Source organism: Scomber japonicus, chromosome 3, assembly GCF_027409825.1.
Source record: "Scomber japonicus isolate fScoJap1 chromosome 3, fScoJap1.pri, whole genome shotgun sequence".
Taxonomy (NCBI): Eukaryota; Metazoa; Chordata; class Actinopteri; order Scombriformes; family Scombridae; genus Scomber; species Scomber japonicus.
In genome coordinates this window covers 25168196-25303921 of record NC_070580.1, presented here as the reverse complement: position 1 = coordinate 25303921, position 135726 = coordinate 25168196, and the positions used below count along the sequence as shown (strand labels likewise).

At 39.1% G+C, this 135726-nt stretch overlaps 1 protein-coding gene across 3 annotated transcripts; it reads right to left on the bottom strand.

The window, feature by feature from the left end:
• Window positions 1–16268: 16268 nt before the first annotated feature.
• Window positions 16269–131392, bottom strand: LOC128356041 (thymocyte selection-associated high mobility group box protein TOX-like). Of its 3 annotated transcripts, none has more exons than XM_053316471.1 (10): window positions 131293–131392; window positions 79474–79566; window positions 61972–62031; window positions 46041–46328; window positions 30341–30607; window positions 28626–28856; window positions 22660–22740; window positions 19273–19671; window positions 19018–19166; window positions 16269–18349 (listed from the first exon to the last, which is right to left on the bottom strand). In XM_053316471.1, the coding sequence occupies exons 2-10, from the start codon at window positions 79513–79515 to the stop codon at window positions 18307–18309; spliced, it is 1560 nt and encodes a 519-aa protein (XP_053172446.1). In that variant the 5' UTR covers window positions 79516–79566; window positions 131293–131392; the 3' UTR covers window positions 16269–18306. The 3 variants fall into 3 exon arrangements, with proteins under 3 accessions (XP_053172446.1, XP_053172445.1, XP_053172447.1); XM_053316470.1 differs by lacking the exon at window positions 131293–131392 and adding an exon at window positions 114152–114458; XM_053316472.1 differs by lacking the exons at window positions 30341–30607; window positions 131293–131392 and adding an exon at window positions 114152–114458.
• Between the last annotated feature and the right edge of the window lie 4334 nt (window positions 131393–135726).

Genomic DNA, 135726 nt, shown 5'->3' with positions numbered 1-135726 from the left:
GTGATTCATAGAGTATAAGCATATTTCTGTGTTTTTTCAATTTATGAAAGTTAACTAACATTTTGATCACTTAACCACTTAACACAAGCCCCTGTTTTTTATGCTGTTAGCCTAAACGACATGCCCAAGTTGTGAGCAGCACAGATCCCACATAGTTTGAGACTCAGAGATGTGTCTGGTATCACTGGAAAGGAAACACTCTCTCAGGATTCTTGTAAAAGTGTCTGTGTGATTCTGTGACTTACTGACAAAGAGTGGCAGAGGTTACAATGATGGGGTTGTTTACTCGCCCATAGGTTTGCCTTTACAATGACATGTGTACAGACATTCAGGGACCTCTCAGCAGGATATAGACACAATGAGGCCACAGCCACAGGTCTTGGCTTCATGCAGTCCAAATTTGGAGTCAAAAGACCAAAAGATGAATTTTTCAGAGTTATTTTTCAACAGGTATGTCCATGCGTTTTCCTCAGGTCCTTTTTGGAGACTCCAAATGGACACTTGGTTACCAAAGCTGTATAACCACAATCAAACACCTATAACTTCACATCCCCTTTGCCTACAATCAAAATCTTGGTCTCTAATGAAAGCTGACGCCATATTATTATTATTATTAATATTATTATTATTATTATTATTATTATTATTACATATAACCATATTTTTTGTTTGGCCATATCTATCTATCTATCTATCTGTTTATTTTGGTATAAGTCATATGTTAAGTCGAAGAAGAACCAACCGTGTACCAAAATGCCGTGTGCGTAATGATATATGGTTCAACTCTTTTACGCACCGGGCGCACGCCGGTTACGCTTGGAGTTTGTTTATGGACAGCCAAACTTAATAGCTTAGTGTCATACACCGTTGGAAACCTCTGACTATTGGCTAAAAGGTTATCAACTTCATACCTAAACACAGATTGGCTTGTGTGTGGTGTCGTCAGAAGCAGGAGAGGCTCACGGTCATAGACATATATCCAATCCCTCCTGACTGGTCTGGGGTGTAATGCAGCCTCTTCTGATCTACCTGAGAAAGGGCTAATTCGTTTGCAGTCCCCATTTGTAGTGTCAGGGCATCTAAAACAGAAAACACAAGCAAAACACAAACTGTCAGTTAAATAGCTATTACTGTACATGCCATTGTGCAAGTGGTGTGCAGATTCAGATATTAAAAAGAATCAAAAATAAGGCATAAAATACTTTAAAGACTTGCTTACTTGATAAATGATGTGGATCAATGATCTGTAAAAGGGACAAAAAAGGTTAAGTAAACAGCAATTTATCTTTAACAACCAACCACAGTCCTGATAACTCTACAGTAAGTGTTTTTGTGACCATGGAAACACACAGTGTATATGCTAACTTCAGAAGAAAAGTGAACGTATCTCTTCTAATATGTCTTTAATTAATAAAATGGCTGCAAATTGGTCATATTGCTTTTAAATTGAGCGATAATATGGACTGTGTGTATCCTCGATCGCTGATCCTAGATAACATTGTCCTCATACAGTTAAAAAGATAAGCTATCTTAGCGAGCTACGCTAATGCTAACGCTAATGCTAACGCTAATCCTAACGCTAATCCTAACGCTAATGCTAACGCTATGTACACACTTCATCGATAATTTCACATCCTGTTTATTTAAAGCCAGCATTTCCACGAAATAAACCGGTAGGCCTACATAAATGCTTGCTTTATAACTTCTGAGTGTTTATGAAGCGCTTGAATGAACTTGCTGTGGTGCTGCATGAATGTGTGTATTAGTATATTATACTTATAAATTATAACTTATAAATTAATGGTAATGGTAAATTCTGACAGCATACGAATGACTGCATATAATGCTGCACTACGTTTGGAGATCGGTCGACATTTCAGTGAATAATTCTACTTTTAGACTGTGGAGCACCTCTTATCTCCGTAGACATACATGTACTACAGTCTCTGCTAACCCCGTACCAAGATGGCGGCGCTTTAGGCACGCCTCTCAACAGTCAATGCGGCGTCTACGTATATATGTCTATGCTCACGGTCGTAAACATCTAGTCACGTGTACTCTGAGATGGACGTGCAGGTCAGGAAATGACGTAAACGGACCGTATATGGTTTGTTATTTGTGTTATTACGTTACGTGTTGGACTAAATACATGGACATATTGAGGACAGTATTTCGGTTTTATGGAAACGGATTTCATATTTCGCAAGAATGGATACTTGGCGAGCTGTACAGAAAGTCCTGAGTCATAAGATGATCGTTGTGGATAAAGGGAAGACTTTGAAGGTATGTAGGCATTATAGCTTTTCTTACTTAGCTCAGGGGCTAGCCGAGCTAATCGCTAATACTATTACGGCTGTGAGCAACCATATAAATCGTGAGTGGTCTTGAATGAATCAGGACAATCTAAGCTTCCCAACGATGTATGGCATGAATATATATGTTTAAGGGTTGGTGTTTAAAACATTCAGAAGAACTTGTGGCTACCTCCTAACATCCGTCCCGTCCCGTCGACGGAACAGCGTGCGTTAAGTGGTTAAAAAGTCTTCAGCATATGGTTACACTAGGAGTCGGGTTGGGAGTTCAGTTTTTCAGCTAAGTACATTTGGTTTTAATGGATTTTAGCCCATTTTCCGCAAGTGAAAATTCGCATTAGCAAAGTTACAATTAACGATAAACTGTAAATCTAAATGCACCGTGAAAACTAAGCTAGCAGCTAGCGATGATGATATGATACGGTCAAAAAGCCAAAACAGTATCATCTGTTATGATCCTATGAGGTTGCTTGAGTTTAGACAATTCAAATTTGAGAGCTTTTTAGGTGAAAGAAGCTGTTTGAAGAAACATATTTTCAGTGTAAGCTAAGCTGCTGTTTATGTATTTAATTAAGATGTGTTTGGCAGGTACAGTAGGCCTACACATCAATCAACATTTTAGTTCACACAGCAATGTAAATGTGTCAGAGAAAGAAATAAAAAATAAACATAACATTATGAAATATAAATATCACATTTTTTATACAATGAGTCCAAACATTGTCCACAATAGAGTGTAATGGTGATATACACAGAAACTGTAGTTTCAGTTATGATTACTATACTACTGTACTATACAACATGGTAGAGAAACATGTATATAGTGTTGGCTGAAGCCTGAACATGATTTTGATTCACTAAATGAACATCTTTGGTCTGCAGATCGAAAACATAATTCTTTCTGTCTATCTATTTGTCTATCTGCAATAACTGTTATACAGTCTTGTAAAGTCCATTTTTAAGTCAGGGCTAATGCACTTCATATCCAGCTGCAAGTTTTAATGTCATATCTTATAGTCTTTAACGAGCTGTTCCACTGAGCTGCTTCAGACAGCAGATCTATTCTTTATTTAACAGTCCCAGTTGGGTGTATGACAGTTTTATTAAGTCCAGACAGATCTGTAGAATGGGCAGAGCAAAGATGATGATGAGATGCTTAAGTCAGCGGGGTGTGTGATGGAGACAGTTAGGCCTGCTGCTAGCCATTGTAAAAAAGGAGCAAGCAAAGAGTCCCCTCTTATATGCGTTTACTGCCATGAGGCGGTGTTATCAGCCAGGCACAGATGCTGTTTGTCACTGTGTAAAGTGTGAGTGTGTGTATGTGTGTGTGTGTGTGTGTGCATATGCTTTTTAAATGCACACACTTTTTGCATGTGTGTGCCTGAACAACAAATGGAAGCGGGAGAGTCTAGTAATAACAAACTGTGAGTTGTATATCAGACTATCAAAATAGAGTGTTCACATTTGATCATATCTTCTCTCTCTCTCTGTCCCCCCTTCCCTCCTCCCCCTTCTCAACTCCTGCTCCTCTTGTTGCAATGTTACCATAGTAACGTCAGGGAGCTCTCAGATTGGCTGTGTCGATCTTTTCCCCTGAACTATGGTTTTGCTACTGAAATTGCCAATCAGCCTCTCAGATCCGCCGGAGAGGAGGAGGAGATTGAGTGAATATATTTTGATTAACAAAAATGGAAGGGCACTTAGGAGGGAGAGGAAGAGGGAGCAAATTGTCAGAAAATATGATGTTAGTGAAGGAAGGGGCTAAGAGAAAATGTTGCACTAGATAGAATAAACTCTGTGATCCCTTCTTTGTGTTAAGATGTTAGGTTATATTATGACACACAGAGAGAAGAGTACTGATTGTAAATGAGATCTGATAGTCACTGCGACATTTTGCCAAATGGGCATTGTGCTCTTTGCTTGAATTTCCACAATAACCTTGAGTAGTGTGTGAATGTTGGTGTCAAACAAATGAGAAAAAACCCCCAAAAAAACAGAGTAATGCCTCTTCATGTCCAGGCTGTTCAAACCTATTTAAGGACTATACTGGTGTATTTCTGATGTTTTAGCCTATATTACAAATCATGAACTTTACTAGCAATAATCTTTCAAAGCAGCTTTATTCTACTTTCAATTTTTAATGTGTTGTTCACTTCATACTGCTATTTTCATGCAGATGTGTCAGATGAGTCAGCACTTTTAACTGCATTGCTACACAACATTTACACCAATTTGATGATTATTGCAAAATTGATGTTTACTGTGATGCAGATGTATTTTCTGTTAATCCCTGTGAGAAAAAAACAGAAACATATTACTCTTTAGAAAATAGTGAAAACAATCAGGAATGTAGAAAACACTAATGTAGGGAAAATTCATATTGGCATAATGAAAAGTATATGTTGTGTTTTGTTCCTTTGTGCAAAAAGACTGATGTCGTCTCCAACTTTATTGATTGAAGATCTGGAGCTCTGTCCAATTCCTTATTAAAAATGAAAATATAATTAAGTGCTACATATGGTAAACACAGTTTGGTATGTTTGAGCACAGTTCGCTGCACTGCAATCAAGTAAATCAGAATCATTTGAAAGGTTATAAAAACATGCACTCCTTTTTTTGTGTGATAACTACTCTGGTTTTGTTAACATTTGTTTTCAAGGTGCACATGTAGCTGAATATTCCCAAAATATCCAAGCTTTGTTGTGGGAGACAGCAGAACTAGATCATCAGCATACAATACAGATGTGATTTCAGCAGCACACAAAGATAGACCTGGCGTTGCTGAACACTGTAATTTCTCTGTCAGTCCTTTTTAGAGGTTGAAGTGAAGAGTTGAAGTGTCTCTCCCTCTCTGTCTTTCTCTCTCTTTGTTTCTTTAATAGACTTTGCCAACTTCAGACTAATGACAGGTTTTATAATATAAATGCTTTACAGTCTTGGTAAGATTAGTCTGCTGTGATATTCTACGCTCAGTATTATTAAAGGTTTGACTATAAAGGGACATTCATGTGGTTACTGCATTAGTATTGACCATCAACTGATCAAAATCAATAAGCTGGTTATTGTGTTGCTGGTAGTTGTCTCATCACTTCCTTTGTAAAGCCATCATTAGTATAACTATTATCATCCGTGCTGCGCTGTGAGTCTGTTAGGCCCATCCTGCAGTTTGATTGAAACATTATGTTGTACACAGATCAGCAGTATCAAGTGCTGTAATGAAGAACTATTTTAAGGTACTCACTTCTACTATGATTATTTCCCTTCAGTGTTCGCTGCTTTTCAAAGGGCAATGTACTTTTTACTCCACTACATTCATCTGACAGCACTTTGTAGTTCCAGATATTACACAAAACTGTATGATAAGCAACTTGTAAGTAATAATATGCATTTTAATCTTTTAAACAAATGTAGTGGCATATAAAGTAGTGTTCAAATTAGCTCCACCTCGACTAGCTCACTAAAATGGTGCTTATATGTGGAGGCATTAGTTATAACAATCCAATACTATAATATATAATTTAATTTAACACTGCCATGCCCTTTTGTCTGCATAATGAGGACTTTTGCTTTTGACATTTAGTACATTTTGCTAATAATACTTTTAAAAGCAGGACTTTTACTGTGGTATCTTTTACAGGATGTCAAGGATGTACATTGTTGTTTAGCCCAACTGAAGATAAGGATTGTTTAAGATTATTTGTATTTGTGTCATTTTCTCACACGCAGGGGATTACTTCAGAAAAGTATGCTGGTTGTTTGTTGTCATTTACATTGCAGGGCTTTGTGGTCCGGTTCTGCATTATGCTCGTGCAGTGTGTATGATAGCAGACAGATGGCAGTAATGTATTGAGGGAGGAGAAGAAAACTGTAGCTTTCCTGGCTTTAATGTGTTGTGAGAGACAGTAGGGGTCTCTGTCTCTCCATTTAGAGTCATCACAAAGAGAACTCTGGTGTTCAGTGGGGGAAAGATAGATAGATAGAGAGAGAGTGAGAGAGAGAGAGAGAGAGAGAGAGAGAGGGAGAGAGAGCATTTAAGCTTTGATTGGTCCTGACCTAATTCAGAACAGGACATCCCACAATATTCAATACTCTATTCCTTGTTTTTTCTCTCTCTCTCTGTCTCTCTCTCTCCCTCTCTCTCTCCGCTATCTCTTTTTTTTCCTTCTCCCTCTTAACACAAAAGGACTAGAGAGAGGAAAGAGGGCAAGAGATTAATACTAAAGCATGAGCTGAGCAATTCATATTCCAATTGGAAGAGCATGTTATCTATTTTCTCACACTCATTCATTGTGCTTTTCTTCCTGAGAGGCATTCGAATAAAAGCAGGATTCAACAGGAATCAAACAGGACTTTCAAGGAACCGAACAATGGAGACAACATTTCGTCTCGGTACAACGTTACAACCTTGCACAGAATCCAAAGGAAACAACTCGCGCAATCACTTTAACATCAACTCCTCTATAACCATGTCAAATATGTACAGAGGGATGGGGTGAGGCTGAAGCTGAATCCTGTGTCATTGGAAAGTCATTCATCCAAGCTTAATCAATCTAGGTTGTTTGATTCAATTCAAACTGCCTCCCAGGCAGAAGAGGAGGGGGAAAGAAAAGCAGAAAATGAGAGTTGAGCTGAGCTGACTCTTTCTAACTTTGTCATGGCTTTTCTCTCCATTTCTTGTCTCCTTCATTTTCCCCCTCTCTTTTCTTTCTTTCTCTCTATCATTCTCTCATCCTCCTCCTAGAGGCAGGAATTATAGGTGCTCATTTCATTCTAAGGCGTAGCTTGGATTTCTTTCTTTTTTTCAGTCACCAGTATTTTTTTAATATTGTTATTACTACTGTATGTCTTAAAGACCAGGTTAGGGTTATTAAATATGCCAAAGCGAATTGTATTTTCGCTCAAGTAAGCTCCTTGGAAATATTCCATCAGGGCACCCTTTTATTCTTTCCAAATGTAGTTATGAATTTTAAAGTAGACTTGTATTACTGGAGGAGAGAGGTGTGTGATCAGAATACTGAGCAAAGCCCAGATTGGAATTCCTTGTTCTTGGAGCATTGACTGTGGCTGTCAACAGGGAAGGTAGAAAAAAAGAAGAAGAAGAAAAAAAGAAAAGAAATGGGGGGTTAATATTGGCTGCTGGTGATGACAAGCACACTTAAGTTTTTTTTCTTCTTTTATTTGAGGCAATGGAAATTGGCCACATTGCTTTCAGAGAGGTGTTAGATTAAAATACTGTACAAAAAAAGTGTGTGTAATACAATAGTTGTGAAGGAAATTTATAAAGAAAAATTTTAATTTGTCAAAGCAAAGCTGCACATTTGCATCACCTCCCATGCTTTCTAGGCTTAAAATGCTTTTTTTTCATCATAACACCATCATATAGACATTCAGATCCAACATCACCGGCACCAGTCCCCCCCCACCCCATCCTGTCTTCATTTTTTGGTATTCATGAGCATATGTTCCTGTGTGAAGTCCCCTGTCAATAAATATGCACAGTCTTAATTGTTCCCTTCGTAATTAGACTACAGTTCTGTTCTTTTTGGCTCAGGTGTATGTTAAAGCTCTTTCTTTTGTCTGCGGTTTGGCACCTCTGATGATTTCCATGACAATCATTTGAGTGAGCGAGGAAGCGAGAAAAAGGGGAGAGAGAGGAGGTGAGAAACAGTTGCTGGAATAAAGCCCCATCTCAATCTGAATAGCTTATTAATAGAGCTGGTCCCAGGCAAACAGATGGCAGCTGCCAAAAACAAACACAGAAATCACAGAAATGAAAACCCTAATTCAATTAGGTGGGAAGCATTCCTCTCTGCAGCAGTTATTGAGCAGTTTCCATTAATTTGATAATCCATTTTTTAAAAGAAACGTATTAAAAAGTGCCTTCCCCAGAACACTCTCCTGTGTTTATTATCTGTGGCTGACAAGCAGAGAAAGAAGAGGCCGGGAGCTGCACGTATGTGGGTGTGAGAAGAAAACAGGATTTAAGTCATTACTGGCTCCCGGTTAACAAATGCAATTAAAGTTACTAATGATTGATTGAATTGCAGTATTTGTAAAATGAGTTTGTGGTTCATATTAAAGCAATTATCTTAAATTAGTCAGTGTTGGGTTAACATATTAGCATATTATCTTTTCTTGTCTCTATAAGAGAAGCAATAGAAAAATCAATCCATTTTAGGTGGTGGTGTGTTCATATCATGCTGTGGTCCATTTCTTCAACATAGCATTGTGACTGTTGAACATCTCCTTTTTCTGATAAAGATGATCAACATAACTTTGCAGAATATCGAGTTTAAAAGTTGTATTCTTGACCTTGGAAACAGCAGTTGAAAAGCTTGTGTGTGCACGAAGATCATGTAATATAATCGAAAACTCAAGAACAGCTCAGATGAGATTGTTTTTATCAGTTATGCTGATCAGGGAAGGACATCAATTTTGGACATCCTCACTTTGTCAAAAGGGTTTAGCAGTTACTTCCTGGAGTCTCCACTGGTTGCTTGGCAACCTCACAATGATGACAAGAGTCCAGGGCTGAGTCTGAAATCACTCCCCCATATATAGTGTACTATATTTGCTGTCAACCATTTTATTTGAGTGTCTGAATTCTGAGTGTGTAAATGTATCCCCTAAAGTATTCCCACAAAGGAAAAGTATGGTGCCCATTGTAAACGACATCATCATAACAATCCCACAGTGCAATGTGCTGCATTGTATAGATGCGAAAATTACCGTTTTGCGACTCTACAGCTGTCAGTGATGACACAAAATGACAACAATTACTGTAGAACGTGTCCAAAATCTCAATCGTAAGTAAACCACTGAGTGTGTATTATACAGGCAGTAGTGAATGCGTGCATTAAGCAGAGAGCCCAGGAAGTTACTGTGCCTGCAGAGAAATATGCCCTGTAAAATTGCAATAGACCTATGTTGGTTTTACATTTAGTTTTATTTATACAGGATGAACAGAGAGGAGTAACTTTGTCCACCTGTTTTCTGTCATTATTCTAAGGTAAGCAGCTGTTGGTGATATCTTCATATTTACAGAACAGAGATCAGAGTGGTAGCTAATTGATTGTCTCATATGACAAACAACACATCATGTCAAACTATTCCTTTAACACATCCCGTCAATCACTTTTACTGCTTTAAATCATACCTTAACTACGTACTAGATAATAATAATGTTAACTTTTCTGTTACCAAGTCAAAAGAGCTTACAGTTAGTTTATATTTTGCATTCTTAACAAACTGAAGTGTCTGATAACTTCCCTAATCTGAGCCAGACAGCATATGAACTTTTGACCTGTTTTGTATTCAGGTGGAGGACTAGCTTTAACAGCTGCTGCCCATTGCTGGCAAGTCAGCTTATCACTGAAAAAGTTGTTGTGGTAAAGTTTCTTACTGTACTGACAAGATGCAAGGAATCAGTTGCTAACATTTGGGAAAAAAGGAAAGTTATACATTTTTAACAGAGCAAGCATTTATTTGTAAAACCAACACATTGTCACCACGTGGTCCTCATCAGAGTTTGTGTAGCAGCACCAGGAACTCTCCGTGAATGATTTAGCCTAAGATGATCCTTTGATTTGATTCCCAAGTTGAAATTCAATCCACATTTTTTCACCTGCTCCAAGCCTTTTAAGTACTTTTTTTTTCAAAGCAAGCAGACTGATTGAAAACACTTTGGGATGATATAAAGTATAATCACATTCAAGAGAGAAAGAAAGCGAGACAACTCAAGAAAAATAAGGAAGAGATTTTGATATATTTGATTTGAATGAATGCAGATGCAGCTGACAAAAGCAAATGTCCCTTGGGAAGAAAGAAAAAGTTTGTCTCAGACATAAATGGAGAGTGAGGGAGTTTAAAGATGAAGTGAAATATTGAATATGAAATATGACAATTCAATCAAACACAAAGCATTTTGAATTCTGTTTGCACCTAAACTGTAATCAGTAAAAGAGAAAAGACAGATTAGTAAAGCAGGTATTGGCCTATACAGTGAAGGCAGTCACTAAACAGGACAACCTGGTTTGTACTTACTCACTGTTCTTCAGTCTAAGAGGTAGTCTTCATATTAACACATCTCTCTGTACAAACCCATCTGTTATGTTATTAGTAAAATTGCCAAAAATATGACATTTTTTCAGGCAGACAAAATGCTGCTATTATCAGAGTTTATTAGAGTCTTGGCTTGTTGTCAGTTTCATTTGGAATTTGTAAAAAAACAATTACATAAGGACAAATGATCTGTTGGTTAATTTTGAAGAATCTCTTAAAAGGTGTAATATACAATGTTCAGCCCCACTAGGTGTAGCAGTAGAGCACCAACATCTTAGACCAAAAGAGTTACAGGAAAAAAGCGGCATATAAACATGTGCTCACAAAACTCAGATCAAACTGTCCAACTAGACAGTTCTGATCAAATGGATCAATATTCTGTTACTGCATTGCCTTTCAGAAACATATTTTAGTGACTTGGTTAGCTGTAAAAGCTGTTAGAGTTTGTGTGGCCGCCACATGCTAATACGCTGGCAATAAAGTTGCCAAATTTAAAAAAAAAAAGCATTTGGTATAAAGATTGATTAAATAATTAGCAAAAATATATCAGAAATGATTCCGGATATTTGACCAAGTCTCTGAAGTATTTTTTTACACAATACAAATGTTAACCCATTTGTCAAACACCAGGCATTTAACCACAGCTAGCATTCTCATTTTTCAGCTTTAAACTTCACTGATAATCATTTTATCTTCCAGATGTATCAGGTAGTTTAATAGTTTGGCAAAAATAAATCATATATTGAAGTTGTGGTTATGGTTGGATGTCATGTTTAGCATATTTGGTAGCATTAGCTAAGCAACCTATGCCCACTATGTCTCTACTAAAAATTACCAATTGATGAGAAAAACTGTGCTGCCTGGTCCCCTTACTCATACTTCCTGAATTCAGGGGTTTGTGCTATATTGCAGGAAATACTGACATGTTTTGGGAGATATGAGATATTTGGCAGCGTAAGCATTAGGCTAATTATAACCTTGCTGACATTGACATGGAGTTGAAGTCTTTGAATGCGTTTTTGGAGTTGGCAGATCAGAGTCATGTTTCATTGCGCCTTTTTTGTATTTTGTGGAAAGAAAAATGTACTTTACCAAAGGATCAGTATCATTTATAGTATACTGCATGGAATAAAAATGATTCTTTTCTCAGTACAAAGGAACTTTGTACTGAGAGACTTATTGTGGTTGTATCTGTTGCTATCAGTGAATGGTTAGAAGAGAGGAACATCTCAGTATGTGAATGGTTAGAAGAGAGGAACATCTCAGTATTTTCAATCAAGAAAACAAGAAACAAGAAAAAAACATTCTCAAATAATCTTGCAGTTTGTTTTAGTTTTTTACAGCAAGCAGGAGATGTGTATGATTCCAAAGTATATCGCAGCAATGATAATTTGAGGGATAAATCACTAAAAAATGTATTGTGAAGTTACATTTTACTGTATATTGGCAAAGCCCGTTCCACAGCTTGGTTGCTATGGTACTCATTTTAAGACATGAACCTTTTTCACCAACCAAATGCTAGAAACTGTCTATTATACAACATGCCAACATGTTGCTCTACATTCAGTTGAATCCTTTCCCAATCTCATCTTCAAGCTTATTTAAACAGTGTTACATGCCATGTGCATGACAGAGCTGAATACCTAACTTTGCAAGTAACTGTATTGTATTTTCATAACAAGGCTTTAATCCCAAACATCTGGACCAGAACCTTATTACACTAACACAACCATTTCTCTCTAACACTCTCCAACTTGCAATTATTGGAGGATCTAAGGTACAGCATGTGTGGGCGATATAGCTCAAATAGAGCAGCTGCAGTGTTTAACAAACATCTGAAATGACTGCATATGGCTGGTCCCATTTTTGGGGCTCCAGTATGAGGTGATCCAAAGAGGTCTGACTTTTACAGACGACTGCAGAGGTGATGAGAAAATAGTTACGTGTGTGGTTCTCGATGTGACTCATCTCCACTTCAAATCAAAACTGAAGAACTGCTGAGACCGAGAAGTGTGAGGCACTATTATTTTACCTTTTAGTCACTGAGCACCGTGGTTTTTCAACGTGGATGTGGGCTCTTGTCCCGTACAGCCCACAGCAAAATGAGAGAGAGAGGCAGGCAGGCAGGCAGACAGAGGGTTATCTCACAAGTCGCCATTTACTTAATGCGCTCAACCATGATTTCCACATATCCATAAAGATCAAAACGTCACGTCATGGTCTCTTCTTAGTCAGGCAAAAGACGTGTAAAAGAAAGAAATAGACCATTCATGAAATGTCACAAATTCACCTCATTATCTCAACTGGATATTTAGAAAAAACCTTAAAAATGTACAGTTTATATGTCTTTATTGCTCTCAGAAATTTTATGAGAGAGCTCAAGAAGAAGACAAAGAGTCATTTGTGTTTATTTAAAATTCCTTTGTTTTATGTCCTTTTTAAATTTAAATTTTAATCTATAGCAGCTGACCAACAAAATTTGGTCAAAACGTTTTATTTTGTAAGTTGTGCTTAGAAGTCAGTTTATATATTGTGAAGTAAGATTTCTAAAATTGCTTTATTTTGATTGTTGTAATACTTAAAGTTAGGTTTTTATCAATAAACGCATTAACAGCAACATAATTAGATCATTTGAAAGTGAATGTTGGACCAGGATAATTCTGGCTGTATACACAAATTTCAAGGAGAGGGACAATCCAGTGTGCTGTACATATTTAGTAAAACAGGATCAAAAAATACAAATGTTGCTGCACTCTGTGATTCTTTAGAACCACATGGTCACTGTACAGGTGAAGACCAAACTGCCTCATCATTTACACCACTTTCCACTCAGCAGTTTCTTCATCTGTACAGTGGCGATTCACATATTATTACACAATGTTTTCGTGTGTGAATCACCTTTTCAAAGCAGTGTAATGTCACTTTGATCTTAGAATGTCCTAGAAAATATTATCTTCTAATGATCCTGCAGTGTATGCGAACCAAAGTAGCCAAATTGATATTGAGACATTCAAATTTGGCTTTATCTAGTCATAGAGAGAAATTCTTCATCGCCTGATGTTTCATAATGACTCTGAGGGGAATCTTACATGTAAAAATTGCACCCTGGTATCTTAAAACGCGATGTAACCACTTTAAACGTTTATTTATTTTGTAATATCAGAAAAACAGGAAATGTACTAAATTTGGCCCCCACAGGCAGCTTCTAGTGGTTGTCAACGCTGACATGGGTCATAAGTTGGATTACGTATATATATATACAGGTGTGAAACCACAACTGTGCCTTGCACTTCAGGTGTTATAACTTATGACCTATACTTTGTCACCCTCTTTTTGCTTCAGTTTTTGTGCAAAGTTATGTCCATGTCCGCTGCAGCTGCCATTTCAAATAATTGGTACTTTGTTTCAAAAAGAAACGACCAACAACAAAGCATGATACTGTTAACAAGTAATTATTAGTAATGCCAAGTTAAAAAAAGCAACTGAATTCAATGCAAATAACTCTTTGTTGTTGGCTTATTGTTCCTGAATTGTGTCAGATATTGTGTTTTCATAATGTACTATTTCATTTTGTGCTGTACAGTCAGCATAAAAAAAAACCCAAAAAAACTTTAACTGATTCTGAACACAAAGCGAAACCCATTTCTTGTTAAAACCACCTACATTTCCTGCTGTCTGTTGCTCCACCGCAGCACCAAAGTTGCAACTGAAACATTTTGTCTGCTACAGTAGCTGGTCTGTGAAAAGGCTGAGTGTTTTTGGTGTTCACTGCCTGCACGAGCCTTGAAGTTCAACCATAGCTCTGACCTTCTCATGTTAAGCAACCTAAACCCAAAGCAGAGAGAAGCTGCAGCTGTACCTGCTCGTCTTATGTGGTCTAACCATATTTATAATCAATGCTTAATGCTCATCGAAATCAGTGATGGTGTATTGTTCCATCACAGCTATAAACAAATAAAGTTTTAAGAAGAGAATAAAATACTTTGACATAGCGTATCACACTTTGCGCAAACCTGTTGGTTGTGGAAATTTTCCGCTGTTAGCTGAGCAACTCCACAAACGAACATTCACACGCACGCTGAGGTTAAACCTCATATTCATCAACTTCTTATTAATCCACTGCATTCATCACACATTAAATATTGTGGCAACACGTACACAGCAGAGCTTTCTTTGTTTTGACTAACTGAATTGTTTTATTTTAACGTTGGCCTAAAATATTTGATTATATTGAGACTTATTATTATTACTTATTATTAATTAAACCTCAGTGATTCACTTTGGTCAGAATCCTAAAGCTTCAGATACTAATGGACAAAATTAAACCAGTGATTTCATTTATTATACTAAATGTAAAAACAAATGATCATGTCAAAAGCAAAAAAGAAAACACAAAATAGATCTGAGCTGAATTAAAACTGCATCTAAAATTCCATTTTGATTCAGTAAAGGCAAGATTAAACTACACACATATAAATGAACCTTACTAATACATAAAGCATGAGATATACTGTAACTGAAACACAAACAACACATTCTGATTCAGTATTAAACATTGTGTTTATTTTAGGGTTGCATCACTTTTATTTTGCTCTCTTGCAGATGCACACCATACTGACCTCCTCTTTATCAACCAGCTTGCTTTTACTGATGTCATCCACTTTGCTGCTGCAGTGGTCTTTTTTTTTCTTCCTTCAAATCTATGGAAACCAGCACGACTGCTGCATTCACCTCCTTTCAATGGCATCCTCCAACATAAATTGTAGCGTTTCATTCTCTGCTGGCCTCATGACTTTGACTCTGAGACGAGACGAGGGACGGGCACTGACAGAAGTGTCAAATGTATGTATGTAATGTATTAACTATAGTATTACTACAGACAATGACTGCCAGCAATTCTGTGGATGGCAGAGAGAATGTAAAGGAAAAAGCTATTTTGTCTAAAATGAGAAAGAAATGGACTATTGTTGCCATATGAACAAATACACCAACAGCTAAAGAGGAGAGGCAACACCCAAACACAGAAAAGACGGGGGGGGGGGGCGGGGGGGAAGAAATGCAACACACAAGCAGATATTCATACAAACACACGGCTGAATGTACACAAAAGGCACAGACAGAGACAGGGCTGTGTGGCTGCACCCAAAACCTCTTTTATCTGGCATTGCATTAAGAATGTATGACTGTGATTTTCATATAATGTGTGTCATATCACAAAGTGGCAGGTTTTCCAATTGTCCAATAATGATCTATTTGCCAATTCAATACTACTGAAGAAGAGACGGCAGGCAGACGTAAAATGAATAAAACATTGAATGGAGGGATCGTGACGGTTCTATTTCTATCTCCCTTTCTCTCTCTCTCTCTCTCTCTCTCTCTCTCTCTCTCTCTCTCTCTCTCTCTCCCTGAGAAAGTGTCGAAGAAGACTTGTGTGCAATTGGGGTAAAATCAGTACTTGGACGGTTGCCTGAGTTTGTGTGCACATTGCATTTTTCTGTTCTCTTTATCTCACACTAGACGCCTACGATGCACACTTTCACAAGCAAAGCAAACGTCTTCTCGCATCTGCTCTCTTGTTTGTTAAGATAGTTTACTGGCAATATTCACGCTGGCTGGTGTACACTGTATCCACGGCTAATTAGCTAATGCCATTGGAGTCCAGAGCCTTGCGCTAAATATAAATATAGGATAAAAATGTGAACCTCTTAAGTGCAAATTCACTGTAAGGTATATTAAGTCGGGGGTGTTGGTGTTTCTTTAAAACAAGGATTATCCTGTTTTTGGGGGAGAGAAAAAAAAAAGGAAGACAAAAAAGGTGTGATCTTCTCATTTAGAGAAGGGGATGAAATGTGTGCAGAGAAATGAAAAATAAAAAGACATCAGGCATTATCACTTTTAAACTTTTTTTTTATTATGCAGGTTTGAAATAAAAGAAGCATTGTGACACAAAGAGATGCTGCCGGTAAGGAAAATAAAGGAGCAGCACCTAAAATGTAAAAAACAAAGAAATAATCATTGTTGTGGTCATCATCATTTTTTATCAAACCAAAAGAGAAAAAGAAAACAATAAAATAATAATAAAAATACACCTCCATTGTAAGAAGCAAAAGTGATTTTTAATTTCTTTCATAAATAAGAAAACCTGTCAAATGGCTGATGGGCAACTAGCGAAAACAATATATTGATAACCATTTAAAATATTTATCATTACTGGCTTTACAAATAAAATAACTACAATTGGCAGGGTTTTTCTTTTTTTTTTACACAAATTAAAATGTTATAGTTCTGTAACAACTAAAACTGAAATTATGCTACAGTAAAGAGATAAAAACATGTCTTTGTCAGCAAAATGCATTTCTGTTAATCACACAAAAGTTAAAAAGATGAGATCAACACAACCAAACACCAACTAGAAACTTATAAAAATCACTGTAATGTGGATGTGATGGCTCCATTCACATATTTCATTACTTCACTTCTGCATGTCGAGGAGACAAAATCGACATTATGGTCAGACAAAATAAGAAAAGGGATGGTGGGGGGGCATTTTGAGGCAATATCTTTTTTTTCTTTTTTCTTTTTTTTACCTGCAACATTATATCTCATTTTATCTCACACCGTTTCTTTCTCTCTTTCCTCTCTATTTCTCACCTGGCTCTTTCCATTTAATGATCTGCAGGACACATATTGTGTATTCAGTTTTAGATTGAACTTTATTGGAAAAAACACACCAGTGAGCACAGATTTAATGCAAGAACGAGAGTGTGAAATACTCTTCTGAAATCCAGCTGCACAAGGCTGTTAAAATTCACGAGAAAGACTCGAACACTGAGACAGTCTTGCACGCGAGTGTGTGCCCGTGCGCATACACACATACACACTCAACTGCACGCGTCATGAATGGGTTACATTCTAACGTCCAGACATACGCACACGCACGCACGCACACACACACACGCACAGAATGACTTACATGTAATATTAAAGAAGAAACAAATCTATCTGGACTTTCAATTCCCAATTTGATCCCATAAAAGTGATATTTACAATCACACTGTGACAGCTCAGTAGACCTCAACAGGTCTTTAATATTAAAAAAAGATTCTTTTGTTTTGTTTCTTTTCCCCATCCCAGCTTTTTGTATTAATTTGCAGGCCCTTAAGCAAAGCTACCATAACATCAAGGCCTGCGCTGAACCTACTAGAAGTTAATATTTCTCTACAGTACAGGGCCCACCGCTTATTGGCAAAAAAAGAAAAAAAAAGGAACAATTTTGCAAGCCAGAAATAAATAAAACAGCAACAACAACACAATAAAAAAAGAAAAAAACAAAAGGAAATTAAGATGATTAAAGAAGAGAATGAGTTTTTTTTTCTTCTCATTCTAATTAAAGCTGGATGGGGTCCCTGAGGGGACTTTGATGGTGACACAAAGAGGAGTGCTCTACAGCCCAGCCTGTATCAGAGCGGGCAAATAGACACACAACTCAGAAGGAGGTGGGGTTGGTGGGGAGCAGGAGAGGGTGGGGATGGGGACTTTATAAGTGCTTGGCAAATTTAAACAGCAAGAGGACCGCTAATACATTAAGTGGTACAGACAGTAGTCATCTAGTCAAAAAACTCTGGTCACAAATTCCTCTAAAACTGAGAGAAATAATAGTTACACTGACAAAAAAAGGTTGTGGTTGTGGTGGTCATGGTGTTTGAGAGGCGGAATGTGTGTGTGTGTATGTGTGTGTGTGTGTGTCTGCGTGTGTATGTATGTACATGTATGTAAGTGTGCATTGAATGTAAGTGTGTCCATCAGAAGAAGGTTTGGGGGGGAGGGGGGAGGGTGGGGGAAGTAAGAGTGAAGAGAGAGTGGAGGAGGGATGTCAAGGGTGAGAGAAGACTCCTCTGTGTCGTATTTGTCGACGGGAGTATGATCTTCAGTTTCAGGTGAGGTAGAGTGGCTTGTCCCTGCCTATCATGCTGCCACTGGAGGGAGAAAAAAAACACCCAAAACAAATGGACACCAGTTAGATTACACACAAAGAAACAACAGCAAACAGGAGTAGGATTACACATACAAATGAGAAAGATATAAATTGTGGAATAGTTTCCTCTGTTTGCAAATACTGAGTCCCTAAAGGCCACAATTTATGCTTGAAAGCTGATTCGCATAACTTATTCTAACCAATCCCTGTAAATAAGCCAAACATTTCTCTGTACTTTAGCATGACTGGCACTGTAGACTCACAATATCTTCCAGTGCTGCAGGACTGAACAGCCTGCCAAAGCGTTTAGTCCAACAACAGTGAAAAGTTGTGTTAGGAACATCTGTTTTTTACCACTGTCTGACAAACACATGACAAGCTCTATTATCTCACCATTACCTCTCCAGCTGTCTCCCCTGTCTCACTAGAATGGAGCTGACAATTTTCAACACTTACGTTGTGAAGGCAGTGGGAGAGACGTCTGACATAACTATATATGCTTATTTCTTAGGGAGCTCTAGTTTTAAGACTGGTATTGTAACACATCTTTTTTTTTTTTAAACAAATTTAACCTCAGTCTGGAGAAAAAATGTAAAAAGATATTTTGTCTTTTACATTCAAGCCTGTGAAAAACATGTCAATAAAACAGTTGTGTGTGTTCCTACTGACCTGCAGTGGTTGCCACACTCCCGATTGCAGTATTCACTGTCCCAGTCATGGCTCTGACCCACTCCGGGGCCCTGACCAGGGCCAGGAGCTCCTGGAGACTGGGAACCCCCAATGCTCTTCTGATACTCTGACTGGAGATGGGAAAACCCCTGAAGAAAAACAGAGACTTAATGACAATTTATACTTTAGACTACATATTAAAAAAAACAACAAAAAAAAACATTTTGGAGGTGCAACTGTATCTCAGTTAGCTACCTGCTGCCCAGGAGGAGGGGAGTGAAGAGAGGCCTGCAGCCCCATCTGGTGAGAGATGATTGGCTGGGACTGGACCTGCTGCATGCGGATAGGCTGGTTGAGGAGCGAGCTCTGGTGCAGGGACAGCTGCTGGTGGGGGTGAAGGGGTGGGCTGATCTGGAAGGAGGAAGGGGGAGAGGCACTAATGCTGGGCAGCATCTGCGATTGGCTGAGCGTGTGGCGAGGGGCGTGTCCTGCGTAGCTCTGCAGGTCGGTGAGAGGGAAGGCGCCGGGTCCCAGGTAGGGTGATGACGGCTGTGGAGGGGGTGGCACGCTGTACAGGGGTGGGTTGGCTGGCATCATATGTGGAGAAGCCTGGCCTGTTTGGGCACTTTTTGTCTCCACGGGGTCATTGTATGTCTGTAGAGAAAGGAGGAACATTTTCACACTCATTGCAATAATACCTTAATCCTTAAAGGATCACTCCAGTTAATCACAACAATCCTCTTTCTGTAGACAGACAGGTTTATTGTGCAATGAGGGATTATTACTGACATTCCAGATGTGTCCACTCTCAGATTTACTTCCATATAAAGTGAGTTAGATAATCTAGCTAAACTGTCTGATTGTGTGATCGCTCATGTATCTTGCCCTGGTTGACTTTGTTTTATTGATGTTGCCATATTTCCAAATCTCTGCAATTACTTTGTTGAGCATGGCGTTGTCATAACCATCAAGAACAAAAAACAAACCTACAAAAACAAGACCCAACTTGTAATAAACTAAACTATGAACTACCTTTCTAGGAAAAATCATATATCCACTGAAACATTAACAGTGTGCACCTTGCTGAGGGGCTTATCTGATAGTCAGAACTAATAATAAAACTCTCTGAATTTCAGTTCTTATTCAGCAAATGTTCACATAGTAATTTGTAAGATTTGCATTAGATCATCTTTGATGTTAAGAAGAGATAGCTGTAGTTTTGCACTGCACTCCTAATAAAATAAACTGCAGTCAATCAGTATAGCCAGTGACCATGTATCCAAAGTGTTTATGCTACATACTGATAGCATAACACTGTCATATAAATTATAGTATGTGCAATGTTAGCAGTATGCAATTTTAGCTTTACATACATCTGAGTGTGCATGCAGACATTAAGTATGGGCATTGATGGTGACCATATTGTTAAAACTGTCCCATAATTCTTTGTATCTTATAATTCCTATAAAGACAACCCTCTCTATGACAATGAAGCAGCATGAGAGCAGCAGCTGGCATTGGTTAAACTATATTTCAAAGATAATGACTTAAATGATTTCATTTATGATAAAAAGATGCTATCAAAAACATCAGTGCTCCTCTTTTAAGAAACTTTTGTTTGATGTTAAAATCTAAACTTAAACGGTCGTGCATACTGCATGCTATATGCTGAATAATGGACACTGATTCTATACTATTCACTATAGTACTGTGAACAGCCATTGTGGCTAATGCTACACATGGGCTTGCTCATTTCTTTTATTATTTATTATTTATTTATGTCCTTCACTGTTAATGCTCTGAGACGTGACACACACACACACATACACACACACACACACACACGCACACACACACACACACACACACACACAGACACATACATTCATTCTGCAGGTCTTTCTGTCTCCATTCCTTTCATGCAGTGGCGTATGTATGAAATACATCCAGTGTTTCTCATTAACTGTCAAGCTGGCTGGAGTGATGTGTGGTGGCCTGCTATTTAGTAATGGCTCACATCCATCCCTCTGAACCCATGAAATAATCAATGGAATTGGATGGAGGGACGGATAAAGCAGAGGGACAGATATGTTTGCAGGGCCAAGTGGAAAATGAAATACTGAAGAAATTGTGCGAAGGGAGAGGGAACGAGTGAGAGGATGAACATGATTTGTTGCACCTTATTTGACTTTAAGGTGGGGGGGGGATCCAGTTAACTGATTTCATATCCATCAGAGGAAAATTATATACAGTAAAAGAGAGTTTATATGGATTAGAACATTTATGAAATTATAAAGGGTCAGAATTTTCCTACATAGTCTACGCTTTTTTAATTAAGATTTTTTTTTTTGGTCTCATTATGTGCATTGGATTTTTTTGATTCAAATGACTAGAAGAGAAGAGTGTGGCATACAGTGGGGAGCAATCAAACTTTTGTATTTTCTTCTCCTCCTAAACAAACTGACATGCGTCACAAAACAAAAAGGCAACAGGTGCACGCTGAAGATGTGAATCCTTCAAATGATGCTCCAATTACCTCCAATTCCTCCATTTGAAAAGACTCCTTCATTGGTAATTTAAAAAAAGAGAGTTGTGTTGAATCAGGAGATTCAGCTTTGCATTCAGATTGGCTGATCCTGAATGAGTGTGCGCTAGTTTGCAGGTTTATTTTTGTCAGTCAGTTTTTTGACTGGCAATCTACCAATGTATAGTATCAATCAAGCCTCTGTATAGGCGCTCTGACGTGAATGTCTAATTGCACCAAAGACAAGAGATGAGAATAGTCCTTTTAGTTGGAAGTATGCCACAGTGAAGAGGCTGATGAATTAACTATTCATGCCTTAATCAAGGTGCTTGTTTTCGGCCCATGAGCATGAGAGGAAATGTGGTGCTGTGCAGAGGGGAGGAAGGAGGATGGGGGGCGAGGGTGGGGGGAGAGGAGGAGCTTGGTATATGCTAATGCAATTTAGAGTTGTGTTTCAAAAACAATGCAGAAACAGAGAAATGAAAAGCAGACTGAAACGATTGAAACTTCCTTGTACTGTGATAACGATTATAGAGGCCTTGCAGATGTAAGATGTAAGATGATGGGGGATGGGTGTGGAGGATGTTGGGTGTCTACAAGCTTCCTTAATGTGGGTTTGGGTTTTATACAAACATGGATACGAATGTGTTAATGTTCTGGGCTAAACTGGAGTAACCTGCAGCAAAGAGAGAGCAGTAGATGTGAGCAAACCTCAGCCAACACATTAGTGACCCATCAGGGAGGACAGAATGGCCAGGTGGACAGCAAATCATGGGTAATGTCCACTTCTCTACTCTTACATGTGCACGCTGATGAACACACACACACACACACACACACACACACACACACACACACTGTTACTTTTCATTTCTCCCCAGGTTGCAAATCAGGTGTGTTTGAGGCCTAATTTTCACTGTTCTCCTCTGAGCACACAGACACACACAGACACACACACACACACACACACACACATATATGCACAAACATACTAACCCCTCAGAGCAGCGAGCGGACCCTTTCCTTGGAATAAGAGTGAGAGGAATTCTCTGTCTAATTTATCATCCCTTATATCGCTGCTGACCCATGTATATCAAAGACATGACCCCCGCGGTTACCTTGGAAACCAGACTGGCTCTGTAGGCGGCCAGGGCTTTCAGGTACTCCTTCTTAGCAGCCTCTGTTTTCCTCTTGTAGCTCTGCAGGAGCAAACACAACAACAACAACAATTGATTACAAGGTGATGCCAAAGGCTAAAATGACCCTGTGATCCACAATGACTGTTGCGGATGAGTTTTTGGGAGTCATGGTGTGATTGTGTGACCCGGCAATGATGAAAAACATATCAGATGCATTCATTCCACAGTTATCAAGTGAAGGAGATTTGACCATCAGTATAATATTGCTGCATTTGAATGATTCATTTCTTTAAAATACCCATTAAAAATGCTTGTGCGCAATAACATGAAAATGGAGTTTGAAATATTATGGAGCTAAATGAGAGGAGGGGAGCTGTTTGTCACTTTGTGTACTGTTTTTCAGTCTCTTCCTCTATTAAGGCTGTTGCTCATCTCTTAATCAGAGCTGATGTCCCAGCAAATCATTCAGACGTGGAAAAAAACCAAAATAAATAAATAAATAAAAGATTTCAAAACAGCATTAGCAAACAGGCAATCTCAAGCCTTCTGAATGCACCTCAAATGATGCATGAAGACAGGGAATTTGAGTTAATGTCATCACATGTCACTCACAAGCTCTTTATAGCTGCCACTGCCTGTTTGATGCGGGGAAAACAAGTTGCAAAAAGTCCACCCTTAAATCGATGAGGAAGACTCAAATCTCAGCTCCTCTCTGGGGCATTTTAATACGAAGACAGAGAGAGAGAGAGAGAGAGAGAGTTTGTATGTGTGTATGCGTTGGGTAATTACTGATCTTCAGTGAGAAGGCTGTCTGTGGCTGCATGGACGGGGTCAGTTCTTTCAAAGAGGTGGGGTAGAATAACCATTAAGCATTCATGTGTTGCCAAATGCACATGGGCTGGCAGCCGCTAACACATACAGTCAATAAACAAACAAACGCAGAGACATACACACAGAACAGTAAACAAACCGGAATGAGACGGATACAATCTCTTGCTCAAACAGCTGATGTTTATCCTCTCACTCATCCCTATTTACAATATTATTATTTCCCTTCTGTACTATACATTCAGATATTTTGGGAACAAGAGTGGATTCAATTAGCAAATCACTACACAAGAAAATAATTTAATAATAGAGAACAAGCCATAGATTTTCATTATAACAACAGTTAAACCCTATTAAGTAAGTTCTAAATAAAAAAAAAGTGACAACCTTACCCCTCACCCCTTAAATATTGATAGAGCCATGGCTGCCTCTTTAATGAACCCCAAACTACTCCCAGCAGCTTTAATTTCAAATTAATTTAACACAGCTAATGATTTGCGCAACGACGGATACTTTTAAATAAATTACCATGCCTAAGGATGTCTAATTATTCCAAAGTGAGTGGATTCATTAGCAATTGAAGCCGTCAGAGGCTGCAGGTCAGTATGAATTAAAAATAACAAAGCTGCAAGGGGAGAGCATATGCCTCCATCGTAATCCTGACACAGAGGTGTCCCGCCTGAATTAGCCCCTAATTGTACCTTAATGAAATGTTCTTGTTTGATAACCAGTTAATTACAGGAGACAATAACTCTGCACCCTGCTGACACTGAAGGGAGTGATTATCCCTACGACCGAAAGACCAAGCGACCGGTGAGTGGCGGAGGAGGAGGAGGAGAAGGAGGAGGAGGAGGAGGAGGAGAGGGAACTAATGGGAAGTAGACAGGCAGGAGGAGATATGAGAGGAGCTGAGAAGAGGACAGGAAAGTTAAAAACAAAAACCAAAAGAGAAGTGTATGTGAAAGGGAAACAAAAAGGCAGAAAAGTGATAGATTCTGTTGGATGGATACTAAACGTTAGCCTACAAGAGGAGTTTTAATTTCAAAGCCTGCCATTTAAACAAAGTGACAGTGCTCTTTTTTTCTTCTATCCCTGACCTTTCACCGATACACAACTCCCAACTCCAGCAGACTCAATTAAATAAAGCTAAGGTCTCTCCTCCCGCTATGCCCCAACTCCATTATCACTGTTCCTCCCCACTGCTGCAAAACTGAAAATTGATCTTAATCTTGAACAACAAAAACAAGAGAAATGTTGTTGTGTGTTTCTGGGCCAGCTTTAACATGTAGTCACCTTGAGGAATAACGCAGCCCAAATAAGGCATTGATCTTGCACTATAATGCAAAAGGCCTTGGGGAATTAAAAAAAATTTCTGTATGATGCGCAAGCTCAGAAAAAACATCTTAACAGAAAAGAAAATATGAACATAAACATGAATTAAAGAAAGAAAAAGGACTTTGTTCTAACCAACTCAAGGACGGCACCAGAGAATACAACAACAATGCGAGCAAAGTAGGGAAAAATGTGCACTGAAGCGCAAAAAACCCCCCCCCCCCAAAAAAACTGGAATCATAGGAATGAAACTTTTGATCGTTTCTTCAGTAAAACGGAGCAATAAAACACGCTGCCTTTTAATGCGTTTATGTGAATTCTGCTGCATGGTGTACTCGAGGAGCACTATAGGTAATTGGAAACAGGGGCCACGTTCTAGTTAAAACAAAGCTGTGTGTAGGGGAAGGGTTGTGTTTACATTCTGGTGCTCCTGCATGGCTCCAGAGGGTCTGACTATGACATTGTAGAACACACCTCATCGGTCCTATAGAGGTGACGTGATGTACGAGGGAAAAAATAAAGAAAAGGACTTTACATCAGAAACATATACACGCAGACACAGAAGAAGAAGAAAAAAAACGATCTAGAGCAGAGGGGGGATGTAAATTGAAGTTTTTATATTGAAAATGTTTAAAGTATGAGACCTTATCATTGAATGTTTTCACTCTAAATGCATTTGATGTATCTCTGGTCAGCAGCTGTGGATACAGTATGCTGTAATACATTCATAAGTGTCATTGTAGAAACCATGGACAGAAATGTTAATGTTGTAAGACTTGAATAAGTATTAACATGCAATAGCTGAATTGGTTACACTCAAATAAATACACGGTTATCAAGTTTATCCATTTGCTGTGCTGGAATAAGTGACACTGCTAGTCACTGAGAATAATTAGAGCAATCACAGCGTTATTGCCCAAACAGGGTACTACATTTCATTCTATAATGACATCATTACCTCAAGTTAATTATGTGTCTAGCGAGGTGACACGTTTGATTAAACACATGAATGCATAAACAAATCAAAAAATTAGCAGTGGAATGGTACAATAAATGGAGAGATTTTTAATGGTAGAATTGCCCCTTTGTTAGTTCCGTCTCCATTCCCAGGTAATACGGTGAAGGACAAATGCATTTAGGAGGGGGGGGGGTAGAGAGAGAGAGAGAGGGGGAGAGAGAGAGAGAGAGGGGGAGAGAGAGAGAGAGAGAGAGAGAGAGAGAGAGAGAGAGAGAGAGAGAGAGAGAGAGAGAGAGAGAGAGAGAGAGAGAGAGAGAGAGAGAGAGAGAGAGAGAGAGAGAGAGAGAGAGAGAGAGAGAGAGAGAGAGAGAGAGAGAGAGAGAGAGAGAGAGAGAGAGAGAGAGAGGGAGGAGGGGAGGCAGGGAGGGAGGAGGGGGGGAAAGAGGGAGAGAGCTTCATCTAGTGCTAAATCTAAGGTGAAAAAGAAGCCAGGACATAAAGGGTTAAGAAGCACAAACAATAACATTTCAGGAGCAGATGTCCTTGAGGCAAAACCAAGGACAAGGCAATTGCTAATCTTGTATTCCCAGCATGATCAAATCACCAGGCAACAGATATAAATAAAAGGACAGGAAATGAGGAATTCACATTCAAGGGTGTCAGCGACGAAATGAAGATTCATGGTGAAGAGCCCCGGTGAAGGCGGCAAAAATTAACTGCAAATAAAAGGGACAGACGGCCTCCAAAGTCCAGCGTATAAAGTAGGTTTGGTGGGAGAAAAACACACACATGCTAGATAGGGTCTAGTCGACGGTGGCTGAGGCTGAGGAGAATGGGCTGCACTTTGTCATGGAGACAGGTGCTTTTATTTGACACCCAATAGGCTGTGCCCTGACGGGTATTCTAAAAATATGAGTCTGCGCATGATCATCAGACTGTCTCGTTTTCCATTCATTTCACACCATCATTTGTTACCACAAACACACAGAAACACCTTTGACTTTGTCTGTTGGTCTGGAATGCTAAAATGAAATGGAAAATGTGCAGGACGGAAATGCTGTGAACTGCAATAAATGTTGCTGCAGTCACATATGCAAAGGTCAGGCGGTACTAAAATTAAATTGACTCATGAAAATATTCTTGGAAATGTGTTCTACAGCTGATGGAAACCAAACTTTTCACTTCTTTCAATATATGCTTTTCACTCTCGAAGTCTAATTTATAGCATATACAAGATCTCAAGGTTGTTTCTACCTGGGAAACATCAAGTAAATGACTCATGAAGGCAATTGTTTTCAAATGAGCTTCAAAGCTTACCCATTACATGTGTTGTGCGAGTTGACATTATAGAAGATGGGGGCAACTATCTCATTTAAAAACAAAATTTTATAATTTTCTTGCACTGCACCACTATTCTACCTCATAAATACATATTGTCATGCAGTTTTAGTATATAATAAACAAATGATGTTGGTAACAAACCTAAAATTGGGTTTCTTTAGGCCACTGTGATACATACAGTATGTGGAATATGATATTTAAAGCATGCTAATATGCTTACAGCTGAACTTGACTGCACTTTCAGCCGTGTTCGTTCTACTTTAAGGACATAATATTATGACAAGCAGTACCAGAAGCCTACTTCTTAAAACCATGTAGCGCCACTGGAAGAATAGACAGAATATTTATAGACATAGATAGAATCAGAGTTTCACTTTGGCCACAGTATAAAAACCAAGAGACTCATCAAGCTGTGAATGCTCAACAGAATTTACAGTATGTGTGGCGTACCTTTTTGTCTGACCATGACCTAGAAATCTAAAAACGGGGTGCTAGAGTGGTTTTACACATTTCCCACTTGTACTTAATAAATACGTGCGTTGAGTCACACTGGTGGTTATGTCAGCTATAGTCTGTCCAGTACAGTGAAGTGTCATAACTAACCGAAATGTGTAAAAATACTGTAACTGACACCTTAAATTAAACAACCAAAAAACTAGCTTCAAGCAAAAGGTTCAAATTTTGTAAGCACTTACAGGTTGTCCTCATTTAAAGGGGACATATTATTGTTTTGGGGATTTTCTGTTTCTATACTGTCATGATGTCAGATGTCTAAACATTGTCAAAGCTGCTAAACTTGAGGTGAACATAAGTAAAAATGCTCCCTGTCTGCTCTGAACACTTCATTTGCAATGTTTTTTCTAATTCTGTTTTGAGTAGTAGTTCATGACTAGTTTGTTATGTCCACATATTTCAGATAAGATTTTGGCTTGAAAACATAGGATGTATTGGAGAAGCTGATATTTTGAGTAAAGAATGAGAAAAATAGGTGAATCCTACTACTTCTGTTTGTTTATGTAACCTCCAGATGCCCAGATACAAGCAGAAATCTCTCAAGGGGCAGCTTCTTGAAGCTAACCAATCAAAACAGTGGGCTCATCTGAAGGAGGGCCTAAAAGAGACAGGAGCTAAAATGATCTATTTCAGAGGCTGAACTGGGGGGCTGCATAAAGAGCCAGTATACAATGATTAAGTTTTCTTTTAAAACTGTAAACAATGCAAAGATATTCCAGTAGAGCTCAAGAATAAACATATAGACTTGAAGATATATGCATAATATGTCCCCTTTAAAGCAAGAATATGGAACTTCCTGATCAGTGGCCACTGTACAGTAGTGCAGTAGAGGGTAATAAAGTCAGTTAGTTGTCATTTGTTGGAAGAAGAATAAAGAATAATGCATTACTTTGTAGAACTGATTTAAATACAAAGGTCAAGTAACAGTAAGTAATCCATACTCTCAATATCTACCCAATATCTATCTCCGTACCTGTTTCTGCTCCTCTCCAAGTCCATCCCACATGGAGGCTACTATCTTGGATACGTCTCCAAAGGTGGCGTTGGGATTCTGTCCTTTAATGGCTGCCTGGGTGTCTCTGAAGAACAAGGCGTAGGCTGACACAGGCTTTGTAGGCTCATTGGGATCCTTCTTCTTCTTCTTTTTCTGGGGTTTGGGCTTGGGCTTCACCATCTCTGAAGACGGCCGCTTCTCACCCGTGATCTGGAAGACCATCAAGACACAAAAAAACCAAAACAGTTTATTGACACTGCTGGAACTGGTTCCACCAATCTAACCTGTAACCTTTGAGTGAATAATTGCATCTGTGATGAATGCTCGTAACATTGGGTCCAGGTGAAGCTTGTAAACTTCATTAAAGCCCTAATTCAATACTTCTGTTCAACAGCCGTCTAGTCAGCGTTTGAATATTGCAGCAATGTTTCACCACACTGGTTGACAGCAGCCTTTTTTTTCTCGGCTTACTTTCTCAAAAATAACATCTGTTAGTTGAATTTATCAAACCTTTTCAAATCTTTATTTTTCAGTTGTTCAGCAAGTCATGAATTCTGACTTTTCATGCTAGGGGTGAAAGGAATTTTAAATCGCCTGCTGTATCTGCGCTGGCTTTGATGTGGTCTCGGAATGAATTGGAGAGAGCAAATGGAATTACTTACTGATAGGAGAGATGGTAATCATTTTTATTCACATACACATAGAGAAGCAAAGCAGAGATGTATAGGCAGGGTTCTTTTTTTTTTAAACTAAAGGATCCCCCTCCTTGTAATACTGCATCCCTGTGAGCTAGCATTTACATACACCAATGAATCTGAAACACAGTGAATGTGGCAGATTCAATTATACACTCATTCACATTCCCCTGATAAAAATGAAACAAATCCACTGAGACATTGGTTGGTGGGCAATTTATGGAAGCAGTTTTACAGATTTACATAATAACAAGTATCTTTCTCTTCTCATTTAAATGAATGAGTGATTCAAATGAAGGAGTGGTAGCTCAGACTGGATACAACTCTCAGGACTTGATAAACAAATGTCAACAAATTTGATACACCTTTTTTTTTTTACTATCTACCCTAAACTATTTCTCAAATTTGCAAATAAAGGAGGTCCGTGCATCATAGACAGAAAATACATACTATTTCTTGAATTACTTCAGGGAATTTGTAGCAGGTGTGACATTTAGCTGACAAAAATACCATGTTGGTAATGGATTGTCAACAAATTGCAAAAGTGTAATTTAGAAAGAAATGTGTCTGAGTGTAAAATTATCAAGCACAAAAGAACCAAGAGAAGATTGTGTTGCTTCTAAGTGTGAATTAGATTTTGAAAGCTTGAATGTTGCTTTTGATTTAATTGTGCAGCTGTGAATGAAGACATATGGGCGAAAAGAGAAAGTAAAAGGTTGGTTTCTACAATTCCATCATTCACTAAATATCTCAAAGCAAATATCTCCTCAAATGTGACATAAACCTGCACTGCATCATTACATAGAAAACCGTGGCTTCAGCTCCATCTACTTTCAACAAAACTATACAACCATGTTAGTTTTCCAGCCAACCACATAAAACAAGCACAGGCATGGTTAACACCGCAGTTAGCATGCGAACCATCTCAAGAGAAGCGCTGCCGAGCCCTCGCCTGTCCCTCCACCACTACAAGCCAGACAAGCATTGCCACATCTGTACCTTCAAATGAGGATCACTCTCCTCTTCCTGATTGGAGCTTGAGGGGGAGGGTGTGGCCGATTTACTTCCGGGAGGTGAGGGGGAGCCATGAGGCAGTGCACTCCGGCTGACCTGAGGGTTTAGCTGGGACAGTGCACTCATGGGGTTGGGCAGTATCGGAGGTGAGTTGTTTATCAGGGGGTGGTTACGGGCGGGGTCATAATGAGAGCCGTCTGGGTGCTGGTGATGGTGTTGCTGTTGGTGGTGGTGCAAAGCCATCTCCTGCATCTGGGGTGAGAGAAGAATACCAGCTTTACTACCTTCTCTTCTGCTCAAAGAAATAAAAGTAGCCAATCAGCCAAATATGCAAATACTTTACAGAGGAGACAATATTTTTAAATTTGAGAAAATATGGAAGTTGGATAAAAATTTTAAAATGAGGGAACTCTGTCTGTTGAAAGAAACAAAACAGACCAAAAAACCCCTCTTATTAGTCTCTCTGTTGAACTGAGGCTGGTTCTCCATTTTCTTTCATACATATTATTTTCAGATTTATAGGTTTGTGGCCAGGCTTATTAATTGTTTACCTTACTTCAACACTAATCATCAGCAGCAGAGTTTGAATACTGGGAACAAAGTAATTATTAAGCTAACGACAGTATCTCACTAAAATCCTCTCAACTCAAACCAACCACGACAATTCACAGGAACTTCACTTAAAATCACTTCAGAGCATATGCATGTACACTGAGAACACTACACCACAATGGACTTATGAAAAGGCCTGTTTGTGAAAGTGTTTTGTTTGGAGGTCAAAAAGAAACAGCACAAGTTAGATGTTTACTGAGTTGCAGCACTAGAGAAAACAAATATGTAAAGTATAAATGGCACTTTTCTTGTTAATTTATGATTTGCTATAAGCTTAAGACATAAAAAATTAAATTCTCTGTGCCATATTGAATTGCATTGCATCATTTGTTTGCATCATGTTGAACTGCACCATATTGTGTTGAATCAAATCATGTCAGTTCACACAGCATGACAGTAGTAGTGAATCTTATCATATTGTATTGATAGTTGCTTCTTATGCATCTTAAAGGTATCTTATGCATATGCCTATAATGTAGTATACATACTAAATACTGTCATTTTTAAGCTGTGCTGTCAATGGATACTAATCTCTCACAAAGCAATACATTAAAAAAAATGGCTGAGCTGCTTATTGCTACATTCATTGTGAATGTAGGTGAGAAAGCTCCAGAAACAAACATGAAGAGTTAAATCCATATTAAATACATACTCTATAATGTCCTGTTGGTATGAAGTAGTACAGTATGTCATTTTTTGTATACAAGCTGCCAAATCAATATACCATGAAAAGCAAAAGGTATGGGTTTAGGACAGACCACTTGATTTTCCATCATGTGGTTCTGGCTGGAGCGTGATGTTGGATAAGAAAGCAGCCATCACAACAGCTCACTGAAATAAACGTAGACAGCTGTCAATCAAGCTAGTCAACCCTAAAATTTCATTTAAAATGATAATGTGTTTTCAAAATTGTAGGCAGAACACACACTTGAAGACTTAAAATCAACTACCGAGAGACCAATTTATGAAATACATTAAACTTTGCATCTTAATAAAAAACTATTGATTTTTCACACCTACTGTACCAGCTATTAAGGGAACTGTGTTTTCAGGCAGTTGGCTTTGCTTCAACATTTAGCCATGGTAACACACAGGCCCATTATGACTTAACTCAAAATCACATACTTTTTCAAGGGAGTTCTCCATTACAAGTAGTGGTACATTTACTGTAGTAATGTATGAGTTTTACTGACTTCTATTAGCAATCATTAGGAAATACAACAAGTACAGCCCCTACAAGGTCCTCGAGACACAGGAGGAAGACCTCAGTTCCAACTTCTTAAATTTATGTTTTGAGAAGAATTTCAGCACCTGGCAGAGGAATTATTGAGTCAATGATATTGATGAACAACTCTATCAACCTCTTGCAGATATATTGTGCTCACTGTGTGCTATGAAGGAGAAAAATATTACCTAATGCCACGTTAAACAACATCTTTTGCAACATTTGGGTCCAGAAATAGAAACAAGAATGGTGCTCGCAGCTGGAGTATGACCCCCACACAGAGAACACCCTTCAGAATGATTACAGAATCAGACTCTTGCAAAGTCCTGCTCTTAGCAGTTTTAAAAGATCTTCAATAATAACTACATCAAAAGCTTTTCTTCAAGATTCATCAGGACATAACACGAGGACCGACCAAAGGATGCTTTTAAAGCAGGCATAAATGGGAATGTTTGGCAATTTACAGATCAGAAAGTGATGAACTAGCATTTGTTAGCTCTTTTAAACATGCATGAGTTAAATAATACATTACACATTAGTGCAGAGCTAAAAAGATCAAATTGAAAGGGCCCAAGCATATGAGGTCTTGATAAACACGAGTGGAGGTTCAGAGATGAAGGCTCGGCTCTCTAATCATAATTGGTCCCAGTAGATTTCTAGAATAAAAATGCACAACAAAGTAATGTTGTACGAGGCTCTGACCTGCTTTAAAAACTCATAATATTCACACGACATTAGATTCCGTGTTTGCCTCAGCAGCTGCTCACAAAAGGCAGCCATGAACAAAGACATTCCTTTTGCATTTCAAATAAGCGCTCCCAACCAACCTCCCCCATCCAGAGCAATCTCCAACTTCCAATCATAATTCAAAACACCATCACTACACTTCTTAAAACATAGGGAAACAGTTTCACCAAAAGAAGTAGTACGACGGAAAAAAGAGAGAGACAGAGAGAAAGAAGTAAAGGGGAAAGAGAAGGAAATAGAAATCCATTAATTTTCCATTTTCCATGGGCTTGCTCTTTAAGGGTCCTCACAAACCAAGAAGCATTGAAAAACCAATTAATCAAACATGAATGGCCTATCATAGCTATAGCAGACGCATTTCCATAGCAACAGCCTCCCGGCAAAATTGTCACCCTTTAATCTGAGCCACACCATGTTTAATATAAACAAGAAGGAGACGCGCAGAGCAGAGGAGTTCACCGGGGGAAGGCACCACCGTACTGTGGGTAAAGGGTGTCGACCTTGTATTTGTAGATAAACCTTCGATCACTAACACTTTGAGTGACAGATTAAGAAAATAAAAACCTACATTTATGTCCCTATTGTAAGTCATTCCTTTGAGACCTTATCTTGCAAATTGTACCTTACTCTTTATGTTATGATGAAAAACATGCAAATTCAAATGCATTTGTTGACTTGTTTTGAATCAAACATGCATTTTCTCTGCCATTATTCATATTCACACTCTTTCATAGCATTTACTCAATTTTCATCAAAGCTGAGTGTTATGTCCTAAACTAATGAGGCAGTTAGTCATCAGAAAATAGAAAAACATCAAGCATTGCATTCCAGTGTAGGTCGATGAAGCTTACTGATGGAGTTGCAGTAGTTTTTGTAAAATATATACATATCATTCAGGCAAAAATATATAAATTCTGTACAAAAGTGTGTATTGCCGTAGTATAGTTACTAAAAGCAGTGTGCAACCAGCAATAACATCAAAAAGACTAGTCCTCATTACTCAAAACATTCCCAATGTGATAATTTCCTTCTAATTCATTCCTGTGTCCTTTTTAAAATGTCTGTGAGTACTTTTAGTTGTCACTTTAACCTGTGTGAGACAGAAAGAGCAAGAAGTTATCACATAGTGCCATCAAGCCGGTGCTAAATAAAGCGAGCAGCAGACGGCTGTACAAATATTATGAAAGAATCTGACAAAGGTTGCCGGTTGCCATAGGTACTGTATGCTAATTCCTAATGGTATCATCCAAATGCCTGGCCGAAAGTGGGGGGAGTGCAGAGCGCTGGTCACTGCTCTCTGCTCTTTGCCTTGAGCTTGACTGACTTTTCATACACTCTAGTTGATAGTCTGATACTGTTTTTGTTTCTGAACACATAACAGGACATTATGCTAATCAAATCTGGGTGGTGATGCAACATAAAAAGTATGTTATAAATCATGTTTGGAGTGCAGTGAATGTGATGGATGTTTATAAGTTGCTGAAACTAATATTGCAGGTATGCCATAACCCAGCAACCAACATATTTGGCACTTTGCACATTCTCATGCTGCGTTTTAGTTTTGATTTATTTCATAATTGAACTGAAAATATTACCAGAATAACAAACAAGTTGAGCAGAACATTGGTCTACATTTATTTATTACATTTATTATAATGTTAGTGATGCAGTCCGTTGGGTATTGTCATTGCTGTGCTTAACCTCAAGCAAGTTAATTGTGTGTTGAAAAGCCACAGGAGATCAGAATCCCTGATAAACATGAGTTAAAGGGAGAGGAAAGGAAAGAGGACACAGGAACAGAGAGAGAGAGAGAGAGAGAGAGAGATAAACAGACAAAGAAGAGCAGAGAAAAAAAATACAGAAACTGCAAAAGAAAAATAGACCACATGACCCAAGTACTAGAATCCATCTCCAAAGTTAGCCAGGGACAGTTAGATATTGCTTTTCGGTGATGAGCAGCCAGGCAGACCTAAACTGTGATGTAAAGCTAGGAAACTCGGTGTGAACGCGTTTCTTTGCCATCGTTACGCCTGTCGTGTTTGTATTCACATCTTGTACATCATAGTCAAATGGGAGTCAAATAACAAAGGCTTTCCAATTATGTGTAGCACATTGTGTGTGAGATGGAATATCACAAAGCCATTGTTCCCTTGCTGCTGCTGACCTTACCTTTGAAATGGTTTCACGGCCGCTCCAATTGCCTGCACCATTTGATTTAGCTAAGGGGATTTGACCACCAGCACAGAGATGAGAGAAGGGGAGAAGAGAGCCCTATACAGCTACAAGGAGAAAGAGGAGAGATTCAAACCAGAGGAGGGTAAAACAGCTAACCTTGATCCGTCCTCATGATGATTATAACAGAGTGGCATCTGTTTCATCATTTAAATAAGCGGCTTGATTGCTATGCAAAATTTTATTGCCCAGGCATCATAATAAACCAGTCTCTCGATGCTACAGAATAAATAAATGTTGTGGTCATGTTTAAACTTATTAGCACCATCCAAAACAAATCTTCAAACTCTGTCACTTTTTAATGCCTTTGTGCCTTCTGTAGTGCTGAGGTCAATTCACTTTCACTTTACTTCAAAATCTAAATTGAATCTGACATTTTTCCTACAATGTTGCATGGTGTTATTCCCTATTTGGATTTTAAACCTGCTGAGCTGTTTTAATACACTATCAGACTACACTATCATACCCTTTCTCCATCCCATCCTGCCTTGTTTGAATACACAGTGATCAATGCCTCTGTGAGTCCTGGGACTTTTCCTTCCTCACTGCCTGCTTGACTGGAGCCATCTTGTTTAGAGTGATGGCTCACTCTCACAGGTTCACGGCTGCTATTGTAAAATCACCCAGCGTTTAATTGAAACAAATGACTATAATAATAGAACATTATCCCTGCAGGCACCCAGCCATGACAGCTTTAATTAGAGGCGCGTTCAAGACTGATCCTTCAAAAGCACAGCCGCCGAGCAACACGGTGGTAAACACGCCGTTAGGTAGGGAGCCAACCCTGGGCCTCACAGCCCTCAAAGCTACTTCTCATTCACCCTGAGGGCAAAGCACTAACAACTCTGTTCCTCAAAGAGCCTTCGAGCCGCCACCCCCGCCCTCCCCTGCTCACTCTCCCCCCTCTCTGTCTCTTTTGCTTCTCTCTCCCTTCATCCATGTCTTTGGTTTATCAAGCTTATATACAGTATACCCGGGAGGGTCATTTACACAAGCTGAGGAGAATTAATAAGAGAGTGGATTTATGAATCATACGCTACTTAAGTATGAAAGCAAAAGCAAAACGCTGCTTCTGCCTTTTTGTGACATCAGACAGATGCTAAGTAAGGAGATATGATGGGCAGCAGATGCTGGGGTGTTTAAGAAAAAGAAACACAAGGTTTTTAAAAATGTGTTAAAGCTTAATTGGATGCATTTTGAAAGTAGTCAAGATTACGTTATTTAGTATTATTCAGTAAGACTTTGATACAGCGATGCTAGGATCCAGGTGTACTCCTGGCCAACTGTATTTAGAAGCACACTGTTAAAATCAAATTTTATGTATTAGCTTGGCAGTCGCTCCATATTGCCCAAACAAGACACTCTAAGGTCACTTTCAATCTTTCCAATTACAGGCTCGTCAAAAAAGGAGAAAAAAAAAAAACGTGCTCCCGCACCTCCTGTGCTGAACTGTGATCAAGTAATTAATCTGGCAGAAAAACAGCAATACCTCACAAATGAGCAGCATAAGGAAATAATTACGAACACAAATTTTAAAAGAGAGAGAAAAAGACAATTTATTCCAAGCTCGTCTTAAGTAGCTGCACTGTTGAAATGGACGTTGGCACTATATCTCTCAAAGCCAAACAGAGTCAGTGCCAACACATTTGATAGTTTCATAAAAGTATCTAGGAATGGCTTTTAAGTCATGCCACACAGAAAGAAAAAAACACACACACTGTCTCTCTCTCTCTCTCACACACACACACAAAAAGGTAAAAAGTTTGATATTCTTCTTATGAGAGCATTGTGTTGTTGTGTTGTGAGTATTATTTATTTCCCCCATGCTTGTGGCTTGAAAAGTTATGATGATGATATTCTTATATTTATTATTATTGTACCATTACTATATCATTTTACATTACCATAATGTAAAAGAATAGCTAGAAGCATTTGCACAAGTGCGTGGCAGTGATTGACTGTTGGTTTGAAAAGTACTGTACCACCCTGAACGCTTCTCAGAGTGAATCTATGGCAGCAACAAGGCAGTGGTTGATTTGCAGATAGTAATGTCATGATGTCCCCCTCGGCAACATCCTCCATGTTCCTCATTACTGCTAATGTCAGAACCTCCTTTGCTTTTATTTCCTCTCTCTCTCTTCCTCTCTATTTCTCTCTCTTGTTCCTCTGTCTTTTTTATTCTCTCTCTTGTTGTTCTCTCTCACCGTCTCCATCTCCCCCTTTCTCACTCCCTCACAGCCCGGGCGTGTCTCCGAGCTCACCTCACAAAGCACGGCGTCAGAGAATCAGAGCCTTGCCTGACATGACATGTAGGAGACGGTTGTGAGGAGCGGTAGGGACACACACTCTTGACAGCAGAAGGCAAGGCTCCTCTGCTCCCGCTAATGAGACTCCTGACTGCCGTGTCAAACACACTTTGTGTGTATGTGTGTGTGTGTGTGTGTGTGTGTGGGTGTAGGTGGGGGTGGGGTGGGGGGGGCGTGCCCATGCTCGCACAACAAAAAAATGAACGTAGATGCAGAAATAATGAACAGAAAAACAAAAAAGAGTGCACAAATGAAAAGAAGGTGCATATAATACTGTATCTGCCATGCAAGTGGAGGTCATGCCAAGATGATTTGACGTGTGTAAAATCCTCTCACAAAAGAATTTCACACATTTCACACATTTCACCTCATTCTCCAGCTTTGAACTTCTGCAAAAATACAGACAATGCATTACCAAACAAATTAACTTCTTTCATCTGTGCTGAGGTACAGTATGTATAAGGATTATTGCTTTGGGTGGAGAGGAGGGGGTGCCAATTTTCACCAGAAATTCCCCATTCTTGGAATAGAAATAGAGAGAAATAGATCATCAAAATGTTCTTAACCTGATTTCATGTCCCAATACATCCAAGAGTTTTGTTTCTATATCTACACTGAACCCTGAAGTTTAGGGTCAATATCATGTTCTTTCTTCAAGGACAGAAAATGGAGAAAAACTAATATGAGCCACGGATTTGCTACTAAGAGTCACTTTTGGTTTAATGACTAAACAACAGTGTTCAAATACTATTTTTGAACTCCGATTTATTCTCTGATGTTCAACTGTATTTTAAATAGACACAAAAAAAAGCCTGAGCCACGAGTTTTTGCCCACTATTGTCTTCTATTCTGACAGGCCATTAAATTAAAACTGTGACTTTTTTTCCTACTTGGCCCAATCAAGGATGGAAATTGTCCTTAAATGCTGCCTGTAGTTTAGACCTCTTGGTCCTGGATTAGCACAGCGCATTATGAGCTGGCTTACATGAATACACAAAGTGTTTTAATCACTCTGGCTCCAGCCATTCTGGTGCGCATTAGCAGACAGAGTGGTAGTGTTGTGTTGAAATGGTGGCTGGTGGCACAGCAGGGGAGACATCCCTGAGTGAGATGACATGGGACGGTTCTCCACCGCCACCGGGGCAGAATATTCCTGGTGGTGAAAGCAGAATGAGCTGATGGATGGTTGAGATAGGGCACAGTGCAATATGGACACGATTTCATGGCATGATAAATCTCAGCAGGGGCCCGTGGCTAAGTGTAATATGAAATCCCTTATCTATGTATCTACTTCATAACACCAGCTATCTGCTGCAGCTGAATCTGCCTTTGTTTCTTTAGCTCTTCTTTGCTTGAATGCCACTTGATCACATCTACAGTATGGAGGAGGAAGATGACAACAACATGTGTGCGATAACGCATCTTTTACTCAGTTGTTTTTGAAATATGATGTGATGAATTATCTAAATTGAAAATTGTCACTGTGGAGATCCTCTTGTATTACCTGTGATCACAACGATAAGCAACGTTATTAGAAGAGATTTTGCATAGCGCTCCATACTGTAGAAGCTGGCCTCTGTTTGTACATAACAGGTTTATTACACCTGCAATATAAATGAAATGCAATTTGTTTCACAGAACTGATCCTTTTAAAGTTGGGTGCGTGGGTTATTCAACACCATCTCTTTAGAATTTCTGATTAAAAAGAAAGAAATTAAGTCGGCACCTTATCCTCTGATTAGCTTAATCCGAGGTTAATTGACTTTATCAGGGTGGAGAAAAAAGATGAGCTGCCATTCCAGCCTGCAATAAAAATCCCTCCAAAATGATGAAATTGGAAAATAACCTATATTTCTTTTAAGATATTTCTTAATATACAACTACAGTTTCATATCACATTGCCAGAGAAATAAGGCACTTTCTCCCAGGAGATGAGAAAAGAATTGAATTTTTCCTTATCGGTCATCTATTTTTCCACAGAATGCTATTACTTGCTGCCTGCCGTTGCTAAGCAACAGGAAATATTAATAGGACCTTTTATTAGCTAGGCTTTACCAGTGGAGTACTAAAATGAGGAAGTGGAAAACATGAATGTGTTACATAAATCTCTGAACCTTTCAGGGTTTGCACAAGTCTCTGTTTGTCCAGTGATTTATGGCTGTGATGGTTCATTTATGGGAGAGGGAGGTGTGACATGCCAAAATGGAACATTAGCCTTAGGGACAATTTGAAAATAAATAATCACAAAAAAGTGGAGAGGAAAAAAAAGGAAGCAGTTTAAAGAACAGCCTTCTTTTTTCCCCCTGTAGATTTCAAGAGGCCATCAAACAAGCAAGTGATTTTTGTTCCGCTGGAGGCATTGATCATTCAAAATCATCTGTGCCTGAATCAACATTGGAATAACTAATACAAGTTCCATTCTATCACTGGGCTTGTTGAACTGTGGTGAAAAGCGACAGACATTCCATCATTTTTCTGCAGACACTCTAATCCCTTTAAAAAATGACTGAAAATGAAGGTCTTTCAAAGGAGAAATAGGTTTTCTTCATCTGAATGAAAAGTATAGAGTAAGGCAAAGCCTCAAAGAGCAGAAAATCTTTAAAGGCAAAGGTAAGACAAATTTAAGTCCATATTGGAAAAGTCTAAACACATTTAATTGCAATATTTCTGAAAAGTCACATGGTAACATTCCGGTTGATATACAGTACTATTCTTTCTCCAGACTTCGAATTAGGAGACCAAATTTTTCTCTATAAATGCATCACCTTATCTCTAATCCACCTTTTTTTCCCCTCTCTGATCCATGTTTATACAAAAACCAGCAGGTGTACAGTATGCGATAATACGTTTGCTGAGACCCTCCATCAGAGAGAAAACACATTAAAACACACCTCTGCTCTTTTATCATTAATTCATCCCAGCTTGTCTGTGACAAGTTCAGTTGACATTGCAGCTCATATTTCATTCACACAGGCTTGGAGAGCAAGCACCTGCCAGGAGCACTTAATACCTCACGAGGAAAAATAAAGAAAGGGAGAGAAAACACAAGCATCTAAGCAACTTAACATGACAATCAAGGCGGGATTAATACTTGATAATTAACCTTAACAACTGAAGATAAAGAGCTTGTGAGGAAATTCTCACATTCGAATGTTTTAACAAAAGAAATGAGAGTAGGAATTTAAATATGAATACAGTCGGCAGATCTTTAAGGTGCCACAACCCTCATTACAAATGAACTGACCCTCATTCAGGCATATTCAAGTCTTGTATTCTGGATAATAACAAGTGAGATAGTACCTGGGAGTTTGATGGAGCTCAGGCTGCTTCTGCATATAGCTCTTTCTGCTAATACATAGCCGTTATGCATAACATCTCCTGGCTGATTATACATTCATCATCTGTTACATATTCAAAACATCACACTCGAGCCAGTTTGATGATGGCTAATATTGCATGCATCATTGAGGAACATGAAAAAACTTAATCAAAGATAATTTATTCCAGTTGCAGGCACAGTTCATATGAATTTGAGGAGCATTTTTGAATATACCATAATTGAATATGGAGCATTTTTAGTGTTGCAGATGTAGATGTCACAGCGCAGGTGTGAGGCTCATATAAATATATCTATCCAGCCAATAATAACATAGTTTTGCTTTCGGAAAGTTCCACGGTGACAGACACAACAGACAACAACAAGGCCACTTAGTGAGTCCAGAAATTATTCACTAGTAGCAGCAGAGATGTGTATCGTTCTGAGTTGTATTGATAAGATGCAATGCAACCTGAGCATGGCTATTAAATGTCTAATGTGTTTTGGAACTTGTAGAGTAGAGAGAGAAAGAGAGAGAGAAAGAGAGAGAGAGAGAGAGAGAGAGAGAGAGAGAGAGAGAGAGAGAGAGAGAGAGAGAGACCCTGCCAAGTGCATCAGAGAAAAGAGCTCTCTGAAAGATATCAGGTTTGGCCAGGAGGGGCTGCAGGCAGCAACACAATAAGCATCAGCGAAAAAAAACCCTTATGAATTGAAAATTGCCTCTTTACAAAATTAGGGGAGTACAGTCAATTATTTCTTCCAGGTTTTGAGAGTTAGCAGTGGAGAGAAAAACCTATTAAAAAAGGGGGGGGGGGGGGGGGGGGGGCTAAGAGACAGTTGCCTCCTGGTTTGACAGGACAGTTAACTTTTCAGTTGATGTTGATAATATTTAGGCTGGCAATATTCTATGTTTTAATATTGTCAACAATCCCAAACCAACAATGATGAGATCCCACTGACAGGTAGGGCTGCAACTTATAATTGTTTTCATTGTCGCTTAACCTAATGATTATTTTCATTATGAATTGATTAATGGTCTCTTGTACAAAATGTCACAAAACAGTGAGGAATGCCTTCATCACAATTTTCCCAACCGTTATTTAATATTTATTCACATTACTTGTTCTGTCTAGCCAGCAGTACAAAACTCAAGGAAAGTCAACTATTAGGAAAAACTAGCAAAGATTCACATTGTGAGGAGCTGGAACTACTGAATTTTTGGCAATTTTGCCCAAGAATTTATTAGAAAATGAATCTATTATCAGAAGAATTTTCTGTCACACAACTAGTCGACTCTTTTTTCAACACTGCTATCAAGCATTGTCTGTGCAGCTGAAGCCCGACATTTGCAGGTTATAACTGTATGTCACAAATAGCCAGTGTTGTGGCACGTTAGTCAGCCACGCACTTGTCCAAAAATGATCTAAGACACATCAGTCAGTCACACCACTGCACTGACTTAACACCTACCTTCATTACAAAGAACTGTCAATTCCACACACTGTGCACCTTCATTCTATTGTAAAAACTTACTAGCAAACTATAGGTGTATTCATTTACAGCTGACAGTAGTCCCAAAAATGGGATCCCCTAAACACTATTTACCTATTGTTTTACAGTTCCCAGCTGTTTTCATTTAACAAATGAAACCATATATCTGGACATAGTTTTTAAAGATTTTCGTGTCATAAGAACAAATGAGGTTTGGGCTGAGAGCCACAGACAGGAAGTCAGAAAGTATTGACAGCCGTATTGACACGTTGATGTTCTGCTTTTCATGGACATGGAGAAATGCAATAAAATCCCAACCTCCTTTATTTTGCATGTACAGTATCTTGATAGTTTTCATTGGTCAGAAAAATCCACACACACACACACATGCAACTCAGAGTAACGTCCTCCTATAGAACTCAATCTAAACATCACTTACTCCTATAGCTCGCCCTACCAAAACAAACAAAACACACACTTTCGATTCTGTCTAACAGCTTCCTGACTATGATTGGCTGCTGGTGTAACACTCCTCTACTCTAAATCCTTTTTGTTATATAATCGCCCTATTTATTTTATGTTTATATTGTTGCATCTGCAGTGGAGTACTTTCAAATGTCCTCATACTTGAATCACGTAGGCACACGTTTTAAAAAGCAGAGGCTCTCAGCCTTTTGTTGAGAGAGAATAACCTTATTTCACTCAACTGCATTATCTCTAAAATATCTAATAATGAAATCCAGGAGGTACAGAAAACTGGAGGTATATGCTCATTTTGAATAAGAGTTACTACCTCTTTCCTCCTTGCAATTTCTTCTTGCTTTCCTCTCCACAATGCCCTCCTCTCTCTCTCTCTCCATCCTCACCCCTCCTCTCTTCATCCAACTCTATTGCACTCTTTTCATTGCCCAGCTCACGTATTGAATCTGCCTGATGAAAACAGATCTCACTGCAGCACCACAATAGAATGGCTGATGCAGGAAAGATGAACCCTAATGGATTTTTTTTTCAATGTGCTCAAGATTGAATATAAGACCTGACCTCCAGATGTAGTGGATCCATTTCAACAGCAGAGATATTGTTTATAGTGAAGACACAGAAACACACAGACACACTCGGACACACACATTCAGTGCAACATCAACAACAGCAAAACCCCTTCAATCTACATAGCATTCAAATATTCTATTTTTTTAGTATCTCGAAATGATCTAAAATTAGAATTAACCCTGGTTATTTAGCTATCCATGTCAAGTGAGGTATTCATAATGATAGCATCTCATGTTTGAACTGCAGAGTTTGCTTAATTACTCTGCTCAACAGACTGTGTCAAGGTGAGGCACCAATTTAATAGACACTCCGTTCTCAGCACAAATGAACCTCTGCTACGGTTTGGTAGCTTCGCCAGGCAGACTATTTGATTTAGAAATTTCTGGGTTTGCTTTATATGCTGCTTTTTGCAGTGAGGGTGAAGCAGGGCTGTGAAAAAGCTCTCCTGTATGTCTAAGAAGCTTCTCTCAGTGCCAGTTAGAAAATATCAAGATTTGGGAAGTTTACTCGCTAAATATATTTTTTTTAAAGCTCAATCTTTTAGTTTTTCTTTGATTAAACTGCCTCTAAATTGAGTTAATAGTTAATTTGAATCATATACTGTTAATACAACATGTTTTCTCTTTCTCTTTGTGTCCACTTTCAAAACCTTAAACCACCAGCCCTGGTTATCAGAATAGCAATCACATGCAGGTACAGCATTTGCAATAAATGTGTTTTAAGTATATGTTCATCATGAGCCAGCTGGACATTTCAAATCGTATGCATTTTTATCATGCAACCTGCAGTAGTCAATCTATTAAAACCACAGAGTGTGCCCCTCTGTAGCAGTAACAAATATCCTGACAGCCGAGTGAAACACTGGCCAATCAACCACTGTCTCCCCAGTAAAGGTCATGACCAAAATGTGAAATGAATATGAAGATAAATGACACATGAATCCAATACCTAGGGGAATATTCCAACATTATACATAAAACACAGAGTACTATATTTATATTTCAGATCTTTATCAAGCCATATTTTGGTTATATGCCGACTGTTGTTTGGCCTTATCGCCTCTGTTTATGATAAACATTATAGTATGTTGTGCTTGACCTTGATGTGAATCTGTGTATATTTAAATGTATCCTGGATATAAAAGATGCTATTTTCCATTCATTAACATACACAAACACCCTACTGTCTTGTCATTTCTATTGTTAAAAAGAATAATATATAGTGTCCTATATTATGTAAATTACCACAAAGGCACAGCTGTCAGTACAGTTCATTATATCTCAGTCAATATTAAGTTAACTTTGGAGATAATTAATGGTGACCTTCAACACACCACACTATTTTAACTTCATCAATTTATCCAAGTGATTTTCATTGAGATGTTACAATACTGCAATCTGTAAGAAGTAAGGCTGTAACTAAAGATTATTTTCATTATCAACTTATTTGTACCTAATTATCTCGATTATTTGATTAATTGGCCCAAACACACATTTTGAAAAATATTGATCACTGTTTCCCAAAACATTAGGTAATGTGACCATGTCTTCTTTTGCACAGTCCAAAACTCTTTTTTCATAGAAAATGACCCAGAATGATTAATCAATTATCAAAATAGTTAATTAATGAATTTAATAGTTGGCAATTGATCAATTAATTGACTACTTATTGGAGCTCTAATAAAAAGGTTTTAACATCTGTACAGTACATATTTCAAATTAAATTAAATATCAGACAATATCTAACATACATGTTAAAGGTACACTCTAAATTGCACCTATATTGCAATATATACGTTATGGTCAGTGAATGGGATATGAAGCCGTTAATACTTCAAACTCTAAGTTCAGCCTCTGCTTCCATACTAAACTACTCTTCTTGCCACATAGATCCAGGTGTACTGTAAGAGTGACTGCTATGAGCCTGTAGTTATTACAGCCTATACATTATGTGTCATACATACATATGTCATTTGTTGTGATAGAAAGCTGCTCCATTTCCTGCGGTTCTCATGAATGCAATTATGGTTTGGAGATGCTAATTTGTAGAGGAGCAGTTCTGTGTGGAGCTGAGGGAGTAATCAGTGCGTATTCATGTTTGAAGGCTTGGCAGATTGACCGATGCATGCTGTCGAGGTAGATATGATGCTGATGGATTTACCCACAATCCTTTTCTCCGTGCATCAGAGCTGACATGGCAACCGCTGAACAACCATTTGGTTCCCCCACTTAGCCCCCTTTTTCCCTCTGCACGTCTTGAAAATTACATTTGCCTTATAAGGTTGTAATCTCCATCATATTCATATAGGATTGACATCTTTTAAATGGCTGGTTTGAATGTTTTCGCAATATCCAAAAAGCTTTAAAAACCCTTTTGAGAGTAAAATTTGCCCAATATCGCCAGTGCTCCATCATCATTTTTTCCCCCATATTGTAACCTTGTATCTGTTCAGTGTTTGTGCATGTCGACATGTGAAGTTTAACAGCCCTCACATTCTCAGATATGAAAAATACTTCTTCAAAGTCCAAAAGTTATGAGGTATATAGGTGTATGCCAGTACATTAACCAATTGACACAACCCAAACTAAGTCCAAGCAACAAATGATCTTAAGTGAGTCATAGTTAAAATCCCTGACTGCTTAAATATCAACTTTCTGGCAGTACAGGGGCCCCATAAGGTGGTGTAGTCCACGTAGTGCTACTCACCGAGGGCATTTGGCTGGAGACGAGGTGGCTGTCCTGTGCCAGCATGTTAGACATCATGAGTGTGGGCAGCTCGGGGTAGGAATACGGGTTGATGAGCCCATTGTGTTGCAGCGAGTGGCAGAGGTAGCCTGTAGACTCGTGCTCCATCAGGTGAAGAAGAGGAGGCTCGGGGTGGTTAGGTGGAGTGATGGGGGGGATCTCATAGTCTTCGTCCCCGGCTCCATTTCCACTGCCTGTGCCACCACCTCCGCCTCCTCCCCCGCCGCCACCACTCTGACCTGTGTAATTCTGAAGTATAGACACAGAGGGAGTAAAAAGTTAGAAACACTAGATAAAGTAGTGTACAGTAAGCAGATCAAACTGAATTTAAGTCATGGCTTTTGTTGTATTTGGCACTATTGGATATTACCTGAAAATGTGAAAGTTTCAAAAGTAAAAGTCATTTCATATCCAATAGACAATGTTATGTGACAGCACAAGATGAGGTCTACAGTAGTCCTTTGATAAAAAGTCAAAGCTAAAAACCTGTGTAGAACAACTAACAGCCCCATGGTATATTTTCAGCATACAATCACTCGCTTAGAATTCATTGCGTGTGGCTCTGATGGCACTGAGCAGCAACCCCCTAAACACATTCAGCACTTTAAACCACTTTACTTTGGGATTCTGGGTCAATTTTGGATTAATATGACAACTGGTATGGTGATCCCAAATGCAACAACAAAGCTCTGTGAATTTGCTATAGCTCTGATTCCAGGGTTTCTGCCAGTGTATTGCAAGCCTGGCAGCCTGCTGGGCTGAGTTGACCCCCCGCCAGGCCTAGACATTGGGGAATGTTTTTAAAAATGTATTTTAAGATGTTTTTCTATATTTTTACGTAGCTTCTTTAAGGAATAGCTCAGTACATAGTGGGTGTGCAGTCGAGAGAGAGAGAGAGAGAGAGAGAGAGCGAGCGAGCATGTATGTGACGGTGAGGCTGCAGCTACCGGAGCAGTATTAAGTTAGCACTATAGCTGTGTCCTCAAGTCCTAAGTCAAGTTCCTGTCTCTTGCTTGTTTGTGCCAAAAATAAGGACAGACATCTCACTGTGCTACTCTGTGCTGTGACTCTGCTGCTATTGCCGACAGTCGTGGAGCAGATACTTGAAATTTATGGTTGTAGAATCCGTCGTTCGACTGAGTACAGATAACACGCTTAATATTATACAAATCTTTTTTTTTTCTATAATTTGATGAACGTGGGCACTGATATGTCAATAGTAAACACCACAGCTTTACAGTTTGTTTGTTTTTTAAAAGTCCCGATTTGCGGTTGGAGGCTTAAATTGAGCAGTGGAGTCTGCTGCCAGTCTAACTCTAACCCCTAACAAGTCACCTTATCATATCACCTTATATTGACATCATCTGAGCAGCACCACTTCCCTAAGTACAAAAGCTGCTACAGTAGATGGTGTAAATGTATTCATACAGCCATAGTCATTATTACTTATCCTTATATTCTACTGTGAACTGTTATAGTAGTTTATATAATATTATGCTAAAGTATACATTAATATAATATATATAACATTGTATTTCATATATAAGCTTCTATACTGCAATGTTGTTTGTAATCACATCACAATATAACTTTGCTTAGTTTTGTTTAAGGTGCAACACTGATCATATGTACTGTATGTCTATTGCTTGCATTGTGCATTTTGAATTTAACGGCTCTCATATAGTTCTTTATTTTAATTTCCATTCATATGTTTATTCTTATCTTATCTTATGTTACTTGTGTATTTATTTCTTGCTCGTCTCTCTCTGTACTCACTTCAATAAAAATCATGTTGATCGATGTTTTAACATCTTGTCAGCCAAAGAATTCAGTTTCCTGCAATTCCACAAAAAGCTTTGTAAACTGTTTAAATTCTGATCTGTCATTTTGTTAGAATAGGTGTAATTTTGTTTCGAATGTTGAACGTCTCATTTTGGAACAAAAACTCAATGCTCAGTGATGTGTAATAAAGAAGACCAACAGCCTCTGTATTTGTGTGCTGTCGCGCTAACACAGTAAGTCCAATCAGATCAGAGTTCTGTACAGAGCAAGAAGAAAAGAAAAATAGCAGGGAAATTCAACAGGGAATGAAAAGCAATTTTGTCTGAGACGATCCAACTTGACTCCCATTGTAATGACTGAGTCAAATTAATCATCACAAATAATATTCTGGTGTCAGCCATTCAAGGGTTTTTTAATAGAATTTTTATGATTCATGTCTAGCAGTATACATCAAACAGTCAGTTCTGCAACATTTCTGAAATCAATTCAATATCATCTTTGTGTAGGCTGTCATCCTCTGCAGCAGAGTGGTCATTTATCTCTCAAACAGATACTTTTAGAAAATAAGGGGCATGGGGAGATGGAAGAAAGGAGAAAAGGATACAGGGCATATTTTTTTCTTGTTTCTCTCAACCTTTTTCTCAGTATAAAGGTGAGTGTAAAGGTCCAATTTATAATGTTTTTACCATATAAATTACAGTTTTATACAGATGTGTAAGTGAAGAGGTTTCTCGACTGCTCGGACTTAACATAGTTCTGTTTTAATGCAAGCAAACCTCTATCAACATATAAAAAAGCATTAATTCAGTTGTTGTCAGTGAAGCGAGGCTTTAACTGCATAGTAAAGGACAATGTCTTCCACAATAGCTTTCAGCAGGATTAAAATGTAGCTGATGTCTTTTAAATGAATACCAATCTGAGGCAGTAAGCACAAAAGCCAGATGAGAGGAATATCATTAAGTTACAATACATTAAACAGTGAAACACCCATTTTTAATTTGACCACAAAAAAGGGATGTTTGCAATGTTTTATTATGAAGCAAGAATGCAGACACAGAGACTCAGCATTTAAACGCACACTTTCATCTTCCTACATGTTACACCAAATGAAAAAAAAGAGGAGAAAAAGAACTGTGATTACCTCAATTTGATTTACTTTGTCCTGACATAACCTGTAAGCCGGTTGATATTAATTTTCTGGAGTGTCCTTTGAAGACAGATGTTTTTGTAAACCTTTGGGGATAGTGTTATTGTTTGGTCTAATGGACAAGAAAACGAACATTTCCTGAGATTCAATTTCCCTCATAATTGTTGGAAGGAAACTAAATTGTCTGCTGTAAACACCGGGGCCATTGTGTGAAGTGAGTCCCCCGTCCCCGTGCGTGTCCCTCTGAGCCTTCGCATCGCCGTCATCTTTCACTTTGCGTCTTTCTCTCTCTGACTGGGGGTGACCACAGTGCAATCTAAAGACGGCCGTGCTTAGTCATCAGTGTTCATCAACCTTTTGTTTTCTCAGCGTGTAAATATATACCTACGCAACGGAAACATTTTCCGTTGCTTTTGATTGTACGAGGGGATGAGGACTGAGGATGTGTCATGTGTTAGATTGCTGTGAAGGCTCATCCAGTGCCCTTGATGATAAAATGTAAATACCAAGGACGTTCCCAGTTGGATTGTGGCAAGATACATTATTCATATGCCTCTATTCAGAATGAGATTGCATGTACAGAACCACATGTACACTCTGGCTAATATATACTCCCTTCTCCTTTAAAAGTAAAATCCAAACAAAGGCAATGTATTTGATGGATTGTATAGACCAGCATGTGTCCTAGTATGGAATTGGCTTTTCAAACACCCCCCCCCCCCCAACACACACACACACACACACACACACACACACTGGTCATCGGTTTACTTTCAATAGTCAGGGCCGCACCAAAAGCTGCATATAACACAGATTCTATTTTCTCACTGAAACATCCTTTATTTTCCCTTCTGATCAATACCACACACTATAGGGAACATTATTTCCAATAGGCAGTATGCTCAGTCGGCACTGTGAGCGAAACACAATCTGTAACATTTTAATTAAGAGACAGATCTTTCGACTGTAAGTGTTACATACCAGCACACCTTTCATTTGAAAGAAACAGATGAATAGACAGTTGGTCTGGGACTGAGAGAGAAAATAACATTGATTGGGGAGCTTTCCAGCTTGTCTTTTATTTGGCACAGATCTCTCCCTCCCTCTGTAACATTGCCTGAGTATTCAAGGCCTTCTGGAGATGATATTGACTGTGGCTAATGGCTCATTATCTGTACATTCTTTTTCTTATTAGATTATTTTTATGATGCCTGTAGAAATCACGATTTAGGACATAACCCAATTACTATTAAGCTGTATATTAATTCTGTAAAATGATCCACTCTAAATATCATCCATACAGAAAAGGGCTGCAGGCCTTTTGGTATACTCAAAGCATTACGGTACAGGATCTTGGCATAATGTGTTTAATATTACTCATAATGGGGCATTATTTGACAGGTGTCCCACACATTTCCTCTTGAAATAAAATCTAGCCTGCCATCAAGTTACAGAATGAAAGCCTAAGTGCATAAGTATATTCAGGCTGGTTGCCTGCGTGCCACACAGATGGAGAGTTTGGAGTCCTCCAAAGTCAGCGTTTGTTTCGGAGAGAGGGTGGGACCGACAGCTAGGAGACAGACGATGACAGATCTGCCTTACCACTAATGTGCACTTATCTGCCTATTGGAGAGCTTTGTCACAGTGGTGATTTATGCTTAAAATCCCCTGCACACTACCACTTCCATCACCTCCGACACTCTCGTTCCGACACCTTCTCGTATCCGCCGTGCAGCGCTCTGCACACAGAGACAAAGTCAGACCCCGTTATCTCTTCTTTCCACGCAGTCCGGTTTGCAAAGAAAACGGCTGATTTATCTTTGGGAGGAATTTGAGAGCATCATCTATTTTCAGTCACTCTGCCATTGCTCTCCCAAAGGAAGATTATACTATATATTTATGAATGATTCTGTTTACTTGTGTATGGAGGGCTCTTGTAACACAGCAGAGGCAAATAGCGGTTGTCAGACTACAAAGATCACTTACTTTCAAACACTTAATCTGACCGACATGAACTGCTCTGCTATTTCGGTTTATTGGGCTTTCTCTGTCCGCTTCCTCTTTACGAATCTCTCTATTTATCTGTCCATCTCTCTCAGTCAACTCAGGCTTAATTAAAGCCATAGCTGTTCTTCTGCTACAATATCATGTCAGGGGCTATCAAGACACCACAAAGCCTTCTCTTGCAGAGCCCATAGCGAGGGAGGGGGAGAGGGCCAAAGATCCAGTTACAGCCACCCTACACCTCCACTCTCCTCTTCCTCTCTTGGCTGGCCTGGCCTGTCTTTCGCAGAGCCCAAACTGTTCTGGTCCCTGCTCCACATCCTCAGGACCCTAAACACCACTCACCCCCTCCACCCTCTGCCCCCCTACCTACCCCTCTGTCATCTCATCTGTCTCTAAAACAGCCAGGCTGCATTATTTATCTGTCACTATGTTACTGTTTGGAAATCATGAAAGGGGCGGTGGGAATGGGGATGCTAAACTACTGTGTACTCAGTTTCCGTCCGGTGAATGAATGGGAGGGAGGGAAGAGAAGAAGGTGGGAGAGAATGTAATTGGGAGGCAGTAAGGGGGTGAGATGGGTAGGGGAGAAAGGGAAGGGGAGGGGAGTGCGCCACAGCTCTGTACCAAATACAGAGCAATCTAGAAAATAAAGTCACCTACTATCTCCCCAGCACCATGTGAGAAAAAAGTGATGCTGCTCTGTGACAAAAATGCTTTTTATCTATTATTATAGGAGGGAAAATATGGAGGGAACGGTGAGAATAATTAAAGGGGCACCAACTGTCCAAAGTCCAAAGATGCAGATGGCCCCATTCACCCAAATACTTGACTTGATTACTAACTAGCCTCCCGTTGACTAAAACCAGCCATTCTAATTGCATATCTTTCCCTCCTTTTTTCTTTTATGTTTCCTTCCCTTCTTCTCCCCTGTGTATCCTGTTCCCAGTGCTCGTCTCACTTGTCAGTCAAGGTCAGGGGGTCATCCTCATCTGATCGCGTGTCAGAGCAGATTAAAATCAGAGCTTTTGTGCCATGTCATATTTCATTATGCATTTGACTCATCTTGTGGGTCAAGGGGTCAGTGTGATTTGATTGGATGACAGAAATGATATAATTTGTGTTTAACCCTAGGCTGTATGAGGCTCTGAGTGGCGTACTAATGCATTTTGCAAAGACGGGGCAGGCCCTCTCCACAAGCGACTAATTTGAAGTGGCACACCGCAGAGTTGAAGGAGAGCCAGAGCTATTGCACAACATGCTGAGGTTATAAGGGAGGCTTTATCAAATAATAAACACAACCTCCCTTGTACCTCTGTTCTGTCTGTCTCTCACACGCTTTCATTCTACTCTGATGCAAGTGCCCAGACATCAGCTACACTCTCTGTCAAATATGTTACTTTTCCCCTCCTTTATTTTCCTCTTTCTTTATCAATTTTATTCACTGAAAATATGTCACTGACCCTTTCCCTATTATTCTTCTCTTTCTCTCTCTATCTCTGTTTTTTTCCACACCATCTAATAACTTCATTTTGGCATGATTGGAGACTAACAAAGAAGTACTGTCGACCTTAGCAACCACACCATTACGGCAGACTATTCAACTGGATTCCAAACAACATCCAAATATCTAAATATCTATATTAATAAAAAAAAGTTATTACTCTTCAATGGAAAAAATAACAGGTTCTAGTTTTGCTATTGTTTGATACATTAAAATGTATTGCAGTTGTCTGCTGGTGCATTGTACGCATAGAAAGAGTTCAGGACCCTGGCGCTAGTAATGATATGCAGATGCCGTCAAGTGTCAGTGAAAACTCAACTATGATCTCCACTAATGCGGTCGGAAAACAAACCATGATAGCTCAGGTTTCCCTATAGTCATCCAGAGTGATTGGGATGCCGATGTTGATACTACTGTGGGTGAGGTGATGGGGGAAGAGAGGGGACAGTGGAGAGAGGGGGACAGGGGTGGGTGGAGGAGAGGAGAGGCAGGGGGAGCAGGAAAGAAAGGGGGGAGGGGAAAGGGTTGAATCCAACATTTCAAATGAGGACCATAATCAAACTTATTGCCTGACAGGGTGAATTTAGGATTACAATGTTACACTGGCAGACATACAGTATTATTTCTAGAGTCCCCTGTGTCTCATCATGTTCGGAGCGACCATGTCTCCTGGGAAGCCTTTTTAACTTTGCTCATTGGCACACCACTGTCTGTTCTGCACGGCTTAACAACCGCCACCGCTATTGCTGAGTTATGACCACACAGAAACTGCCCAGAGAGCAGACAAGGCCAAAAAAAAAAAAACAGCAGCAAGTCAACTGTTTTTACATTTTTAATGACTCTTCAGTTATCTACTTTTCTGCGCTCACTGTCAAAATCATTATTAGCATGTGAACAATGGTGCTACTGTGTCTGAATGACAAAACTAATTATTGTTATAAGAACAAGTAAATGGACAAAAAACAGCACAATAAAGGGTTGGTGGATCTGTACTGACTGACTCTAACAATGTTGAAAATAACAAAGGGAGCGCTGATGGCGCAGTCATCCAAACAAACGTGCATTATTCTGAGAATTGTTAGGATCCTGTCACCCACAAATAACTGCTTTACACAAGGAGAAGGGGGGGTGTAAAGTGCATGTGGCTTGGTGAGTGTGTGTTTGTGCTCCCGTGAGTGTGTCATTTAATCGGTGTGATAAATGTCTGTCTACGTGCATTTCTGCCTGCATAGAGTGTAATAGCTCCAACATTTCATAGGTATCCTTGATTTATTTTTAATTTTTAATAAAAACCTACTGTCAGGAACTGCCGTCTCCATGTGTGCGTGTGTGTCTGTGTGTGGTGTCAGTGTGTTCTTAAGTGTCTCTCCTCCCTGGTTCACAGTCAATGAGGCTGTGTATCAGAGGCTGGCACAGCTGGTGGGAGCAGGAGACTAACATCTGGACCCTCGTACTCTTGGTGCCATTGTTAATAAGAGGCTGGTGGGGAGTGGAGGGGAGTGGAGGAGACAGCTCTCCAGTGTCAATGAACCTCCCTGTCTCTCACTAGAGCTCCACACTGAAACTCATACTCAATGCATCAGAACCAGGCCTTCATCATTGCTGCATACACAACTGAGATGACAGAATGAAATCCATACAGGTATAGCTTCATAGGTCAGAGCATTTGTGCCATGTCATATTTGTTGTTTTTAACCACACTTGCAAAATGCATCTTGGGGTCTGTCTACCACTTTGATCCAAGTTAAAAAAACGAATACATAGATGTCATACACATTTGTACAGACATATATGGTTTCAAGATGATGAGGTTGAAATTTTATCAGTGAATTGTTGAGACAACTTTTTAATGAATATCAATAACTTCAATATCCCTTAATGTTCAATCAGTGCTATCATCCCATCTTCATTTTAAATTGTCCAATACTTTGGTTTATAACCAAACTATAATAATAAAAAGAAAAAATGAACTTTGAGTTTAGAGCTAAAAACGTTAAAATGCTAACACACTCCACTAAGATAGTGAGATACACATCAGCATGTTGGCGTGCTGAGGTTAGAAGCCTCACCGAGCTGCTAGCTTGGCTATTTGACTATTACTCTTAATTCAGCGACAAACAGCAGCTGAACAGGGTTTACTGTATTAGAATAATCCAGGTACAGGGAAGTGCAATTAATCCATTTTCAAGCAATTTCCTGTGATTGTCTCCATTTTCAGTTTCTCACAGTATTGTCTTAGATGGTTAACTCCACCCTCGTTTCACTCCTTGCAGGTTAAAACAAACACATAAACATATGAATATAATATAAAAGCTGTTAGCCCCAGGCTTTCTTTTATGTGTGCCACTTAACCTGTTTAAAAAGAAAATTATACTTTATTTCAACTTTCTATGAGCAAAGGAAAGAAGTCAACATGGATCGATGTCAGCTCAGGGCTTTTTTTAATACCTTAAAGATACTTCATCAATAATTAAACGAGTATATTTGCTAATGAATCTTAGTTCAATGGAAGGTTTTCCTCTCTAATAACCCATAATTTGTCTTCCCAGCCATGAGGGGGAAATCAGTTCAAGGCAAACTTTGTTCATTTTATTTTTAAAAGAGATAAAATATCTCTGTGGTTATGAAAACGCTAAACAGACACAGGCCATTTCATGCCTTTTATAATACTCTGGCATTTGATCTAGCACAAGAGTGAGTGTTTGGTCTCTCATCATTTTATCCAATGGGGTGAAAGGCCTACACAAACACATTAAGGTTGCCATTAGTTTCATCTGATCACCTGGGGCAACAGGGGGATGGACAGCTTGGCAAAGTGAGGGCCTTACACAAATATACAGCTGTGCATTTATATGTGGTGCCATGCAGTATTTCAAACACGGAGCTTTTAAATGGAGCACGAGAGACTGAGGAGGGTGAGGTGGTGGTGGGGGGGTTCCAAATGACTGTAAAAAGGCCATGGGGAGAGAGCTTTCCATCTCTCTGCTGCTGCAACAAATATGCCTGCACATCTTTTTGCTTTGTCTCCGCTCCCTGCTTCGTCAGCGAACGGCTATAGAAATATTTTGGCAGGCTGCTCTTTGTTTTCATTTTCACAAAAGATGTAGAGAGGGAGAGAGAGAGAGAGAGAGAGAGAGAGAGAGAGAGAGAGAGAGAGAGAGAGAGAGAGAGAGAGAGAGAGAGAGAGAGAGAGAGAGAGAGAGAGAGAGAGAGAGAGAGAGAGAGAGAGAGAGAGAGAGAGAGAGAGAGAGAGAGAGAGAGAGAGAGAGAGAGAGAGAGAGAGAGAGAGAGAGAGAGAGAGAGAGAGAGAGAGCTATATGGGAAAGGTAAAGGGATGTTGTCAGGGGTCAGAGGGACATTTGAGAAAAGGAGGTATAAAGAAAAGTGGAGGGGACATGGGAGGGAGGGAGGGAGGTGGAGAGAAGGCAGAAAAGGAAATTAAAGGTAGAGAGAGGAATGAGGTATGCGAGGAACAGCAAAAGAACTAGTGGCAAGTAAAAAGCTGGGGGCATGTGTAAATGTGGTAAACCAGGTGAGGTGGCAAAAACGAGGGAGGAACAAGGGATTGAGAGGATTGGGGTGACGAGTAGAAGGTGAGGCGGAAAATGGGAGAATCAATGGGAAGAGGTGGGGGAGGGAGGGGGCAGGTGGCAGTGTAGGGGAGGAGGAGCCTGCCACTCTGGTCCCCAGCTCCAATCTAAACAGCGGGAGGAAGCTGTAAATCAGGCTAATGCGGCTGAGCTGTAATTCAGACCAGCAGGGCAGGGGCGCTGGTGCGGGGACCCCGAACGGCGGGAGTTTACAAAACGCAGCCGAGAAGCTTTAATCAGTGCAACGATCCAAAGATACCGTCTCCCCCAATCAGCAGGCTTCCTGTCAGTCACACACGACTGAACCTGACCAATCAGGCTGTGCCGAGGTTCCAGACGGGCCGGCTTGGCTCTGGGCTGCTGCCAAACAAGAGAATTACTCATCTAAACTGGAAAGGTGGAATGGGCCTTTAATTCAGAGCACAGAGGGACGACGTGATAGATTTGTCAAAGGTTGGACATAAAAGACTATGGGATCGTGTTCTACAATGGTTTATCAGAAACATATGAGGGAAAGATGAGAGACACGGGGGAACTGTAGAGGATTTAATCATTATTATCAGTGCTGAGTTTCTACAAGTTTAGGCACTGAAACTGTGTGACCGACATCATATCTGTTCAAATCTGTTAACATGAGCTTTTACACTACTAAATCTAGCTATTAAAAACATTTAAGAAAAGCAAAAACAACATCAAGGACTCTATGAGCTCAGTCTGTCAGTGTCACTGTGTTTCATAAGTTTTATCCTAATCACATCTGTTTGATGCCATGAAAAAAAACTTCCTGTCGATCAGTGATCTGTCTTTGCTTCTCTGTGTGTCTCACAGATCTGCTGTTGGCACTCAAACACCTCCCTAATTAGAATTACAAAACCCAAGGGGCTGGCATAATCCTTGCCAGAAATGACTTACAACATAATAACTGAGCATCAAACCGTTAAAACATAATTTGAACCCCCAACATGTAAAACTTTTAAATCATTCGTTACCAGAAGCTGCCTTTTCATACCTGCATTTTAATCAAAGGGGAAGGAGGGCGATGCATTAACTTAAAAGTGAGCGGAAAATGCAAATGCAGTCCACTTTATCATCAGGCATTCAAACAGACCCTTTCAACTCGGCAATCCATAATATTTCAGCTTTGATGCTGAGGGAATGGCCACAGCTCGATGGTAACACAGAGCTGGATTCTGCTCTGGTAGTAGTAGGACTAGTGTGACTGGCTGGGCTACACACACACACTGTGCATGTTAAAACCACATGCAGCGTTTTGGCAGCAAAGACGCTACAGCGGCAGCCAATCAATAAAACCTTGTTACGCTAATTGCAAGATCATAATCTCTGTTCCTACTTCTGCTGAATATCCAAACAGTCACTCCATTAGCCGAATTATTCCCCTGTGCAGTTTCTCCATCTCTCTTCTCCCCCTCCTCCCCTCCTTTTGCTCCTTGTGTTCTTTTTTTCTGTGACATATTTCTCTCAAACAGCAGTTCTGCTAAATGAATTCATAAGTCAGGGAGAAAGACATCAAAGCAAAGCATTGTCAAGGTAAAGTGCTGATGAAGTATACTGTTTCTTTCACTTTGCGGCAAAGCTATGAGAAGGCATCTCCTCAGTGCATTATCTTTGATCACATCGCTCCGTACTCTTCTGTTAAGTATTAGCAAATTCTGCTTCAGGTAAAGGTCTACTAAGACCTTTATAATAAAACAAAAGGCTCTCTACATAGTTATTCCACTGTCCACTGTGGAGATTTCATGTTTGTATGTCTCGTTTCTGTCTGCTTGAAAAATCAGATTAAAACTCTGTGAAGAAAACAGAACAAGCCAAGGCTTCTCGTCGTTGCTTACTCTTTTCTGCACTGCTGCCACTACAGTGGTCAGTGGCCACAGGGGCAGACAAAGATCTTGTTGGTGCCAAGACCAAGGTCTGTGACCTTGTCATGGAATCACTAACACTTTGTCACTCTGCTGGGGGGGAGAGAGAGACTGGAAGGAACACTACAGAGAACTGAGCAGGGTCAGACTGCGATGCTCATGGGAACATCGATATGACAATGGCACTGACCCCGTTTCTTTGTGACTCATCACGAGAACATACTGATCTAAGCATCTCACTATTTCCTATGGTTACTTGACCAGATTTACTCAACAGGAGTAGGTACTATATGAATGTACCTGTATAGAGAATGTATTATATAGGTGATCCAGATTAAAAGGAGAGATTACACAGAGAAACTGAAGTGGAAGAGAGCAAAGCACGGAGATGCACACTTTCACACAGTTTGTAGGCGGAGCCGCTGACCCAAATGCATTTAAATGCAATGGGGGGTAAGAGAGAAAAAGAGAAACAGAGGGGGAGTCAGAGAGAATAGAGAAGTAAAGTAAGATAATAAAGCAGCAAGCAGAGAAAAGTGAGCTTTAGGCAGTATGATTTGTTTTTGTTGAAGCTGGACTGTACTGAGAACAATACAGCTACTGTATGTACTGTACACCACGTTTCTTGAAGAATAAATAATTATCCGCACAGCTACCTCATCCCTCAGAAACTTTCCCCACAAGTCAATTTATTGATTTGTAGTAATAGGGCTGAAAATTAAAGATTTTTTTCATTGTTGATTAATCTGTTGATTATTTACTTGACTGATTGATTAGTTGTTTGGTCTTTAAAATGTATAAGGATAGTGAGAAATGTCCATGACGGTCCCCCTTAGACCAAGGTGCATCCTAAAATCAGAGCACTAAAGCAACTAAAAAGTATTCACGTTTGAGAAGCTGGAATCAGATCATTCTTATTGTGTTTGATTTAAAAATGCCTCTAAATGACTTATCAATTATCAAAATAGTTAGTGATTAATTTTAATAATATGTGATGCAACATGTGTACCGACAGATGCCAACCAAAATGCCTATTCAAATTTACAATTTAAATGTTGTTTTTTCCCCCAAAGATTTAATAGGAATATGAATATATTGACATTTGGGGTAATGTGCTTGTTCACTCTCTTCCTGAGGGTTAGATGAGAAAATCAACATCACCCTCATGTCTGTGCTGTAGGCATGGAGCTACAGCTAGCACCCAATTAGCTTAGCAGCATAAAGATTGAAAGCAGGGGTGAAAAGCTAGTCTGGCTCTCTCCAAATATGGCTACCAGCACCTGTTAAAATCCCAAATTAAAACATCATATAATGTTTGTTTGATTCATACACAAACAGAAATATGAAAGTGACAACTTGTGGTTTGGAGCTACGTTTTGTAACTATTTATTTAGGAATAGCAGCTGGGTGGTGTGACGTCCTTGAGTCACTGCTGGTTAATATTTACTGTACAGACATGAGAGTGGTTTTAACCTTTTCATCTACATTTTGGCAGGAAAACAAGGGATATTTCCTAAAATGTCTAACTGTGTGTTCACATTTCCACTGCTTTGTGGATTTTGGGATAGTGGTGAGTCAACACCACACTCATAAATCAAGCATTATCTTAAGTATACTTTGTCACTCTTTCAGTGTGACTGTATTGCATATTCAAAATGATTAGAGTTAAAATGTAGTATTGTAGTGGGGTACAACTAAGGAGGTCCAAATCAGTGATTTTTCTTTTTTTTTTCCATTTCTGTGTTTTGTTGCAGGAGAGTGTGTCCACCCCTAAGGCCCTCCCTGACTCTAGCTGTCAGACGGAAGGAGAGGCTAAACTTGGTGAAGCGGAGAATAGAGCAAGGCACATGTCAAATATGAGGGGATCTTGAGTAAACAAAGTATAACACAGAGCAAAGCAAAATCGTCTCTCATCCCATCACCGTCTTTCACGCTATTTCCCTCTCTGTCTCTTTCTCTCTTGCTTCCTTGATCCCCACCTCTCTCTCTCTCCCCTCCCTCTCTTTCTATCTTCTATGCCACATTTGCAATGTTTTATCAGCCTCTCAGTAATTCAGCAAAAACACACTGTGCACATTAGCGTGACTTGTAATCAGTCAATCAACACTAAAGTAAACTAACACGTGTTGAATCCAAATGGGCCATTAAAGCAGCGGTTCTTAAGATTTCTTAGAGAGCCAAGTATCGGCATGGGAAATTTGCAGCAGACATATTTGTTGTCAGAGTTATCTAAATCAACTTTACAAATCATGTACAAGAATCAACATGAGCAGCTCTGTGTCTTGTTCTGGGCCCTGAGCCATACTTTAACAAACCAGAGCATTAAGAAATTAAGCAAAATAGCAAAATACAACAGAAACACAGAAACTACTGTAGCCTACGGGTCGGTTCTAATAATTGCAATTGACAGGGACAAATTCCCTGTTCCCCTGTGTATGTCAGATGGGCTTATTCCCAAACTCCACAAATCCCCCTGTCCAAACACAACCATATGGTCTCCCAGTTGTTCATGACCAGCTGTGCTACAGTGTATCTGGCATGGTTGCCATGCTCTGTAGAAGAGCTCTGACTCCCCCCCCATTGTACCTTAATAAATCCACTGCAATGAAGCAAAAAACTTACTCAGAGTGAAGCAGCGTTTTCTGCTTGACTTCTATCAAAGTGAAAATATGTGCACAGAGGATGATTGTATAATTGGAATACAGTGAATTTGAATTTTATGATGGCAGAGTTATCTTAATGATTGACACCACTGCCTCACAGAAAGAAGGTACCAGCCCTTTCTGTGAGGAATTTGGATATTTAGTGGTTTAGGTGCTCTGCTTTCCTCATCGGTAGCAGATATATAATCTACTTCAGGTTCATTATATAAAAGACATAAATGGTAATGTTACTTTGAACAGGAAGCTGCTAACACTTGACTGTATTCAGAGACAGTGGTGGACGAAGTACACAGACCACGTACTTGAGTAGAAGTTGAGATACCTAGTGTAAAATATTACTCCAGTAAAAGTGAAAGTGCTCCCTTTAAATGTCGACTTGAGTAAAAGTATAAAAGTACTTGGCTTCAAATGTACTTAAGTATCAAAAGTAAAAGTAATTTGGTGTAATGTAGTTCCAATGTCTTGGTATGTCCTTTATACACTCAATCAAGTCATTTAAGGTTAAAAAGCCCACTAACACCACCCTGAAAACAAAATGTTTTCCATTTGTGATATCTGGTATTGATATCTTTTGAAATTATCATAAGCACATCATACTAAATGGAAATCACCTGATTAGGAATTAATAGGGAGGGGGAAAACCACACTAGACACATATTTCTTTAACTTCCATGTGTTGGCAGGGCAGGCTACTGGACAGCGAAACTTTGTCAAATGAATGCTAATAGAGATATGGATGGAGGAGAAGGCAAGTTGGGACAAGTAGCCAGGTAGGGGGCTGGGCCAAAACTGCTCGACACACGATGTGTTCTGATTGGTACACTTGCGGTGCACGTTCATTTGGACCTGTCACAGCAGCTGGTCATGCATGCATGTTGTGGAAAGGAACATTGAAAGGAACGACAGGTTTTTGGAAAGTAGTTGAGTAAAAAGTAAGATTTTCCTCTTCCAAATGTAGTTGAGTCAAAGTATAAAGTCTCACAAAACAATGATACTCAAGTAAAGTACAGATCCGCTAAAAAGTTACTTAAGTACAGTAACGAATTACTTGTACTTCGTTACTGTCCACCACTGTTCAGAGACCAGGTTCTACAGTCTCACTGATAGACAGCTTCATGGCTAATGTTTATTCCATGATGTGACCACTAATTCTGTATCTTCGTAAATTCAACAGATGCTATATCTGTGAGTGTAAAACATGTCAAGTAGGAGCAATTGAGGATGAAAGATGGTTTTGCAACAGGTCAGGCAGCAAACATTGGGACTATATGATATAAGACGAAAACAGAGTAGCAGGTATTCCATTATGGGTAATTTCAACTCACCTGGTTTGGTGGGAGAAAGTCATGGTTGTTTTCATTCATGTACATGTTGTCACCATCAAACTGTATTAGAGAGAGAGAGAAAAAGGGAGAAAACAATTAGAGACAGACAAATCCCAACGGGAACAGATTTTCAGTCAGTCAGTGGAGATACAGAAACAGTGTAACACAGCAGCCTAATGACTGTGAGTCCTCGGCTTATAGACCTCAATGCTCTGGTGGATGTCAGTAATTATAGTTCATTAGAGACATGTATAATTAGGCCCTGTCAAAGCTTGTGTAACTCACACTCTTCGTCTCAGCTTGCCTACAGCCTGAGATTGTGTGTGTAAGTGTGCACACACCTAAGTGCTGTGATTCCTCGGGTGTCACAAGGCGACAAAGGCATAACAGAGTGATAATCACAACACTGACAACACAACACTCACACCGACGGCCATCTAGTTAGTCGGCCAGCAAGTTGGCTGGTAACAATCCAGATTGATCAGCAATGATATTCACTCAACAGATATAGGACTATTTCTGTGATTACTTCGGGTCAGGCTCACAGACAAGTGTTCAAGATGATTTCAGTTAAATTGATAATTTTTGAAAAGCTGGAGGCTCATGCTCCTTGCTCTGATTGACATCTTTCATACTATAGAGTGGGTTTTCCAACTCTTTTACTGTGTTTTCAAACCTATAGTTTGTTTGCCTTGGTCCAAATCACTGATCGACAAACCAAAATGCCTTACTAAACAGCCCTGTGAGAATATTCACTCCACTAATTGGTTAGTAGTGATCAGGGTGGGAGCAAGAACTTAAACACAGGAATGTCCTGAAGATGGTCCTCTGGCCAAATGAAACATACTTCACTGCCATAGTCCAGGTTGGACCTTGATTCATTCTTCAGCCAACTGCTAGTACCTGTTGATTTCAGCCATCCACATCCCAACACGCAAAGTGCACATGGCTACAGGAGCTGTTTAGCACAACCTTGCAGAGGATGCCTTGTAGTTTGATTGAGATTGGATAATGTTCTCAACTCCAACTAACTAGAATTAGCTTCAGACTGTACTAAGACCGCTACCTTAAAACGGTCTTGTTTCAGTTGTTTTGGTCCATCAAGTATGATTGCTGTGTTCAGACCTGCCTAAATAAATCACATTCAAAAGGACTAAACAAAGCAAATTTGCCCTCAATCTGCCAAATGAGAGCTAGCCAATCAGACACAGAAGCTGTTTCCCACTAAGCCAGTCCTTATTACCAATCACTAACATGGATGACCAATGGTAAATGGTAATAGGACTGAATTTGTATAGCGCCTTTCTCGTCATTCGACCACTGAAAGCGCTTTACACTACATGCCAACATTCACCCATTCATACGCACATTCATACACTGATGGCAGAGGCTGCCATGCAAGGTACCAACCTGCTCATCAGGAGTAGTTACTAACACACACTCTCACACCAATGGCACAGCCCTCAGGATAAATTTGCGATTCAGTATCTTCCGTATCAAGGATACTTCGATACCTCTCAATGAGAGCCGCCCCTAATCACCAGTCTACCCCTTTACCAATCCTGCCAACCAGCCACCCAGCTAGTGATCGAGAGACCACACAGATGCCAAAAGCAGAGAAAAAACCTTTAACGCTTTTGTACTTTGCCTGAGAAATGATGAGAAGGCAACCCTGCTAATTCAGAGCTCAGAAGCTCAAAGCTGCAAAAGGGGAGGCTTAGGAGGAAAGGTGATGGTTTGAGGTTAAAGCGATGGTTCGGCGTAATTTCGACCTAGCGTCATATGCACCATTACGTCTATCTAAACACCGCCTCAGCCCTATTCTTTCATTTGGTTGCAAATTAGTAGAGTTAGAGCCATTAGCCGAATGTCATAGTACAGGCGCTAATGGAACCAACAGTGTATCTCGTAAATTACCCCAACAATAATGCCTGGATTGTTATCAAACTTCTACAGTAGAACAAACAGGGTCTTTACTCATAAATTGATGCATTGGAAAGTATACCAGGAGTTTATTAAAATAACACTTACCTGATGGCTTTTACTCTGTTGCTACTGCTAAAGCTGTAAACATCGTCAAGATCTTGTGCGATCACTGAAATACCGTGTGGTCGCGCAAGATCCCACACAGAACACCTTCACATTCGATGTGCTCTGGGCAGGATCTCGCGCGACCACACAGTAAGTGTTATTTTAATAAACTCCTGGTGTACTTTCAAACTTTCCAATGCATCAATTTATTTATTTAGTAAATACCCTATTTGTACTACTGTAGAAGTTTGATAACAATCCAGGCATTATTAGTGGGGTCATTTACGAGATACACTTTTGGTTCCATTAGTGCCTGTACTAAGCAATTCGGCTGATGGCTCTAACTCCATCAATTTGCGACCAAATTTTAAAAAAGGGCTGAGGGGGTGTTTAGATAGAAGTAATGGTGCATATGACGCTAGGTCAAAATTACGCTGAACCATCGCTTTAAAGGATGAGAAAGATGAGGATGTACCCCTGAGCTAAAGGAAAAGGAGAGGGTGAAGATCGTGTTTAAGTGGGAGGCAGCGTTGGAGAGATGCTGTAGGTATGGAGTGATGGAGGGGAATGAAAAGAGAGGGTGAGGACAGAGACTATGAATGAGCAAAATAGAGACAGAAGAGGAGGGTTGTAGCAGCAGTAGTGGCAATAGAGCCTGTGGTTGTTCTAGCTGTAGTGTGATTAACATTGGGGTCACAGCCAGAGGCCACAGCTTGAAACACACAGGCATATAAACAAGCACACACACATACACATGCTCCCAGAGGCCTTTCCTGCCTCTCTGTCTGACACTATTTGGCACCAGCCATTTATGAGGAAACAAAACACACCTTAAGACAGCTAGTAGTGGCTGAGATGAATTACAGCTCCTACTGTAGGGTCAAGCAATGGGATGGATATGTGCCTACAGTAACTCACTAAGAATGTTTCTCAAGCTGTGGGCAGGGACCAAAGATAGGCCACAATCTTTTTTATAGCGATGTTTCACCACGCGTAATGAGCCATAGATTCCAGGAGCTAAATATACTATATTGTAGGTGTTCATTTGTTCGTATTATTTTAGGGATTTTTTTGGAACATTTGAATATATTCCATTTAAATTATGGTCAGATTCAACTCCAACAGAGTTGCTCATGTATTTTTGTTGATATCTTGACACAGTCAGAGCACCAAACAAACCACAGAACAAAGGCAATCCCTTGAAAGATTTATTCAATTTGAAGCCCCAATTCCATTTTCAAGTTATCATTCAGCCTGAAATGAAACTGTTACTTCTAGTGCAATGATTTCTGTCTGATAGACTATTAGTTTGCTGGAGGAACAATCACTGTATTCTGCAATGAAAATGAAATCACTTTCTTTATTGCTCTTGGAAAATGATTTTACATGCTGTCCTAATCACATTGTGCTGGATATGATGGTGTCTTGCAATAAGTTATTTTCATACCTGTGAATCAGATCTCAATGAGCAAAACAGGATAAGTAGAAAACAATTATACAGAATGTCAAAGAGCAAAGTGAAGTCTGTGCCTCTGCTGCACAATGGCAAGGAGTCACTGAGGGCAGAGTTGTTAGAATAACAAACAATATCTAAATTGAAGGGAAAGGTAGAAATAATTAGTTCCTGTCTCGTTGTGGTCAGAGAATGGCCAGTTAAGCTAAGTGAACTATAATCATGCTACAGCACAGATACAAGAGCAGACCTTGAATAACAAATCTCTTGTCTGACCCTAAGCTTGCTAGCCTTATGTCTGACTCCAGGTATGTTAATGGTGTAGTTTAACATTTTGGGTATTGCACTTGTTCACTTTCTTATTCTTTAATTATATAAGATGCTAGAATATCAATGCCACTCTCACATCTACATACTAAATATGAAGCTTGAGCTACCAGACAGTTTAGCATAAAGACTGGAAGGAGGGGATTATTCTGAAGCCCCAATAGTTCTAAAAATGTCCCATTGGTGTGAAAACCCATTAGTCCAACAGCCCATGATCCCAAAAACAAATGCCTATTGCTCCGAAGGCGCATTGCTGTGAAAGTACAAATTCTAGAATTGTTGGAATTCAGTAACTGTCGATCCCTGGGCTGAATGGTGAGGGAGGACACATGTACTGCATGCACTGCCATTATTTATGGTTAGGTGTTCTAATATCTTACTATCTTTGAAACACAAAGACACCATTTACAAAATGCTTTAAATCTGTGCCTTTTAGTAGGCCCTTGGGATAAAAATGATTAGGGTTAGATTAATTTGTTGTTTTCAGGATAACGTGGCTTCAGACTAATGAGCTTTTGGTCAAATGGAAAGTTTTTCAAACTATTAAGGTTTCAGTAAGGTGCTGTCAGACGGATGGCATGGCACCTGGAAGTGTGAAGGCTAAAATAGAAATCAGTGTACCAGCAACTCCAAAGCTCACAAATGAACATGTTATAGCTTTTTAGTTTTAATCCATACATAGACAAGAAGTTGGTTTTATGGGGAGTTATGTGCTGCAATAATTTAGTGGCTAGATGCAGTGACTTCTTGGTTTCCTGGTCGTTTCGCCCCCACCTGCTTCTGCATCTAAGCTACGCTAATCACCTGCTGGCTCTGATTTCATGTTTAGTGCACAAACATGAAAGTGGTATCAATCTTCTTGTATGACTCTCAACAAGAAAGCAAATAAGAGTATTTACCCAAATGTTGACTTGTTCCTTGTGCACCAAAACATTTTATTCAATCCCAAGTAACTATTGAGTGTGAATTGAGTGAGTCAGTGCACATTGTACTTTACTATAGTAACCTGAATAACACGATCTACATTACTAATTTGATATTAGTGCCAGAAAAAGTTGGGTAATGGAATCCACCTTATAAAAGCATCCTTGACCAAGACTCTGAATGCCTTCCTCAATGTGTGATTCATCTGAACCTGACCTCTGACCTCTGAGCAAGACATATAAATATCTATCTATCTATCTATCTATCTATACAAATAAAATGTATGTATTATTATTATTATTATAAGAAGTTTCATCTGGGTTCCCTGCTCTGACACATTTTGTACACATGGAAGATGACAATAGCTGTGAAATATTGGGAAATAATGTGAAAAATTGGGCATGCAGTGCTCTAAGATAGAGATTTGTGATAAGTAAGTTTATAATAACATGGCAAATAAACTACAGTAAAAATGATAACAGAATAAATCAAGAATGCATGCAGCTTTCCAGCAGACATCAGACAAGATTTTGTGTATATACTGTATACAATCTTGGTCTGGTGTAATTTGACTCATATAATGTATATCTTTTTCCAGAAGTCATAATTTGCTCAGTGTGAACATATGAGCAGTTGACATATGAAAGAAAGGGAGGTTTGTAAGGGAAGGGCGAGCTTGTTGTGTCTCTCTCTGTTTGCTTTCCTGCGGCTTTGAGGTCATTAATCATAGCGGTCAAATCTACAGCAAAACAATTGAGCAAAGGAAAACACAGACAGGGAGAGAGAGGGAGAGGGTGAAAGGGGGAGGTAGAGGGTGAAGGTGAGAAAGAGGTGGAAAGCTCCAGTGAGATGGGGGAGAGGAGAGTCATGTTGAGCCAGGGAATGAAGGAGGGAAATGTTGAGATAGATTGAAGCTTGAGAAAGAAAAGGGACAAGTAAGGCCTGTACAACTGACGCACTTGACACCAGACTCTTGTTTGCATAGCAGAAATGCAAATACATGAGAGGGAGAAAGATAGAGAGAGAGAATGGGAGGGAGAAAATAAAGTGGGAGAGGTGCTATAAATAGCTTTGTGTTTGCGTAAAGCCAAACCAATGTCAGTTTGATGCAGGAAGTGCACCAGTCATAGAGGTTATAGAACAACTGTTGACTGGAACACAACATATCAGAAATGTAGCTTCCTAAAGCCTTCACATAAGGACACACATCCAAAACTGCCAAAAATTGTATTCATCCATTAATGGATACGCCTGTCCTACAAAACTACATCAAATGACTTTCAAAAAGTGATTGTTGTTGGTCAAAGCAATTGGGTCGGTTGTTAATGTATCAATCTTGATACAATGTTTTTTTTTTGTTTTTTTTTTTGCATTTACCCAACTATACTGACTAATAATGAGGCATATACCATACTGTATTAAATAAAAATGTGTTTGAGTATGTTTTGAACATCTGTATTTTTTTATTTTGTGTATTGTGTATGTAGGAAGATGAAGTGGCCTGAACATCGCCTGTGATGTACTGAAGGAGCCATAATAATACGTCTTCATACTCATGGGATTTGTTAAGATTTGACTCACAATATCACTCACAATAACAACCTCTATTCATTGTTTTTACCTTTTACGGACAAGAAAATCTTAGTTAATTTACCATGAAACGTAACAGAGCCATGTTGTTAGGTAATTCTACATAGATTAGCCACATTCATATACCTGGAGTGCAACAAATATGACAGACACCTCTTTGTATAAGACCATATAGTTCAACAACACCACTAACTAGTTTTTGCTGTCTTATTATAAAGTGGCAACTGAGTGTATAGAGTAGAATATTGCTTATTTTGTATTACTACATTGATGTCATTAAACTACTGTGCATACTATAACAATGTAGTGAACCAAAACTAATCCTTAAAAAGTATCTAGTTTCAGATCAGTTTTGTTACAATTCCATATTCCTACGATGACGCTTGTTTTGCATTCTGTGCTACAGCGCTTATAACCTGCGTTGATCTACACGAGATCTTTTTCTCATAAGGTCGCTGTGAGCCCAGCTGTGCTTTACTGTATGCACTGAATACCAAGTCTCACAACCGGTAACTGCAGACAGGTATGTTTTAGATTTAAAGAAAGATGAGGCAGGAGAGATGGAGAGAGGAGGACTTAACCCTCCTTCTAGTCTCTTTCCATGGTTACAGCATGCGCCTCCCTAGTTTTTCACCCCAGCGTAACTAATCGCGTGTCAGTCAATGTGCCGATGGAAAGAGGCAGCAGTCAAAATACCTGTGTCAGGACTGTGGTCATTAGAGCATTCAATGACTCGCTGGCAGGCATACACACACACACACACACACACACACACACATGCATAAAGGCATAACCAAAGCACAGTGAGCATGGGGGATGGTGTGCTATAAAGAAGATATGGATTGCCTTTGTGTGTATGTGTGAGAGTGTGTATGTGTGAATATCTCTGCTGCTGCATGTGTATTTCACCTTTATGTGTTCCTTATGTGAATGCATGTTTGCAAATTGTGTATATACAATTTGAGCTTGCATGCATTATATTCTTGGCTCACATGTGTGCACATTGCATGCGTGCCTTCGTGTTTGTGTAATGTATCCTGTCCAATAATACACACATTGATCCCGGCGAGATAAAGATAACAAAGTTAGACCTTCCATAATATTTATTTTCTCATAACAGACCTGCTCAGCCACGCCCAGTCATATAACTCCATGCAGATGAAATATGGTCTTCATTACCTTTAAACCTCAACACACAGAAACTAGTGAGGAGAAACAGAATTGCCCTTCTTTCTCGACTGAAAGAGCAAGAAATGAATTGGAGCAGCTGAGATTTTTTTACATTACCATGACAAATACGGCGAAATGGGGAAGAGAGAGAGAGAGGGGGAGACACAGAGAAAAAGAGAGGGAGGGAGACACATGACGACAGACAGAAAAGGGCAGATCAGACAGAAAGACCAAATTGTGTAGAAAAAAACAAAAAAACACATCAGCTCAATTTGTGCTCGACTGTAAGCTATGAGCTGAGAGGAGAAATAAAATAAGGCATTTAGCTAGGGATCATGTTAAACCATGCAAGTGAATGAGTCCCCAGAGGAGAGTGCTCCCTCTCTTGCTTATGATGGACTTAATTGCCTCTATCAGTGTTAAGATATAACATTCATCTCAGGTTTATTGCTCGGCTTTATGGTCTTGTCCATCACATTGAGGGGTTTCAAGAGGCAGGCCACTCCTCAAATGGCACCTTATAATAATGAGACAGATCAGAAAGCAATGAGGAGAAGAGGGAAAAAAAGAATCATTTATATTTGAAAAATTAGCAAATTTTACAAGAAATCTGGATGAGTAGATCTGGTATGTGAATGAGCCGACGGAGCAGAATGGTTTTGATGGTATGCTGGATGGATTACTCTTCGGTTTCTGGGTCTTTCAAAATGCACGGTTCGTCGGGCTAAAGGCACACACATCTCCCCCACCTCTGACCTCCGAAAGCTCTGCGTAGGTGTAGGGTTTCAGATGGCCACACAATCGTACCATTGTGCTCCTGTTAACACAATGAAAACACAGCTAACACATCGTTGACATTCAGCTACCCCCACTCTGCCTAACCTTGACTTCCAACACAACTCAGGTAGAACACAGAAATGGATAATCAAGCTATACAGAACTTTAACAAGAACTCAAATACAAGACACCAAAACACATTGTTGGTAGTGTAGACATAACTACAATAGGTTTTGCTTCAACATGGACCAAACAATGAGGAATATTTAACATACAATCAAAGCCTGAAATGCTCCTAGGTGAAAGTGACATGGACATATTTCATTTCTTTAAGATGTGTCTCTGATCTCCTAAAGCAGGCTGCTTCTCATCACATGAGGGCTTGAGAACCCATGTCTGCGTGTTCCATTAAATCTATTAAATCCACTTGCATTATATCATAGTGCTTACCACACAATAGGAGCCTTTCAAGGGCAGTCCCAGAGGAAGCCAACAAAGGGCCCTCTCTTTCAGGGACTAGTCAAGTAATTCAGAAAGAGCCAAACACAATTTTGTGTGTGTGTGGATCTTCTTCAGCAGACCAACAAGCACAATTTCACCAAGTCAAGAAAGAGACTGTCACAAAAGAGGAGGAGAGCAGAAAAAGAGAGCAGCAAGATACCTGATTTTTTTCTCTCTCTCTCGCAAGTGCCTTATTTAAAAGACATAGGGCCTTGTGAAGTATTCTTCCCTAAAATAGTGAGGACAAAAAAAAGCACAGACCTAGAAAGTGATGCCAAGCAGCAATTTAAGAGCAAATGAGGCCTGGTTGTATTCAATAGATATGCTTATGTTCATTTTTGTTTGTCTGTCTTTAACGATGATATTTTGCAAAACGCTTAAATTCAGTTTTTTTATGACCAGTACCAGTGTTTCTAAAATGTTAATTTATAGTTGACTTTAAGGATATATCAATATTACGGAAAAATAAATAACGGTTAAGCCAAAGTTAGCGTTACATAACTAAACCATTTAGGCTAGGACAGGCAGTGGCTAAAGTTACTGAAAAGTTTAATTGCATGTCTGTGACAGTACTTGAATTCAAGTCTCCTTCATAAATGTCAGACATGCCACGCACTCCTTACTGTCCACAACTTCTGCATCCTTCAATACATATGGACATAATTCTTAGGTACACAGGGTTGGTCTGTCTCTCATGTTTCCTAACGTTTCATGTTTCATGTCCTATCTAAAAAAAAACGACAACAGAAAAGCAACAGCGCCGCCATTGGCTAGGGTAAATCAAATTTGAGTTTTTTGTCGTAGACAGCACCACCGTGTGGACATTTGTATAACACTTCACCATTGCTAAAATCTAGAAGACAAATACCAAAGCAATCCTGCAAAGTTTGAACTATTTTACCTGTAGATGGTACAGAAACATTATAAATTGATATGGCAGATATGATATAAATAGCACTCTGAGCTACATTAAAGCACTTAGAACTGCATGCAAAGCACTTTGAGCAGCATTTCTTGTTTGAAAGATGCTATACAGATAAAATTATAATTATCGATTGATAAAACCTATTGGTCTGAATCCTAACACACTTGAAATTTTGAACAAATCATGTTTGTACAAAGCCTTAATATGCTAAGACAGGATTTTGTTATTCCCTATAAATCATGGCTTCCAGTTAGCAATCAGATTTATTTTTCACTGTGTATTTTAAATCAGATCCAGATGCATTTTCTGTTAAAATAACACATTTCGAGGAGTGTGCAGCACTGCATACTGAATGCTAGTTTAATATGAACTTTAGGGAGACTTTGTTTAAACCTGCTCACCTTTTTTATGTTTGTGCGCTGACATTTATGGCCAATTCCATTTAAATCACAATTATTGTCTCTTCCTTCATCCTGCAATGCAGTAAAGCATAACTTCAGCTGTATCAGATCTGCTTTCCCAAGGCGCCAACCTGGTGTGCACAAGTACAGTAATTTTCAAACATGCATGAAAACACACAATATTGCACCACCAGGGGGGAAAAAAACCCTTCTCCCTTTTGTATTTGGGAGCTCACCATGTATTTAAATCTAAATACAGCATCCAGCACCATCTAGTTCTGTCGATAGGGCTCAAAATAATTCACTGTTCTTTCATTCACTGCCATGCTGACTCCACATCCAGCCTCTGCCACTAGCATTCAGGCAGAATTTTCTATTACCAATCTAATTGCATATTCCACCCTGACAAGAGCTCATTAAACCTTAATTATACACATGTTGTTTTCTACAAACATCTCCATTTGGGTCTCTCTGCCTTGTAATTGTTCAGGAGGGACAACCAGTTGAGATTTCACAGATTGAGAGCGAAGAAGAGGGAGAGAGAGTGAGAAAGAGAGAAAGAGAGAGGGAGAGAAAGGGAGGTAAAGGGAAAGAGAGAAAGAGAGAGAGGTGGAAAAGAAAAAAAATACCAGAGAGAGACAGGGAGAGAGAGAGACAGGGAGAGAGAGAGGAGAGAGAGAGAGAGAGAGAGAGAGAGAGAGAGAGAGAGAGAAAGAGAGAGAAAGAGAGAGAGAGGAGTGTCTGGAAGTAGGTCATGCCTCTCCATAAACAAGGCATGGTTTCTAAAATAATATACCCATCCAGTGGAAGTAATGCCAAACAACTGAGCGAATGTGGAGCTCATGTAATATTTACAGAGCACTAATACATAGATGGCAGGTCTTTTTCTCAGCAACCCCCCCCAACCCCCCCCAACCACCACCACCACTCCCCCTTTCCAAAGCCAGAGGTTTCTTTTTTTTTTCATCTGCTTTTTTTCCTTCTTGCCATTTGAATTTCAGAGAAAGCCAACTACATTGATATGGCAGGGAGGAGGGGAGGTTGGACGGATGCTAAGATGTTGAGTTCCCCTCACTTTCTTTCTCCCTTTTTTTGCCTCTCTCTCTCTCTCTCTCTCTCTCTCTCTCTCTCTCTCTCTCTCTCTCTCTCTCTCTCTCTCTCTCTCTCCCTCTCTTTCTCTCTCTCCTTCTCTCTCCCTCTCTCTCTTTCTCTCTCTCTCTTTTGCTCCTCTTCCTCCCTCCATCAGTGTCTGCACATTGACTTTGGCTGTGATGTTTTTTTCTTTTCTTCACATTTGTTACATTTTAGCGAGGGAAAGTGGGCCTTAATCCAGACTCTTTGAGGCATGGACGATGATATTACTGTGGAGAATCAGCCTTTTAAAGACTTCTTTAAACTCCAGCTGCTGCTGTAAGGTCACCAAGCACTTGTTCAACGTCGGGCCCAGCATGATGCTTCTGAGCTTGGGACTAACTGGCTGTGTCGACTCCAGGCTGGGCTTTCTGGGCTTTTGACAGCGCCTGGCAATGCTACTGCAAGAGACACTGTAAAGAATATCTCTGCAACATTTGTGCAAGTCCAAGTCCTGTGAGGAAAATACAGTTTGCTGATTATTATGTTTGATGCAGGAGATATGAAGTAACCTATCTGATTTGGCAGCTAAACTACTGGCTATATATTATAAATCCTTGATGGGTGTATCATATAATACTTAGTTATAAAGAGCATGTAAGGTTTGTAGCTTGAAGTCTAGTGTATGGTGAGTGTTTGTCAGTCACAGGATAAAGAAATCATATTGTTACTAAACAAAGATGATTGTGGTCGCATTTTTTGCTACTGTGCATTTTTGCATTTTACAATCTACCATAAATGGGAGGATTTTATCCTATTTTAGTTTTTTAAAGCATATTCTTCATATGGAAAATTATACAGGAATTTTGTTACTGTAATTACATATTTTATACCAAAGTTACATTGTAGGGTTAGGTGCCAATTCCATATAATATTGTTTTTAAGAGTACACATAACATTTTTATGTGAAGACTTTATGTTATTATTTCACATTGTTTTACAAATGAATGGTTCTCCACAGATTGTAATCTAAAACTAACCAAAATTACCTATTGAAGTTTTTGTGTTACATGTGTGAAGAATGTTGTGTGAAGTATGAACTTGATTATTTTACAAATTATTTTGAATATCTTTGCTTTATATTGATATATCTGAGAATATACACACATATATGTATATATATATATTACAGGTTTTTACAAAAGAAACCTAATGGAGCATTGTTTTTAATACTATATTTATGTGGGTTATGTTCATGACATCTTAAAATGAGATTCTTTTGACAATCTATGTCCACATGAAATTAGATGTCCATCATTGACCACCCGGTGTCACCACCATTTAGCACCCAAAAAGCATCAAGTGTCCAATCTGAGCCTCTCAGTCATCGCTGGGGACCTCCTCACCCTGTCAGTGTTGACACTTACAGTATGCATCATTGATACCCACCCAGCAGCAGAAAATAAATAGCCTGTCATCAGATCTCTCTTGCTTTGCTATGTTACAGTTATCTTGGCAATGTTATGTTTTTTTACAGCAGGCATTTGTTTTGTGTCTCTGTTTTGTTTGTTTATTCAGTTGGTTAGTTAAAATATTCCATTCTTAGCACAATTACAGTGGAACATCACTCAACTCTCGCCAACATCAAACATGCTCACTGTACGGTGCGAGCCATGTCAAGATAAACAAACATGACATATTAAACAGGAAAATGAGTCACTCACTTATTATCTCACCAAAATAAATCTGGAAAACACTAATTATAACAACCTGAGCCTGATTCTGACTGATTCAACCCTGCTCTCTGGCTGTATGTATGAATGTACAGTGTGTGTGTGTGTGTGTGTGTGTGTGTATGTGTCTGTCACATTCTTCTTCTACTGCTGCCTTAATAGGCAATCTCTTAGATATTCGCTACAGAATAGCGCTCATGCAATATTAATATCACACCAAAATATGGAAGCCCGAGCCCCCACTCTATCTCTCACTCCCTACATAATTGACTATGCAAGGCTCCAAATCAGCTTGGAAAAAGAGAGAAAGACACAGAGACAAAGCAGGAGAGAGATAGGGAGAGAAAGAGAAAGGGGGGGGGGGTGAGAGACAGAGACGGAGGGAGAGGGAGAAGAGAAAGAAAGGAAGAGTAGGACATGTAAAAACCAAGGGAAAGAGACAAGAGGAAAAAGAGAAGGAATCCTTAGACGATCCTGTCATCTCTGCGCTATAGCAGATTCTGAACCTTCACCTTATATCACTGTCAAGGCAGTGGAGCTAAAACAACAACAACAATAACAACAGTAGCTCAAACAGTTTGACTCCCTGCAAAGATTGCGCTGTTGCTTATCCAACCTGGACTAAAACAAGCATCCATTCCAGTACAGTAGCTTTTAGTTTTCATTGTGCATTAACATCATAGTGTTTCAGTATTTTATTGTGTAGATTATTGGCTGTCCAATACAGATTACAATAAAACTCTAACTTGAAAATGTGAAACCATGCATGCATGCACGCACCAGGTAGGAGTTAAACCAACGTTACTGACGTGGCAATGGGTCACTGAGTACAGACACACGCTGTGCATCCAACCATTGTTTAAAGTCTCAGAACTTTATTTTGAATTCTAATGGAGATCCCAAACTTTCCATGGATAGTAAATATGTCAGAATGAATTTGGGAGAAATGGGTATTAAATAATGCTAAAGACCTCCAGAAAATCTCAATTTGATGAAATGGTGCAGTCATAAAAACATGGAGTAGTGGGTTTTCACTCATAAAATGGTAAAAAAAAAAAAAAAAAAAAAAAGTCAGGACAGACTACATATGATACTGTCAACCAGTTCAGAATCAATCTTCCCATCTAACTCCTAGCAAGAGAGTAAATATGCATTTTTACCAAAATGTCCAACTATTGCTTGAAAGGGCACATATCATGCACATTTCCAGGTTTCTATTTAAATTCTGTTGCTCTCCAGGAATATCTTTGCATGATTTACAGTTAAAAAAACAAAACCCTTTTTCATCTTATACTGGCTTTTTATGCAGCCCGTCAGTTCAGCCTCTTTCTGAAACATGCTGTTTTAGCTCCTGTCTCTTTAAGGCCCCTTCCCAATATGTTCTCATTATTCAGTTCTGGTGGCTGCATTTACAAACTTCCATTGGCTCGTGATGTTACATAAACAAACTAAAATTTTAGGATATCACTTATTTTTCTTATTTCCTCAAAATGTCAACTTCTTAAGCACATCCATACATAATCAAATCCAAAATATGCGAGTGGAAAATGAGAACAAGCCATTGAATAACCTTAGCAACAAAGACTTTGAAAATGATCTGATGTCATCACAAGGGGGAAGCAGTAACTTTGCAAATAAAGTGCAGGCTGAAGCTCTGGCTTTTGACTTGCAGGCAGCATTTTTACATTTTTTTCACTCAAGATTTGGACCTTTGACTATGTTTAACATAGACGTCTGGCATTATACCAGTATAAAAATCATTTAAAATCATACAAATCCCTGTTCCCTGTAAGTATTTAGGTCAGTAAGAGATCAGTAATGTCTGTAATTCAGTAAGTTTGGTTTATTGTTCAGTCCCTTGATATATGCACACAGTCAAGGCACTTATTTTACACACACATGCATGCATTTTGAGCACTACACAGTGTACACTTGTGAGTTTGGGACAGATTCATATGAGCCAAAGAGCACTGCAAGAAAGTGCATGTTCTATTTCAGGGCAGAGTTTCCCCTCAAAGCCACTAATCAAACAAAAGCTCCCTTTATTCATGTACTGTACATGCAGGGATGGCAAGATCACAGAGGAGTGCTGGGGGTCAAGCCCCCTGCACAGAGCATTTAAAAAAATGAACTGTAGGCATTTAGAGTCATAATAGATGTTGAAAGAAAGAAAAGGAAAAGGTTGCGGGGGCAGAGATGGTGGTTGAGGGGAGGGTGGGGGGGTGGGCAGTGCACCTTGACAGGAAACATAGAGGTGAGGAGCAGGAGTTGGAGGTTAGTTTGACAGAGAGAAAAGAAGTGGTGGTGGTAGTGGTGGTGGAAGAGGTGGGGTTGGGGGGTGGGGGTAGGGGGGGTTGCTGCGGAAGTGCCAAGCCCACTTTTAACTGAACCAAGGGTGGTGAGTGGCGGTGGGGTGAGGGGAAGGGGGGGAGGAGGCAGAGATAGAGATCAGGGGAAAATAAAAGGGGTGTGCAGGGGAAGGAAGAGGGGAGGAAGGAGAGGATGGGTGAGGGGAGCTGGGGGTGAGAAGGGGAGTGGGGGAGGAGGGAGGACCTACTGCACCTTGACACTTGCTCTCACCGCAGCACCTGATAAGTGCAATGGAAAAACGTCTGGTTTCCTCCTGCATGTTAAGTGGTTTATGTTCTCCTCCTCTTCATGCAGTCTGTAGCTACAGTGTGCTACTGTACTGACACTATACCCAGGTAATAACAGACAAAAGGAAATGACAGAAAAACCAAAGATTGAGGGAAAAAATAGCACATATTGTCTCCTCTTGTGTTTTGTTCTGTTTTTTCTTTTTTTTAATTCTCATCTGTGCAAGAGATGTAATCTTAAAGTAAATGTTCCTTCCCTTACATTAATCTTTATCTATCATTTTTTTAACATGTGCCTCTTCATTTCGCAAACAATTCCTGCATAGAGCTTCAGATGTAGAGTTTAATTTGCACAACAGTGGATCAGATGGATGTGGATATATATCTTTACCTCACACATGTCCTGACAAGGAACTCATTCCCATGATTTGTAAGTGCGTCTCTCTACAGAACAGCATTAACAATATTCACTTCAGATAACATATGATTCCAGGCTCTGGGAGAGGATGGGTTTCTCAGAAATGCTTTGTTAGCACTCTCCCCCTTGATAAATGATTTAGGACATGTGGCCAGAGACATCAATACAATCTCTGTTGTAATTAAAAAAAGGTGTGCACCAACAATATTACATAGCTTTCGCTTTGTCTGTTTCTCTCTCTGTCCTCTCTCTCTCTCTCTCTCTCTCTCTCTCTCTCTCTCTCTCTCTCTCTCTCTCTCTCTCTCTCTCTCTCTCTCTCTCTCTCTCTTCTTCACTCACCCACTCTTCCTCTCACTGAGCCCTGGAGCAGTGAAGAGATAATTCAAAAAGCACTTGCATGGAGTGAAACATGAAAAAGGGAGACATATGAAATTAAATTCTCTCTTTTCAGTCTATTGTTCTTTCATTTTCTCTCCTTTGTTACATAAATGCATAAATGCATAAAAGCAAGGCAAGCTAGATTCTAATTATGATTTACACAATACTAAAAGATTTCTTTTTTATTTTATTAAAAAATGAAAGAAAGGTTTCACAAACAGTAGACTAACTGTTCCAGCACTTTGTCAAAGTCAAAGTACTGCAAGTGCTGCATCACTGAACTTCAATAAACTTCTTTCTCCAAGTGTCCTAATAAATAATTATATTTGAAAAAAATATAACAATTGGAAAATTAGACTTTGATGTCCCAATACAGCTGCTTTTTTAACAAAAGAAGTAAAACAAAAATGACCAAAAGATCAGATTTTTTTTAACTGATAGATGCATTAATATTAGCCTTTCCTTTTTAAAATTACTAAAAGCCAGTCTGAAGTAGAAACACGGTATCCAGAAAGCCACACATTTCTTTGTTCTGTACAAATATACAGTAGGAGGCAGTTGGTTGGCCTATGCAGGAACGTGCCTCTGTGAGAAGCTACCAGGCAAATACCACACAAACCACCAAGTCAGATGGGTTCTTTATTGGGAGCCTTGTGGCCGCCAATGATGGTTTGGGGATGGGGGACTGAGCAGGTCTATAAGAGTGAGCGTGGGAAGATGACAGGGTTGAAGGATGAGGAAGAGGTCATGGTAGTTGAGGATGATGCTAAGTTTAACTTTAGGTTGTCTTGTTTCCTGGTCATGATTTAAGTCCAGATATTGAGATATTGTTGATTGTCCTTAGCAGTTGTTCTAGTGTAGAATCATTCTATCACGGGATCAAGAACCCCCGGGTATTGTGTGTCCAAGGCAGGTAAGAAAACCTTGAACCCATGAAATACTTAAAATGGCCAAGTCTACATTGTTACTACTCATTGTATGTTACATGTTAAATATGGCATGTATGTACATGTAAGCATGGATGTGTGTGTGTGTGTGTGTGTGTGTGTGTGTGTGTGTGTGTGTGTGTGTGTGTGTGTGTGTGTGTGTGTGTGTGTGTGTGTGTGTGTGTGTGTGTGTGTGTGTGTGTGTGTGTGTGGGTGTGTGTGGGTGTGTGTGGGTGTGGGTGGGGGGGATGGGGGGGTGGGGGGGGGACATGAGTCTTACCCCAGTAGAGGGCAGTCTCTTGCCGTCAGGGTTCGGGCGCATGGGCAGGGAACTGTACAGCCTCACACCTCGATCTGCAGCAGCGTATCTGTTCTGAGAGGGGAGAGAGACGCAGAGATATTTTAAGTATATTTTCTTGCTTACACTCAAAAAAATAGCACAGATCAAGCACTTGAAGGACTACTGACAACATTACAGCAAAAAAGTTGGGGTAAAGTTAAAGTTGAGTTAAATTTGTTTCAAAGTAAATTAGATTGAAAGTTTTAAACTCCAATGCTGGATTTAGTTTTCATCCAAAGATGAAGGATCATACAGTACAACCACTGTAGATACTGTAGCTCTGTTCTCTGTCCTCATTTGAGTTTTTGTGTGATTTTTGTGCCAGTTTCATACATTTCCGCCAAGTCAGAGAGCCTTCACATTGGCTGCCATGTTAAATCACATCACCTCATGGTGATGTACCACACATAATAACTGGATAAGGGAGGCTCAGCAGCGGCACTAATGGAACTAAGCTGTTGTGATCATAGCCAGGGTTCCTGCGCTCCACTGTACTCTACTGACTCCATTTTTCTATACATTACACAGCTGATAATTACAGTGTAAAGGGTTCTAAGCCTGCCGTCTCCTCCCTTCACTTCCCCATATGGGTTTCAGCCTGAGAGAATGGTGGCAAAGCCCTCAGTACTTGGGAAGCTAATGATTTGCAACAAGAGGTCCCTGCCAGGGAAAGACGGTGTAGCACAGTGGGGTTCACACTGTGGCCCACAGCCGCAGCAGGGGTACATCCCAAGATTCACTTCAAATCTCACTCTCTCTAGCTCACTCATTGTCTTCAATTCTCTTCTCACTTCACTCTCAACTATACATCTCACTGCACCTGATATTTCGTTATTCTCACATTAACATCTCTCTTCAGTAACGTGGTCAACAGTCATCAAACTTGTGATAGTAATAACCTGTTATGTGTGTGATGTGTGTTGATTGATAAAATGAGCTACATCCTTTTCTCTCAGGTGTTTAAGAGCTTTTACATCTGCACTTTCCTGTGTTAAAATACATGTTGCCAGTGTTGATGTGGAAACCGGTTTGTTGTGAATAAGAGTATGAAACATGAATTTAAAATGACTATGGATTGCAGTCTGCTAAGTACAGTGCATAATGGCTTTGCCACTCTTGATCCATACATCATCCAAATGAGGACGAGATGTAGATTATTTTGGGAGAAAAAAACAATGCAACAATCTAGAACAGATAGCCCATTATCTCTCTCATGCACACTTATGTTTTTACTTTCTTTTCTCTCTTGCCTTCTTCTTTATAACATTCATTATGACCCTGCCACACACACACACACACAGAAGAATGTATGCGCACAAAAAACACCCAGACGCACATATAACCACACAGACATAAAAGCACTGAAGGGCAGGGATTCAGATTGCTATGCAGTGAGACATGCAGTATTTAACGATTGAGTGAGAAAACATCCCTCAAATAACCAAAACTGTCCCTGCCTTTCATTTCTTGTCAGTCACATGGTGCAGGCAAACATGCATCCCGTATACACATGAGTACAGCAGCCCTTGCATTTAAAGTGGAACTTCTTTAAACATACCTTTGCAGATGTGCCTAAATGCATAGAGATTACCATGCAGTGAAATCCGCATGCAATGTCTGCAAAAGCATAAGCAAAATATTCAAGAAAAACAGTAGCAGATTCAAAGAGCATGATTTATACTCTATAAGCAGCCTTCTATGCAGCGCAGTGTGTATATTAACAGTATGCTGATCTAATAGCTTAGGCCTATATCAGACTGTATACAGTACAGGCAATCCCCTGAGGCACAGTGAAAGTACTTGCTGTGTAAGGTTTTGATTTCCTGTGCTCATTATGAAAGGTGAAAACAGATGAGTAGACAGCAGTGGCCATCTTGTCGATATGGTTCGCATAATGATGATGCAGCGTTATTAAAGAGAACTCTCATTTACAACTTTCCTCAGTACTGCACTGTCCCGATAAACAACAACCTGAAAAACAGGAGCAGCTTATGCTACAACTACTTAGTTTTTACAGTATTTATCCATCTTAAGTGTGATTGAAGGGTCATAATCAGGAACATGACCCGGTATGTTGCTATTGCACATCGTCCAGACAAAAATGTCTTTTCCCCTCCACTTTGCAGAGGAGCTACTGTACACTAACTCCATCTCTCACTGGAGACTTTTCCTTTTGTGGCTTGTTAGGTAGCTTGCCAGCATCACAGCTAAATGAATTCCTCGCAGAATAGCTGCTTTAGCCAGCGAAGGAGCCACAGTAAGTGAATGTTTGATATTTCTCTAGTGTGCCAGGCTAATCTGGCCCTGTGGCATGCCATTACGGGGCTAATAACAGCTGTCTGCGGCCTGGAGGGGACACAAGCAGGCCTGGCTGCGCTAACTGGCCCTGACAGACTCATTAGGAGTGCTGGCACCCAGAACAGCAACAGCCAAACTCCTCACATTTCCTTGCTGGCTCACAACAGTTTGCAAGTGCAAGAAGCATTGTTCTCAACACTTGTTCTCTGACACCTTTCTTTTGTTTTCTGGTCCTCACTTCAGGCGCCCTCACCCCTGTCACCTCTCTTTCACTTTCTGGCTGGCTTTGGGTCTCTGTGTTCTGTGTTACATCTACCAAAACCAGATGCTGCCAGCCGTTTACCATCTCTGCTCAACACCATGCTGAGTCTAGCCTCTTATTCTTTTCTTAATCTCACCCACCCACACTTTAGCTCTGACTGAAATAGAGCACATGGCACAGTTCACTGGTTTGTTCACACTGCTGTAATCATCTCTTATTAAAAATACAGGTAAATAAATTGATAGATGAAAAAATAACTCTGAGTCAGTTTCTAACTACCTTTTGTGTGCAGCCACAGGAAGATGCTGCACCACACCAGGAAGAGGCTGGCATCCTCTGAACCTTGTATCAGTTACTGTAGCTAGGCCTGTTTGAGGACAAGAGGGACTTCCCCAGGCAGACAGCAAAAGCAAACATTAGCCTGTCGCTTGGCAGGGTTGAGCCAATCAGTACAAGCAGAGGAGGCAGACAATAAACACAGCAAGCCAGTGATGGTCATCTGTATGTAGAACCATTAATAGGGGGAAGGATACAAGCTGGGCTGTGATATGCACTGTCACACGACTCCTGCCATGTGACAAAAACTTTTATGCTTACATACGGATTTATACAGACATGATACAGCCTGCACTGATGCACATGACAGACTCAGATTGTGTCTGACTCAAGTGGAAAAGTATATCTGCCACGACAAGATGAAGCCTGATGCTGCATTTTTCAAACTATGAAGAGTGATTGAAAACCTGCTGATTAAGAAACAAGCCAATATCAAATTACCAAATATGTCAATATCAACATGTATATTGGCAGATATGAAAACTTTAATTTCTGAATTAAAAGTTTGTTCTAGTTTGATTAATGCTTTTGACATATTTATTGATTCAAGAATATGTTGTGATTGATGTGTTTTTTAGAAACAGTGACATTGACTTTTCACTGTTTTCTCACATTTTATAAACCAAATGATTAATCGTTAATCAGGAAAATAATCAGCAAGTGAATCTATAATGAAAATATTAGTTGCAGCCCTAAACTGTAAAATATGTTTACTCAGATATATAGCATATTTTTCAAATACTATATACATATCAGATATATCTATTATTACTCATGGTATGTTTTTATGTAAAATAGAATTAGGGGGAAAAAAAGAAAAAATATTCAGAAGCTTACAAAAGCACAGTGGGCACTGCAGTACATCTACTCATTAAATATCAACGCTAGCTTTGCCTTTTTATAGGCCGTGGTGCTGGGGCACTGTAAAGCCAAAGGCACAGCTGTGGGGGTATAGTTACCTGTAACGTTAGCTGTTGCATGTTATATTATTTACGCAGATCTGGACTTAATGGAACACATGTGTCTGTAGCCGACATTCTTCCCAGATTAGCTGAAAGGCCTGCACACATCAGACTCCACCGATGAGAGGAATGTGAGGCCTCAACAGTCTTATGGGGAAACCTAATCACTCTATGGTACACAGTACTTACATGAACTAAGTAATGTATGCGCTCACACAACCACACATGTACATACATATGCTGTTTGTACATTACGGAGACAGTGCCTCATACTGTATGTACAGTATGCACTCAACAATGCATGTACTCTCACAATCAGACAATCAATAATACAAAACATTACTCTCATTCCAAATAGCCACTCAGTCCCCTCACAGTTCAATTCTGCTCCCTTTAGAGTTGTTGTAACTAATAAAACACATTATCCTGTCAATTCTGTTGCATAAACACATTACATAATATCAGTCTGATTTCTAGCAGTGGTGGTCTAACAGTCAATATCAGAGCATGAATCACCTTTTTCTGTGGTTTTTTAGAGACTTTTGTCTGAGACAAACCCGACTGCAATGTGAAATGTCGGTTTGCATATTGCATTGAGATGAATCATTTTCCTTCATAAATCTTTCACTAAATGTCGTATTTAATTTGACGACAGATGATTCAGGTATTACTTCTGTCATGCTTTACATGTGGTTTTCATTATTTTAGTTTTAGTATTATACTGTTAAACACAAGTTCAATCTAAATTTTAGTTTGTAAGGATGCATGTATTAAAATTATACTTGAATTAAAATAATAAATCTCTCAGGCTTATAGGGATTTTAAGGCTTCTCAACTTCATAGAAACAACTTTTCTTTGCAGGCACTCAGGAAGGATTCAATGACATCTTTTGGTGTTAATTTATCACCATCTGTGAGTTCTAGCCTAAAGACCTTGAAGACACTGATAATTAAATGTTGTTTATTTCAAAGAGAACAGACTTTAACTGAATACCAGCAACTATAATATATGAGCAGAGAAGGAACTTACACTTATATATGGCTCAAGGTTCTGGTTTAGAAATGTGTAGTCAATTGCACCCTTTTACAAAGAATTCTATACTAATATGATATAGTCAATCAATACAAAGCATTGATGTAGCATGCTGTATACCTTCAACAATTACTCGATTAACGGATTAGTTGATGGACAGAAAATTACCTATTTTGATAATCAGATAATTGTTTTAGTCATTTTTAAGCAGAAAATATACAAAGGTTTTGGACTGTTGATCATATGAAAGATGTCACCATGAGCTCTAAGACACAAGAAAAAAAAACATTTTCCATTATTTTCTGACATTTTATAGACCAAACAATGAATCAGTTAAAGAAAATAAATAACTGATGATCAATAATGAATCATTAAGTGCATCTGTAGTATTTTTGCTCAATTGTCAGTAAATTGACATGATTTTGAGTTAAGATGGCACCAAGAGGGCACTATGCAGAGATGAATGGACATAACATAATTCATTTTTATGCAACTATTTGACAACTGATTAACTTGTCATTCATTTATAGGTGCCTGCAGTGAGAGACACACACTGATGAGGTATGTGTGTGTGTGTATGCGTGTGTGAAAGAGGTGCCAACTAAGGCCTAAACAGTTCAACCATAACCAGGACATGAACTCAGGGTCTACCTGCCTCGGGCCACTTCTGACACTCATACTAGTGATCACACCATTGGGAATATCCAGCCAACGGCAGCGTTTGAGCCGTGGCTATTAATAGCTGACTGCAGTCATTCTCCATCCAAACATAGTGTGCACACATATATGTTTGCATGTGTGTACATGCTCATCCTTGCAATTCTATGGTGGGAACTACTGACTCTATCATAACACCTACAATTCAAATTTAGCAGAGCTTTGCTTGCTGGCAAGTCCCTTTTCTTCTTTTGTAACTGTTCTCTATCACTTCTCACTTTGCCACCACCCTTCCTCTTGCTGCGTTATCTTTTATTTATCTATTTCTGCAATCGTTGTAGTTATTTCACAAGTCAACACAGATTATAATTTACACAAAACATGTGGTGAAGATGCTCAAAATGAACCTCTATCATCAATGTATGTGTTCATCGAATGTATCTCTTTTATTCCTTTTCTCTTCATTTTCAGCTCACACTTGGCATTTCTAGAAATGAGTATGATGTGTTAAAATGCAAATACTGTACATGCTCTCTGTGTGTGAAAAGTGAGAAAATTAGGTCTCCTCCACCCACAGAACATTACATAAAAGAGGCACAACTTGTAGCGGGAAGTCTTTATAGCTTGAAACATCCAGTGTAAGGTTAAGTTAAGGAGGTCACATTTGCCTTTGACTGCAGCGAACCAGGTTTAATTTGTAACCCAATTCATCAGTCAATATTGTGATAGTTCTTTCCCTTCACCAGAGGTCCTGTATTTGTCAAAATTTGACCCATTACCAAATCTGTTTAGGTAACTGTGCTATTTTTAAAAAATACGAGTGAAAGTGGTGGTTATGTATTTGCAACATAGTTTGGCTTCCCGACTTTGTGCTCATTTCACAAACTTTTATGACACCACTGCTCTCCTTTCTCTTACCCAGCTCTTTCCTTTTCTTTCTAACTTGACTTTGTGTGTCTACCCGCTACAGACGGCTGTCGCAGAAAGTAGATTCTGTATCTGCTGGAGCAACAATATAGAGCTTGGCTGCTTGCTTTCAGGTGCGAGGCTTGATACGAAATTCCCCATCTAAAATTGTACCAAAGCTTAGCTATTAAGTACACTTGGCTGAGTGGATTATTGAGTGGATTAAATTATGCCTTTTTGAACTCTCCACACAGGAAAATGGAATAAAAGTTATGGATGTAATTAAAGATTTTTCACCAGTCAACGGTCAAGTGCAGTTTGTTGTAGGAACCATCAAAGTGCAAAATTAAACACTAAATTGGTTCAGTCAGAGTGAAAGAAAAAGTAATCAAGCTTCACCTACAATAAAACCAACTGTAGAAAAGACAAGCAATCAGTATCTTATTTACATCAAAGGCAGTTTACAAAAGATGCCACAAAGACCTCTATAACACTACAGCTCTTGCCAAGGATAACATATACTGGAATAACTCCCAATGATAGAAATTGGCTTGCTCTTCTTTCTGTCACTGTCTCTGTCACACACACACACATGCAGACACACACTTGCCCTTTGTATTATGCTTGACACAAAAGCGAAGGAGATTGAGCACATTAATAACGCGCAGTCGGTGCCCTTGCTTTCTCTGAAACAGGGGAGAACAGAAACTTTTTATTTTCATTTATGTGTTTTGGTTATTTTTTTTCAAAATCCCCCTCATTTTTTTTATGAGACGTTTCCTGAAGGCAAAACAACATGGTGTTATAACAATACTACTTACAACCAACAGCCGAGGAGCAGAGCCAGCACCTCTGCTGTGCGCTGGCCACAACTAAGTGTGTTACAGGCAGACAACAGATGGTTGGGAGAAGATTTAGCTAATACAAAAACAGGGGATTTTCTGTTTTTTCCTTTTTTTAATACAAGTACAAGCTGGGGAGAATCATTTCTCAACAAATTGGGATTGCTGAGGAGAGCAGAGACTCCCGAATGTCAAGTTGTATCTCTTCTTTGACTGTAATGTTCTCTTGTTTCCTTTAAAAGAATTTGCCAAATATCCTATCTGTGTTCCATTATGCAGAGTTATTTTAACATTATAGCAATGTTAATAAGACAGGAAAAAGGGCAGCCCTGAAAGGATTGGCTAATTATTTCTGTAGTCAAAACTAAAAATCAATAATTTATTAAAAAGTACTAAACATTTTCTATATCCAGATTCTCAAATGCCATGACTCGATGCTTTTCTTTTTTTGATATTTTATATTGAACAAATATCACAATAAATAATTTAGACACAAGCTAAATTTCAGTTTAGATGTACTGACTTCAAATGACAGTATTACTTATACAAGATCTGAGCTGTAGAGGAAGCTGCTGTCTATGTTGGCCAGTATTGTACAGTTAGTCAGCTTTGGCAACATATTTAGAAGTTCAATCACACATCGGAGGAAGTGAGCGAGAGAGAGAGAGAGAGAGAGAGAGATGGAGGAGGCAAGAAGAGAAAGAGAGATGGAGATAGAAAGATAGAGGGAGAGAGTTAGTTGAGAGTTGATATGCTGACTACAGGCAGTTGATTTGGTTTCAGAGAGCATTGTTACGGTGCTTTGAATTAATGCCTCCCAAAGAGTCCAATTGTGATTCTTGGGCTGTGCTGACAGAATATTTGACAGCCTAGGGTGAGCTGCTGATCTCAGCTGAATCCTCTGTTCTGTTCTGTGTGTGTGTGTGTGTGGGTGTGTGTGCGTGTGTGTGGGTGTGTGTGCGTGTGTGTGTGTGTGCGTGATGTGAGTGCGTGTGTGAGTGTGTGTGTGTGTGTGTGTGTGTGTGCGTGTGTGAATGTATGGTTAATACCCAGCACATTCATATAGCTACACATGTTCAGAATGTGTGAATGTGCAAAACAGTCAAAACGCTCACATGAGTATGTGCACAGACTTCTACACACACACACACAGACACACAGAGACAGACTGGACAGCGTGTGACACCAAGACTAAAATATGAGCTATCACATAAATCAGATCCTAAATGACGTTTAACTAAGTGCTGTAAACAACCTGAGTATGAAAACAGCTTGCATTGTTGAATTGAGCACATTCACTTAATCAAGATGAAACAGTTTGACCAAGAGTGTTTTTCTTTTTTCTTTTCCCTGCAGGAAGCATGTTGTCCCTGCGGGCTGCTGAATAAATAAAAAACACAGACAAGCCCAATGCTTCATTACAGGGATGGAAAGGGGAAAAAAAGAGACACTCCATCAAAATAAACCTGCTCCACTCTGCTGGTTTAGTTTGACAGCAGCAGGGCATCATGAAAAATAATTTGCTAAAATGTAGATTACAAACCTGCAAACTCTGCACACACATTAATTATGTTCATGTTAAGTCTCTTCATACCAAAAACATGTTTACTATGCACAGTAAGCTGTAGGTTTTGTCGTAAAGGAAGTGTAAGTGTAAGGCAATTCATTGTAATAGCCATACACAATCTAAAAGTAATGTGTTCAAAATATTATTATAAAATAGGGTTTAAATTGAATACTAATATTTTTGTGAGTGAACATGTTTATCTGGGCATTCTTTTAGCCTATATGTGCCTTTAGATATAGCCTACATGCTATATTCATTCAGTTCCATTACATTCCTTCAAGGTCTAATCCTGTGTGCCTGTTCAGTTTGCACAATTAAACTACACATTGTAAAAATAACACTGTACCAACAGGACTGCAAACTTGAAATTTGGACTCAAATTTGACACGCAAGTCACAAATATGAGGATATGAAATTTAAACATGCAGCGTAAACCTATTGTCTCGCCCCTCTGGCAGTGAGAGTAATTACACAAACACTGTTGACGTCATTGCGGCTGACCGTTAGCGCTTTATACGCGAGCTGGTCCCTGCCCTAGCAACGCGACGCTGTTGGGGCGCACTGTGGACAATCTGCCCTGGCCAACAGTTGCAAATGAATCATTGCTGGTTGACGTAAAACACATCACTACAAGTACGCCAGTGTGGGAAAGTCACCACAGATGCCAGATTTTAAAAACTCTGATATACTGCAAAAACAGAGAGATATACCTGGTGGTGATAGGTTTAATCAACATTGTGTGGACTGAATTCATCCGTTAAGGGCTTGAATGTAACAGATGATCATTAATTAAATGTAAAAGTCCTGCACTTCAGCTTTAACATACTTGAAAAATGACTTCCAAGTATCAGAACAACAACAGGAAAACGCTTTGAATAGCCACCCACCTTGAATATTTCATTATTATTAGGCTTGCAAACTGAAAGGAAAATGAAAAAAAACTATTAAAACAGCTTTGAAAGGAAAATATTCAAATTAGAGTTGAAATGTGAATCGGCAAAAGAATAATCAGCAACTATTTTAATAATTGATTGGGGTTTTTTTTCTTTTCTCAAATGTCATTTTCTGGTTCCAGATTCTAATGTGAGAATTTGCTGTTTTTCTCAGTTTTCAAATTCAATACCTTTGATTGTTAGTCGGACTTGAAAAATATAAAAAATAAACAATTTAAATATATCACTGTAGGACATTGTTTTTCACTGTTCTTGACATTTATAGACAAGACAATTTATTTATTTATCAAGAAAATACTAAGCAGCTTAACTGGAAATGAAGAATATTTTTATTTTTATTTCTATTTCACAGCCTTTGTTCAGATTTTAAAACAGATCTGACCACCTACAATAAATTCCTGTCATACATCAAGCAATGTACAATGACTCAGATTTAGATTAGAGCTATAAAACCCCTGTTAACATTCTACATGTACTGTATGACTTACCATACGTTATGAGACAACTAGAGCAACATAAGTTACAGTTATTGGTAGATATTTATAGTTTATACTGTGTGTCCTTCCTTTCCCCTGCGTGAAACTGTCATTTTGCTAATTTGAGAACTTTGCTCACCACAGTACCAAGAAATGGTAATAAATATGGAGAAGTGGTAGTATGGGACTTACCATAGTACTGTGTATGTACCTGTCAATTTACAATGATTCTGATTCACTAAAATATGCACAGTGGTTAAGAGAAAATTGGCCAGTGTGCACGTGTCATGAATTTGACTGTAATTTTGTCTACACACTTATTTGGTTGCACACATATTAGTGAATGAGACCCAATGTTATAGTTTTTTGGGTGATGAATATCTGAGAGGTTCCCACAGTGAAAAACATCAACATGTTTTCCTAATTCTGGCCTTGAGGATGAGAAAGTAAACCTTTTATATGGATCCTTTTTCTGGAAAAACTCAGAAGTCAGTACTTCATTAAATTTAACTCGATGATAAAAAGGAGGGGGGGGGGGGGACAATAGGAATTTCTGTAGGCTGGACAATTGCAGTTGACTGAAGAGTATAATTGTAATGCAGGTGTTGATTTCCTGAATGGATACTTCTCTTTTCAGTCCTCTCTTCAGCCTTCCTCTTCTCCCCCTCTCTTTACCTCTGCTATCCATTTACAGCACCTCTCTGCCTTTACATCTTTCTCTCCATCTTGAGTGCTGTGCCTCACCCTAATTAGAAATTCCCCCTACGACCAACTGAAATTGAATTGCCCATCATTTGCATAATGATAGCTCACCGGGCTGACGGCTGATTTACCATGAGATGAAATGTAGCAATCACTTAAGAGAGTGACCATGAGAGAGTGTGGGGGTGCAGGGGAAAGATACAGAGATAGCAAAGAGTGAGAATGTGAGAACGAAATGGGATCACAAAGATAGAGTGAGAAACACAGAGAGAAAGAAAGAGAGGAACCCGACAGGTATTTAGGTTATTGTCTCATACACCTACATTGCTGGAAGGAAGGCTGTGTCCTCAATATAACAGCAACCGGACACAATAAGGACACAAAAGGACACTTATGTAACACTGTTCCTCTTATCAATGTGAGTACTTCTGTCTTTGAACTCTAATTATCATGAGTATATTATTTCATACAGAACAACTTTGTGTGCAGAAGAAATCCTCTATCCCTCAAATCCTAAACTGTATACTGATATTTACTGATTTGTAGTTGTTGATAGCACAGACAGCTGATGTTATCCTGCTGATTACTGCTGATAGAGGTGCCAGATTCTGGGGTGCATGGTCAAACAACATATTTGGTTGATTAATTAATAATAATGTATGGAAAACTGGGACAAGACTGGGACATTTTTTTCAAGTGTCCATGTTACTTTTTCACAGCAGCTTACTTTTGATGGGACAGGTTCGCAGCTGGCAGATGTTCAACTCACTAGCTAGTTGGCTTAAAAAAACATTCAACAGTTCAAAAGATTTATGCACCTTCTCTTTTTCCTACTGATAAAAAAACTACTGATAAAAAAAACACTTCTGATTAGGAAATGAACAATGAAAAGTCAATGAGTGTGATCCAGGGTTATGTTTTTTAACTCTTAAAACAGGAATACAATACTTAAAAATCATAGACCTCTATTGTTGATGTAAATGGTAAGCTCCCTGTGCACTATTTTTAGTTTCTGGAGTTGATGTTTGGCAAGTTCTGACTTAGTTTCTGTACAAAAGCAACATCGGGAACTCCTGAACCGCCCACAGTTCATAAGAGGGGGTCGGCTTGTCAACTGTGTAGCTGACAGTGAATCAGTTCACAACCATTTCACGTCCCTGACATGAACAACTGCTACAACATGTACAAATTCCTGTAATCAACGATATGATAATCATCTCGTCGTCACGCCTCTTGGGGGGAATCGATCTCACATTCCACTAAGCCTGTAAATTTGATTTGTAAAAATCCTGATAAATCCTGTTTCAGTGATGTCACGTACAGTAACTATGGGCAAATCAAATAATGCAACAATGCGGTTAATATGACAGTGAAGAAGGACTGGGTTGAGGCTAATGCATGCAACTGTCTAAAATGTGTTTTTTTAACATACAGTACATGCATGGCTGCAGGTTAATACAGAGATAAACTTGCATCTGAAGGTCCTTTCTATCAAAATTGCTTATTCATGGGAGTGAGTGGGCTGAGGAAAGTGGTGTAGAGGTCATATTTGTTTCTTATAGTCAGAGTGATATGTTGGGCTATCAGGTTGGAAGCTCTGCCCAGAGTCTGATAAGGCCACTGTTTATTGTCTAACTTCCACTCTCTAACCTGAGGAACCTCAGACTCTCACACACGGTACTTTCCACTTCTTAACCATTACCTCAGTGCGCGTGTGTGTGTATGTAAGCGTGAGAGAGCTGCCGCGCGCGCGTGTGTGTGTGATCTTTGGTGTGCAACACAAGTCGTGACCTAATTGAAAGTTGTCTATGTTCAATAAAAAGTGACAGGTCATCAGAAAGCACATAAGTGGGCACACACACACGATGTGATGTGTGCACACGAGCACACATCACTTTTCACTCAAATCATTTTTTCAATTCGTCAATCTCCTCTTCCTCTGTCCATCTTTACATAAGTGATCAGTGATCACATGTCGCATGTTAAAGTCAGCCGGCCCAGACAGGAGGGAGTTAAGTCCCTTATCTCTCCTCCCCAGAAGAAATTCCTACTAGAGGCCTCGCTCTGCTGGTTTCCTGCCTTCTTGCCCAATGCCCTATTTTTACTCATCGGGGCTCTAGAATACCAGGGGCAGCTTTTTCCTTGTCACTAACATATTTCCTGCCATTCTCACTCTGACATTTCTCCCCTCTGCACGCTTCGCTCAAATCGTCCCCCCTCTTTATGGGTCATAACCTTTCAGTCGGAGCTGTTCACATTCAAATGTACCTGCTGATGCCGGAGCCGCTGCAAGCTCGCCCGTCACTCTGGTTGGCCTTTCTATGGTGTTCACAGGTTTTTAACATCAGCTTTCACTAGGTTGTTAATTTGAGATCTTTCTGAGTGCTGCCAGAAACAATCAGGTCCTCTCTACTTTTGCTGTCACATTGGCTGCCTGGAGTATATGATGGCTCATCCGCCAAACCATAAGCAGTTTGGTGTTTCAGGCTTTAAATAAAGAAAATACACTATAAATGGAGCCAATTATTTCTGGTTGTTTCATTTGTTTTAAAAATTAAAGGTTCTGTATGTAGAAATTAGAAATTGCTCCTCCACCTGTGAACGTTTAGCTTGTATGCTCGTGCATATGCTCGTAGCGTGAGACAAATGCAGGTTATGCTGCCCCCCCCCCCCCCCCCCGCTGCTGTACACTTACATACAAACACACATGCATAGGCTCCTGTTGCAGTACGGCTACTGACTGCCGAGAGCAAATTTATACCACCCAACCTGCAAAAATATTCGTTAATCAACCACCTGGATGCGACGCGACCCACAAACTGCCAACTTGTTTTTTTTACTAAACACCTTTACTAAACACCTTTAGGACCAGTGAGAACCAGAGAACTGTGTCGGTTGACCGGCAGGATGTGTCCAGGCCACGCTGTGACTGAGGAGCAATGCACTGTGGTTTTGTTGTGAAATGTTTATTACCAAAAACAAAAGGTAGCACGTTATGTTCTGCTTTTGCTCCGGTGCTTGTTTTCTGCTTGTTCGTTGAGTAAATAAGGTTTTAGCTATATGTGCTCCAGAGTGGGCTACTGGTCATTGTGGACATGTTTAGTTGTAAAATGTGTCGTGGTCAACGGTGGCAACTTGTTTGTTGACATTAGCAAGAGAGAGAGATAACGCACTACAGAATGCAAAAGCGTCACATTTGTTGGATTTTAGCAGAGTTGCGGTTCCAGGATGCTCTGGTAAAAATCAGTCTACAGGCTGATATACACAACTGTCAAAGTCAGGATAATATCTAATTTTTAAAGTTATGTTAATATCCATTCACTCATTGCCAGTTAAAAATACGATAAATAAATGTGAATAGCTTTGTTATAGTTACAAACAGAACCTTTAATATATCTTTGTTAATTTACAACAATTTAAAACCAAAGGAAAATTGGAATTAAAACATTACAACACATAATATATATTTAATTAGCATTTTCTCCCCACTTTTCTCTCTTATTTTATGCATGGTAACATTTTCTAATCTGTCAAGATGCAAAATGATCTCAGTTACTATAAATTATAGTGATGAGTGTCTTCTTGTAGCAGGAAACATATTATGATATATAAAGAAACAAAATCATGGTAGGTTTAAAACGACGCTCTCTAAAAAAAATATGTATCTTTTGGGTAAAAATCAATTGTGAAGCATGTTTTGTGTAAGCAAATACATAAGGCGTGATACAGACCACATAGCATTTGTTATGTGCTGTTACAATTGTATGGCAGACGCTTTACAACATCTAAATATTTTTAACTTTGTGGCTTCTTTGAAGGTAGAAGCTTGGTTCAGCACTGGTTCCACTGGGTGTTATCTCTGGCTCATTTCATGTCAGTGCTCCTCTTCATATTGTATTATAATAATCTTTATAATAATCTTTCTCTCCTTAATGGGTCTAGTTGTGATGATGAGATAATAAAAAAATGTTCATTCAATTTTGGCTTTAAATATGGACCAACCCAATCAATAGCCAATAAACAGACTGTTTTAACAACTTTAAGTTAAAGAATGATACTTTTAAGAAGCAACTATTAAGATATAAATGAGGCCAGCTCTGATAAGCTCTCAAACTTTCAATGCCACATTCTTGTATTTTGACAGCTGCAACTGTCTCACCAAAGTTGCAAATGGAGACCTAGACTTTCTCCTGGCTTTCAACCTTTACTGAAGCATTTTATTACCAGTCTGAGTGACAAGGTGAACTCCAATGTACTATTTCACTCACAAGGCTCGGGAGTCCCTGGTACAGAATGTGCAGTTAGAGAATTCAAAGTAAGAGGCCTAAGGAGGCCTGAGAAGAAGAATGAATGGCAGTTTAATGAATGCCTAGGGAGGCATGATATCAGTGACTGGCTCTTTCACTGCAGCTTTCATCCTATTCATACACCAATATAGTCTAAATGCAGGTGGATCGATGCTGGTTAAAAACACTAATGGCACATAAAGGGAGCACACTTCGCTACTGTGTTTCTTTCTCGCCAAGGTCTGATCACTGTGATGCTATTAATGCAATGCAGCTCTCCAAGGAGAATATCGAGCCAGCTACAGGTGAAAAAAGTCCATTGTCCACAGACAAAATTTTCAAGGCTACTTCTCTTTCAAAACTGTGGCATTGACATTCGAGATGAAAAGAATTTCTTCTCTCTTCTTATTCATATTTGCCGTAATAAACGTACTGATATTCATTCTGATGAGAGGGATATCATGAGCCAGTGGACACCTGTGAATCACACTGTCTATTGTATTGCTCTTTTCCCTTTACTGGGTACATTTATGAATATCAATATTATTTCCCAGTAGGAGGTACATGGTATTGAATGGTTGCCAGGCTGCTGGAGGGGAGACTGCTCAGCTGACTAAAAGAGCCATTTTCCATTTTATCTCTCAATCAGTGTGTATTTGTGCATATGTGCATATGTGTGTGTGCCTGAATACCATCCTACTGGATGTGTGTTTCATTTTGATGAGAAGGAAAATGAACCAGAGCTTGCTACACTACTAGGCCATGTGAGAAAAAGTTCACGTGATGTAGGCAAATACAGCCAGTCTTCAGCAGGATGGAAAGACTGTAATCAAACCATAAATCAGAAATCACTGAACTGCCATCCACCCACCCCCTCTCCCTCTCTCCCTTTTTGTTACTACCCACCTACTCCTCTCTACAAAGCTCCCTGTATAGCATGTTATGTTGCATACAGTCATGCATATACCGCTCTGGAAGAGGTAAATAGCAGATCAATGAAAAATGCATTTTCCACATATCAAAGGTTTCTGTTACTAGATAGCTGAAATCATACAGTAAAAGAAAAATCCAATACTTTCTTTTGAACAGATCAGTGAGCTCTTTCCGTAAGCTCTTTTAAAAAAAATCTGCTGTTTACTGAATTTGAGCTGTAGTGTGTATTAAAACATCTCCTTGGAGCTATAAAGAATAAAACATTTCCATACCTTAAACAAAGAGCTCTGCTTGTGAAGTTGTACTGCAGCTCTCTGATCATGCAATCGCATGTGTGCGCATGTTTGTGTGTTTTTCTGGCTGCTCACAAACATACTCTGTCCATATTTGTCTGGCCATGATTTTCATAGTGAGCCACCTGGTGCGCTGTAATATCAGGAGAACAGTGGGGTCATTGTGAAGGAGCTGTGTGATATCAAGGAGAGTGACCCATTTAGAGCCCAGCCACAGAGCTGACAAGCCTCTGTTATGTCTAGGACATCTGGAAGGCTGGAGCTGCTCACTCCGCTGTACTCTACATACAAGTCAATCCTTTCCAGAGAGGAAAAGACATCTGACATGGTCACGGATAGTTCACACGCTCACCTATAAGTTGTACCCAGAGGTTAGGGCTGTAAAGTGGCACTGATCCTGGAGAGGATCTGTTGCAGTACTCTGAAAAATTTGGATGGGATCCAAACAATATCTAAAGCTGTTCTGGTCATCTTGCAGTGATTTTAGAGTGCTGGATGATGGTGCAGCACAGCGCAGCACTATCTGCTGCTCAGCAGAAGTGCTCTGCAAAGATCAAGTGATCAAGGGAAAAAGTTCTATCTCATTATTTAAATGAGAATTATTTTTTTAGTAGCAATCCAGGGATGTTAAAAAGGGGCCTTGCACATTCCCCATAATAACTGCAGCTGGAGAAACAGACTGCTTGAAGTAGATGTAAAAAAAACAACAACCCAAAAAACCATTGAATTCAAAGAAAATAATTTTTTCCCCCATCCATGTATCATATACAATACTGGCCAAAACGACTGAGATTCGTCCAATGAGGCCGCAGTGTTGCGCATTATATAAACGAATATATGAATGCATAATGAGAGTCCAAAATGAGCCAAGGAAAGCACACTGAACAAATCCCTCAGGGGAAGAAAAATGATTCAGAATAGACGAGGACACAATTCATAATAATATTGGGTAGAGAAACTTTTTTTCTCTCTTTATTTAAAACCATGCTTTAAATGTAAAACTAGAAACTACCCTACATGTATTGAGTGGCTTACTTTGGCAGCAGGATAAGAATTTTAAAGGGTTTTTTCACACTCGATTCAAAGCGTCTCTTTCAGATTATGGCCTGAGGTAAAATTCCAGAGATGATATATAAACAATATATGAGCAAACCTAATGTATGTAATAGTTCAAATGTACAGTAAGCATGTGTGCACACTACAGCTGATACAATTTAACAGCAAAAGCTATGATTATTTAATCAAAAAGAATCCCGCTGTCATTTCACTTTTTGAAGCCCAAACAATAAATCTGTATCATGAGGTAATTCATCTTTGTACGGAGAGGCAATTGGCTGCAAAGATTGAATCATCGGCCCTTGTTTCATTTTCCATGTAATTAAATCAGCTGCAGAAAAAAAATGTAAGCTGGCGTACGATTTAGGGAAAATTAGCATTTTTAATTACAGTACATTACTTTAATAACTCAATAAATCTGCAGCAGCTGGATCATCTGAGAATGTTGTCACAGCCACTTAGTTCTGCATTTGCAACTAATACAGGCTGATGAGAATCAGCCTGAAAGACAGAATAAAATGAGGAAGGAGAGAAGAAAGGCGAGAAGAAAAATTGCACAGAGACTGAGAGGATGAAAATCCAGAGAAAAAGAAACAAAACTACGTGCGAAACAGGGGTGAGCAGAAAGAAATATCACTGCAGACTTTAGCACACAGAGGGGCTCGGCGCTTGTCTCACCTCTTTCAGTTATTAACTGGTAATCCCCAATTAGCTCATCTGTCACCTTGGTGTTGTACATGAGACCTGCTTACCCCTTATGTTGCTTTGTTGCTCGGGTTTGTTTATGAAGCTTAGAGAATAGTAGATGCCAAATACACTAAACAAGCCTGGATGATAACTGAAAATCTCATTTAATTGTAAAGCCAAGTCAGAGAACACGAATCCTCTGAATGCACACAGAACACAACCAGGATGCAAGGAGTTACTACAAATTAAAGCGGATGTACTAAGTCTAGACCCCAAAGTGAAAAGAGTGTGGTCTCTCCATAGTGAAGAGAAACAGAAATGTTATTGTACTGAGAGGAAAGAGTCACTAAAAGTTTATTTTGCCTCTCTTAGCCTACTGCATACTTCTTCCAACACAGCTCTACTTTCCAAGAGACAATGCTCTCACATAAATAAAAGTAAAAGACAGCATGGGCATTTATTCAAACAGCTTAAAAACAGGTGTGCGTATGTTTAGTGGTGGACTAAGACATGGACTAAGTAAGAAACAACTGCAAGTAGACAAGTGCATAAAAATACCATGAACACCAGGTCATTCACAAACGCAAAAAGTAAGGAGTGGAGGTTTGCATATCATCACCTATACCAGCAGTTCACTGGCTTCTTTTAAGGCTGAAAATATCAATTTTACTTATTGATTTTTTTTCTATTAATATTCTATTTTTAGTCACTTTAAATTTCTTGTTTTTTTTAGACAAACAGGCTAAAACCCAAACATATTCAATTAAAGACATTTGCAATTTCATACATTTCAGAAGCAGCAAATATTTGAAAAAAGAAACAAACTGTCAACATGTTAAGTGCATTTTTTCCTTTAATTAAAAAACATAATAATTCCCTTAACATAACCATAAGTAAACAATATTTCATCCATACAGACAGCAAATCATAAAATTCTCATAAGGCCGATTTGACTGCACTGATAAACTGCCTCAGGGTTTCCCATACATTCATTTATTTTCGGCGGCCTTTGCCTGACACAAATTGATTTTCTATTTCGGCACATCCCCACTATTGCGTACTTTCTCTGATAAACTCCGAAAAGACGCGAACACACCTCAACTGCAATTTGTTCTCTCTCTGCTGTACACAAATAGCCTCCTCTGAGCTCTTTCTTTGAGTTTACACTATAGTCGCAGCAGCCATCTACATTTAAGAGGTGCGGTCGCGCTATCTCTGCTTAAACTCAAACTTAATAACTTTAGATCAACTGCCTGCCTAGCTCAGTTTGTACAGCGCTGACCATAGACTATAAAAACAAAGGACGGTGCGGTTCATTCGAGCGTACCTGATAAACTCAGAATTCTATACTGAGATGGCTGTGAAGGTGGTTTTAATTGGTAAATGGACTGTACTTATATAGCACCTTTCTAGTCTTTGTGACCACTCAAAGTGCTTTACATGACATGTCATTCACCCATTCACACACGCAGGGGAATTTAACCATTCATTCACAATTTAACCATTCATTCACATTCATACACCGTTGGCACAGCAACGGGAGCAATTTGGGGTTAAGTGTCTTGCCCAAGGACACATCGACATGTGGACTGGAGGAGCCGGGAATCGAACCGCCAATCTTCCAATTGGAGGACTGCTCTACCTCCTCAGCCACAGCCGCCTCGATGAGTTCCTGCCTAATTGAATTCTGTCTTCTTTTTTTTTTACTGCACTATTTTTAATAATTAGATGTTGAAATCATAACAACAATGTTCCAATCATTTCTACATAGATTAACACACACACACACACACACACACACACACACACACACACACACACACACACACTCTTCCTTCTTCTGCTTCCACCACAAATAGAATCTGATCTGATTCTGTGGGAAACGCAGAACCTACTTTTTGAAAACGACCGTGTGATCACACTGTGGTACAAACACTCTTGTCTGCTATAATGAAAATAACATTGAGTGTGAGCAGGTGCATGAGCACAAATGAAAGTGAGAGCTGGTGTCATGTCAGCACGTGTATGCTTGGTTTGTATGCATGTGTATGTGTACAGTGCATGCTGTGTGTGGTATTCATCTATTCTTTCTTTTCTTTTTTCTTTTGTATAAGTTTTCAGAATTGCGCGACAGGCCTCTTTCTCTGTCTGCCAGATAAAGTGATATCTCTCCATCTTCTCTTCCTCTCTATCAGATGTTTGTTTTCTAGTTCCTTGCAAAAGTACAGAGCTGCAATAGTAGTAATCTACATCATGTTATTGCTCACTTGAAATCTGTGTTCACACATTCACCAGTTCTCAAACTATGGTACGCGCACCACTGGTAGTACGCATGAAAAATCAAATTTCAATCAAAACTTAAAAAAATATAATACAATCAAAGTACTACGAATGAAAATGACTTAGCCATACGAAATGGGATTGCCTTTCCTGAAATATTTTTCCTTCAATATCAGCCATGTTACGAATTGTGAATACGATTCTGAAGATGTGCACAATGACACATTGTTCAGCTGCTTTTTTTTGTTGTTGTCTTTTTTCTTTTCTGTTTTAAGGTCCCAAGTTACTTCAAATTTGGGTTCAGCTAGAGTAGAACGGAGGAAGAGCCCAGGCCACAGTGTGTAGCATATTACAACCAAACAAAACCAGTTCTGAAAGACAAACTAAGAGAACATGACAAAGATAAGCAGTCAAAGTCCATGATTCAATTCTGAGTTATAGCAATAACCAATGCAAAGGAAGTTTTGTATCGTGTCAGACTCTGCATAGTGAAAGCTGTGCAGAGTCTGACACGATACACACATTTGATGAACAACTGTTCATGTGGGAAGAAGGCTGCCAAACAATTAAACTTAGTGCCACTTTCAAACAACACTATCACAGAGAGCAGGAGGAACGGCAGATGACGTTAAAAACTTGGTGATTGCATGCATTCAAAGTAGGAATTATTACTCCATTCAAATTAGACGAGACTACTGATGTTGCAGATTTGGTCAGAACTACAGCCGAGCAAATACTCCAGCTCCTGAACTCAAATTCATGAGGTGATGTTTCAGCTTTCCCCGCTTTAAGGAGTTTTTCCGTCTGACAACAACTTGATGTTGGACATCATTGCTCACCTCGTCTTGCTCAGACAACAGTTCCTTGATGGCTGACGATTTCTTCCTTTTGCAACCACATATATGTGCGAGAAAGGTTTCTCTTCACTCGTTGTCATAAAAACAAAATACAGAAGCAGGACGGACGCTGAGCCAAACCCAAAACTGAAGTTGACCTCAATTGACCTAGACATCACAGGACTGCGTTTGCAGAAGCAGGCATACCCTTTTTGTTACACTTATTTAAGTTGTTAATAGTCACCAACATTCTGGACAACTTTTAACATTATTTTTATTAAGCTTAAAAAAAATCAAAAAGGATGTTGGTGTACACTTGTTATTCTTAATGTTTTCACTTGCTGTGTGTGTGAGGGGCTGCCCCTTGTGTTGTATGAGAGTTGGGTGGAAGAGTTTAAGTAGCAGTTCTACTGCTACCCTTTGTATAGCGTGACAGTGGCAACAAGCCATGCTACAGCCAACAATAAATAATATTCTTATTAGGAATAATTTTCCTCCTGTGTGACCTGAGCACAGTTGTATTGTGTATCCAGTGTTAGATATGTGAAAAGACATAATCTTTTCACATATCTAGTGCTGCATACACAGATGGCAACATTAATAAATCCTAGACCTTACTGACTTGTGAGTTTACATTCTATATAGGCAGGAGCCAAGCATTATGGCACACAATCAATCCCTTGAAGGTGTTTTGGCATGCATCTGTGCCCATTCGCTCTATCTTCGCAGTTCCATTGAGGAGACTGAGGAGCCTTGTTTCCACTGATACACAGCTTCTTGAATCACTTAGCAGGCTTTGTCATGTGCATGTTGGATTAAGTCTCTGACTAAAAAATCAACCATGCAGTGTGAGTGCAAACACATGCATGCTACAGCACCCACAAACCCGCAAACAGCTATTAGCACAATAGTGGTAGACCCCACTAATTAGCTCATCATCTCAGCAGCTCTCTCTACTTTTCTTCATGGATTCAGTTTCAAACTTCCCAAAAGTGTTATGGTGTAATGATGGCATTACAGCATTGGTCATACAAGTATATTCCCATGTGCTCTCTGGGGACAAGCAGTAGCACACAGGACTTGTAGTTTTTCTCTATTGACTATGTGACCAACACTAAAATAGCACCCGAAGAGGCTAAGTTGATTTGACAGGACACATACAAGGAAAAGCTATTATAACGCCATGCCAGACTGATTTTGTAAGAACGGCTCGACTGGGCAGCTTGATCCATTTGCAGATCAGGCGACAGTGGATCAGAGGCGGCTGGATTTTTTTTTAATACTCCACAACAAACACAACACAATCTAACAGCTCACATTGATGGCTTTAAATGTATCAGCTGCTTCCTCTTTCGCACTCATAATACATTTTTGGAGGCATTTTCATGCAGTTGTCACAAGTCAGAAATAGCTGTCATTACAGTATTAGACCTAAAAATGCATGAAGTAAAACCATAAAAGTTCTCTTGACTGCAAAAAAGTAAAATTCCCAATAATCTTCACAAAAGATCTGAGAACATGTGTTTTCTTTTTGCGGTTCATATTGCTCTGAGGTCATTCGGAGAAAAGGAAGATCACTTTGTACTTTGTGAGTGCCAAAACAACCTCAAACGTCAATTACTGTGGGTCGTAACAAAGCTGAAAGGAAGGAAGTGATGACATCCGCTATCTATTTATCTATCTACTATTCATTATATATTGTAATACATTTCTTAGTGAAAATGTTTGCATTTGTTTCAGTGCTTTAGTAGTTTTATCCATCCATGAGTATATATCTAATGTAAACTGGGAGTGTGATTTCAGCACTGTAGCACTGGTGCCTTCTTAAAATTCTCTAAGTGTATGTGAGAACATTTTGCAGACTTTGAGTTACCAACAGATTCATACCGTTGCTATACACTGCAATTACTCAATGTCTATACTTTCCATGCTATACTTCCACCAGCTCATTATTTATTTATTTTTACTTTACACCAGTCACTTTAAAATTAGAAATGTTGATAAAGTCTGTTACAAGATTTAGTACGCATATGTTACTTTATGGAGAGACAGAGGAGCCAGTGAAAGATTCACACACTCTATATGGTAAACAGTGGTCTTGTACAGTTTCACATGTAGACTGGGACCAATAACTGGGGTTTACATGTGACTATATATAAACATTATTACAAAGTCTGTTTTTGCACTATGGCCTCGTGGTTTCTGATATGGTGCAGCCAGTGAAATGGCAGAGAAGCCAATTTACAGTTTATAACTCAACCACACATCAATAATAGAAAAAAAAGATTACAGTAAATCCATGGTTCAAAAGCTGCATACCTTTGAAATGTCAAAGGGGAAACCACAACGGATAACTCATCTCAAAACTCATTTCAACTGCACAATGCAAGCTGTATTACAAATATTCAACAGCCTACTGTTCCCTCCAGGTATTTTTCAGCAAAACACTCTATACATTTTCATTTGAGATGAGAAGAAAGGAATGTATTTTTTTCACTGGCAAGCAGCCAAACCAATTTAATTACATTCCAAATGGGCGCAATCTCCGCATAGCAACCAGCCCGTGTTGTATTTCTCCAACTTCAACAACCTCCTTGACTTTCTCCGAGTAATTGAAATCTTCCACTCTTCCACCCTCGTCATTATGCGGAGCAGCAGAAAGTACAACAAACCAAACCAAAGGAACAAGGAGATCTGGCTCTCAGAATGAGCTGCTTTAGCCAATTTGTAACTTCATCAGCATGTCTTGATACAGTTTCTCTGAAGTCAATTAAAAGAATATTAGGTGGTGCACACCTAGAAAGAACTAACGTCCGGCTCCTGCCAGAAAGCTGGTGATTACCATGACTGATGTCAGCAAAATCCTGTGTCTGATGAGAGGTCACTGCCTCTCATTTTTGGATTCATTCTTCCAGCCTCGAGCCATGTCCAAAAAACACAAAAACAATTCTTTTGATGAGAAAATATTCCTTCGTTATTTATCAAAATGTAATGCATCTGCATCTCAAAGGTATCAAACTTTGTAAACAACACTCTGCGGTGCCAAGAGGTAATGTTTTAGCGCACACAAGCATAACTGCCGTAATTAAGAAAACAACCCCAGATAACATGACAATTTTGGATAAAAAAAAATGTTTTCCATTTTAAAATCTATTTAATAGTTTTCTAAACCATTTCCATCTTTGCAGAGATGGTAAATACATTTCCAATTAATGTTTCAGTCCTTGATAAAGCATCAAAAGATCCTTTAAAAGAGCTTATTGGCAAATCATTTAAAGTCTTGCAGACTCTTTTTTTTTACTGCTAAGACTAACTGTAATCTCAGAGAGGTCCTCCCATCTACCCGGTGGGTAATTATGGGATGGCAGGCAAATAAATCATCCATCCAGACTGGCAGTAGTGTGGACGTCTGTGTACACTACAATCCAGAATAAGTTCCTGAGGTGACCAAAGTACCAGGCATGGTATCAGTCACAAGATGCTATGTTCGCCTCAGGAAGTCCTAATAGCTGACTCTGATGTTCAAGGCCTACAGAAATCCCAAAAAGGTAATCATCATGTCTATATAGAAAAAACAAATATGTTTAAATGCTTTAAAATCTGAGATCTGTTAACTTTTCAGCAATTATCCCACTGTTTATGTACCCATAGCCACACCTCTCTCTTGCTCTCTCTGTCTCTGTCACTGAATCTGTCTGAGAGCCCAGCCACATGCCAGTGCCTTTGTGTCAAAGATTAAGTGAAACCAGGAGTGCCAGCAATGCTGTGTTTGCACAGTGAACACACTCAGTTTCAGCTGCACCAACACATCACATACCAATCAACATACTGAGGGTTAAAATAGACCTAAAGAAACTTTTGGACACCCACATTCAATATAGAGAGGGTACACATATGATTTGATTTTTTTAAAATAAAATTAAATGTAATATCAAACTTCTGTACACATGGCTGAATCATTATTCTGAATATGTGCAGATTTTAAGAGGAAGATAAAAGCTGCAGTACAGCAATGCCAGAGCAGATTCATCATTGATATGCATTGAAGAAGATAATACAATTACATTTACATGTAAGTACAGGGTGCAGCTCTTCTATAAGATTAAGTGTCCTTATTTGATACTATTATACTGGGTTGTCATTGAAAATGACTAGGTAGCAAAGACTATCAACACACAACGAATGGAATTCCTGGAAAGTAAGGCAGAGCTACAATGAAAATATTATGAACAAAGCCCAAAAGTGCCAGAGGTGGTTTACTAGACTGAGGCAAAAAGGGGCCTGGGGGGACTGTGGGTTTGTGGTGATAGGGAGGGGAGTCACACACACTTGGCTCAGTGCAGCACAGAGACAAACGGCACATGGCAGAGGACCAATCCTTGGTGGCCTAACCAGCTCACTCACTTCCTGTGCAATCCTAGAGTAACTCAAACATGATCTATTGACAAAAAACCTGTAATTCACCCCGAGTAGCACTTGTTTCAAACATATTTTGTTTGTGAAAATATAACTTTTGGGTGTTATCCGACCCTCATTGATGATGTCCCATACTACTGTATGCATGAGAATTTTACTTGAGATAAAAGAGCAGGGCTTGAACATGACAATTACAAGTAGAAGTAACTGTGTAAAACCAAAAAAGCCAGACAAGTTATCTTTCCAGTCAATCTAGCTGACACTCAAACGTTAATCTTTCTAAAGTAATGGCTGTGATCACACGTATGGCATGTGGTGTGTGATTGCAGGATTAAGTGTTAATACTAAAATTTTCATACTATAAAGTACAGTAATCACAACAGCAGTGGGTTTGGAGCTATTGCCGCACAACACCAGAGAATTTCTGTGGTTTGTGTGTGCGCACGTGTGCGTTTGTGTTTATTTTTGCTACGCGAGTGCAGACATGCTTCCATCTGCATGTATGAGTGTGTGTGTGTGTGTGTCTACCTATGAGAGTCTTTGAGTGAGAGTGTGTGTGTGTGTGCTAAGTGGGCCTGTGGTCTCTGAGTATGGACCTGAACCAGCCATCTCAGTTCTGTTTGCACAGGACATGCCTCAGGACGCTAAGACAACTGCTCATGTTTGCCCAGGCTTGCAAACCTCTTTTAATACACCCGACAGCTGCATTCTTCGACAGAGCTGACACTATGTTTATCAGTGTTTTCATACATTTCTCCTATATAATCTGATGGATCATGCCATCCTCCCAAACGCTTTTCACCCACCAGGAGTGGAGCCAGGGGATTGGAGTGCCCACAACTAAACCACATACCATGTTGCAAGTCTGACAGGCAAATTCCCAGTGCTTCTCACATAATCCAAAATTGTATAACCTGTACCTGTATCAGCTGTCAGACTAACAATTCACACAAACCTCCCATGTAATGAGTCAACAGTGAAAGTGATGAATGCTGTCTCCAACAAAAAACTGATGATGAATTTCCAGTCATTCAGTTTGATGGGTGATTAGGTGCCTTCATAGGCTTCCCCAAGGCTGACAGAAACACTGTACCTTCCAAACCTGTAATATCCAGAGCAGATATGTTCTTTCAAGTCCACAACCTGTCAAAATTTAGCGACTCTGACATGTCAAGATGCCCAAAAAATTGCCCCACCCCCCACCTCCCCATCACTCCTTCCTCTCCTTAGTGTTTCATTTCCTGCTCACAGAGTAAATGGCAGTTTCACACCATTTCATGTAGAGCCTTCACGGAAAAAATATCATGATATTACCAAAACATATACACAATAATATACCATTCCCAGAGCAATGAAATGAAAAACAAATTGTTGGGTGAACTGTGAGATCTCTGCAGAGTGGTGAGAATGAATTTGAAACATGATGAGCTCCGTCTGTGCTTATTTGAAATGTTGATATGGTTTTCTTGTACAATGATTACGCTAATTTATGTACCAAAGCCTGCTTTACACAAATCTGCCAAGGCCAATAACTGCACTCATAATCCCCAGCATCTAGAATAATCACTTTGTGGTCTATTTGTTTATGAATGAAATGAAGCAATTATCCTAATGAAGATCAGCTTTCTTGCTGGGGGAATTGCAGCATTTCAACGCAACGAAAATGTTATTTCTTTGTTGCATCCAGGTTGGCGTGCTGGGACCTCAATCGTAAAAACAACAAGAACAACAAAAACTTTACTGTATGATAATGGAGGACACATAGTTCACAATAGGGATTCTGAAACTGTTGCAAAAAAGACTGAGCTGCGCACTTCCTGACCTACAGTCTAAACCACATGCATGTGGATGATGCTAAATGTCAGCAACAACAATAAGTTTGGTTGTTGCCCTTGGTGAAGCAAAGATATAAAGTTACATAACAGAAGGTCACAGCAGTTTGAATGTTAATATTGGCTTGTTGTTCAAATAAAAACAGGGCCAGCTATGCAAAAAATGTATGACATACTGTCTTGCTGCTAAGTACAGTATTTTTATCATACTTATCTTTACTGAAACAGTACTTTAAAAACATATATATTCTTTATCCTTTATAAAAACATCAAGAACACATTCTATAGATATCAAAGAGAAACTATTGTAAGGTTTAATTTTTTTTATATTGGTGTGCTCATGGAAGAAAATCAGCCTTGAAATTCTACTATAGTATAGTCAGTTCTACCTTCTCATCACCAGGCAGAGCAGAACATAGAAATAGTTAAATAAATTACGTGAAGCAGATGCCTCTCTCCTTTTCTCCTTCTCCTTTTTTTTTCTTTTTCTCACACACACATGCATATACACACATACATTCTTTAGTGAAATCCATCAATCAGCATTTCATGCAGTTTGGGTTTGAACCATACCAAATGCACTAAAACAATAAACGTCTGTCTTTCAAGTCGCTATCTGGACTGGAACACATCTGGTGGCAAGGCTCATTTTGGTTTCCACATCGTTGAATGACATTACAGACTCAATGGCGAGCTGAAAAATAAAGTACCCTTAAAAATCTCTCTCCATTTTCCCTCCATCTAGAGCTCCTTCTCTCTCTCTCTCTTTCTCTCTCTTTACACACACACCCGAAATCTACTTCCCCCTCCCTGCACTAACCAGCTAACCTCTCAAATGCTATTCCACCACCCCATCCCCCAACCAATCAAGAACTGAATATAAAACAGCACAAGGAAACTGGGCTGCAAGGGGGAAGGCGGTAGAGAGGGGGGTGGCAGACAGACAGACAGAGAGGGAGGCAGGCAGGCAGCCAGTCAAGGCTAGTGCTACTGAGGAACCAGTGGCCTCCTGAGGTGAAGACAGTTTAAAACGCCTTGGCACATCGGACTCCTTTACACAAGTCGAGGGGGTTGAAACACACACCCAACTTCCAGCTGAGAAGCCAAGAGTCAAGCCTGACCGTAGTATTTTGGTTTCAAGGGGCAGTGACGATAATTAGGGTTAATGTGATTTAATGAGGGCCACGAGTTGGGGCCAGGTCTGGGCTGCTTCGATTCACAATCAACATCAAAATTGGAATTAGTCTGACATCTTGTGATGTGGCTGTGTTTCCCATTTCATACAGTTTGCTCTGCTAGTCTGAAAACCTGCAATCAGTCTTCTCCTAAAACTAGATTTTTTATAATAAACGGACTTACTGGCTGACAGATTGGAACGTGATAGAAGCATAGAAATGATTGGGATAGCAGCAGTATATCACAAAAGTACATGGAGAAGAGTTTTTAAAAAATGCACTGTCATGACTGAATTCTTGGCCGTTCATACAATCAATCACCGACATAAATAGCCTGTTTCCATAGACCTAGGTGATTAAGTAGCTAACCAGGCAGGATAAACTATACTATCTATTTTCAGCCACACATGACTTATGACCCTCTTAACACCTCTAGTAGCTCTGAGTCATGTCTCGTCTAGATTATAAAGTAGAGAGCAGAGCAGCGGGAGTGCTGCAGAGTCTGGTTGAGGCTTTGTCACCTTCACTATCCTGTAGGTTAAACTGAAGTCCATGGTGGTAAATCCCTGTTATGGACAGTAGTATATCATTCGCCTGTTCTCTAAACAGCCAATTGCTGTCCTCAAATACCCTGTAAAATCCCTTGTAGGTTTGGAAATCTGTGGCTTTTACCTATATTGTAACTAGCCAGGTGCATAAACAGATTACAGTGAAGGTAAAGTTCCGTAGGTAACTCACTTATCCACAGTTATCCATCTAAATATAATGAAAAACATACTTTTTTTACACAAATCATCTAAAACAATAATCAGAAAATAGTGCTGTTTTCTCCTACTGTAATGGTCTGTGCACAAAACACAATCTAAGCCCCACTGCTCCAGAGAATAACACTGTAGCTACTTATCATTAACTGAAAGACACTATCAGCCCCAGGCAATCCAGCTTCCCTCCATAACCTTTTGACATTGCTGCTGGGAAGGTAAATGAGAGAAGAAGTTAGACACAGGGGGGAGAGGTGGGGGAGACAGACAGACTTGATTATGAACAGTGCCAGGATGTGGTTAGACCAAAGAAAACTTTACAAAGTGAAATGTTTAATGATTTTTCTTTTAATATATGGAAAAAATGATAATAATGTTCATTCAAAGACTCCAAATCATGTTATGTGCTATTATTTGCACTTAGTTGACTGCCTAGAACTGCTTTAGAACAATAACCTCGCCACTTTCAGTAGCTCAGGCTGCGTTTTCCCCCTCTGGTGTGCATTTGAGCCATGCATGGGTTAACATTTTCCCAGTGAGAACGGTTGGGATATTGCAAGTCGGACTGGCCAGTCAGCAGAATGTTATGAATGGGCACAATGAAAAACCCCAAGTCCACGCTGTCGACCCAAGAATGCTTGCCTCCATGTAATTAACTTCCCTCTGTGTACAGAATGAGGTACTGCTGGAATAACTCTTCTTTTGCTGTTTCTATTACGGTCATGTTTTGAGGAGAGAGGGAGAAAAAAAAGACACATTCTGAGAATTTAACATGGAAAATACCTTCGCCTGTCCATACTTTGAAGTATCCCATGACTAATACAGCGATTCGGATAGTGGTGGAAATGGAACGGACCACTTGAAAAGGGATGGTACATGCTCTGCAAAAACTGGCCTCATTTTTTGTTTGGACAAAATGTCAGCAGCTTGTTACTTTCATTCATACAGAGATGCACAATAAGGAATTACAAAGTATAACACGTGGGAATACCTGGATCAATGTATAAACGAGGGTTATCTTGTTAAAACATGTTTCACACATCTCGCCTCAAGCTATATTAATAATTAGGTACGCACTGCACACACAAATGCATGTATAAGGTCTTCCTCTGTGTACTCAAACACAGTAACACTTTGATTGAGGTATCACTTCAGTAAGTACTTGCACTACACAAACTGTGTATCAATAAAATATTTGCTCTGCACTGCGGTGAAAACATCTACAGCATATATAAATAATGTACAGTAACTTGGAACAGTCTGTAACTATGTAAAGAATAACATCTGCAAACCATTGGATTATAAACCAACAGTATAACTACAGTATAATTACATGAGAGCCTCTCTCTTGGGCACCGTGCTGTTAGAGGGAAGAGGGATGAGGAGAAAGTGGAACAGCTACAGTAATCTATCCAACTTCATTTCACCGGAGTGATTCTGCCTGAGGGTATGCACAAGTCATAATGCATTTGACAAATAGTCTCCCGCTAAAACAGGCATTTGCGAAGAAGTGGCCTTCAGCGCTGGTATACACAGCTGAGTGTACGCTGAACAAACAAGCCTCCCACTCAGCGAGGAAAGATACAGAGAGGCTTCAAAAAGATTAGGAGAAATCTTGGGCGAAAAGTAGAGATGACTCACGGTGATTGTGCAAGTGCAGGACAACGCTACTTGGATGGAGTTGAGAAGAGCAACAGAGCCGTGGGGTTCATAGCGAAAATACAAATCGATGCTTTTCTCATGTGTTGGTCTTTGCATTGTTCTGAAATGTGGATGCACAGGTTGTTTTATCAAGCAGTTTAAAATGAATGTGTAAAGAAGCGCAGTGGCAGTTCTGTCTTACATAATCTTTTAATCTTTGTGTGTTTTGATCATGAATCAGATTTTTGGTTAGAAAAAAAGGGAAATAAAACCACAATCACATTTATGATTGCTAGATGTTTTGTTGATGTTTAATGTGGAATTGCAGCTGAACCCCTTGCTTAAATTCAAAGGTCAAGTGCACTCATAGATTTGTGGTATTGACGTATCCTGTCAGTGTGATCCGTATTCCTGCCATGCATCAATCAATCATCAGTGTGAATGCAGCCAATCAGCTCAAACCAGTTTCAACTTACACATTCTTAACGTTCCTCAATTATTAACCTCTTCAGGTAGAAAACAGACCACATTTAAGTACACACACACACACACGCACGTACACGCACACACGCACAAACACATATAAGCAGTAATTCTCACTAAGCCTAACAGTCACTCTCAGAATTAGATGCGTTTTTGAGTTAACACCACTAGAACAGGAAGTGATGGGCTATTTTATGTGGACTGTCCCACTTAGTGTTATGCTCACTTCCTGATTGGTATGTTAAATACCGTACAGTAATGTATAATCACACTGGTGAGTTTCACATAAGCTATATTTGTATTCTGCCTGTTTTAAGTGTAAATGTAAATCAACACCTTGCAGGAGGGATCGAACATGAAGGATTGAGACTGCTCATACCCTATGTACACAGCTCTTGTTCTGTGAATAATTTACAAATGTGTGATTTTTTTATGCTGTCAAAAATCCAAACCACGGTTACATGTTATGAAAAACTGCTATAATGCAAAAATCAGTAACTTCAAATAATCCTTTCATTTTCTTATGAATCTCACAAAAAAAAACGTCAAGTAAATAGCCTGCAGTGTAATGTGTAAGAAGAAAAAATTCCAAGTTAACAGTTGCAGTTGAAGTAGCACTGGACCACTGTGGCACTGCTAGCACACTCCTTCTACAGGGGGTCAGCCCATACAAGGAGGATCATCCTGCTACTGAAATAAGACGGCCATAAAGATGAACTATTGCCAAAACGTCATATAAAGCTCCTGTATCATTATTCAACAGTTATGTGTAGTAGCGGCCGCGCAATACAGATAATGTGTCACTTTACATCTTAGTCACAGCTGTTACTTTGATAATGACAATGTTATATGATTCTGTCCTTGAAACCCAAAACCTGCTTCTTACCAGGCCAACAACCTCTACGCGCACTGAATCATGATAACTGGTACAGTTCATTGTGTTAATGGTACAAGGCCTGAGACGTGGCTTATGTGTGTGTGTGTGTGTGTATGTATGTGTGTATGTGTGTGTGTCTGTGTGTTTGCTAGGTTTACCCAGACACATAAACACAAGCGCAAATGTTGTAACATTAACACAAGCTCAGGAGGATCGCAAAAACTCTTCTATGTTAGAATATTTTGCATCCTGTATTAAAGGGCTGAAATCCAGAATTAGGAATAGTTTATGTTAGCATTAGAGTTGAAGTGTTAACAGTGTGTTATGGATGGAGGAATGGCTGTAGTCGATGTAAAGGACTTGTGTATTGTAATTCAAACCTCTCTGCAAGTGAATGTGTGTGTGTGCGTGTGTGTGTGTGTGTGTGTGTGTGTGTGTGTGTGTGTGTGTGAGACAGAGAGATAGAGTGTGGATGTGGGAGTGTGTGTCTGAGTGACTGCTTGTGTTGTTCATGTATACAGGTGACTGTGTGTATGGGTAGATGAGATTAACAATTCAAATATTGTACTGTGCTTTAATGTTTCACTTTGTCGTCAGCAAATGTTAACTGCCTGCTGGCTCCCCTCCAGGTGCTAAGGCAAGCAAACCTATTTGAATGGCTGTGAGTATAATGCCTTCTTCTAGCTCTGCCCGGTAGTTACTGGCAAATGTTTACACTAGTTTTACTTTGACCACAGGAAAATAAATAAAACTAGGCTTGTTGCTTTTGACTTGTAACCTTGGACTATTCAGCAGGTTTTTGTCTAAATGCAAAACCTTTATTGGTTAAGCAAAAAGTCAGCATCGTTAGTCAAGTGTACAGCTCATGAGAAGAGCATATCAGTGAAAAAGTGATCTCTTTATATGGGTCCCAGGACATTCAAGACAAATATCAACATCATATTTCAGGAATTTTGGCAATATTCAGCTATTCGATAGAGCTGATGCATAGTATTTTCATCGACTTTCCTTCAAATAGAAACTTGGCAATGATGATTATTTTTTTGTGCCGTTGCAACTTAAATGTATTATGAAAAATGTATAAGGCTCTATGTATATTGGATATGATTTCGTGCGTAAAAACGCAAGTGTAAATCGTGTAAATAAACTAATCCATTATTTCGTCCTCATGAAATTTAAGCCACAATGAATTGTTTCTTTTAACATCACTGATAAACCATTAATTCCAAAAAGTGAAAAAGTTATTATGTGCGTCAGATGAGATTGAATAAATACGCAATAAGACACTGATGACCGAGCCTCGTTCATACGTTTATATAAATACTTTTATCATGCAGTGGACACAAAATATGAAAAATGATATGCAGACTGGTCTGTTACAGGCTGGACGATCCATTTGAGCATCATAAATATCCCCGACTCACAACATGCTGTTACTCTCACATTAAGTAGCAGTCGTAATAATTGTTTATTGGACTAATTGCGCATTGACCCATGTGGGAACCTGTGTGGAGCAGATAAGAGCCTTGTGTTTCCTCAGTTAGGTTGGACAGGTTTAAATTATACAGGAGCCACTTTGCTGTCTGACATATACAGTTTTTAAAAAAAAAAAAAATGTGTCCAGTTTGTTCAGAGAGAGCATTCGCCAGCACTTCCAGTGCGCTGTAAAGAGTGGTGCGCTGCAACTCTGCTCACAGGACAGCTACAGTACAGGCACCCATAGTTTATCCGGATGAATACATTAGTAAATTCTAATTAAAGGAAAATATTGCCTGAACAAGCCAAGAACAGGTGCGTGATGTGTGATTTTCTGCAGAGTTTATAATAGACAACACGACAGAAATGAAACAAAGTTCAATGACAATGCAGCCTGCAGACTAATTTCACTCTCATTTATCCCGAGGGAACTAAAAAAAGTGCAGCACTTGTCTCTGATAGTAACACATTGCGCTTGATCACATAAAGGCCACCATGTGTAACCAATGTTCTCGTGCGCGCGTGCAACATCACACTTAAGAGCTGCACATCTGACCGACTATAAGCTCGTAAAGTAGAGGTAATTGTTTACCTTGTTGGAGTGGTAATAGTCCAAACCGGAGTCAGTCGGTAACGTACATGAACCCACGCTTGAAGGGGGCGCTGGATAAAATCTGACGTCCATCTCAGAGTCCGCAAGACTGACGGCATGAAAGCGTAGCTCCAAAAAACCTGTGCGACTTCTCCCTCTCCCTCTCTCTCTCTCTCTCTCTCTCTCGCCCTCTCTCTCTCTAGCAAACACACACTCCCTCACTCTCCCTCTTTTTTCTCTTGTGTGTTAAACGGATATTAAAAGTAGAAGAAGAGTCGTTCACTCTTTATATCCGCCTTTCATTTAATTCAGCACTATGTTGACATTCAGCGAGATGATGCTCTGAAATAACATCCCTATAAAGTTCACTTGGAAAGAGGGAGAAACAGAGGAGAGCTGCTCGCCTCTGAAAGATCATGGGATGAAAAAAAAGACGTTCACTAAAGTTGTTTGTCAGCGAGCCAGGTGATGGTTTTAATGCAGGTAAAGGTGCAGGATTGGTCTTGTCGACGTTTTCTCCCAAAACCTCCGTCCTCCGTTCCTGGTTTCCAGACGCGCTGAAGCTTTGTCATGTGGGAGCGCTCATATCCATCCATGCGTTCCCGGCCACTGTGACTGCCATGCTGCGACCTCTACCGGTGGAGCCAGAGGAGGAACATGGCAGTGTGTGTTTTTGGATGGATTGACAAGAGGTGGTGTCGTGGACAGTGAATTATTCCAAAACTCACTTCAAGTTGCATTTGAATTTGCTAGATTGAGTCATTATGTTCGTGGTTTGTGCTGGGCATCATGCACAGCAAAACTAGGCTTAGATTTCTGGTGTTAATGGTAATACACATGTGAGTACATCTGAAGTCATTTTAACACTGATTTAAGTTTCAACATCTGTAAACAAATAAGTCAGTTTTAGTTAAAGCCACAAATCTCAGATTCACCTCATATTTACAATATGTGCCACGTAATGTCACCCTTTATCATAATATACTCAAGAAAAACTACACATACAAAGTGTTGGTATTAGAATTAGTCAAATTTGAGTGTCAGAATTGTTTTCTGTAAATGAACTCTGACAATGCCATCAAGCTCACTTTGAACACATTAAATCAACCCCTTCTTTCCCTCGCCTTTGGCCCTCCCTCGACATTAAACTGGTATAAAAATGGAATGGATTGATGTGTCCACTCACGGATTAAGGAGTCTTCCACCACATTTATGTTACATTTATATGCTGAAATAAATCATGCTAAGATCCAAAAGTTTCCAAAGATAACAAATACTGTATGGCAAAGACTTTTATGGAAATGTTTATAAAAATATGCCTTTCCATCCGATCTGACGCCAGGTTTGAAGATCGGGTTCAAATATTTCACTCAGGGTTGACATCACAAAACTTCCTTCATTAGATGAATAATGTATCATGTTATGTTGTTACACAGTGCATACAAATTTAAATGGAAAATCTGGGATCAAGATGTTAACAGCCCAAGAAAATCTAAGCCTGAAAGCTCATAAATCTCCTGAGGTTGTCACATTTGTTTTGTTATAATGTCACACACTGAACTGTCATGAATATGCATTAAAGAGTACTCCGGCGTCTTAGTGTTGTATTGTACTTCTGTAGAGTTGAGAGACATGAAAGAGACAAATTAAAACCAGAATTGTCAAAATCAAAACAGCAGGAGCTGAGATAGCCGGATTTTTAATCCCAAAGTAGTGTGAGCTGAGCTTCAAAATCAGTAGTGGACCCTACATTTCCCATAAAACAAAAAAATGACATATTTTTTAAAATGATAGAGTGCCCCTTTACCACGGACAAAACTGGACGGAGGGGCAAATTCAATTTTTCATATAGTGATTGCATGGTGAATATGAATGCTGGTAAATGACCTCCTACTGGTGACCAATATCAAGCAACACAATGGGGGTTTATAGCAACAGGAAAAGCATTAATTACATTTCCATAAATGCATGAATTTGTGTTTCACCATTCTATATAAGTCAAAAGGCTTATTCCATTTAATACCACTTGTTATAATGTATTGGTGTAATTTAGGCCATAAAGTTCAACCCAGGCTATAATTGTTTTCTCCATTTCACTTATTCCTCCACATAACTGGCAACATCCATTTCAGAAATGTACATTTTTCCTCCTGTGATAATTTTAATACAAGTCAGTAGACAGCTGAATGCACACCGAGAATTGACAGACCTCTCGTGGTTCGGATAATATACATTGCTATTGTACTGCAGTCCTGACCCTTGCACACTCACAGACACAAACACACACACACACACACACACGCACAATCACATTTACACACCTGGACAAACGCACATCACACTCACACGCAGCAGTAGACACAACAGGATGTAAGCACAGAACAATGTCCAAGCAGAGCTTCAAATAGGAGCAGAGAGGGAAAATACCATCACTCGCAGCCAAATGTGTATCACACTGTTTTAAAGAAAGGGTTGGAGTGGTGTTAGGTACTCACTCAAATGTGTAGGAGAGTCACTTATGTGTTTTTAGCAAGCTAGAGCAACGTGTAAGTTATGCATTATTGCCAGTGTGTGTATTTCTTCTTTTTCTGAGGTTTTGGTGCATGTGTGGGAGTTTTTGTGTGAGAGTGTGTTTGTGTTAACCAAGCTGCCATTGTCATCCCAGTGGGTGACTTGTTGGCCCCCTCAGGACTATACCCATGTCAGTGTAGCTATTACACGGCATGGTGGCTCTGGCCCTGGGGTGTGAGCCTGCTTTAATACCAGGCACAGATGGGTCGCACCGTGGGCTTGCTGTGGCGATCTGCCATCGGCTGCCAGCTCAGGCTGTCCTGACTCCAAGCTCATAAGGTTAACTGTCACAAGGAGACCGATTTCTTCTCATTCTATACCTCTATGTCGCTGTCTGTTTGATTCTCCTCTGCCAGCCATTCACTCTCTCCTGTACTGTCACTTGTTCACAGCGTCTCTTTGTCACTGTTACAGCCGAAGATACATTACACAGGGGTTTCTGGCACGAGCAGACTCATGGCTTCATGGGAAAGGAATGTGTGTAGTTTTTGTGTTGGCCAGACAGAGAGGGAATTATGGCATAGAGAAGGAAAGATGGGGGATGAAAAAAAAGGTGGGGGTGGGAGAAATTTGATAATTGGAAAAAAAGAAAGATTTGGAAGAGAGAGAAGGATGTTGGTAAAGATTGAGATGGGGTGGAACGGAGTAGGGACTGGTGTAACATGTAAATACAAGGGAGATGACAAATTATTATGCAAATGATGTCGTCTAGCATACCCTTTTAAAATACATTCATCCACTAAGAGCAATTAATGGAACAAACACTTTTTATTGCTGTAGTAAATGCTCCTGCTAACACCAGGAAATGAGAGGAAAATAAAAAACATTTTCCATTCAGGGTTACAAATTAGATGATTTCAGCAGTACTGGTTTTATAACTTTGTCTGTGTTTAAGTGATCTTATACTTGTTGAAAATTGATAACTAATTTTCCTTTTGTAGGAAGATAACTTTAAGAAGTAACAACTCAAAAAATGTTTTTTGTAAAGAAAGCACTTTGTGCTTTTAAAGGAACCCTCAATTTTAGGGAGAAAATCTTTAATTGTTGTACAATTTTACTTTAAAACAAAACATTTATTAATGAGTGGTTCAAGTCAAAGACAGACACATTTTCTTCCCTTTCTATTGTGCCCTTTAGATCTCTCCTCTTGTTTTTAAGTGAGCTGTTAATTCTTTTTCCACATGGAAATGCGCACTGATTACCACCAATGAGTGATAAACAACAGCAAAGAAAATAATTCTTCCCTTTATCTCAAGACAAAGTGAAACTGGGGTTTTTGCTCATTTTCTGCCTCCGCTTGTTCATTTTACAGCACTGTATATCATTAGCAAGTGCTTTTATCACATTATGAGACATTTGTGCTCTTTCCCTTGAGTCAGTTTTTAAAACGACATTTTAAATTATATGTATAAAAACAAGGATCCCTTAGAAGAGAACAGCAATTTTATGCTGTAATTGTTGTGCTGGCTTTAAATTGATTGTGACTGAAAAGTAGTCATCATCACAAAAACTATTGGGTGAACATTTGATCTACTGCAGGAAGATGTAGACATCATTAATGCAGAAAGTACAAGCATAACACTTCCTCTGTCTTGTTCTGTTCTCATAGTGAAGCAGGGCAACATACTTCATTATGAAACATTATGAATATACATGTATTATACACTTTATTAAGTACACCTGTGCAATCAATCCAATACAACAGCTCTGCCATAATGTCTACTTTTTCATTATACTTTTCTGTTATTATTATTAAGAGTATTATTATTATTGTTATTATCATTGACGTGGTGGTGGTATACTGGACTGCATTCAATTGAAAAGTGTTCCTACTATTTTGTCTACCCCATTAGGGTTGCAAAATATTATAAATATTTCATTTTTAACAACAACAATAATAATAATAATTCTATGTTTATGACTTAGACGTCTCTGACTAAGTGAATACTAGTGCTTGACAAAGGATGGGAGTTTGATGAACCTAGTGCAAAAATATCTATATGACAGTTGCATGCATGTAAAGATATTCAAAATGATCATTAAAATAGGAAGCAGAAAGGTGAGGAGAGGTCTCTGTCAACAAACAACCCTCAGACACTGTGTGTTTCAATACACTAAATTCAGTATTTCTTAAGTGGCCCACTCCTCCTCCATCACACAAGAGACTACACATTAGCCTACTCTCTCATCTGTAACAAATAAGCAGAGTTATGCAAGTGTTATTTAATGTCACTATAATAAGACCATCAGTTCCCCACTAGTTATGGGAAGTGAAGCTGTCAAGGTGCAGTTTCGTCAGACACTGCAGGACTCCCATTGTTGGTCATTTTGTATAAAATATTAATGCTTATTCTTTTTGTAAAACAGGTCAAAGCTTTCAGGTTCAGAACATTTATAGGTTGAGTACTTTCTCTATTAACAGCTGAGCAGCATGAGGTTTTCTTCTCATGGATGTTGCACCCGGTTCTTTTGCTTTTAAGTTGAATTTAAAGTCCTAAATGTTGCTCCCTTTTTTCTGATTTAATGTAGCACAAATGTAAATGTTGTAACAGCATTGCCTTCGTCCGCTGGTAGCATTTCCATATAAGGTTGTCCTGAGTACAGCAAACAGCAAAGTAATAGTAAACAGGAAATAGTTCAATACGCAGGTCCATTAAGTAGAGAGATGACTCATTAATGACCATAATTTACACAGAAAACACACTGATTTTGCAGTATTACACAGAAGCAGCAAATTTGTGGAAAAAAATCAAACACATGGATTATGCTGGAAAGACTCACCTTTGTTTTGATTTGTTGTCATTTGAGTTCTGTGAATCACTTTGTGATGGAGCAGCTTGCAAAATGCTTTGTAAATGCCTTTTATAGATGACTTTGCCTTTGACTCATACAATGAATTCCACTTTATGTCAATTTAAGCTAAATCAGACTGCTACTCAGGTGCTTAATTTTTCACTTTCACATTTCCGCTCGACTCAAACTACCTTAATATGTTGGATGAGCATTCAGCTCAGTAAGTTTGCTTGTTTCTCCTCAATCATGTATGTCAAAAAATTATATTATACTGGTCAAAACAACCACAAACAGAAGACAAGAAAATGAATTTAAATGAGACTCAGGAAGGTATTGTGAAGAGAAACAATGGAAATTATGACATGACAGGGCTTGGTGGAGTATGATCCTGAAAATAAGGCATCATAATGAGTCCAGAGGAAACAAACAGAGCAAGTAGCTTCATATTACCTAAAACTGACACACTGACCACAGCCTTACAAAGGACACCATTCTTGTCTGGAGATATTTTATTACCCAGTGCAACTGACCCTCAGTACATTTTATTTGCTCTGCTATGCGATCATATTTCTGCATTTTCTTGCAGAGACAGGACCTGAGAGTAAAGATGCACTGTACATGAAAACCTGTCACTAAATCAAGGAAGCTGTAAATGTTATATATAAATAACCAAATACAAGAAAAGTTTCTGGCATTGCAAAATTAAAATGCAAATGAACTAAAATGTATGACACTTCCAGAATACCAACAATTACGTGGCAAAGAATGCTTTGCAGAAGTTGCACTTCTCTTTACCAAAGCACAGTTGAGTTTTGTATCAAAAGCTTGTGTGAATAAATTCTGTGTGAGGCCGTGGCAGGCGCACCACAAAGGGCTGTTCAATGGTGAACCTTTGCTAACCTTTTCTAGCCACTGACCTTCAATAATGAGACTATGTTATCTCTTGTTCCTTTGGACAATCGGCCATTGAAACAACTGCCATTCATGGAGTCCGCTCCACCCTCTGCGTGACCCTTTTCCATACTAGTAATTAGCTGCTGTTGCATTTCCACCAGATGCAAACCAACCACACACAATATTTACTATTCATATAAAGATGTATGACATTTTATTGGACTATATTTGTCACATCATTTCCATATCAAGTATAACAGATAACTAGTGAGCTCTGACTTGTCTGTGCATGAGAAACACAAAGAGTTCAAACTATCAAATTATTTCAACAATAAAAGAGTTAAATTTGCAGATGTGAGGAGTAACACTGTGGATTTGCTGAATTTTGTTTGATGCAAAACAATTAGAACAATTGTATTTTTATCCTTTTGATACAGTCAGACAAAATTTTCACATTTCGTGTTTTCACAGCCCCATCATCCTCTCATCCATTCCTGAATAAACCCTCCTCTTCATCATCCTCTCATTCTCCGACCTTCTACTTGTGTTGCACATGAGAAATGAGAGGGGGATGGGAGGGAAGATGAATGAAATAGGGAGTGGGGAATGAAAGGGAGGGAAAAAGAGAAGAGCAAGATTGGGAAAAATGCCCTTTGACTGGATTTAAAAGTCTGTGGCATTTCATTTTCAGAGAGAGGGGAGCTTCATCTCCTTCAGATCCTTTAAGGGCCAACCTAATTGATTAATGTTTCCATCTCATTGGGAGGGGGGGGGGCTGCATTTGAAGCTTAACTGGAGCCTTTCACATTCCCAAGTCTTAAAACAGAATCACCACAGAGAGAGATGATGACAGAAAGAAAGACAGAGTGATGAAACAAAAAAGTATAAAATTCCAGTAGATGAGTAAAATATGTTGAAGGTCAAAATTGTTTCAACATTATACTGAACAGAGGACTGGAACTCTGTCTCACCCAATAAGATCTCCTTGTAATGAAATAATGTACATGGTTTTAGCAATAAGGTATTCAGTTTTCAAAGAGGCTGTTTAGGTTTCTGCACCTGTCATGGGGAGCCAGCAGCAGGCACTTTATGTGATTGGGAAATCTAATGTAAGAAAATCCATTGCCAATCCACTGAAAGTAAAGTCAGAGAGAGGGAGAAAAAAACCCAACTCTAAATGATCATTTAGAGGTCTGAACAGGTGATGCTTTCCCTGATAACAAAGTATTTTGTTTTTCAATTCATGACATATAATACACAAGTCTTACACTAATTTCAAGCTTTGCATGCTCTCGACTTCATGTCATGAGAGCACAGAGCTGATCATGGAAGAATAGAAGTAATGGAAATTAATGAGAGGAGAAACTCATAATATTAAAGCACTGTGTGCTCAGATGTAAGCCAATCAGCTTGATGTGATTAGAAACCTCAAAAATCACATACTCAAAAAATGTAGCGTGATTACTTGCCCTTTGCATGTTTTTGACAGCAACATGGAAATATTTATATATTGAGGATTCTGTGGGCATTTCCAATCACACAACAAAACCGGTGGAGAGAAGCCAAAACAGTAGTGACCTTTACCCAACATGGTATATTAAATATGAAAGGTCAGCTGCATGGTGGGGGGAGGGTGGCACTTAAGTCTAGCACATAGCAGACACAGACAAAATACTGTAATATATATCAGGCAGATCCCCGTGCTGCCTTCAGAGGTCATTTGAATGTGAAGGGTGTAGAGGCAAGAGGGAAGAAAAGATACATGGTTCAATCTTTCATCTGTATCCTTCTGCTGCACTTGAATTAGAGAACCACTGCTCTACAGTTTAGCAGCAGTAGTTGAGGCTGGTGCTTACATTTGTTCTGGTTATTTCTCAACATGCAAATTATTTCTATTAACTATAGAACTTCCTAAAATATCAATAAAAAGGCTCCAGCTCATGCAGAATTCAGCCGTCACGAGAGCATGCAAAAACAAACACACATTACTGCAGAATCAAAATGTAATCACATTTGACTATTATTTTTAAAGCAATAAATGGCTTAGCAGTATGTAGACTGAAAAGTCAAACCTCTCAGGTCATCAATTGATGGTTTTCTAACTGTTCCTAGGATAAGATCCAGATCCAGTGAAAGTTTCCACATTCAAAAATGAGCTGGAGTCCCTTCTGGATTAGTTAATATGTGAGCCTGTGTCTCTGGTTGTTGTCTGTGCAATAGTTGTCTGGTTTGTTTGTGCTAGGTGAATGTCAATATTGTTTATTCTTGTATTTAATTGAATATATTGTCATATCACTTGTTTATATATGCCATATGTCATATCACTTGTTTATATATGCACATTAATGTAAAACACATTTAGTTTGCCTGTAATGAAATGTGCTATACATACATTTCCTATAATTAAAGCTCTTATAAAGACTTATTATTTAAATGTCTTCTGAAACTGGAGTAAGCTAGAAAGCTGCTAAGCACTAACAAAACACAATTATTACTTTACATAGCTGTTGTTCTCTCATAATGAATGACTGTACAATACATTTGACAAGAGTAAGTCATGTCAAGTGAAAATCATTCCATTTGAGTATGGTCTCATGTTCAGTGTTTTCTAATGCAGAGCAATACCGTATGTACTCTGGCTCTAGCAAACAGATTGCTTACCAGCATGGATTGAGTTAAACACTGATATTTTTTGATTGGATTGGTCTTAAATTACATTTCTTTTGTTAAAAATGACATGGTCTTTAATTTTATCTGGGCTTGATATTATCAGTAAAAACATTGCCTTCAAACCCATATCCCATAACAGGAATCTGATCCAAATCCATTAAGTTTATTAAAACATTTGCATGTTTCAAAAGAGAGAAATCCCTTTGAGAAATGATATGTTCCTACAGATAGCGACACTCTGCATCAGTTATTATATTACAAAGTTAGGTTTCAACAAATGGCTTTATAAAACCACGTTATAAATATATATTGACAAGGCTTTTGATTGACCAATGACGCTGGTATGCCTGTACCATTGAAACATCATCAGTACCATACATCCCCTACTGCTGGCATTGTGTCCTGGTGGTTGTGTAGCTATTGTGAGAAATGTTCTGACTCAAGTCACATGGGCAGAACCATGGGTCCTAATCATAGCAGCGCTTCATTGTCCTAGTTCAGGGTCTGGACGTATGTGGGTCACATCTTTCAGAGATATATAGTCCAGTCTGAACCTGCACCCCCTGCTTGAAGAGATGGTCCAGCCTCACAGATATCAAAAGGATGCATGCAGACTTAAGTCTTATCAACTTGTAAAGCTGAACCCAAGTTTGTTTTTTGGATGTTAAACTCAAACAACCAAACAAGAATGGTAGACTGAGACACATTAGCTGATTTTGCAAGCAGAATTTGATCATTTCTAACAACACAGACAACTGGCATATAGTGAACCAGGTTAATGGTAATGCATCAAATGGTGGTGTTTATGTCCATTATTTAACCATTATTCAGATCCTACAGTGGCAGTTTCATTTGTCCAGCTCTTATGTAATATCCATCAGTAACTGTCCACATACAGTACTTGATAAATACAACATAGTCCCATGGCACATGGTGTATACTATGTGCTGTAATAATAAGGCCAGCAATAGATACGCTGGTCGTGTCCTCTACAGTTAAGTAAAAGAAAGCTGATGTGGTCCACAGCTATGATTATAGTTTCATAGTTTCCATCACAACAATGGGCAGCTTGCAGGAAAGTAGGAAAGTACACAGTGACTTCCTGTTTCTTGCCTGTAATTGACAATGATGTGTAAGTCTTTGTTGAAAATGGGATTTTACAGTGATTCAGAAAGACGTGTTGATGGACAGTTGTGGGTGGGAGTGCAGTAATGGCCATAGATGGATTGACTGATGGTTACTGAAAACAATTATTAACACTCACTGCGTTGTACAACATAGATTTGATGTGCCAATATAACTGCATATTAAAGCAATTAAATATCATTTGAATTTAAGTATGTACTGATGTTCAAAAGGGATTGGTAACTTGCTTCTATAAGCAGACTGGCCATCTGGAGAGCCTGGAGTTTTCCCAGTGGCTGCTGACCTGTGGGGCAGGCTGTGAGCCAAACACGGCTGATACAAAAAGATTTAGAAACATCCCGTTCTGTAGCCATGGTCTGACAGCTAAAGGGGTAGGAGGCTGAAGTATGAGAAGAAAAATGAGTCATACTGTGTAAACAAAGTTGCAATTAAATGACAAAAAGTGATTTATTGGTATGGTTGCTGAGCACAAGAACTACTATTAGAGCAACAAGTGTCAGTTCGTCTATCAACATCCTCTGTGTGCACACTTTTGTCTAGCTCTACTGCAGAGTTCAAGCAAACAAGAGGAACAAAGTAAACATGCAAGCTAAAACATGTAATTTTATCAGTTATATTTGTTTCTTAATTTATCCCTATTACCCTAAATATACATTTGTGTAAACTTAAATGAAAAATTCTATAAACAATTGGTGTCTGTACAGCAGTTTCTGGTTGTGATAATAGTAATACCATGTATAAACACAGTACAGCATTGACAGTAACATGGTATTCATTTCCATATTACAAGAACTCATTTGATTCTATGTTCAATGTATGGCAAAACGATTTCCTTAATATGTCTCCAAAATTAACTGTCTGTACCAATTGTGCATACTTCTGCAAAATCATGTTGTGATCACCACTAATCACCACTTTTCTCTGTACTTAAATACTGTATCACATGCCACATTCACAGTGTTTGATGGATGGGAAGAAAAATTAAGGATTTGCAAGCCTTCATGTCCTGATATATCAGCAAGTATGTATAAATGCATTAATCGTACCAGAGATTAAAATACTGTGCATTGACAAGATTACATTATATCTCTTAAATTTGGGTATAATCAAAGACTGACTTTGGCTGATGTGAGGCATCCAAATTGGATATTCTGGAACTTTCAGAAAATCACAGTTTCCCAGTTGTAATTACGACTTGGAGGTTGACGTGAATGCTATTTACAAGTTGGAAACTCGTAACTATAGTAACTCCAATATGAACGCAGCATTAAGTGGAAACTACTTTATCCAATCAAGAACAGTTAAACATACTACTCATCTCTATAACCCACATGGGAGACAATTACTAATTATCATACGCTTTATAAGTCATATTAACTGCAGCCCATCAACACAAACATCAAGACTCCATCTAGAGTCTGCGTGGGAATCATCAGGATGTTATGTTGCTTATTATGGGATAATGAACAGTAAGGGTCTGACCCCAGATGGAGCCATCACAAAATATCTTATCTGTTTTTGATAAGTAGTGTTTTATATCTGTGAACAAGTTGCACTTCTTCATAAATGATAGCAGTTCATAAAGCACAATGCAGAAGTAGTCCTCTGCAACATACTCTTACTGTATGAGTGGATGCCTTTGGGTTATGTAATGTAGGGGAAACATTCCAGCCACTCATCCAGAAGCATTCACAATGACAGGTTTGTTTTGACTATTTACTCATCGAGAGGGGGGTGTTTTTTTAAAAAGGTTTTTTTTCCATGGCCTTAATTATTAGGCCAAATCTTCAGACCTTTAATCTCTCCCTGCAGTTCTGTAAATGACAAAAGAACAACTAGCCATCAAAGGACTTTTCGTTCCTTTTGTAGTGACTCTGCAGACATTAACTATGAATATCTGCAATTTAAAAAAAATCCTCTTTTTTCTGCATCTCTTTTTCCCCTACATCTCACTTGACAGGCATCATTTGCAACTAACACTGCAGTGCATCACATTAACTGTTACCCAAAAAAAAGAAAAAGATTTGTGACATGATCCACTTTAGAGAGACTAATCTCATGCATGATAATCAAGGACACTTTCTCACAGATTCTCTGAGAGCAATTTCCATTAGCACAAAAGATGTATCTTGGATTTTAGATAAGTGAAAAGAGGAGAGGATCTACAGATTTATACCATCTTGTAAAGTTACATAAGCCACTCTAGGCTCATGACATACTTAAATAAGCAAAGGTTATGTAACAGCTCTATAACTGCACTTTACCATTGAGTAGCAAAGCAAATTAAGTAGGTGCCCAGGAATTTACAAGTGAAGCAAAACATTGTACCAGATTCCTGCTTTTGTTCTCTGTGTGCATTAAGCCGTGTTTTCACATAAAAATAAAGGTACAGCTGTAAAGTATTTCCTCCACTGCTGGTGACTCACAGGAAGTTAAAGGGAAAAGTGAAAAATAAGTCAGAGCTGCACAAACACTGAGCATGCATGAGCGCATGCACACACACTGTTTTTCTGTACCTGAGCAGAGAGAGAGAAAGACACACACACACACACACACAGATGCAACTGCCTGTGTTGTGTACCCATCTGTTAAAAGAGAAAGGGGTGTTGTTGTAAGAGTTGGAGGAGTTATTTATCACTATTCTGTGTAACTTTGGCCCCTTATAAATTCAGACTGGCTGCTGTTATGAGTAAAGCCTTTCATGGGGTCATTAATATTTGACAGAAAACATGGCTTTTTTATCAGACGAACATTTTTACCATTTCTTTTCTCTGCTCTTGATGTGAGCCTCGTGTCACAGTGCATTACAGGGTTTTGCTTTTATCTTGCTTGGTTCTATCACTGCATCAGCTATGCATCCCATTGCTCTCTTCTCATGATCATGAATTAAAATTTCTACTTATGTCAAAAAACAAAGCATTTAGTTCTCCTCTTTGATCTCAAATTCCATCAGTGTCAGTCATTTTCCTCTTCAATCATACACATTTCCTTTACCTCCATTATCACAACATTTACCGGCACAATTATTTCCAACATCTGCATCGTTATCAGTAATGTAAAACTGCCACATCTGTCATTATATACAGTAAATGTCTCCTCATGCTCGATGGACATGCAGGCAGTATTGGAAACAGATGCCATCAAGTGAATAACAGCAAAGACAATGGCTGCATTACAGGAAACTGTTACCCTGTGTTGCTTTAAAATGTAAACAGGCTGTTCTGTTTACTATGGTGCATTCATCCTGCTCCTATAAAGATAATGAATAGATCACAGACATTTATTTGGATGAACATGAGACTTGTAACAAGGGATACAGAGTTTTCTCATGAAATATCAGCCACTCTTACACATCTTAGACATATATAGACACTAAATGTCATATAATGGATGCCAAAAAACCCTCTGTCCTCCGCTTGTTCTACTATATTCTATCTATTGTATATTTGTAAGTTCATTACTAAGTTTGTGCCCCTTCTAGGTTCTCAGTAGAGCTGGTGCAATCAGCTGCTGCTGCTACTTCATTTTCACTGAACCTGACACAATACTGCAACCTTTTCTTCCTGAAATGTTTTCGATAGGACATTTGCAACAGGTTCGCTGTAAAATACATCTTTATTCACAGTATAATACAGTCTGTATAATGTATAACTTGACCTTTATGCATTATGGTTGTATGTCGCCACCAGTTAAATTCAAACAGACTGTGTCTACTACAAAAAGTACAATAAGTGTTAATGGTGTCATTTGGTCCCACAAAGACATATTGACATTGTTTGCCTTAACCTTTAAATATAAGATATGAGTATGGTGTTGGTTTGGAATGCACATTGAGTGTAAGGTTGTATACGTTTATTATATCTGTAAAATTCTCAGACATTTCTTACACAAAGGAAATGATCATCTTTGTCCATAAAGCTGTGATTTTTAAATTAGGATATTACATTTTATACTTAAATGATGTACTAGTGATGTTAGTACAAGAACAGTAAGCTAGTTATTCAGGATGTCCACAGAGTCGCTTTGCAATTTTAAACATTCATTACAAAAGCAATTGATGAGATATGTTGATCAGATTTGTTTCATGTTGTCAGTGGTTATCAAAGTTTTTAATCACATTGCATTTGTGTATCATGTATCGAACAAAGATACGGGACATCAATGACCTGAAGCAAAAGATCATTGATGCCATTGCCACCATTGATGAGGCTATGCTACAGCGAACATGGCAAGAAATCGAGTACCGTCTTGATGTGCTTCATGCAACTAATGGTGCCCATATAGAGGCATATTAAATGATTACATTTCCACAGATTTGTCTATTCATTTGCTGTTGTAATAAATGTGTTAAATTGTAAAGAGACTTTATGGACACCCTGTATTTTCTGCAGATGATAACAAAAATGATTGTCAAGGAAATCTCTACAGTTATTTGATGGTAATTTACTCATGAGTCCATTGTATTTTGTTACCAGCAGTTCATTTCAGTTGGGCGTTCAGTCACTAACAACCTCTACTGGCACAGTTCCCTGGCAGTTGCAGTATTGACATTGTGAGCTACTTCCAGCCTATTTTCAGATCTGAGACCAAGTAAATATTGACAGGCATCTTTTATCTACAGAACACTGTACCAGGCTTGGGGCAAAATGTCCTTAAAAAATGTAAAATTTCCCTTGAAATTTGGATGAGAGAGGTTTTAAATGCTCTTGTAAAATCAAACACGTTTTTGCTACGCTTGTCCGAATTTTTCTCTGTATTCAAAGTGCTACTTGGAAATAGTTGGAACATCTACACTTCGGTACCTGAACGCCCTTCCTCCTGCGTAAGCATTGCAAGGTTATGAGTCAGTCATGACAGCTACTAACGGTAAAGTTACCACAATAAAGCGTTGTTTGTTTGTTTTTTTGCAAACCTGATCTGCACTGTGCCTAAAAAACTACCAGAGCCATCATAGAGTATGTTATTTTCAACAATAGAATGCCAAACAAAACATGTCAGACAATCAGCAATGTTGTTGATGTGCTGGATTGTGACACTGTAACATAGTGTTGTGTTTATAATTAAAATACTAATACTCAAAATAAACTTTAAATGGTAAAAATACACAGATATTATGTGTAAATGGGATTATAACTCAGCATTTTATTGTACTGTTGTTTGTGACATATTAATGTAGTTTCCCTGCTCAGCTATTACACCAGCTGTCAGATGTGAATATGTTGTTAATTAAAACAATCAACAACTGTTTATTCATCATAGGGACAACTGTTATATATTTTACAATTTTTACTTTTGCTCCTGTGGACTTTGACGTCTCAGCATCAGGTACAATGTAAAATTGAAACTTCACGTCATTCGGTGCCTACAATTAAAACGGAAACCTTCTTTTAGCACCTTCGCTTTAACTGCCAATTCAACCGTTTTCAGTATGACTCCTCTGCTGCTTCAATTATTTCAGTATTTCAACTAAGTTAAATGTTTTGGTTGCAAAATTTCAGCAGTCACAACACCTAAATTTCCTTCAGAAAATTGTTCTAGTTTTTACAGTACATTCAATATAACTTTTAGCAAGGATAGGAGACTCCAAATCATCTTGCCCCCAGAAAAGTTGGTGGCATATATTCACAAAGACAACGAATATCTCATCCCAACACACCCAGTCCATTACACATGGTGCTGCATTAAATATGTATGATGTATGATGCACCAAATTGTAAATAAATGTCTAAAATTTAATTGGAAAATACTTAATGGTGAGTCAGAGTTGATGTTTGCTAACTGAGCAAATGCTCATATATACAAGTTCTGCTCTTTAAATTAAAAAAAAACAGGATGTGTGAATAAAATGAACACCTCTCAATCCTTTGAACCCTTATTCCATCTCATCGGCTTGGTGAATAAAGTAACATAAAATATTTATTACAAATAGCTGTATTAATCATAAATATTCATTGGCACAGGACTGTTATCCTCCAAGCAAATGTATTGACAGAGCTGGCATAACATTCTCCAATTATTCAACAGAGCAGCCAGTATACCAGAAAGAATCCTGTCTTTACCACATCTTAAGTGTTACTATTGGTTCTGATCTTATATTCTCTGTATGCGTCTCAGCTCTGGTGCCCTTTCCACAAAAATCCAGTGTATAGTTTATATCCCGGTGGTAAACAAAATGAGAAAAAGTTCACAGTGAAGCTGTTTATTTGAGGCATGTATCCAGCTAAGTTTGTGCTATTGCAGTTTCTCTTGCAGGTCTAAGAATGTATTTACTTTGTCGGTCTGAAAACAAACTTGGATTTTACCTTGTTAACCTATAACTGAACAATAAAATAACTCCAAACATGACAAAAGGATTTAAAATGTAAAATGTATTTTTATTCCCATAGTTCACAGTGAAACGTTACCAGAAAAATGGCAGAGTGAGGGAGGGAGTGTTTATCAGCTAATTAATCCTGTACCGATATACAGTAATGAGTCATTTCAGTCATCTGTGAGGAGAAATGCTCTCTCAGTGCTGCACAAAAAACCACAAGATTAAACATGCTTACGCACATCTATTAGCAACAGGCTCACTGTAATAGCTGCTTTCAGTCTATTATTTCCATCCATAATGTGCACAGGTGCAGCTTAATTCAATTGGAAGACGTTGCTGTGGTTATACACAAATTCATCTCCATGTTACCAGTAAAGCTGTTGTCATGGAGATGATTAGGCTTATATATAAGCTTAAATGTATTTTTGGTCAAAACAAAGTATTGTCTGCACTGTGGTCATTTCATTATGTTTTGTTTATACCCACACATATCACTGCAATTAATTCATCTGTCTCTGTCTTTTCTCAGACAGGCAGACGCAAAACATGAACTTTCTCAGGGTGGGTAGGAAGGTATGGCAGATCTCGTCTCAGGCAGACATTTTATACCGTCTACAAAAGTTGATAACGAGTATTTTGCATTTACATTTAGTATCACTTTCATCAGTATAACAGCCACACGCAGTTACAGCCTTCATATTAAAAACTCACGCTGTTTCACATTTAAAAAAAACAACATCATTAGAGTTCTTACCTTTCAGTCAACTATTCACTGACGATCGAAAATGCTCTTGCAGTGGGGGGGCGTTGTCATTCACTTCACCTTTAACCTCCTGTCTGTCTCGAGATCCAGCACCTACCAGCTTTCAGCAGAGGATTAAACAGCTATTGACAGAGGAGTGACGTGATTGACAAGTTAAGGTTTCCTTCCACGTCAGAAGGGCTTGTGTGTCTGTCTGGCCCATGTCTTCCCAGAACTCACATTTCACATTCCAGCGTGACTGAACAACTTTTGAATTTCTCTACTGTGAAACATGAGGAATATTTCTGCAGCCCCGTTTTTCACACCGTATGTCTAAAATGACTCCTGTACATCGACAGGAGGAATAAAATTCTTGAATAAACTAGCATTTGAGTGTTATGTGAAGTTCTTACTTTGCAGTTTGTGTGCCTTGAACAAGGTTCTCTCACGGTGCCTATGTCCAGTGTTCATCGGTGCAACAACACCTACAGTCTGCAGCATACACGTGTCAGATGAGGGAATTTTCAGCCTCAGTGGAACATGTGGGAGTAGCTAGTTGCTGTGTATTCATTTTAAGCCGTTGACTGTATTTCAAAAGAAAGAAGGGCAGTTGGTGGTGGGTATCTCTGCTCGTGCTAAAATGCATTCAAACAAAAAGTTTTGAATAAACCCAGTTTAGTTATGATTTTGTCTGGAGAGCCCCTACTTCTACAGGTAGGGCACTTGGCTTAGGTATACTGTACATACAGTCCTCTTACAAGATCTTTTGACAGCTAAGTAAAAAGAAAACAAAATGCTGACAGTAAGTCAAAAAATTAAATGACACCCCCCTACTATTCCTGTCAGATTAGACAATATGTATGGCAGGTGAGCTAACTCTGTATCAGTAGGAAGAGACAGAGAGTGATAGTATAAAGCAGGAAGGATTTGTCTCACTGTCCCTCTCAGGCATCGGGACCCACCTGTCCGCAGTCAGAGCCTCTCAGAAGATTTGCTGCTGGTTGGGGAATTCACAGCTGAGCGATGCGTCAGGGGTTGTCATATAAAATGTGAGTGCTTTCCCCTGAGTAATTTAATCATAGACTTGTATGGAGGCATCAGCCAGCACACTGAAAGACAGAGTAAAAGGACTGTAATTGGCATTCTTTCATTCAAAGTAATATAGGTCTATGGAATATGTGGTATAATTACAGCACTGGGTAATGGCCTGTAGATGACTGAAATGCTAACATGCAGTGATTGGTTTAATGTGTGTTCATCAGGGGAATTTGACTTGAGACTTTTCTTTGGTGGTATTTCGTTTGGGCTTGTCAGACATTATTATCATGTGGCTTTCATAACCTCCCATCTACTCATTGTGACCATCCAAGATGATGGAATGATTGAAAAGTTTGTCTTCTCAATAAATGAAACTTAGAAGAAATGGTCTATTATGTACCAAATGAGTAATTTGTGTGGGCGATGGCTAAGGTCAACTCTACCATCATTAAAAAGCTTAGTCTGGAAACCCACTTATGCAACTGTTCTCTTTGAATAGAAATTGCTGTCTTCTTTGGCTTGTGAGCAACTTTCATTTCACCATCTGCTTGACATGAAATTTGGTGACAACAAATAGTTTTTGTATTGCATCTTGTGGCACCACCAAGAAGGGGAATTTAATATTTTTTATCAACAGATGTACAAGTAATGTCATTGATGCTTCAGTTCGTTTTGAGGTTGGCTAGTTACAGATATCACATATAATAAAACAATGTTAATTCAGTTACACTATATATAAATATATGCTTAAAATGTATATATATAATACAAATATCTCAATTTGCCCATATATTTATATTTTACTTAGTCATTTGCTTGAGTAACATACAATTTTGCTCATTATTTATTATTCCCATGTTGTCCATCATATTTAACTCCAAGTACATTACCAAGATTGTTAACTGAACGTATTATACAACCCATAAACAATCAATATTTTACTGATTATTATCTGTGTGAGGTCTATCCCCAAATTACCGTAACAATGTTAGACCTCCTTGTTCCTGACAAATCGTACAACAAACACTAACGTCACTAACGTCACAAAAGAGAAATAATTCTTTACTGGAAACCAGGCGTTTCCTGGATGGCTTGGGAGTTGTCATGCTGCATGTTTACGGTACCTTGGGCCTTTCCATTCACATCACCCAACTCATTTTTCTGCTTCTCAGCTAAACCAATCAGGTGAATCTGCTGTTCCACACAGCCTCTGTACAGCATGTGTGTGAGAGTGTGTGTGTGTGTGTGTGTGTGTGTGTGTGTGTGTGTGTGTGTGTGTGTGTGTGTGTGTGTGTGTGTGTGTGTGTGTGTGTGTGTGTGTGTGTGCATAATTCTAACCATAAAATATACAGTATAGAAACATTGTGATAGAAAACTAAAAATGGCAGAGTGGTGTTTCATAGTTAATTTCCGCCTGAACTTTATATCATAGAATTTTATTTGTGTCATCTGACCTCATCTGGATGAGCTCCAGGCCCTTGTTTCATATATACAAGTAAGAGAAATGCTTTTTGCTGAACAATTAGCAGTGTAATGTAACCTGATGACGGCGCCACCCAAACGTTCAAAACATTAGGTCTAGTCACACTTTCCATCACCTCCCTCATCATGAAACATTACTGAAATGAGATCCAGGTTGGGAGAGTGGCTGTGTGTGGCTGTGTGTGTGTGTGTGTGTGTGTGTGTGTGTCTCACTGAAAGAGAAAGGAAGAGAGAGAGACAGACAGAGAGGCGCAGAGCAAGAGAGAGAGAGAGAGAGAGAGAGAGAGACAGAGAGAGAAAACAGAACAGCACAGCGTTCCACAATCCGCAGATAAACTCAATGTGACAAGATGGTTACTTTCTCCCTCTGCTGTGACAGTTAATTCTGGACTAGGAAAAATGTCAAAAATGTTTAGCTGCGCTTGAGCGGAGTTAATTACAGAGCCCAAGGCAACTCAGGCTAGGGCTGCTAATGGCCTTGACTTACAGATAAAGCTCCATTTACCAAGACTGTTTTTTAGCTACTGATCTAATTTACTTAAAATCAAATATTTTGTCAGCAGCAATTAGATTGTCACTGTTTAGTTTAGAATTTAGATTACAAAGCAGTCTGTTATGTTTCACCTGTCTTCCACCTGAGTGTTTGTTATCATTTCTATCATTTTAAAAATGTTTGTTCACTGAAAGACTGCAGTAAATAATGTGCAGAGCAATGCTTATGGGTGATACAAATGCATGAGAAACGCAACCGCATACGTGCAAAAGTATCCTCAACACCAGTTTGACATTCATGTTCCAAACTGTCACCTCCTGACATTTAGACCCTCTGACCACCAATAAAACAGTTTCTTTCTCTCTCTCTCTGTCTCTTTCCTTCCTTTGAGGTCAGTGAACCACCGTGTTAGTGTTTTCAGTGTTGCCGCTCATATGTCTTTGTGGTTGCATCACTTCCTCCTCACAGGACCCTTTGGCGCTGCTGCATTGACACGTGAAAGTCTATGAAACAGCAATCAAGACATCAGTAGCACAGGGGCCAGAGCCAAGTGAACCCAGTCCCCGGGATCGGGACCCAGAGATGGCCCGTGAAATGAGTTGGAGTTGGAAAATCACCGGGGGGATATTCCACGCTCCGCTGCCAATTTCACTATCATAATCAACCTCAGCTTGTAGAATGATATTAGGGCTAGCTATTTTCGCTGACACTCAACTGTGCATAGATTTTTTTTTTATGTGGTGCAGGAGATAAGAGAGATGATAAGAAATATGAGGAGGCTGAATTGTGGAAAATGGCTAAATTTTCATTCATCTGCTCAAATGTTTCTTGTTTAATTTGATGAATAAGTGTTATGAGTTTTAGGCCTGGTTTGTTTAATTTAAAATAATAATTTACAGTTAATTTTCCTACATTAGATACTTACATGATGGAAGGCGTCCAAGTGAAAAAAATGACAAGTGTTTTGCATATTCAACCTTCATTAGCATCTCAATAAAATGTAAAAGGCCAAACTGATCTGAATTTTCATCAGGTTATTACTCAGAATGAAAGGTTAAAATATCACTACATTTTCATATTGTGTCCAACCTTCTCCATGGTACTACAAAAATATATATTGTAGACCCCGACCATGGCAATTATGTCGATATAAAAAAACAAATACAGTATGTCTCTACACCTGAAATCAAATAGATAAATACCACCCAATGTACTGTATTGATAAATATACATTCAAGGTTATTGACCAGAACCGACAAAAACATGAATACTGTGAAGACTGTATTTCACATACAGAAAGGTTTGATACATAAGAACCTTCATAAATATGTTCTATGAGACAGGGTTGCATTGTGAAAACAACAGAATTACTTTTATTGTTTTTTCAGTAGTAAAAACAAAGATTCATACAGCCACTAAATGCATCATACATC

Coding starts and splice junctions, on each gene's coding strand:
- LOC128356041 (XM_053316470.1), bottom strand. CDS start 114,244: ATGGACGTCAGATTTTATCCAGCGCCCCCTTCAAGCGTGGGTTCATGT. Junction 19,672..22,659: donor GAGCCAGTCTGGTTTCCAAG/GTAACCGCGGGG, acceptor CTTTCTCTACAG/ACATACAATGACCCCGTGGA. Junction 18,350..19,017: donor GAGTGTGGCAACCACTGCAG/GTCAGTAGGAAC, acceptor TTCTCCCTCCAG/TGGCAGCATGATAGGCAGGG.